At 54.3% G+C, this 120703-nt stretch overlaps 39 protein-coding genes and 1 non-coding gene across 40 annotated transcripts; 20 read left to right on the forward strand and 20 right to left on the reverse strand.

Moving 5' to 3' along the window:
- Window positions 1-2642: 2642 nt before the first annotated feature.
- Window positions 2643-7338, forward strand: B0T26DRAFT_747614 (ATP-binding cassette transporter protein YOR1-like protein; the record flags this gene model as incomplete). Its single annotated transcript, XM_060444863.1, has 4 exons — window positions 2643-3056; window positions 3126-3752; window positions 3806-4890; window positions 4947-7338. The coding sequence occupies 4 exons, from the start codon at window positions 2643-2645 to the stop codon at window positions 7336-7338; spliced, it is 4518 nt and encodes a 1505-aa protein (XP_060300124.1).
- Window positions 7339-9943: 2605 nt separating this feature from the next.
- Window positions 9944-10606, reverse strand: B0T26DRAFT_625371 (uncharacterized protein; the record flags this gene model as incomplete). The annotated part of the gene is made up of 1 exon (XM_060436164.1): window positions 9944-10606. A coding segment is annotated over one exon (663 nt), but the record flags the coding sequence as incomplete, so codon positions are not given.
- A 1910-nt stretch (window positions 10607-12516) lies between these two features.
- Window positions 12517-13985, forward strand: B0T26DRAFT_738019 (Fcf1-domain-containing protein; the record flags this gene model as incomplete). Its single annotated transcript, XM_060443535.1, has 11 exons — window positions 12517-12556; window positions 12645-12723; window positions 12850-12901; window positions 12971-12988; window positions 13059-13112; window positions 13179-13234; window positions 13295-13338; window positions 13419-13480; window positions 13547-13592; window positions 13803-13844; window positions 13915-13985. The coding sequence occupies 11 exons, from the start codon at window positions 12517-12519 to the stop codon at window positions 13983-13985; spliced, it is 564 nt and encodes a 187-aa protein (XP_060300126.1).
- Window positions 13986-20106: 6121 nt separating this feature from the next.
- B0T26DRAFT_624056 (fungal-specific transcription factor domain-containing protein) lies at window positions 20107-22626 on the forward strand (the record flags this gene model as incomplete). The annotated part of the gene is made up of 4 exons (XM_060436131.1): window positions 20107-20161; window positions 20430-20755; window positions 21077-21322; window positions 21418-22626. Coding segments are annotated over 4 exons (1836 nt in total), but the record flags the coding sequence as incomplete, so codon positions are not given.
- Window positions 22627-26065: 3439 nt separating this feature from the next.
- Window positions 26066-27658, forward strand: B0T26DRAFT_126845 (uncharacterized protein). The gene is made up of 3 exons (XM_060433346.1): window positions 26066-26516; window positions 27028-27201; window positions 27253-27658. Exons 1-3 carry the CDS (start codon window positions 26216-26218, stop codon window positions 27519-27521), a joined length of 744 nt encoding a protein of 247 aa, XP_060300128.1. The 5' UTR covers window positions 26066-26215; the 3' UTR covers window positions 27522-27658.
- Window positions 27659-27813: 155 nt separating this feature from the next.
- Window positions 27814-29193, forward strand: B0T26DRAFT_639134 (NmrA-like family-domain-containing protein; the record flags this gene model as incomplete). Its single annotated transcript, XM_060437107.1, has 1 exon — window positions 27814-29193. The coding sequence occupies one exon, from the start codon at window positions 27814-27816 to the stop codon at window positions 29191-29193; it is 1380 nt and encodes a 459-aa protein (XP_060300129.1).
- A 1000-nt stretch (window positions 29194-30193) lies between these two features.
- Window positions 30194-30998, reverse strand: B0T26DRAFT_638809 (C-8 sterol isomerase; the record flags this gene model as incomplete). The annotated part of the gene is made up of 3 exons (XM_060437079.1): window positions 30194-30531; window positions 30608-30634; window positions 30710-30998. 3 exons carry the CDS (start codon window positions 30996-30998, stop codon window positions 30194-30196), a joined length of 654 nt encoding a protein of 217 aa, XP_060300130.1.
- A 542-nt stretch (window positions 30999-31540) lies between these two features.
- Window positions 31541-32257, forward strand: B0T26DRAFT_747620 (uncharacterized protein; the record flags this gene model as incomplete). Its single annotated transcript, XM_060444864.1, has 2 exons — window positions 31541-32011; window positions 32087-32257. The coding sequence occupies 2 exons, from the start codon at window positions 31541-31543 to the stop codon at window positions 32255-32257; spliced, it is 642 nt and encodes a 213-aa protein (XP_060300131.1).
- A 1792-nt stretch (window positions 32258-34049) lies between these two features.
- On the reverse strand, window positions 34050-34322 carry B0T26DRAFT_628897 (heterokaryon incompatibility; the record flags this gene model as incomplete). Its single annotated transcript, XM_060436235.1, has 1 exon — window positions 34050-34322. A coding segment is annotated over one exon (273 nt), but the record flags the coding sequence as incomplete, so codon positions are not given.
- A 1529-nt stretch (window positions 34323-35851) lies between these two features.
- On the forward strand, window positions 35852-37760 carry B0T26DRAFT_846732 (uncharacterized protein). Its single transcript, XM_060447595.1, has 5 exons — window positions 35852-36469; window positions 36532-36613; window positions 36683-36773; window positions 36840-37069; window positions 37148-37760. The coding sequence occupies exons 1-5, from the start codon at window positions 36125-36127 to the stop codon at window positions 37264-37266; spliced, it is 867 nt and encodes a 288-aa protein (XP_060300133.1). The 5' UTR covers window positions 35852-36124; the 3' UTR covers window positions 37267-37760.
- On the reverse strand, window positions 37702-38191 carry B0T26DRAFT_693823 (uncharacterized protein). The gene is made up of 2 exons (XM_060441212.1): window positions 38141-38191; window positions 37702-38078 (listed from the first exon to the last, which is right to left on the reverse strand). The coding sequence occupies exon 2, from the start codon at window positions 38063-38065 to the stop codon at window positions 37832-37834; it is 234 nt and encodes a 77-aa protein (XP_060300134.1). The 5' UTR covers window positions 38066-38078; window positions 38141-38191; the 3' UTR covers window positions 37702-37831.
- A 1902-nt stretch (window positions 38192-40093) lies between these two features.
- B0T26DRAFT_629356 (Frag1/DRAM/Sfk1) lies at window positions 40094-40912 on the reverse strand (the record flags this gene model as incomplete). Its single annotated transcript, XM_060436252.1, has 3 exons — window positions 40094-40308; window positions 40385-40832; window positions 40892-40912. Coding segments are annotated over 3 exons (684 nt in total), but the record flags the coding sequence as incomplete, so codon positions are not given.
- A 1103-nt stretch (window positions 40913-42015) lies between these two features.
- B0T26DRAFT_636306 (kinase-like domain-containing protein) lies at window positions 42016-43098 on the forward strand (the record flags this gene model as incomplete). Its single annotated transcript, XM_060436817.1, has 1 exon — window positions 42016-43098. The coding sequence occupies one exon, from the start codon at window positions 42016-42018 to the stop codon at window positions 43096-43098; it is 1083 nt and encodes a 360-aa protein (XP_060300136.1).
- An 897-nt stretch (window positions 43099-43995) lies between these two features.
- Window positions 43996-47009, reverse strand: B0T26DRAFT_638952 (exocyst complex component Sec10-domain-containing protein; the record flags this gene model as incomplete). The annotated part of the gene is made up of 2 exons (XM_060437091.1): window positions 43996-46811; window positions 46904-47009. 2 exons carry the CDS (start codon window positions 47007-47009, stop codon window positions 43996-43998), a joined length of 2922 nt encoding a protein of 973 aa, XP_060300137.1.
- A 290-nt stretch (window positions 47010-47299) lies between these two features.
- On the reverse strand, window positions 47300-52576 carry B0T26DRAFT_693830 (helicase-like protein). The gene is made up of 4 exons (XM_060441213.1): window positions 50716-52576; window positions 49748-50658; window positions 48820-49669; window positions 47300-48768 (listed from the first exon to the last, which is right to left on the reverse strand). Exons 1-4 carry the CDS (start codon window positions 52280-52282, stop codon window positions 47714-47716), a joined length of 4383 nt encoding a protein of 1460 aa, XP_060300138.1. The 5' UTR covers window positions 52283-52576; the 3' UTR covers window positions 47300-47713.
- A 181-nt stretch (window positions 52577-52757) lies between these two features.
- B0T26DRAFT_693832 (IGR protein motif-domain-containing protein) lies at window positions 52758-54100 on the forward strand. The gene is made up of 2 exons (XM_060441214.1): window positions 52758-52871; window positions 52973-54100. Exons 1-2 carry the CDS (start codon window positions 52868-52870, stop codon window positions 53692-53694), a joined length of 726 nt encoding a protein of 241 aa, XP_060300139.1. The 5' UTR covers window positions 52758-52867; the 3' UTR covers window positions 53695-54100.
- Window positions 54101-58190: 4090 nt separating this feature from the next.
- B0T26DRAFT_671968 (uncharacterized protein) lies at window positions 58191-59907 on the reverse strand (the record flags this gene model as incomplete). Its single annotated transcript, XM_060439397.1, has 9 exons — window positions 58191-58291; window positions 58367-58417; window positions 58560-58583; window positions 58739-58760; window positions 59196-59206; window positions 59295-59451; window positions 59490-59598; window positions 59699-59712; window positions 59875-59907. 9 exons carry the CDS (start codon window positions 59905-59907, stop codon window positions 58191-58193), a joined length of 522 nt encoding a protein of 173 aa, XP_060300140.1.
- Window positions 59908-60690: 783 nt separating this feature from the next.
- B0T26DRAFT_671969 (uncharacterized protein) lies at window positions 60691-61290 on the forward strand (the record flags this gene model as incomplete). Its single annotated transcript, XM_060439398.1, has 2 exons — window positions 60691-60847; window positions 60914-61290. The coding sequence occupies 2 exons, from the start codon at window positions 60691-60693 to the stop codon at window positions 61288-61290; spliced, it is 534 nt and encodes a 177-aa protein (XP_060300141.1).
- Window positions 61291-66485: 5195 nt separating this feature from the next.
- B0T26DRAFT_636486 (glycoside hydrolase) lies at window positions 66486-69030 on the forward strand (the record flags this gene model as incomplete). Its single annotated transcript, XM_060436831.1, has 3 exons — window positions 66486-66672; window positions 66732-68710; window positions 68773-69030. 3 exons carry the CDS (start codon window positions 66486-66488, stop codon window positions 69028-69030), a joined length of 2424 nt encoding a protein of 807 aa, XP_060300142.1.
- A 1593-nt stretch (window positions 69031-70623) lies between these two features.
- B0T26DRAFT_671971 (uncharacterized protein) lies at window positions 70624-71903 on the reverse strand (the record flags this gene model as incomplete). Its single annotated transcript, XM_060439399.1, has 5 exons — window positions 70624-70878; window positions 71074-71153; window positions 71195-71321; window positions 71415-71615; window positions 71673-71903. 5 exons carry the CDS (start codon window positions 71901-71903, stop codon window positions 70624-70626), a joined length of 894 nt encoding a protein of 297 aa, XP_060300143.1.
- Window positions 71904-73096: 1193 nt separating this feature from the next.
- On the forward strand, window positions 73097-74578 carry B0T26DRAFT_747632 (uncharacterized protein; the record flags this gene model as incomplete). Its single annotated transcript, XM_060444865.1, has 4 exons — window positions 73097-73252; window positions 73310-73637; window positions 73705-73878; window positions 73938-74578. 4 exons carry the CDS (start codon window positions 73097-73099, stop codon window positions 74576-74578), a joined length of 1299 nt encoding a protein of 432 aa, XP_060300144.1.
- A 727-nt stretch (window positions 74579-75305) lies between these two features.
- B0T26DRAFT_624190 (uncharacterized protein) lies at window positions 75306-75797 on the forward strand (the record flags this gene model as incomplete). The annotated part of the gene is made up of 1 exon (XM_060436135.1): window positions 75306-75797. A coding segment is annotated over one exon (492 nt), but the record flags the coding sequence as incomplete, so codon positions are not given.
- A 910-nt stretch (window positions 75798-76707) lies between these two features.
- On the reverse strand, window positions 76708-79518 carry B0T26DRAFT_636135 (ankyrin repeat-containing domain protein; the record flags this gene model as incomplete). The annotated part of the gene is made up of 2 exons (XM_060436796.1): window positions 76708-78985; window positions 79151-79518. The coding sequence occupies 2 exons, from the start codon at window positions 79516-79518 to the stop codon at window positions 76708-76710; spliced, it is 2646 nt and encodes an 881-aa protein (XP_060300146.1).
- A 1928-nt stretch (window positions 79519-81446) lies between these two features.
- B0T26DRAFT_127226 (peptidase S8/S53 domain-containing protein) lies at window positions 81447-84094 on the forward strand. The gene is made up of 5 exons (XM_060433347.1): window positions 81447-81894; window positions 81968-82356; window positions 82444-82816; window positions 82885-83248; window positions 83314-84094. Exons 1-5 carry the CDS (start codon window positions 81668-81670, stop codon window positions 83899-83901), a joined length of 1941 nt encoding a protein of 646 aa, XP_060300147.1. The 5' UTR covers window positions 81447-81667; the 3' UTR covers window positions 83902-84094.
- Window positions 84095-84287: 193 nt separating this feature from the next.
- On the reverse strand, window positions 84288-85139 carry B0T26DRAFT_639936 (Ribokinase-like protein; the record flags this gene model as incomplete). Its single annotated transcript, XM_060437178.1, has 2 exons — window positions 84288-84509; window positions 84630-85139. The coding sequence occupies 2 exons, from the start codon at window positions 85137-85139 to the stop codon at window positions 84288-84290; spliced, it is 732 nt and encodes a 243-aa protein (XP_060300148.1).
- A 476-nt stretch (window positions 85140-85615) lies between these two features.
- On the forward strand, window positions 85616-87567 carry B0T26DRAFT_639815 (major facilitator superfamily domain-containing protein; the record flags this gene model as incomplete). Its single annotated transcript, XM_060437169.1, has 6 exons — window positions 85616-86060; window positions 86151-86235; window positions 86311-86831; window positions 86928-87112; window positions 87180-87242; window positions 87313-87567. 6 exons carry the CDS (start codon window positions 85616-85618, stop codon window positions 87565-87567), a joined length of 1554 nt encoding a protein of 517 aa, XP_060300149.1.
- A 272-nt stretch (window positions 87568-87839) lies between these two features.
- B0T26DRAFT_738035 (uncharacterized protein) lies at window positions 87840-88398 on the reverse strand (the record flags this gene model as incomplete). Its single annotated transcript, XM_060443536.1, has 3 exons — window positions 87840-88163; window positions 88203-88260; window positions 88376-88398. 3 exons carry the CDS (start codon window positions 88396-88398, stop codon window positions 87840-87842), a joined length of 405 nt encoding a protein of 134 aa, XP_060300150.1.
- Window positions 88399-89547: 1149 nt separating this feature from the next.
- B0T26DRAFT_693957 (DNA polymerase alpha/epsilon subunit B-domain-containing protein) lies at window positions 89548-91694 on the reverse strand. The gene is made up of 3 exons (XM_060441215.1): window positions 91250-91694; window positions 90222-91182; window positions 89548-90149 (listed from the first exon to the last, which is right to left on the reverse strand). Exons 1-3 carry the CDS (start codon window positions 91289-91291, stop codon window positions 89929-89931), a joined length of 1224 nt encoding a protein of 407 aa, XP_060300151.1. The 5' UTR covers window positions 91292-91694; the 3' UTR covers window positions 89548-89928.
- Window positions 91695-92176: 482 nt separating this feature from the next.
- Window positions 92177-93643, forward strand: B0T26DRAFT_671979 (WD40-repeat-containing domain protein; the record flags this gene model as incomplete). The annotated part of the gene is made up of 1 exon (XM_060439400.1): window positions 92177-93643. The coding sequence occupies one exon, from the start codon at window positions 92177-92179 to the stop codon at window positions 93641-93643; it is 1467 nt and encodes a 488-aa protein (XP_060300152.1).
- A 350-nt stretch (window positions 93644-93993) lies between these two features.
- On the reverse strand, window positions 93994-95821 carry B0T26DRAFT_636897 (uncharacterized protein; the record flags this gene model as incomplete). Its single annotated transcript, XM_060436876.1, has 2 exons — window positions 93994-94781; window positions 94855-95821. 2 exons carry the CDS (start codon window positions 95819-95821, stop codon window positions 93994-93996), a joined length of 1755 nt encoding a protein of 584 aa, XP_060300153.1.
- A 577-nt stretch (window positions 95822-96398) lies between these two features.
- On the forward strand, window positions 96399-97686 carry B0T26DRAFT_127914 (putative U6 SNRNA-associated SM-LIKE protein LSM5). Its single transcript, XM_060433348.1, has 7 exons — window positions 96399-96565; window positions 96656-96712; window positions 96810-96848; window positions 96967-96994; window positions 97083-97146; window positions 97210-97323; window positions 97419-97686. Exons 1-6 carry the CDS (start codon window positions 96544-96546, stop codon window positions 97252-97254), a joined length of 255 nt encoding a protein of 84 aa, XP_060300154.1. The 5' UTR covers window positions 96399-96543; the 3' UTR covers window positions 97255-97323; window positions 97419-97686.
- A 104-nt stretch (window positions 97687-97790) lies between these two features.
- On the reverse strand, window positions 97791-98442 carry B0T26DRAFT_747642 (DNA-directed RNA polymerase; the record flags this gene model as incomplete). Its single annotated transcript, XM_060444866.1, has 4 exons — window positions 97791-98002; window positions 98085-98195; window positions 98284-98342; window positions 98405-98442. 4 exons carry the CDS (start codon window positions 98440-98442, stop codon window positions 97791-97793), a joined length of 420 nt encoding a protein of 139 aa, XP_060300155.1.
- A 1472-nt stretch (window positions 98443-99914) lies between these two features.
- B0T26DRAFT_747643 (transmembrane amino acid transporter protein-domain-containing protein) lies at window positions 99915-102319 on the reverse strand (the record flags this gene model as incomplete). Its single annotated transcript, XM_060444867.1, has 2 exons — window positions 99915-100100; window positions 100166-102319. 2 exons carry the CDS (start codon window positions 102317-102319, stop codon window positions 99915-99917), a joined length of 2340 nt encoding a protein of 779 aa, XP_060300156.1.
- Window positions 102320-104063: 1744 nt separating this feature from the next.
- On the forward strand, window positions 104064-108056 carry B0T26DRAFT_637978 (amino acid permease-domain-containing protein; the record flags this gene model as incomplete). Its single annotated transcript, XM_060436979.1, has 4 exons — window positions 104064-104280; window positions 104347-105332; window positions 105402-106410; window positions 106477-108056. 4 exons carry the CDS (start codon window positions 104064-104066, stop codon window positions 108054-108056), a joined length of 3792 nt encoding a protein of 1263 aa, XP_060300157.1.
- Window positions 108057-110841: 2785 nt separating this feature from the next.
- Window positions 110842-112008, reverse strand: B0T26DRAFT_639388 (CobW domain-containing protein; the record flags this gene model as incomplete). The annotated part of the gene is made up of 1 exon (XM_060437132.1): window positions 110842-112008. The coding sequence occupies one exon, from the start codon at window positions 112006-112008 to the stop codon at window positions 110842-110844; it is 1167 nt and encodes a 388-aa protein (XP_060300158.1).
- A 380-nt stretch (window positions 112009-112388) lies between these two features.
- Window positions 112389-113663, forward strand: B0T26DRAFT_128355 (uncharacterized protein). The gene is made up of 2 exons (XM_060433349.1): window positions 112389-112979; window positions 113093-113663. The coding sequence occupies exons 1-2, from the start codon at window positions 112754-112756 to the stop codon at window positions 113281-113283; spliced, it is 417 nt and encodes a 138-aa protein (XP_060300159.1). The 5' UTR covers window positions 112389-112753; the 3' UTR covers window positions 113284-113663.
- B0T26DRAFT_t78 lies at window positions 113630-113720 on the reverse strand. Its single transcript has one exon. It is a non-coding gene; the product is annotated as a tRNA-Gln (tRNA).
- Window positions 113721-114079: 359 nt separating this feature from the next.
- B0T26DRAFT_747648 (uncharacterized protein) lies at window positions 114080-115203 on the reverse strand (the record flags this gene model as incomplete). Its single annotated transcript, XM_060444868.1, has 2 exons — window positions 114080-115115; window positions 115199-115203. The coding sequence occupies 2 exons, from the start codon at window positions 115201-115203 to the stop codon at window positions 114080-114082; spliced, it is 1041 nt and encodes a 346-aa protein (XP_060300160.1).
- Window positions 115204-116606: 1403 nt separating this feature from the next.
- On the forward strand, window positions 116607-117596 carry B0T26DRAFT_128506 (uncharacterized protein). The gene is made up of 2 exons (XM_060433350.1): window positions 116607-117109; window positions 117197-117596. The coding sequence occupies exons 1-2, from the start codon at window positions 116756-116758 to the stop codon at window positions 117329-117331; spliced, it is 489 nt and encodes a 162-aa protein (XP_060300161.1). The 5' UTR covers window positions 116607-116755; the 3' UTR covers window positions 117332-117596.
- Window positions 117597-118266: 670 nt separating this feature from the next.
- On the reverse strand, window positions 118267-119312 carry B0T26DRAFT_747650 (uncharacterized protein; the record flags this gene model as incomplete). Its single annotated transcript, XM_060444869.1, has 4 exons — window positions 118267-118291; window positions 118532-118751; window positions 118829-119032; window positions 119102-119312. 4 exons carry the CDS (start codon window positions 119310-119312, stop codon window positions 118267-118269), a joined length of 660 nt encoding a protein of 219 aa, XP_060300162.1.
- Window positions 119313-120703: the final 1391 nt, after the last annotated feature.

The raw sequence follows: 120703 nt of genomic DNA on the forward strand, positions 1-120703 counted from the left end.
TATTTTGCGTGGTTATTACCTAAGGTAGGTACCTAGGTAGGCGGCTACCCCGTTTACTTAGGTGGTTAATAAGTCATCCATGCTAAGGCTCGCATCCGGATAGGTGCGGGCCCGGGTTATAGTTCTGTCTCACTACTATAAGCGTGGGTGAGACTGGCAATAGATGCGTGGCAAAGCCTTGGCTGTCTTGTTTCGTTTTAGACGGTTACGAAGAGGCGGGAAGAGCTCTTTTCAGGAACCCGGTGTTTTTAATTGTTTTCTAGATCAACAAAGTACAGAACATTCAGATGTCAAGCCAGCATGTTCGGGCCCAAGCAAGCAGATTGAATATCCTCTGCGTACGGAATCTTCCGTACACGTGGGTTTGGTGCTTCAACAAGTGGGGTTGAATGTGAAGAGCAAGTAGTCTTGGCACCCGGGTCTTGTCTTTCGCCAAGCCCTTTGCGGCTCTCGGGCGGCGACATTTAGTAGTTACCAGGACATGACACCGTTTGAGTGATCGGTAAGCAAGGCCGGGGATTAGAAAACAGCCGCCGAAATCTCCGTCTAGATACACGAAATGCCCTGGTGCCTTCTGGTAGCGGGTATTTTCTAGGCCGCGGTTATACGCGTAACGAACATCAACTAGGCAATAATACATAAACGTGAAGACGAGTTCCTGACAAACAAAAAAGTTCAGTAAACAAAAACTTCAAAACAAGCGAAGGTCATTGGTAGACAGTCGGCAAGACTAGTTCCGGACTTCCGGTGGACGGAGGCAGACATAAAAAGGAACCTTCCCCATTGAGCTTCCTCCCGGTCGTGCCAGTGATTAGTAGCAAGGCCAGAGCCGGGGAATTGGGCGGCTGTCCGTGCCAGTAACCGGATGGCAGCTCGACAACCTTTCTGTTGTGAGCGTTATTTCTGTTGTGGGTGAAGGGTTGGTATTTGGGGGTAAGCCGGCCGGTACCGGCGCCGTCCCGGTGCTAAAGTCTTACGGGGAATTGAATGGTTGGCCATCTTCTGGTGTGCCCTTCGGGCTCGTTCGGTGCTTATGAGTGGCTACCTCTTCGGGGCCGATTCCGTAGCACAGAGGTTGGTAGGGAATAATAAGCAGCGCAGAATTAAATAGCTCGGCTCGTAGCTAAGGTTGCAAAAAGCCAAAAGCCGACGTGACTGACAAGCTGCAGAGTGGTGCCGATACCGTAGTCGCGCATTGTCGATGACGCGACGTCCGCGTGCCGCTTATCCGGCTATGGGAAGGTTCGGCCAGTGGCTAGCCCTTCCCCAGACCATCCCGTGTCCGGTGAGGTCCTAAAAGCATTGTCGTACAAGGCAGAATGCGTTATCTAGGACTAACGATTGGAATCCGGGAACGTGGGGCTGGGAGATCTCTTGGTTGGAGCTGATACTTTATACAGCACTTTATAGATGCCGTGATTGGTAATGACTTAACAACATGTAATGGATGGTTGGCCATAGGTTCTGATGGAATTATACCCGGACCGGGAACGCACCACTTTAACCGACCACAACTGGGTCTGAGCAGCAACCAGGAAATCGTTAAGGGGCGAAAGATAAGAATAAATTATTGAGTGCAGGGGATTTCGCGCTGCAAAAATCCTTCTGTCGTTGTGGGTTAATCCGTGTACGTACATACAAACCGACGACATGTGGCTGCAGAAACAGATCTATAGATCCGTTAAAGAGGTTGAAATTAGCAAGCGGTCTTCCAGGCAGAGGAGGTCAACTAGTGTAAAATGGAGGACGGGTATGTACGACAGGGGTTGCTGGTGGCCAAAGCGGGGTCGCCCTTCAGTGCGGAAGGTCGGTGGTTAACTCCTGCCGTCTACCGACACGACAGACCCCGGTCTTGCTTGCCACCCCTGTTAGTTCAAAGTAATTGGCGTCTCTTCGAATGCACCTTCCCCAAAACCAGTCTGAGAGCAAGCAGGCCAGACGATAGAATCAAGCCTGAGCATCTGTGGACCCCGAGCGGAAGATTTCCTACAGTCAGTAGAACCAAAGGTAGCAGGAGTCAATGACACCTCCCATACATAAGTTTCCCGTGCCCACACAAGCTGTCTTTTCTTGGCGGGTAACTCTGATTCTCGACTTGTCTGGTAATAATAAACTCAGTCGTCTCTGAATCACTACATAGTAAAGTAGGGGGTTTCGTCCTAGCTACCTGCTTACTACTAGTAGCTCCGCTCAGAGCAATTACAAACCCGCAGCACTGCGGCTTTAGCAGCAGGTCCTGACAGGAGCTACTTCACTTTTGTCCAAACAGCAAACCCACCAACAATTCGTCATGATTGCCAGCAGACTGGCCCGTTGACCATTGCCCCACGGCCTCGCCTAGTCTCTACATTTGCGGTTTAAGCGCAACATCAACAGCTTCCAGGTCCCTCCACTGGCTTGCCACACTGCGTTAGCTTTTGCTCTGCTAGCGCTGGTTGCGTGCTTGTTCCTGGCTGTATAATTAATCAACGGCGGTGCCACTGTTTGCCGTTTGGGTCCCCCACCTCTCTCCCTCCACACTCACACTGGACCCGACCCTCTGTTTCGGTTCTGCTGCAGTGTCTTGGCTCAGGGTTGCGTCTCCACCCCGCCGACCAAGCAAGATCTCGCTGTCTTAGCGGGGCTGCTTGTCTCGCTTCAACATGGCAGGCACCCCGCCCGAGTCTAAGAAGGAGACCGCTGTGCCTAATCCAGCGGCTGCTGCTGCCACTGCCCAGCCGTCCTCTGATGAATCTCTCGGGGGTGGAAAGGAGGCAGCACATGTCGGACTTGAGGGTGATGACAAAATCGAACGACATCCCGAGGATGGCAAGGCCGACGATGAAGCCGATGACAAAAGGGCAGGCCTCAGCCGCTTAAAGAGCTATGCCACGGCAACCAGCGTGACCAGCACAACAAGCAACCCCCAGGCCAAGCAGAAGCCATGGTATCAGCAGCCGAACCCCTTGCGCTGGGGCAAGATCCCGCAGGTGCCCAAGGAGAGACAGGTGTGTCCCGAGCACACAGCTGGCTTCTTCAGCTCGTTGTTCTTTTTCTGGATGGGCCCATTGATGCAGGTATGTGAGAGGAAGATAGAGAGATGCTCTGTGCTTTTAAGACAGGGAGGTCAGCTAACACACAGACAGACGGGCTACAAGCGGCCGCTCGAGCTCAATGACCTCTACAGCATCAATCCAGACCGGGCAGTTGATCCGCTGACGGAAAAGATGCGCGAATCGTTTAAGCGGCGCGTTGTAAATGGCGAAAAAAATCCCCTGCTCTGGGCCATCCATGAGACTTTCTTCAAGCAGTTTTGGATAGGCGGGCTTTGCAACCTCTCCTCGTCCATATTGATGGTCATGTCGCCCTACACCCTTCGCTATCTCATCCAGTTCTCCACCGACGCCTACATCGCCAGTGGTCGGGGACTCCCTCCCCCGCACATTGGAGAGGGCCTAGGCCTGGTCTTTGGCGTAACAGCCATGCAGATGCTCCAGAGCTTGGGAACGAATCAGTTTATCTACCGCGGCATGCTCGTCGGTGGCATGGCGAGAGCGTCTCTGATCAGCTTGATCTACGAGAAGTCCATGGTCATTTCTGGGCGTGCCAAAGCTGGAGGGGAGGATCTCATCTCTGACTCACCCTCGACCATACCAGGCGAGAAAGACACCAAAGAAAAGAAGGACAGCAAAGAGAAGAAGGGTAAACGAGACGCTGCTAAACCCGCACCAGGCGTAGCTGGCGACGGCATCGGGTGGGGCAACGGGAGAGTGGTGAGTTGAGATATAATAGGCAGTGATTGTCTGGCTCACTAACACCACTTCAGGTCAACATAATGAGCGTCGACACTTACCGGATAGACCAGGCCGCGGGGCTGTTCCATATCATCTGGACTGCCCCTATTGCTTGCATCATTACGCTTGTCATGCTTCTCATCAACTTGACATACAGCGCGTTGGCGGGCTTCGCCCTTCTCGCTATAGGAATCCCCGTCCTCACCAACCTTATCAAGGGCCTCTTCATTCGCAGAAAGGCGATCAACAAGATCACGGATCAGAGAGTAAGCCTGACGCAGGAAATTCTGCAATCAGTACGCTTCGTCAAGTTCTTTGGCTGGGAAAGCTCCTTTCTCAACAGACTGGACGAGTTTCGAAACCGTGAGATCTTGGGTATCCAGATATTGCTGGCTATTCGCAACGCAATAATGGCTGTCAGCTTGTCGCTTCCCATTCTCGCATCCATGCTCTCCTTTATTACCTTCTCCCTGACTCATCACGATCTTGCTCCGGCCGAAGTCTTCTCTTCGCTTGCCCTGTTCAACGGGCTCAGAATGCCTCTGAATCTGCTTCCTATGGTCATCGGCCAGGTGACAGATGCATGGTCGTCTCTCATGCGGATCCAGGAGTTCTTGTTGACCGAGGAGCGCTCGGACGAAGCCACGTTTAAGCCCGATACTCCAAGTGCGGTTGAGATGCATAATGCTTCGTTTACCTGGGAGAGGACCCCGACGCAAGAGGCAGAGGCTACTGTAGGTGGTGCTTCCAAGGCAAAGCAATCCAAGTCTTCCACTGGCGCCTCGAAGAATGCAAAGCAGTCGTCCTCGCCCGCCGATAGTGGAGCGGAAGACGCGAGCACGCTTGTCGAAGAACGCGAACCCTTCAAGCTTCACGACATCAATTTCGAAATCGGCAGAAACGAGCTTGTTGCTGTCATTGGCACCGTTGGCAGCGGCAAAACCTCGTTGCTTTCTGCTCTGGCTGGCGATATGCGACGGACGAATGGCGAAGTCGTCCTAGGCGCCTCAAGAGCCTTTTGCCCGCAGTATGCCTGGATCCAGAACGCAACATTAAGGGATAATATCCTGTTCGGAAAAGAGATGGATACAGAATGGTATTCCGAGGTTATTCGGGCGTAAGTAACTGCCTCCCGCTTACCCGCCGCCACCTAGCCGCTAACACGTCTCACAGTTGCGCATTACAGCCGGATCTAGATATGTTGCCGAACCACGACCTGACAGAGATCGGTGAAAGAGGTATCACGATCTCGGGTGGGCAGAAGCAACGGCTGAATATCGCCCGCGCCATCTACTTTGATGCCGACATCGTCTTGATGGATGACCCCCTTAGTGCCGTAGACGCCCACGTCGGCCGTCATATCTTTGACAACGGCATTCTTGGCTTACTTAAGGACAAATGCCGGATCCTGGCCACTCACCAGCTTTGGGTCCTAAGCCGCTGTGACCGAATTATCTGGATGGAAGCTGGCAAAATCCAAGCCATCGACACCTTCGATAATCTTATGAAAAACTCGGAAGGGTTCCAGCAGCTCATGGATTCCACTGCAGTCGAAGAGAAGAAGGACAAAGCCGAGATTGCCACCGTCCCGGGCGACAACGGCCAAACCAAGAAACATAAGAAAAGCAAGGGCTTGATGCAGTTAGAGGAGCGCGCTGTTTCAAATGTGCCTTGGTCAGTCTACGTGTCCTATGTCAAGGCGTCTGGCAGCATCCTCAATGCCCCGCTGGTTTTTTTCCTCTTGGTCATCTCGCAGGGCGCCAATATTGTGACTAGCTTGTGGCTTTCGTATTGGACGTCAGATAAGTTCGGATTTTCAATGGGCACGTATATTGGCGTATACGCGGCCCTCGGGGTTACACAGGCACTACTGATGTTTGCGTTCATGGTTTGTCTCTCTATTGTCGGCACCACCGCCAGCAAGTCCATGCTCCGACGCGCCATCACGCGGGTACTGCGTGCGCCCATGTCGTTCTTCGACACGACGCCCCTTGGCCGTATTACCAACCGCTTCAGTCGCGACGTCGACGTCATGGACAACACTTTGACAGACGCGTTGCGAATGTATTTCTTCAGCATCGGCGGTATTATTTCCGTTTTTGCACTGATTATCTCCTTCTTTCACTACTTTGCCATCGCGCTCGTCCCGCTGTTCGTCCTGTTCCTCTTTGCAACGAGCTACTACCGTCACTCGGCGCGAGAGGTCAAGCGCTTCGAGTCCGTCCTCCGATCAAACGTCTTCGCCAAGTTTGGAGAGGGCTTGTCTGGAGTTGCTTGCATCCGGGCCTACGGACTGGAGAACCGATTCATCGCTGATCTACGCCGTGCCATTGACCAAATGGACTCTACTTACTACCTTACCTACTCAAACCAGAGGTGGCTGTCGGTGCGGCTCGACATGATCGGAAACGCCCTTGTCTTCACGACTGGCATTTTGGTTGTGACATCTCGGTTCTCCGTCTCCCCCTCAATAGGCGGTCTGGTCTTGTCATACATCCTGTCCATCGTCCAGATGATCCAATTCACCATACGTCAGCTGGCCGAGGTAGAGAACGGTATGAATGCTGTCGAGCGCATCCAGTACTACGGCAACGAGCTCGATGAAGAAGCCCCGCTCAAGACTATTGAAGTTCGCCAAAGCTGGCCAGAAAAGGGCGAGATTATCTTTGACGACGTCCAGATGCGGTACCGTCCCGGGCTTCCACTGGTATTACAGGGGCTCAGTATACATATTCGTGGCGGCGAGCGCATCGGCATTGTTGGGCGCACTGGAGCAGGTAAAAGCTCCATCATGTCGTCACTATTCCGGCTCGTTGAGCTCTCGGGCGGCCACATCACTATTGATGGGCTCGATATTTCTACCATCGGTCTGCAAGATCTGCGATCTCGCCTCGCCATTATACCCCAGGACCCCACCCTTTTCCGCGGGACCATACGCAGCAATCTAGATCCTTTTGGCGAACATACAGATCTGGAGCTGTGGGGTGCACTTCGGCAGGCCGACCTTGTCCCGGCAGATGGCGGCCCCAAGCCATCGCCTGCGGGAGATCCAAGTTCGTCGGACGGCGATGTGGTTGCAACCCGGGACCCCAGCCGCATCCACCTTGACACGATTGTCGAGGAAGAAGGCCTCAACTTCTCCCTCGGTCAGCGCCAGCTGATGGCGTTGGCGCGTGCGCTAGTACGTGGTTCGCAAATCATTGTGTGTGACGAGGCTACATCAAGCATTGATATGGAGACGGATGACAAGATCCAGGCCACCATTGCCCATGGCTTCCGGGGAAAGACGCTCCTCTGCATTGCGCATCGTCTCCGCACCATCATTGGCTACGACCGCATCTGCGTCATGGACCAAGGCCGAATCGCAGAGATGGCCACGCCGCTCGACCTATGGAAGATTCCCGGGGGGATATTCCGGGGCATGTGCGACCGCAGCGGTATCCGCGTGGAGGACATCAGAGGCGCAAAAGAGAAGATGGGTGCTCGAGATGCGAAACAAGATGCCGAGGACGTCAGCGAAGGCCAGGACGAAGAAGGACAGCCATCTGAGAAGAAAGTGGAGTAAGACTATGTAAATATTTGAGTGCTTGTTTATCACACATGTTGGGAGGCAATATCTGTAGTTGTTGAGTTCAGCATATAGAGAGCCTTGGCTACCAAGATGCATACATCAGAAAGAAGCGTGGAGGTTTCGCATCTAGTCCAAGCGAGTAAAGGTGCATATATGCGCATGACCATATCGAGGGAAGGCGTAGTATATGGCAACTTTCGGAATATACAAATCTAGACAGTGCAGAAACTAAAACGTCAGAACCAGACACGATGTGCAGCTTCTCCGGACTCCCTAGTCTTCCATGCCTCTAGGACAGGGAGAGGGCAGGGTCACACAGGCGTCTGGGGAAGCACAGCATTGGGCTAGGGCTGCATCTGCTGAGCCCGGGCTCTGCTTTGAGGAACAACAACTGCACATCGCATCTACCGAGTATACTCATCTCTACCATGCGTGCATGCCTCGTGACCGTTGCGTGTCTCCATGCCATGCCGTGTAACCTGGCCTGGCCTGGGGCTCGCGCTCCCGACAGGCAGGTCGTCGGGTGCTCCGTGTCGGAATTGAATGGTCCCCGGCGATGCCGAGATGGAAGGAAGAGATGATAGAATTGCAGCAGCCGAGTAGAAGTGGTTTTTTTGGTCTCGCTGTGTCATGTGGCGTTGCGGCTGTCTATCTATGTCTGTTTATGATATGCTCGGGTTTTCCGTGGTGAGATAGACCGGGCCATATCCGTCTGTGTCTTTTGACGCCTGCCAGAATCCGGAGGTAACGCACGTGGGAAAGGAGGCTGCGCTTGGTTAGCTAAGTTTATCATTATTATTGGTTTCGGGCGTAAAGTTAAGGTAGGTAGGTAAGTAGATAGGAAATCATGTTCAAAACGAAAGGGGCTGAGCTGAGCAAAGAGCCTCAAACCCTATATATCTTCTGCTGGTTGCTACACCGCATAGGGTCTAGCTCGTATGTTCACCTAGACAGCTGATCTGGGTATGTGCTCGTACAAGTAAGTGGTCGACTTGTTGGTAAGTAGGTAGGGATAGTTGGTTGTAGTGTAACGTCAAGCCTGCAATTTGTCTCGGGAAGCCGCAGCAAGAGGCGAGGCCTGCTGAGGAGGCCAGGATACACACACATATCCATGTGTAGCAGAAGTTATGTAGAGGAACAGTGAGGAGTTAATCAATTTTGATATTGCCGGCATGACATGTCATATAGGGGTATTTCACATGGCCGTTACACAAGCCGAAGGAATAGCAAGTAAATAAAGAGGCAGGCTTTAGGAGTTACACGATAGCGCGACTTTCCTAAGGAATCACGAAAGGGAAACGTCTGGCTGGTCCGGATAGGATCTTGCTGTTTATCTCGTGATGACTACTGCCATGTTGTAACTTACGAAGGAAAAGGGACACAGGAAGAAAAAGGAAAAAGAAACATGTCATGTTTCTTGTTCAATATTCCGCACACAACACCCGCAAGAGATCAGTCAACCAGGGTCACCCGAGAAGCAACCCACGTCGCCCATCATGCCATTTCCCAAATCCACACACACTTGACACACGGCCAGCTAGCTCATGGTACACAATTTGCCCGAACTTGGAAAATTGAAAAACAAAAAACGCATAATCAACTCGAATCGATATATCCGAGATGTTGTCACCATCTTCCCAGTATTCGCTCACCGGCGCCATGCTCTCAACACAACACCAAAAACACAAATAGCAAAACTACTTACCCGTTTACCCCCTGCGGAAGCGCGCCGCCGTTATATGCAGCTAATAACTATCCGTCAGCTACCTAGACAGCTAGCTAACCAGCAAGAAACCTAACTCGAGAGGGTAAGAAGAAAGTTTAAAGTTCTAATGTCCATTATAGAAGAGAGAGAGAGAGAGAGAGAGAGAGAGAGGGAGAGTGCTGACTTAATGAGGAATGAGGAAAAAAGGGGGCGCGCGGGGGCTCGTCTATTCGGGCCTACAGCGACACTTCCCACTCAATGTTCCAAACAAGAAACATAAACCAAACACCCCAAAAAGAAACCGATTCCTTTAATTTTTAGCGAACGGGTTCCTAAAAAGAAAAAAAGCCTCCTCTCCAAAAACAAACCCCCAATACGGTAACAAGCCAGCAAGCAACGAAGGTAAAAATACAGATTTACCAAGTTGAGACAGACAACAAGTTCATACCATACCAACGATACCGCCACACCTCCTGTAACCCACACTTTCTGTGTGGAACATCAAAGAAAAAAGTGACCAAGCAAGTTCCCCTTCCGCGACCCTTTATAAAAAAGGGGACGCTCCTTTTAATGCTGGCGGATAGGAGGCTAATGCAGGGGGGAGAATATCCTATTCCTTCCTATGGCCGGGAGCCGGGACCTAATGCATGGAGACACCACCGTAAAAAGTGAGATTATATATTTGTAACAAAAGAAAAAGAAAAAGATGCAGCCGTTTTTAATGAAACCTCGGCTTTCTCTCCATTTCTACATGAACACACAGCCAACGGCGCCAGGATACAGCCAGCCTTTTAGAACAGTAATCGAAAGGTGGGCACGTGCGGGACTGGCCGTCTAGTAGCGGCCGCGCCCTGGAGGAGAAGGGCTCTGGCTATAGCGGTGTCCGCCGCCGCCGGGAGGGAACTGCCCCGGTTGGTCGTCTAGCAGGTCGTCCAGGAAAGCGCTCGGGGCCCGCCCGCTAGGCGGCCTGTTGAGGTTGACGGAGCTGGAGCTGAAATTCCGCGAGCCGCCCACCATCCTCGGCCCCATGTCCGGGGAGTCTGGGGGCGAAGAGCCGGGGGCTGAAACGTGACCGCCCCGCGACGCCGGTCTAAGGTTGGACATGCTGATAGAATTGCCGTGGCCGTGACCGGGTGCGCCGGTGGCGGCAGCGGACGACGCGTAGAAGCCCGGCGGCAGGAACCGCGAGTCCCGGTTGCCCTGGCTGGCAACACCTGCTGCAGAAGAACTGCCCTGGGCTGTCGGGGAGAAGAAGAGGTTCGTCTGACTGGGTGTGGCCGAGGGAGTTGGCCCGCGGTGGGATTTCCGCGTCGCCGGGCCGCCGGGTATAGAGGGCGAAGAATCGCGGTCGAGGAACTTGTAGAACGGCGCGGGAGGCGGGGGGAACGTGGCCGCCTTATCGTTTTGGCGGTGCTGTTCTAGATTGGCCCGCTCGACGGACCTGTGGAGGAGGCACACAACGATGCCGCGCCACGCAAGAATTGCGAGGCCGAACACGCCAAGGATGGCGCCGACCGCGATGAAGACCGTCCCGTCGGGCAGGGTAGAGCGGTTCATGAACGGCGCATTGTTGGTGGGGGGCACGGTAGGCGCCGGGTAATCCGGAATCGCTGTGTTGGCCGTCTTGGAAAGTGTGGGGAGCGTCAATCGGGGCTGCGTTACCGTCGGGGCCGGCGTCGTGGTGGAGGAGGTGCTGCCGCCGAGGTTGGGGAGCGTCAAAGACGACGACGACGACGACGACCTGGACTGACTCGTAGAGTCCGAGGTTCTGGCTGAGGTGGTGGGCGAGGAACGGCCCGAGGGTGTTGTTGGGGTCGTTTGCGCCCCGTTTTGATTTGTTGTGTTATTGTCATCGTCGCTCGTGTTCTGCGCGAAGCCGCCTTCCGCCAGCAGAGATGCTGCAAGCACGGCGGAGAGAAGCAGCGAGCGCTTCAGCGAACATCGCGACGACCCCATCGTGTCTGGGGGTCTTCTAGTTGTTCTCAAGGCGACGAGACGTGTCGGCAAGGCGAGGTGTTGGCCCTCCTATTTCCCCCTTCGAAAACAACGGGCTGCTGCGTTGGTCTGTTAACCAGATGCAGCCACCATCGAGAGGGCTAGCGTTCGTTGGCTGTTGTGTGTCGTGGGCGGCTGACGTGCAGAGGTCTTGGAAGTGGGGGGGACTGTCGTGACTGGACTGAAGACAAGAAACCTGAGAGCAGAGTCGTCAAGAGGTGGAAACAGGACAAACGAGCGGATGCGGGCGCTGTCCCGGAAACACAAGAGACAACAAATGCAAGAAAAAAATATGACAAGAAACAAGAAACAGAAAATGTCGATTGCTGGTGGTGGTGCCGCCGCTTTACTTGGTGGCAGCAGGGAAAAAGGGATGCTCAGGTCCCTCATTCCCGAATCCCTCGTATTGGGCCCATACTCGCCTATTTCGGGTTCCCAGTTAGGGTGGAGGCGACGCGCCTCACCCCCGAATGCGCCGACTGACGCCAACAACTCTGCCGCTGTCTCAGCCCAGCATAGCCAGCGATCCGCAAGTGACCCGCCGAGACCGTACGGAAAGCATGCCGGCACCGTCAACCGACTTTACATTTTCAGGCGTTTTTGGCCATGGCCCCTGCAGCTCCCCGGATTTGGATTGATTCACTAGCGTTTTGGCGGTCATGTTTCTGTTGCGGCCATAGCACGGCAAACACGGCATTACTCCTTCCATTGTGGTCAATTCGAGGTCGGAGAGAGGAAAGCAGCCTGCCCACCCTACTTCACCTCCTAGATGGCGTCTTTGCGCTCACTAAGGCAGGTACTAATGAATGTAGGCGAGTTGACCGCCACTATCTAATTTCCTGGGTCGTCCTCGCCTTTCGTCTGATTATTTTGAGTTATTTTGCCGTCTGCATCCAGGGTCTTGCAGCAGCAAGCAGCGAGGAAACGAAGTGAATGAATGACGTGATTGCCACTCGTTCCACTGCACCAGTCATGCAAAACGAACGGCTAGTGCGAGGCCTAACGCAGTTGCACTGTGAGGCAAAGTCACTCTCCCAGTCTGGAACGTAAAATTTTAGGCTGTTGAAATCTGAGGGGACCCTGCTGTACTCCGTACTCCGTACTCCGTTCCACAGCGGACCCCTTCAACTAGCTCGCTAGCTGCCGCCTGGAGGCAGCTGCAAGCTCCCGTTAGGTTTCACGTGCAGTGGTGCAGCCAGCGGTCGGTCAAGCCAGCGCTCTCCGCCGCCACCGTGTGGCTCGTGTTCGTTGCGAAGGGAAAAAAAATCGGCACAGTGAGCCTCAGCGCAAACAAGCGTGAACTTCACCCGATTCACTGAGCTGAGACGACGACCAAACCTCATAAAAATTCAACACAGACAACCCCTTCGACCCGCCAGCTTCAGATTTCAGATCCCGGGTTCGATCACGCAGTCGCAGCAGCCGAACAACCCGTTTTCCAGCCGACGAGGTGCCTCGGCCGCATCGCCAGCATGGGTGTCGCTAGGAAGACGAGGAAGTTCGCGACGGCACGTGACTCTACCGCCTCATTGAGAATCCCAAGAAGGAAACTAATGTTCAGATTCACGTCGATAGGTCAAGAGAATCATCGGCAAGAAAGACGACCGACGCAAGGATGAGGTGACGAAGAAGAAGGAGGAAATTGAGCACAAAAAAAAGGAGCTCGCCGTGCGGGAAGTGTACGTGATGACCTCGTCACCCTCCTCCCTCTTCCGGCGCTTTCTCGCTACGTTGCGGTGCATTTCTTGGCATTGACCGTTTCTATGAACTGCCAGTTGTCCAGATGTTAACAATTGTGTCTACAGGCCGCAAATGCCGTCGTCTATGTTCTTCGAGCACAACACAGCTCTGGTTCCGGTGAGTTTTTTTGTGTAACCAGCTCTACCCTGCCAAAGGCCACTAAGGGCTAATTCTGTGTCTATCTAGCCTTACCAAGTCCTGGTCGTACGTTGTCTTTTGTGACTGGCTATCGGATACTCTACCAGGCTCTACCTTGGTACTAACTGCCGCCCAGGATACCAACTTTCTGGCGAGGACAGTCGGAGGCAAGCTGCCGCTTCTCGAGACTGTACGTTACCCCCGGTTCTGCACCACAGCCCAAGGCTACCTGCTGACTCACTGGCGACGTGCGTAGGCTATGGATTGCCTCTACGCCTCAGTCAACATTTGCATCAGTTCATGTGTTATCAGGTTTGTGTTACCATGCTCCTCCATCAAGGTAACACCGAAGACGCTAATAGCCGCGTAAAGTGAGGTGGAAAAGCTAGGAAGCCGTTACCGTGTAGCTTTAATGAGTAAGAACCTCTTTTCCCACATCGTGGGCTTGGTCCTTTTCTTGCTCTTTTACAGTCAGGAGAGGCTAATAGAGATGCAGTTGCACGCGATGAGCGGTGGACACGCCTGACGTGTGACCACACGGGTACTTATGCCGACGACGTTCGTGAAACCCCAAAGTCTTTTCGACTCGGAGCAACAGCTAACGATACCCCCTCGGCTAACTAGTGTATCGTCGACCGCATACAAAAACATCGCATCTATATTGTCGCTAGTACGTTATCCGTTGCACAAACATTTGACAGTATTTGCCGCCCGTTACGCCCGCGCTATCTCGTATAGTTGCATAGTCGTTTGCTCGCATTCGGCTAGCTCGGGCCATCTCGGAAGAGGGCCCCCGGCTGTTCACGGGCTGGCAGGAGGGGGCGCGGGCCGCTTGAGCTGACAGACTTTGCCCGCGGCGTGCTGACTCATGTCTTTGCAGCAAACGATCGCGACCTCAAGAGGCGGATACGCAAAGTTCCAGGTTTGTCATTCTCTCTGATTTATAGGTGTAGCGGAAACGGGGCGCTAATTTCATGCTCCCCAACAAATAGGTGTGCCTATCATGTCTGTCGCCAAAGGCAAGTACGTGATCGAGAGGCTGCCCGGCGCTCCCACCACTTGAAGAGCGTGACGCGCCATTTGCCTTGGTTTCGCCCCGTCCGACCCGCATGTATTGGCGGTGCCGACGGCTGAGTGATTTGCGTTGAGCACCGCCAACACGCAAGACAGTTATCGGCTTTGTGGGCGGGCCCGGCGGCGAGAGACGGGGCTAAATGGTTGAATCCGTTGATATTGTGCCGTTGGAGGCATGTAGGCGCGCTTGGGGAAAGAGGAGCCGACCCTTTCAGCCCTAGCGTTGGGGGGGAGGCAGGCCGGAGCCTGGAGGGCTGATCAGTGCTCAGAGAAGAGTTGAGTCGGACTTTGTTGCATATTGGCAACTCTAGTGACTGGCGCCTGCTTGCCCAATAGCGTTGAGTCTTTTTTGGCTGCCAGTGTAACTTTTTATGTGACACTGCCAGTGTTGCAGCTAGGCCGGAGTTTTTTTTGGCACAGAAAGGGGCTTGTTTTCCACAGGGCCATATTTTGCGGTACACACTAGTGTACGAACTAGAGCCAACAGGCACCGATAAGCCCATAAGGCCGTAGGGCAAACGAAGGATGCCCGGTTAGGAAGGACGCTCGGAACATGCATGCTATTGCCACCGTTTGGGGGACAGAGGCAGGCAGACCAGCCGATCGATTTTTGTGTGACCCGATTTCGATATTGGACAGCCGGGGACAAAATTGCCTATAGACTCGGACCCAGAGACAAGGTCCGAGTGATAGCGTGCCACAGCGGGGAGGGTACCATGAGACTGCAAGGGCAAGGGCACGGCATATCCCATCACCATCAGCCGGACCCTGCCCTTGTGATCCATCCCATTCCGCGTGCGGTCGACGTGGAGGTATTCCGCAGTGCTGGACCGTGTTAAGCCGCCCCTTGCTGCTGCCGCTGCTGCAACATGCAACCTGCACCTCTCCATGCAAGTTGTCTGAAACCTCTGTTAGACTTGAGCCCGCTTGGATCTTGGCCCAGCCAGCCGGTCCGGGTGCCATGCCAAGTTGCTGCCCATGATATGCTACCCGCTAGATACCCCCTGCCGCGCCCCCCTCCCCCTCCGCCCTACAACACGGCCCTGGTCTGTAGTATGCCATGTATGGCATGTAAGTTTATTCCGAAGAAACAAAAATCCTACAAGGCTACAAGCAAAGTGGCTTGACATGAACATGTCCTGTGCCGTGCAAGAGCGGCGGCGGCCGCCTTGCCATTCATTCTGTTATTTGACAAATAATTGTTGGTTCCCCTGGATGTTGCTTCCCACGTGGATACCAGCCAGACTACGTGTAAATCCACGAGCAGGGTGTGCCTTATTGTTGTCTAGGTAAGTTGATTCGATGTTGATATGGGCGGGCTGTCTATCATGTGTGTATGTACCAATGTACGACCAAGGCTCAACCAAGGGGAGAAATAATACTCCTCCACGAGACGGTTTAGAGTTGTGAAGAAAGGGTGAGCAGGAGCCCTATAAGCCGTCTTCTGGTCACCAACTACGTACGTATCTCTACATGTAAAATCATTTTGGGGTCTAGAGAGGACCGATATGCTTGTGTTGACCGGCAACTAGCACGACCATATTCTGGGGTAAGTGGCGCTTTTGAGCTTAGGCCGGCAACTGAGGAGGATGAAGAGGAAGAGGATCCAACTAACATGTCTTCTTGTTGTCTTGCCCGAACCTCCGTCCGTGACGACGGGCAACTCCGCATCATGGAGATTTTCAAAGGGGACAGACAGGGCAGGATGAGCAAGTTGCAACATATACGTAGGTACTTACCTTCCTACCGTGGATGTAGTGGCACATCCCGCGGGATAACATGACCCATGATCTTGTTGCGTTTGGTTAGGCCCCCCCTTTTTTACAAGTATTAGACACTCCTTATCGCAATATCGTTGCCTCGTTGGCCTTGTTTCAGTGGGGAACTGGCAGCCGGGATCTTTGACGATCTGAACTCGATCTCCGATAATTGCATCCGACTTGTGTCTTGGGTGGGCGACCGGTGGGCCGCCCCATCTCTTCATCTCATGTTGTTAGGGCAGTGGCGGCGAGAGTGTAAGGGTGCGTATTCGTCTCAAGTCGCGCTGAAGAAGGGACGGTGGGATACCTTGCAGGAGTGAAATCCAACACCAAACCCAAAACCCACCGATATATAAGGTATTACGTGCCACATGTGTGTACGCCACGCGTGTGTGTGTGTGTGTGTGAAGACCCGGAGGAGAGATGAAGCAAGCTCAGCGGCCCAGCGCACACTATAGGCGTGGCTTACACACTGCCAGCGGTCCCATTAAACCCCATTCAAAGAAACGGTTGTAATTTCGCGGCAGGCAAGCCAACTCAAATCCACACCTGGGGTACCACATGCCTGGCCGTCATCCGGTCTGGGGCGTTTGTTGGCGTTGAAGGGCGGGGATGGAACCTTCCATTGAGATATAGGACTCGGGAGGGACCTGACGTGCCTGGGATGATGCGATTGGAGAAGGCGCTTACGGAATATTCGATTGACCTGTGGCCCTTGCTCAGGACAGTGGACCCTGGTGCTACCCTAGCATTGCTACTAGTGCCCACAACCTAGAAGCTGGCGCCCCACACCCTACTACTTAGGCCCATCGACCTACGAATTAGACGACAGCCAAAGACTCCAAGGGGCAGCTTTCTCGACGGCAGCGGCTTTAGAGGTGCGAAGCGGACGCCAAAGCCCCTCGTCGTGCTTCGTGAGACATGCTATGTTTGAAAATCGGTGACCTCTTGCTCCCTGAATCTCGAATCGCACCTGCCTGCTTTGCTCTAAGCGCAGACAGGGTTCCCAAGCCAACAGAGACACCCTACATCCTCCGTCGAGAACTCAATTATTCAAAAGGTAAAATTAGCACAACTCGAATCTCATCATCTCATCAGGATCACGCCGTCGTCGTCTATCCGCTACATGCAACGGGTCCGTCACCCGGCAAGAGTGCAGGATAATCTCTGCCGGGGGAACATGTTCCAACGGTGACTACTACTGTCTATTAGCTTGAAATCAATGCTCCCACTGGCCACAGCACTTTAGGAGGTAGTCGAAACGTGGCAAAGGAATGGCAAGAAAAAGACCTTCACATATTTTTCAACACTAGAACCGATATCTGAGGCATATATGTATGTATAGAGAAGATGCACACACATCGTGTGACTGCTTGCCCTGTCTGCTGCCGGGTTGAAGATGAGATGATGTCTGTCCGTCCGTCTGCCATGCCCCCTTCCATCCCCACCCCCTCCTCTCCCCGTCACATCGAACAAGAAGCAAGTAAAGAGAAATAACCCCCCCAGCATCCAGGGCTCTCGGAAACTTAATCTTAAAAAGAAGCGCTGCATATTCTTGGCACAAGCACATCCAAGCGCCTCTCCCTCGTTGGGCCGTCCGTCCGTAGGGCCCCAGCAGCGGGTCCGAGATCTCCCCAGGTCCCACTCACTCCACTCAGACCATCCCGGGAGATAGATGTGGAGGGGGGAGGGGGGGGGGCCGCCGGGCCTCCACGGGTCCCGATGCTGGGTACTGCACTCTCAGTAGGTCGATGGGAGTCGATGGAAAGTAAGTTGGCTTGCTGTGGTTCCTTGCTCTAGGTAGCCTCCTAGCCAGACGCCGCCGTAGATCTGTGAACCAAAACAAAGCCAGTCAATAACAATAATAACCCATCCTGGGGCTAATACCGTAGGCCAAGCCTGTGTCTGCCAGCCGTCTGTCTCTGACTTGGCCTTGCTACCGACGTCGTAGGACTCGACTAACATGACGTTTCCTCCTCTCGTCAGTCTCGTCTCTGTCCACCTTTGTCATATCTGTCACGACAATCCCGGCGTAAGGAGTATTTTGTCCCAAGAACGGCCTTGTCGGCCTTGGCTGCATTTATGCATACATGTAGTAGGGAAAGTTACCCTCTCCGGGGATCGGGTTGTTTGTTCTCGAACGCTTGTCCGCTTTCTCTCTCAGGGCTGGGCCAACCGGGGCGGCAGCCGTGGAGCAAGGGGAGGCTTGCGAGTTTGGTGACAAATTTCGGATCCAACCGACATGCAGAAAAGGGCTCGCTGCCACCCATTGCAGATGTGAATTCTAGAAATAGGTACAGTAAGAACCGGCTCCCTTCCATACATGAGGCAAATTGCCTTCCCCATGCACGGTGACGGGGAGAAAAGCGATAAGTCCGTCCCCCCAGTGAGCGAGTTTCTAACTGAGCCTCGTCACTACCTGCCTAGGTAAGGCAGGTGAAGATGGGTGATGCTAGATGACGGGCGGCAATATGTAGATCGCTCGACCGTTGCATATGTAATGCCGTCTATGTGTCGGAGGACATTCGCATGTACGAACTAGAGCGCCATTAGAGAGCCCCTCTCAGTTGGCCACTTTCTTTCTCTCTCTGCCGGTCTAGTGTAAGTCTAGTCGGTAGCAAGTGAGGTTGGTTGAAAGTTACGGCCTCATGTTGTGGGGGCTGCAGGAACGATGAACTTACCAATCTATGTAGTAAGTGATCGTCGTCATCCTCCATCATGTTACGAGGTTCCTCGGACAATGTCGCTGCTGTCTGCTCGGTCCCGTCCAGAGTGAAGCTAGACGGAGAGTTATACCGTAGCCGAGCTAGCTGTGCCCCCGGAGGTAGCTCCAGCCTCCAGGTCGGCTAACTTCAGCAACCTACTGCCAACTCACCAAGCAGAGAGAATGAAGCCGCAGGCGGGGTGCCGCGCAGTGCAGTTCGCAGGCGGGGAACTAGCTGGGATCTGTGGCTGCTAGTGAGCAATTGGGCCTCGATCTAGGTCTTCCTGTCTTTCATTTCTTTTGTCTGCTTTATCTCCATGGAAATAACATTGACTCAGAAATGTCAATATTTTTACCATCAAATCGCAGCCACTCCACTCAGAAAAGACGTTGCGCGGCAAATCCTGAAGGATGGGAGCGAATGCGGTATGACCTCTTAGCTCAGGTTGTTGCCAGGCCGTAGAAAATTCATGGGGACATGCGTGGGAGAGTGGGCCCGTAGGGTATGACAGACAGCCTTGACAGCCATGGCAGAAAAGAGGTTAACGTAACAAGGAAAAAAATGCCCCGAAAGAAAAAGAGCAAAAAAAGATCTGCATTTCTCTTCGAGCGTCGCCCTGAAACCAAGCGCAACCGACAAACATTTTGCCTGCCCCGCGTCTGAACAGTCGATCGAGGACGTGCTTGTCCCCTCCCCACGCACCAATGATAGTTGAGGTTGTATTACACGGCCGTCCGTCATAACCCCAGAATATGAGAACTGCCGAGACTTCAAGACATGCAAGTCGCAACAAGATACAACGACACCTGGGCGGCGGCGGCGGCGGCGGCGGCGGCGGCCTGGCTTGATGACTGGCACGGGGCCGCATGTAAGTCGAGTGGCTCAAGCTGCCCGATAGGTGGTGTCGGTCGGTCCCTGGACGGCGATGTGTTCCGGTATATAAATATGTACAACACACGCATCGTCTCCTTCCATAGACGCTGGATGCGCGTAAAAGGCCCTCCCCTTGAACATGATGGTATTTGATATCCTCGTCGATCTTGAATCGGATTTCTTAGCCTGTTGTCGCTACATAATCCGATAGTTCTGCACTCTCTTGTCCACAAATCCCGACCAAGCACAAGGCCTTGTTGAAACAAAGCAACCTTAGCTACTGTCATGTTCCCGACTTCGGCCTCCGTCGTCTTTTAGTTCTTACCCTCCGAAGACAAACCAACGGCTGTACAGAACGAGAGCGGGAGCGAGAGCGAGAGCGAGAACAAACAGGCCCGCCTCAGTGCCTGAGCTACCCTACACGACACGACACTACCGTTAGTTGTGGCTTACCTATTGGTCGTTGGAGGGCTGCTTGCCAAGACAGACACCTACACGAACAAACTCCACAACGGCAAGCCCGCGGGGCAGCCACTGCTACTGCGACTACCGCATTGGCACGGAAGCCGCGCACCTCAGTGTCACTGCCAGTTGCAAGCCGTCTTCCGGCGCCCCTCAACTTCCTCCCCGGGCGTGTTATTCATCTCATCGATACGGATAGCGCATGGAACACTACTTCCCAACTTCCAAAATTCACAACCGCACCATGTCAAACCCATCGCCGCCTCCGCAGCTCGAGCAACAGCACCAGCTCCAGCAGCCTCAACCTACAAAGCGCACAAGGGTGCTGCTCTCGTGTGCACCCTGTCGCACAAGTAAGCTGAAATGTGAGTAAAGTGCCCAAACACCCCCTTTTCCTTTTCTCGTTGTCTATTCATTCGCCCCCACATCCCATCTCACCCTCATCCGAATTCCCCGCGTTCGTTTATATAAACGAATCGGGTGAGAGCTGGGCTACCTATCGTGGGGGTGGAAAAAGATGGAAAGAAAGAATAAGAACAAACAAACATCAAGAAAACTTGAATGGCAAAATAGGGATAGGCGGGAATCATAAACAGAAATCAACTTACTCTTGTGTCTTGTCCTGTGTTCTAGGTGACCGTCAACAACCGTGCGGGCAATGTGTCAAAAAGGTTCGTGCCGATGGCTGCACATATGCGCCGCGGCCGGAAAAGTCGAAGCCGGCTCGGAGTATGGCCGCCCGGCTCAAGCGACTCGAGGGAATGGTGCGCGGCATGATGAATGTCGACGGAGTGCCCATCCCCGAGAAGCCCTGGCCGCCGACGGGGACGGGGCCTGACGGACAGTCGCCCTCGAGACCCCGCGATTCTACCTGCCCCAACCAAGCCCAGGCCCAGATCGTCCTGGGTCGCAGTACCACGTATGTTGGCGCAACGCACTTTATGGCCATGCTGGATGATGTGAGCTTTTTCAGCCTTTTTTTGGCCGCTATCCCTTCTTCCCCTTTACTGTGTTGTGTGTGTGGTGTTTGTATACCCCTGCTTCTAACCATCCCCATCGTTTACTCGAGTCGTACCCTACCCCTATCCCTTTCGGCCCAGAGAGTAATAGAGAAAAACAAATGGCACACGGGAAACCCCAAATCCTCTTCTCTTTGGTCAGATTCGCATGTGCCGGTGAGGCAGTTTCATCACTTTACACCTTCTTACCACTCACCTCTTTGGTTGCGGGATTCAGTTGAACAACACGCGCATGTGCTGACAGGACCGCTCGCAACGCAGATCGAAGATCTCAAGAGCTACTTCGATGAGGAGGAGGAGGAGAGTCTTGGGGGAAAGCGGTATCAGGATGTACCCGAACCTTCGTCATCGGACACGCTCCTCATATCTAGCGGCCTGCCCACGTCCAGGCAAGAGCTGCTAGACGTGCTCCCACCTCGCCAGGTCGTGGACCGCCTGGTGCAGCGCTATTTCAGCGCGCACAGTCCCTCGATGAGTGTAACACACAGGCCGCAGTTTGCAAAACAGGTTAGCACTCTAAAGAAGCCTTCTTGGACCTTCTCACCACGGAAAATGTGTTTGTGACTATAGTCATCGTTAGGGCCAAAACTGATCTTCAACAGTATGCCGAGTTTTGGGCAAACCCCGACGGCGCATCCCTCGACTGGCTGGCGTTTCTGTACTTGATATTGGCGCTGGGCGTCTTCTTCTCGACTTTCATGGCCCCGCACGAGCTCGAGGCCGACGGGGACCTGCCCGCCATGGGGAGGTTCAAGCGGTACCGCGCGGCGGCAGGCTGGGCGCTAGTGACGGGCAAGTACACGTCACCAGCCACGACGACCCTGGCACCATTCCTGCTGTATGTCGAGGCTGAATTCTTGACCAACCGGGCGTCGCAGATGAACTGCTACCTGCTCACGGCTGTGTGCATTCGAATGATGCTGCGCATGGGCCTGCACCGTGACCCGAGCAAGCTGGCCCACATACCTCCCTTTGACGGAGAGATGCGCCGGCGCCTGTGGCATCTGGCTACACAGTTCGAGCTCATGGTGTCGTTCCACCTGGGCTTGCCCAGCATGATCCCCAGCATAGAGAGCGACACCGCGCTGCCGCGGAACCTCGTCGACGAGGACATCTCTGTAGACTGCACCGAGTTGCCGCCTTCGCGCCCCGACTCCGAGTACACACTCCAGTCGTACCCCCGGTCCAAAAGCGCCCTCTGCCAGGTCTTTGGCCTCATCGCCCGCCAGGTCAACGCCCTCACACCCCCTCCCTACGTCGAGATCATGAAGTACGACAGCCTGCTCGAGGTCAAGTGGAGTCAGGTTCCCATCTTCATGAAGCTTAGGCCACTCGAGGACTCGATCGCCGACTCTCTGGCTGTCGTAAACCAGCGCTTCGGACTCGCCTCCCTATACCAGAAATCGCGTGTCGTGTTGCACCGCCGCTACATCATAGAGGCTGTCCCCAGGCCCGAGCATGCCTACTCGCGGCGCGTCTGTCTCGAAGCTGCGATGGCGCTGCTCGACCATCAAAATGCCATCCACGTGGCTGCGTTGCCGGGCGGAATTTTGCGCATGAACGGCTGGTTTGTCATGTCGTTGGCCATCCACGACTTTTTACTGGCCGCCATGGTCATCTACCTCGTGCTGCAGAACGAGACGTACGACATGGTTGCCGGCGAATGGACCGAGAAAACCGCCCCGCTTCCGGGCCGCGATCACCTGTATAACCTGCTCGCGCAGTCCCACAGGATATGGATAGCTGTGTTCCAGGACGCGCCCGTTTTCAAGAAAGCAGCCGACATCCTCAAGACAATGTTGCGGAAGCTCAACGGCACAACAACTCCCCGCAGGTCGAGCTCGAATGGCCCGCAGACAGTCGTATCGTGGCGCCAGACTTCAACAGGACTAGAAGCCGTGTCTGTAGGCGGCCTCTCGATTGATGGTGGGTCTCCAATCTTTCCTATTTCGTGACTCCTTGCCATCGTTACCCAAAGTGAAACAAACTAACCTGTGTTCCCTTTGGAATCCGTAGAAAACGAGCCCTGGTATTCAGGTTCTTCGTCGCCCGTCATCGCTGAGCAGCAGCAGGAACTATTGCGCGTCGGCTTGCTTCCACAAAATTCGACCGCCCCAGTGAACGGTCTTGACGCCGGGACGTGGCTAGGGACAAGCCTGCATGGTATGGACTGGGTAAGTGATAAATCCCGAAACGAAGCAAAACACCTACCCGTGATAGATATGGCCATATCCGAGAAACTGACAGGTTTTGCTACTCTAGACCACATTTGATAGCGCAATACAAGGCGAGAACCAAGCAATCAACGAGACAGCGGCAGGCGGGTGGAACCCGCAACCTGGAGCAGACCCTTTGATACATAACTTCCAATACCTTGGTATGCAACCACCGGGGCAGGGGCAATGGAACTAATAGAACGAGAGAAATATATAAAGGGACTTGAATGGTTTTTTCATTTTTGAAAAAAGAAAAACAAAAAAAAAAAGAACAAGGTCATAATACCTAGGGAAATGTTTGAGTTGGGAACAAGACGAGAGCGAGAGGCCATTCGGAGGATAATGGCTCACTAAAATGGCTGTTCGTTATTAGACAAACCTGGAAATTTTGTTCGGACTGTAGTGACTTCTAGAGCGCCCGGATGCCGATATCCTCAAATGTTTATTTCGTTCCCCACTTGTTGATGTTTTTAAAGGAGAGGCGACGAGTTTCCAGTTTGCTTGTTTGTTTGTCGTACAGAACCCGTCCGGGGGGGGGGATTCGAGTAGGGTAGGTAAGAATCGGAATTGAGTGAAGGAGCGTGAAAGAGAGAGAATCCGATTAGGAATAGGAGTGGGAAAAGGAGAAAAGAAGGACGGATGAAGAAGAGGGATTTGATAAGGGAAGTGAAAAAAGAGAGGAAGAAGAGAATGGAAAAGAGAAAAAGACTCTCGAAGTTGACGTTCCTCTTTAGGCGGATCACTGCCGCCGCCTCATCTCCGCTGACACCAGCGGCAGTGTTACTCGGTAGTTCGCGGCAAAGGATGGTTGTTCGATAAAAAAGAAGAAAATATAAATTACACGCATTCCCGGTATTATTGGTGATCAGATATCAGCGTAAATTTACAAGGTAGTGTCGGCGTGAGCGAGCGACAGGTCCATCACTTCTCTTCTCCTCTTTCTGTCTTTTGATACTTGCGGAATATTGTTTATGGACTAAGCTGTACAGAGTAATTAAAATAAAGTCACTTGGATTAGTAGTTAGGGAGGTACCCGAGTTCCCTCAAAAATGGGATGTGCGGGTTAAGCCCCCTGTTGCGGCTTGTTGCCAGCTTGCTTGCACATCCCATTTTTGAGGGTAGTTAGTACCTCGGGTGGGTGGATATAGAGGGTTGTGTGATTGCTACCGCCGGAAATGCCGAGTCTCGGGTGTTGTATGGCCTGGAGAAAGACAGTCGACGCCGAGCTGCGAATGTTTACACACCGTGGCCGTAGGCGCCTTCACCGATCTTTGCCCCTTTCCTCGTAATTTTCCTCCTTGCTGGCAAGAGGAAACATCCAAGCGGCGTAAGTATGTACCTTAGATGGTGGGGAAGGGCGAGACTTGAAGCAAAAAGCTAACGTACAGTACACTTGAACACTGTACATACTGCTGGCTCCCCTACTGGTAGTTCTAAGCAGCAGCTGCTGATGGTGTAAGTGAACAACAGGGTGCAGGGGGATCTCGGGCTACCTAGTTGGTCAGCCGGAGCACGCAAGCAGCTACTGCGTAGAAAGCTCCGCCGTCCTGTCCGCCTGACAGCAACATCGTGAGCCAGAAATACAACCCTGCCCTCTCTTCCTTCCGCCAAGAGGAAGACACTGGTGAAACTCTCGTGATTGCAGTTACCGGTGTCGTCTCTTATTTATTGCCCGCGGAGATGCTGCTCTCGCCAGCAGGCTCCGTGGCCCCTTGCGCAACCCCAATAATGGCGATGACGGAATGGATATTGGGCTGCCTGCCCAGAACCGGTATTAGTGGCCTAGTTTGTACGTAATTGAAAAGGAGGTGACTCGCGGACCTAGCTAGCTCGGAAAGAAAAGACCGCTGAGCTGAGTCTTGAGAAAGAATTGACAATAATGACGACTGTTTCGTCAGCACAAAGGAAGGAAGGATACAGGTGCGGAGTCAATCTGGTAGATTCGGCCCTGAGACTGAAAGAGTGAAAGTGTTCATTCATAACATATGACAACATTAAATCGAATCGGTGATTGGCTGTGCTTGGCGCGGGTGTCAAGGGCTGGACCTCTCCCAAGTTGCCGGTATCCAGCAGCCAAGCGAGAAATTCCAGCCAGAGAATAAACTCCACTCCGCACCGGGAGATGCTACCGAACGGCCGGCCTGTGAGACCAGCCGTTCGGTCAGTATCAGTACCGTCGATGTGAATACGGAGTATAGTGACCGACGACATGAGATCCCAAGGTTGGCCGGTGTGGATGCACAAGGTCAGCTCGATCGTCGCAGCCACCGGCTTTTTCTCTCCTTTTTTTTTCTTTCCCTTTTCCCCTCGGCTTCAAGGCCTGAAGCGGCGGTCACCGGGCTTCACAAAACAAATCCATTGCTAACGAAATGGATTTTGCGGTCTGGATTGGGAAAGTATCAGGTAACGGGAACCTCTAGCTGCATGAAGAACCTAGACTGGAGACTCCTCTAAAATGGAGGGCCTCGAGCTTCTTTTTCTTTGTTCGATCAGGAATGGAGACAGTGGGGCTTGTTGAACTGAGGGGAATAAAATGGAGAGAGAACCGGGCTTAGGATCTAAACTAAGACGAAAAAAGTTTTTGCCCCAGGGAGCAGGTCACTCCCCTGAGCAACTGCCTTATAAGGAATAAGGGGGCGGGGTATGGCACCAGAAGCCCCATAGGCCCATGAATACAGTAGGCATGCACCTCTATACCTGGTGTTGGGACGAAGTGTATGCCACATATATTCAAATATGTACAGAAAAGTATCTTGAGATTTCTAAAAAGCAAACCCGCATTCTGCTCAACGAACATCCAGCCCGCCTTCAAAGCTGTCCACGTGGCTGTCTCGATTGTGTAACCTTGTCCCATGGCACGCGTAACCTATCTATCTGCTCTTAATCTCACAGCTCTATTACACCATGTGCTGCACTATGGATGGGAAAGTACAGTGCTAACACCCGCCAAGTGGTCTGCCGTTCCTGCCCAGTTCGCGCTGCCTAATAGCTTTTACTCATCCTGCAACAAACTACTGGCACACACTCGTCTCGTCTCTCGCGGAACGTTATCTGCCCTGCAAAGTATGACGGAATGCAGCAAACCTATCTCTCGCCGGTCTGCGGCTCGCCTCCACTGCTTCTTTGCGCCATGCCATGCCATGCTATGCCATCCGCCCTCCGCTCTGCCCTGCCACTCGAGTGAATGCGCAGGGCCCAGGCCCGGGCAGCTACCTTCATCCCCACTTGCCCCCTCCTGGCTGTTTTCCCCCGGATTCTCTGGCCAAAAAACCGCTATTCCTGCGGGCCGCCTGTTTATCTTACATGCACGGCTTCAAAGAGGCTACAGGAGCGAAGTCGGTGGGTGTGCGAGATGCCGCTTACCTGCTTCTGCTTGGCCGATTCTTTCTTTCCCAACTCAAACTACACGTGTATAACCAATCCTCGATTTTGCCCCTCCCCATTGGCCGGTGGAGTCGCGCAGTCCCGTGGCCATCCTAAGGCAGGCATGTACCTCAGGTTCTTGTCCGTTTCGGCTAGAGTTTTCCTCATCGTCGGATCTTTCTTCAACGCCAGTTCGGCCCTCTGCGCTGGGCTCCTTGTGGAACCAGTGGATGCGCTAATAAAGCTCATCATTCTTCCCCGTAAACTCAACATCGTCCTTCGCTGGAGAAGAGGGTGCTAAGTAAGGCGGAGGTCTCAGGCTCAAGTCTGGTTGGCTATAGCCACTCTTTATCCCCGTTTTCTTTGTCACAGCCCAGCCAGTTTTCCGTCTTATTGTCTCTCCACCTCTTAAGGTAGGGCAGGCTAAGCTTCCCGGCGATGGGTACTGTACTTGGCGGGCTCTAACCGACAGCTTTGCGGCAGCTCTGGCTCTTGGCTACCTATATATTCTAATTGCTGTTGCTGGACGATGGGAACTTCCTATCGCCAATTCGCACAAGCTCGCATCCTGGGTTCCCGTCTGGTGTTTTGGCGCCCAACCACTAATTAGGTAACTGATTTGGCGTGCTGCAGTATTAAGCCAACAACAACCTGGAAGAAAGGCAAAGACGAATCCCACCTGGTGTTTTATCTGGCACTTGTCTACGGTACCTCAGGTATGTACTGTACATGCCTTACCAAAGGCAGATGCTCGGGTGTCACCCTCCGATCCATCCATATCGTTTATCAGTTCCCCTGTCCCGACATGTACTGCAGACTGCCCCGCAGCCTCGATGAACCCCACTAACAGATAACCAGACCAGCACAAGAATACGCCATCCGCCATCCGCCGCCCGCGATCCGCATCGATAGCTGCTGCCCTTGGCCTTGGCTTGGTGAAACAGCCCCAGCTGCCTATCCGTCAGGGTTCACGATCAAATTGGGCAGCAGATCTGACCGAGTCTTGGAGACGTGTACCTACCTACTACTTTACCAACCTTGCCAGCCCGTGTAATCCGATCGGCCCTGGCCACAGACGAGCCCTGCTCTTTCTCACCGCCGTCGCCTTGCGCTGTGTTCCCGTTTAATATCTCGCCGTCCCTGTGCCATTTGCTGGTTGCATGTCCCAGTTCCTTCCTGCAGAGGCTACGCTGCCACTCCAAAATCAGTCCACTTTAGGTTCCCAGGCTTGCAGGCCCAAGGCCTCAGCACCTCCTCGAGCTCTAGCAAGATTCAGGGGGAAGGAAACAAATTTTGCACAGAACAGAGCCTTATCTGGTCCTGGTCGACGGAAAGCCGCATGCCCAGAACGAAAGAGAAAGAAGGAGAAAGACGACCAAAAGGGAATCTGAATCTAGGTCGATGGTGCCGAGCCCTTCGATGCCGGCCGAGCTCTTCTCGGAGATGACCATCAGGCCGGTTCCAAGGGAGATCAAAACGAGCAACACTAGCAGCAGCCGCGAAGAGACCAGACATAAGCATTCGAGGTCCTCCTATTCGGATGCCTCACCCCTCATGTCGAGGAACAACTCGCTGACATTCCGCCCTGCAAAAAGGCCGATGACGACCCCGGATAAGACCATCGCCGTCATCAATGCGAGCGGTCGCCAAGCCGCCTCGCTTATCCGAGTCGCCACAGCTGTGGGCTACCATGTTCGGGCCCAACTCAGGAATCTAGAGGGCGTTGTTGCGACCGAGGTGGCAACGAACCCAAACGTAACTGTTCTCCGCGGCGAGCTCTACACCAAGGAGCGTCCGGCCGAGAGAGGGCAGGTGGATGTGACTAAGAATGGCCCCATCTCCGGCATCGGTGTCAACCACGGCCTGATATCCGAGCTATTTCGTGGCGCCCAGCTCGCCTTCATCAACACAACATTTTACGGCGACGAGCAGAAGATTGGCGAAGCCCTCGCCGAAGCTGCCAAGAGGGCCGGCATTCAGCACTATATCTACTCGTCGATGCCCGACCACCACGCCTACAATGAGGACTGGCCCTCTCTACCTCTCTGGACGTCCAAGCACAAGGTCGAGGACTTCGTCCGGAAGCTGAAACTACCTGCCACCTTTGTCTACACGGGAATCTACAACAACAACTTCACCTCGCTACCCTATCCTTTATTCTGCACCGAGCTTCAGCCCGATGGCTCCTGGATCTGGCAGGCCCCCTTCCACCCCGACGCTAAGCTCCCCTGGCTCGACGCGGAGCATGACGTCGGCCCGGCCATACTACAGATCTTCAAGGACGGCGTCAAGAAATGGGGCGGTGGCCGGCGCATTGCCCTCGCTTACGAGATGCTCAGCCCGAGGGAAGCCTGCCGCGTCTTCACGAAAGGCGTGGGCCGCCCCCTGCGCTACGTCCGCGGCCCCATCGAGGTCAAGGTCAAGATTCCCGAGGGCTACCGGTGCCAGCTCGAGGCGCTTGAAGAGCTCTACCGTCTCGGCAAGGATGACCCCGCGAAGCAGCCCCCGTACTTTGGAGATGCAGCGCTCGAAGCGAGCTGCCCAGGCGTGGCTTTGGAGCTGTGGGAAGGCCCCCGTGGGCTTGAGGAGTACGCTAATGAGGTGTTCCCCCTCGAGGAACAGGCGAATGGGTTAACATGGATGCTCGACGAAGATGACGGCGGTGGCGGCGGAAGCCAAGATCATTCCCAGGCCGCCCTGAGCCCGGCAAGCGAACACCCCGACTCCGAGAGCGAAGACGATGACGACGGCTTAGTTATGCGTGGTTTGAAGCGGGATGACGAGGAATGGCTTGCATAATGTTTCATGAACAGTTTCGGCACTCAAAAACAAACAAAAAGAGGGAATAATTAAAACTGGAGGGGCTGGTCGGGAACTTTCTCTTTTGTCATCGTCTCATTTCCGACGCGTGCACGAGTATCCGTGTACATACACGAACATGGTGCATATACCTACCTGCTACCAACCCAGGCCAGTAGGTATGGAGGTTTATCCTGGACGGGCGGACGGACGGATAGCGCGGCGAAGGAGCGAGAAAAAAGTTTTTATTGTTGCTTGTTATCAAGCTACGGAGGGCTATCAATGGATCGGGTCGGCGGGCGGTTTTCTGATGAATTTTCTGCTTATTTCTCATCTCATGCAACGGCTACGGCTCTCTTACTTCACGCTGTACTTTACGCTTTGTTGTTCATTGCTTCGCAACGATTCACAATCCGGTCAGGGTTCTCTCATCAGACATCGGTCGTAGCTGTGTTGGTTAATGTGACGACTCCGAATACCCAAAGGTAGAATAGATACTGGGTGCAGTAGTATTTGAATGTTAATGGACTTGTGCTAGGCCGCGTGCAACAGTAAGTATTGACGTTGGTACATTATGTAAAATTGTGCCGATTATACGGATATGGCGGCCGAGACCCATCCGGGAGCTTCGGTGTTCGGGTGGGTGGGTGTGGGGCCGGGCTAGCCGGCCCGCTAGTGATGAGCAGACTGCGAATCGGTCGGGTTGAGGCAGCGAGCAGGATCTGGGGTGGGCTGTCGTCTATGGCCAACGCCGGGTATTGGCGTTCTGAACTGCGGTCTCTTCTTGTTTGCTTGTTGGATTGTTTGGCATAAAAAAATTTGAGATTGCTGCCAAGATTTCCAATGGACGAGTATGTAATTACATTACGCGGCCACGCCCGCCCTTCCTTCCCCGATCCTATAACGCGAAATAAAAGAAAATTAGATATCGCAAGGAGCCCAAAAAAAAGACCTTCAATACGCGAGGGAGTGTATGTGTCTCTGTGTGTCTGTCTCTCACTCAAAACTTCCCCTTGAGCAGGTTGCTGATCATCTCGCGGCCCGTGACGACTGAGGTTCGCCACAGCGTGGGGAAATCGAGCGTGCTCGAGAGGCTGTCGGCGAACCCGAAGAAGAGCATGGGCGGGATCCAGCCGCGCGCGTACTCGAGCGCGAAGCAGCCCTCGGGCATCTTGTACTGCTTCACGGTGCCGCGCCGCAGGTGGTGGATGCTCCCCGGCGGGTACACCTCAGCCTCGTACGAGCCCGGCACGTACGCCGTCTGCGTCCCCGTCAAGATGTGGAAGTAGTCGTCCGCCGTGTGCCGCCCCGTGTGACCCTCGGTGCCGACGGCCGTGCCTGTAGATTTGTTGGTTAGTTTGAGTTTGGTGTATATTGTGTTAAATTGGGCTGTTGAGACGGGGTGGGGCCTTACCAAAGATGATTAGGTACTCGGTAATGCCTATGGTCCCAAGTTTCACTTATCAGCAAAGCACGATACTAGTAACAGCGAATCGCGCTCATGTTGGGCACGCACTGGCATGGATGATGTACATGGCGCCCATGGCGCCGCCGGCATTGCTGAACACCCACTCCTCGTCGAGGTTGACGTAGGTCTGGAGGTCGGCAGTGCCATGGAGCTCGTCGACAATGTGCTTGACGACGGCCCGGGTGTCGTTGCCGTACAGCTCGATTCCGCGCTTAGAGACGGTCGACAGATGGTCGAGGTCGAAGATGTAGAACGACTCGAGGTTCTTCTCAAGCAGATACACGACGGGCGACAGGATGCCGACGATGAGGGCGAACAGCTTGAGAAGGCCGCCCATTCCGGACGACTGCTTCGGCGCCATTGCGAGGAATTGGCGCGATAAAAATCGATATAAAAGAATGAAGAAACAGAAAACGCCAGAAAATGCTGGAGAGAGACAGCTATATGAATGAGAGGACGCCCTAGCGGTACCTAGAGCAAATTGGGGGTGAGGTGATGCTGTTCCTCGTCAGATTCACGCGTACTCGTATTCTTTACGGCGGATTTCTCTCGACCCAAAGACCCCAAGACCCCTAGCCTCGGGTCCGTACTCGTACTTGGGGCCTCCACACTACTAATATACGTTAGCGAGGGCGGTGGGTGGCGTCTGCAGGCTCCCCGCGATCAGATTGACAGGGGTATGAGCCCCCCCACCAAAGCTTGGCAGAAGCAACGGAATCGTTCTTTCCTAAACCTACGCTTGGAACCGAACCACAGTTAGCCGTTCGTCGCATTTATCTGCGCCTCTTCAACGCCCTCACAACCGCACCGCACCACGTCTCCAAGAAGTAGACGCCAATCAGACAGCTTCCGCTAATCACCCCAAAACAATCCAGGGAGATGGCGACTAGCTCAGGCACAACGTCAATCGCCACTCCGGGCCAGCTGTTGGGCCCGGCATCCAAGTTCCAGCCCGGCCCAGGCACGCACATCCACAACTCGAACCTGTACTCGTCGCTGCTCGGCGTCGTGCACGCCAGCCAGCCGGCCAAGCCGCCGGGGCCGTCGAAGCGGCTGACCAAGATCACGGTACCGACGCAGACGCCGGCGGAGCTGCCCACGCTCTCCGTGTCGCGGACCGGCGTGTCGGAGAAGCGCGAGGTGCTGCCCGAGGTCGGCAACACGGTGCTGTGCCGCGTGACGCGCATCACGCCGCGCCAGGCCGTCGTCGCCATCCTCATCTGCGGCGACACGGTGCTCGAGGCCGAGTGGCAGGGCCTCATCCGCGTCCAGGACGTCCGCGCCACCGAGAAGGACAAGGTCAAGATCTACGAGAGCTTCCGCCCGGGAGACATTGTCCGCGCCGAAGTGGTGAGTCGGGTCCTGTCTGTCTAACTATTGTGTCAAATGAATGCCGTGGCTGATTGCTCACACGCCCGCGGCTAGATCTCGCTCGGCGACCAGGCTAACTTCTACCTCTCGACGGCACGCAACGAGCTGGGCGTTATCCTGGCAACGAGCGAGGCCGGCAACAATATGTACCCAGTCAACTGGAAGGAGTACATGGACCCCGAGACGGGGCTGAGCGAGCTCAGAAAGGTCGCAAAGCCCTATTGACCAAGGTAGGCTTTACGGCCGGTTTCTAGGAGACTGAAATCCTCAGGTTTATACCCGAGTTCACCGGCGACTTTTGGAAGCACGCACGCCGTATCCTCTACCAAGATGGTTGCAGTTGGGTCTGACCCGGCCAGACGAGAATTATGGGCCATACAGCCCAAGTTTTTGCACTTCAACATGCCATCGCATCTTTAGTAGAATCTGGTTAGGTGTATACAGTCAAGACTACAGGCCAGACCCGTGCCCCGATGTCCGGGCCAGTTGGCCGAGTCGGATGCTGGCCTATTGTTTCGGGGGGGGATGAACAGACGCCGCCTGCGAAATTCCGAATCCACTGAGAGCCATTGTATCGTCTAGGTAACAGTTTTGAGGGAAAGGCAACGTGCTACTGCTGCAACGCAGCAACGCAGCGGCTCACTTACTAGCCGGAGCCTCCACTATACGTACTATATTTCGTGTATAATTATCGTTGTGTGTTGATGCCGCTGGGGAAGAATTAGGAGTTAGTAGGGAAGGCGAACATACCATCTAGCCTGATACCTATCCCGCTTTATAAATAAGGTAAAAAACCGGGATGCTCCCGACTCCCTGTTGAGGTGCCTAGCTGGCAGCCTTTCAAACGATACTGATCTTCCCCACAGGAGAGTCATCCCCCTCAATAAACCACCCCGCACCCGCCTCTAGTAGGCCAACGCCGAAGATTCCCGAATGAGCCTCCTTCACTTTGTCCTCATCCAGCATCTGCGCTTCCCCGAAACGAAAAAGGCAATGTTCGTCGTGGTTCCGTTCGGGGTCCACCATAGCCAAGAGCAGGACCTAGTGGAGCAAGATCTCCTTGTTCTTAGCCCTTGTCCAAGTCACGACGGGAAAGGCCCAGAGGAGGTAGTGGCAAGCGGTTTGTCGAGCGAGACCCACCCGCACACCAGCCCCTTTGGTCCTCGACGGGGTCGGCCGATGATCTAGATGTTTGGTTCGGCCATGATGTCGTGCCCTAGCGATATGCGGTAGACCACCAGAAGGGCATGCAAATGCTTGAGATTTGCGGAGCACCCCCGGTTCGTGGTAACGGAGTACCCCCCGACGCGCCGTGACCGTCTCCCGGCGTAGCCCAACTTCGGGGCTGGGATGGAGTAGGTACGTGACCTTGCCCAACCGGGGCGCCCACGTCCAACTCGGCAACGGCGTTGGAGTCGAGCCTGTCCGGTCCAACAACCTCTTCCAGCCGCTGCGATACCACAGAAGCTGGTGGATCCAGTCTCGGTGCCAGAGGTCTATGCCCGCAACCAAAGTGAGGAGCTCGGGGCCAATCCACGTGCCGAACTTGTACTCGTGGTCAGGCCTTCGCTGCTGGACGGCATCGACAAGGCCGTGAATGGCCACCAGCCAGTCCTTTTGATACGTCACCTGGCGTTGCGAGTACTCGGCCACCACGGCCAGCCAATTATCTACGCCGGTTGACTAGTCCTTGACCATGAAACGGGGCGGGACCCGCGTCTCCGAGACGCCCGATGTGCGACAATGCCAGATGACCTCTCCGTCGGTAAACCACAGGATGCGTCGCGAGAGCACCATTTCTCGGAAGCACCACGCCCGTTGACGCAGCGATCCGTCGGCGGGGGAACACCGGATTATCTACTCGAACCCGCCCGCTGTCAGAATTACATCGCTGTCGCCGCCACCGGCGGGCTTGTTGGGGGGGGGGGGGCAAGGCTGTCAGGCGGACTTGAATCAAGTGGTCTGACTGGGGGTGAGGGAGAAAGAGCTCGTAGCTCGAGTTGCGGGCGTGGGATGCCGCGATGGTGACGTGGGCTTTACCGTAGACGGCCGCCATCCGAATCGATTCCCTCGCCCAGTCGTCGGCGTCGTCTTGGATGATGCAGAGGGAGTCGATCCACAGGTTCTGGACGCCAAGTTCGCTCGCAACGATGACGGCGTCTCGAAAAGTGGGCGGCAGATGCTGGAAGTCGATGCCGCTCTGGCGGCTGGCGAGGTTGTCCGCCGTCGTGGTGAAAGGCTGCTGTCCGGGGCTGCCCCAGCAATGGCTCAGAGCCGCGTACTTGCCCCGCCGCCCCCGTGTCTCTTTTAAGTAGAGTAAGGGGGGGCCGCAGTCGCTTGCTCGTCGTCTATTCGCACCACTCTGGTAGGCAAAACGTGATCCGAGTCCGGGTCAAGCCGCTCGCCCGAAACGAGCACGTTGCACGTCTCGCCATAGTCAGCCTCGCAGCCAGCGAGACAAGATCGCAGATGGCTGAACACGTCGCGGCAGTTGGACTGGTCGAACGGCAGGCGCCCGGTGACGACAAGACGGTCGCACTCTGCCGAGGCTGCGGTCACCTCGTCAGCTTCTTCGCGTTTCGTTTCTGTCGTTGCGCCGCGAGGTGATATATTGCCATCATGCCCACGGGGCGGGGCTACTAGCAAGATGGGGTCGGAGCCTTCGTGCCAATGCCTAATACCCGGCAAATTGCCCCAGCCGACGGATACGCGCGCCTGCTTGAACGCCCAGGGGAGCCAGAGCTCCAGCGCCACGATGCCCGGTCGCTTCGCTCCACCGCCTTACCCCTCCTGCCGGCCATTCGCCGACTCGAGCACGGCTTTGAGCCGAAGCGAGCTAGGCAAGAGGGAATCCTCGCCCAACTCGTATCCCCTGCTTGTCCGTGTTGCCTAGGTTCGCCCGGCCACGAAGGCGAACAGGGCACAGACGATGCACGTCTCGCTTGGCGAAGGGAGCGTCTGCGCGTTTTCGAGGTGGACGTAGTAGTTATCACAGTCGCCGCCATCTGACAGCCGTGCTATTTCGTCGAAGTGTTCCGGGAGACAACGGCACGCGTCGTGGAGCTGACGGGCCGCCGCCGCCCACTTCGGTTAGGCGGATGAGGGACCATGTTGCCTGGCGCTGGTCGGCGCCCATGTCCTGCTCGGTTGGGAAGGCGAACGTTCCGGGTGGGACGCTGAATCTCCGGGCATATTCCAGGCGGGCCGCCATGATGTTCGCATCCCCCATGATGTAGATGTGACTCTGCTGTTTTGCCCTCTTTTTCGTAAGGTGGGCGAGGTACACAGCCAGACAATTCACTACGCAGCCTTCCCATTGCCAAGACACCGTGTATAATCGGGCAGTCTCCCCTCTTTTAGTTTGTTTCTGAATCTCACATTCCTAAATATAGCGTATCTACTGACTTCAGTTACTGGATACCGATAGATAGCCCCAATATAGAACAAAGTTAGATTATAGAGAAGAGGGCTGCGATACGAAGAACTCGGTTGCGTTTCCAAGTATAGCCTCTTTTTCTTCTAAGGCCGGCCCATACACATAGAACACAGCAGCTTTCAGTTTACATGAGGCAACCGCTCAACCAGCAGTCAGTCGCCTCGTCAATCGATAGATACAATTTTACTCAATAATACCATTTCCGTTTTCAAAGTGTCAACCTTCGCCAATAAGGGAAACCCGACTCTGACATGGGGGAATGTCGCGATATTCTCTGGCTAACAGACGTCGCAACAGCTGATTGGTCAATTACCTACCTACCTTAGGTTTCTTCAGCCTAGTATGAACATGTACATATGTACATGTAAGGCACTTGCTTCCGCGCCGCTAATGCTCAGCTGTCGCTAAATCTCAGCTCGCAGCAGACTGGAAGCTAATGCAGAGAACCAATAGTCACGGTTCCATTCAATACATGTCCTGCCACTGCCCTTGCCTGCCATCGACCCCCGTTGAGTCTTCCTCCGCTCTCGCTTTTGTGTTTGCGAACCTGCCTCTCTTCTCAGACCGCTGCTGCTCCCATTGAGTCGAGACAAAATGTCGGCATTGACTTGGTCCTCCAAACTGCACGCAGAACTGCGCCCTAGTCTCAGAACAACATGGCCGCCACTGGTGCTGTCGTCGAGTCGTGGATGTACTTCCTGAAGAAGGATCCCAAGTACGACGTTGAGCGCATCTATGAACTCAGACGACAGAAGCCGACGGCCGAAGTGCCGCGGACAAACATGCTGCTCGAGAAGGTCGAGGGCGTCCAGATCCACGATGTCCGCGGCCAGGAGTGCTCCTTCGGCACTACCGGCTTCTTCCTCCTCGACATGGACACTAAACTCGCCGCGAAGGACTTCAACGAGCGAAACAAGGTCGTGGGCACGTTTCTGCCCCAGCTCGCTGATGCTATCAAGGCCAAGCTCAATGCCAGTCGGGTGCAGATCTTCGACTACAGTGTATGCCATCTGTTTGTTTGTTCCTCCTCTTCGCTGCGGGATTCTCATAGGTTTTGCTGCAGCTGCGCAAACGAGACCAGGCCTTTCCCGTCAGCAGTGGCGGCCCCTACAACTACAGGCAACCATCGTGCCTTGCCCATATTGGTATGTTTTGCTGCGACGAGTACCTACCTAGGTAGTTGCCGAACAGACCCTGACCAGCAGAGAGTCCAGACGCAACGCCGGGCGACATAGCGCGGCTCAGGCACGTTCTGAACAAGGCCGATGCTGAAAAGGTTTCCAACGTCCGCTGCCAGTTTGTCAAGTATGTTCCCTCCTCCTACACACATTCTGAAATGTAACCATACTAATAACACATTCACAAACAAAGTGCCTGGAAACCACTGAGGGGACCGGCGCGCGACTGGCCGCTGGCCCTGTGCGATCTCCGGTCTGTGGACCCCGAGACGGACCTGAAGATATGCGACCTCGTTGCGCCCGAGGGCGTGTCCGAGACGGCCTCGGTCCACCACGCGCCAACGCAGCGCTGGTGCTACGTCCGAGACCAGATGCCGACAGAGACGTGGGTGTTCATGCAGGCCGACTCGAACGGCACGACAGGTATGGCATTTTTCGAATCCCTAGACGTCAATCGTATGTGTTGATAAGAAACTGATTGATGTTTTATATAATATAAAGGCGTCCCGCACGCTTCGTTTCCGCATCCTGACGCGAGCGAGGCCGACCATTTGCGAGAGAGCATTGAAGTGAGAATGCTGGTCTTTTACGAGGAGAGAAACGAGCCAAGATCGGGTTAATGGTAGGGTTGTGGTTTTCTCGTCAAACGGCTGACATACTTTATCTCGCGTACCGCCTTTGTTTGAAGAGACTCGATAAGAACTTGTCCAGGTAGTTATTTCGCCTGTTTGTTTTTCACGTCTCAGGACTCAGGCTCTCAATACTCACTTCGTCTGCGGCTGTGTAAATTCTTTACGACGGCGGTCAAGTAGCTGCACGAATCAAGAGAGTAAGACAGACAAACATCACTAAGCAAATTCGAAAACCAGAGCAAGTGTTGAGAACCTCAAGGTCAGAAAAGAATGCAGAGCTCAATTTAGTGAAGCGGTACTTTGTCCTACCTCGACGTCTATCTGTCCTCGGGCGAGCAGAAGAAGTATCTAACCCGCGGCCCAGCTACCTACACAAGCTAACATGCCTACCACCAAGCCAGAACATGTCATCCGTTCACGCATCCCCCCCAAAGCCCCCCCTTACCACCGCCTCACAACCAGTTCACTCGCCTCGAACCCCCCCCCCCCCAAACTTCTCAACACTCACTCAGAAAACTACTACCATCCGTTCCTCAAAAGACTGGCTGGCTGGCTATTTTGACCCCTCCTTAGTCTCCTCAACGGCGGCAGCGTCCGCAGGAGTGGGAGGAGCCTCGTCCTTTTTACCGCTGCCGCTGCCAGTATCGTACAGAGTGGTCTCGGTCTGGTCCCAGGGCTTGCCGGCGATGATGACTTCTCCCTCCTTGAAGTTGTCGGGAGACGTGCATCGCATGATAGGGTCCTGGGGAGGGGGAGCAGGAGCGGGCGGGTCTGTGGGGTCGGGCATGATGTATGGATGTCTGGATGGGAATGATGTTTAAGATACAGGCATGGTTGGGGGAGGGGGGGTGCTTCTCTTTACCTTTGATCGAGTCTTGTGTGTTCTAAAGACAGTAGACGAAGTGAAGTGAAGTGCTTGGCCTGAGATGAGACGAGATGATGAGGAGATGAAGAAAAGATGAGAGAGCCTCTGGGGCTTCTTCACGCAGATTATATATGCCAGCTCAAGCTCTGGCCCGGACCATGAAAATTTATATTTCTTGCTCCGATTCCGCTGTTCTCCTTGCTTTCGATTGTAAGTGAGGTCTGATTCCTTGTCGTTTTGGGATATCCCGAAAACCGCTAGTATGCTGCACAACAACACATGCAGACTAGGCGCCTCGACAAGCACAAGCTGAAACCCGGTCCAGGCTCTCTCTCTATTTTTCATTCGGTTGAGTTGCGGAGACTGCATGGTTGCATCACAGCAACTAACCCATGTCCTCCTATCCAACCCGGCCACTTGCACTGTTTACGTGTCAATAGTTAGGTTGGGTTTGCAGGATAAGACTTTGCCTGAACAGGAGAGCAACCAAAACGCTCTCTGTGCTGAGTGCTCGAGAGCCCGCTTACTTTTGCTCTTGACCCAAATTGTTTTCTGTTTAAAAAGTGATTCTCTAATACGTACAATCCAATCCCTGAATGTTTATTAGTGGGGGAGTTTCCCAATACTTGAAAGACCTTATTAACTCAAGGCTCGCCCTAAAGGTTTTTCGTTGAGGGAGGTAGTCGTTATTAAGGTCCCTGTTATAGAGAGAATCTTGAAGGCCTTTCGCTATCCCAGAAATACCTAAGGTATCAAAGGCTTTCCTAGCCGGCGTGCTTGCTCTGGTCTTTACTCTCCCGTCTGTAAGTATCTAGGTACCACCCTGACAAACATTCGGTGATTGGACTGTAAATATTATCTATTTGCATCTGATTTAAGTCGCCTCTTAAGGTGAATCAGAGACACTTGGTTAATTACCATCACCAGAGAAACAAACTGAGAACGGCACGTCTGAGGAAAAGATGAGAAACTTTACAATAATTACCAAAAAAAAAAAGCCCCCCGAAGAGTGCCAAGGCAGCAAGTAACCCTTCCTGTAATTACATATAGCACAGATGTCGGCCTCCACTTCCATTTACGGAGACTTATGTTTGGATCTGTCCCGATGCGCTGCCATATTCCATGCTCCTACTTCCGTGACAATCGAGCACACAATTTCTGTACACGAACCTGAGAAAAATATAATAAAAGTTAAAAGCTAACACTAATAGGTGGTACATGAAGTTTGTTTGCTACCCTACCTTCCTTACCTAACCAGACGCCTTGCCAAAAAGACAACCCAATCCCCTACCCAAATAAACCCGCGCCAGACCCAAACCCAGACCCAAAACAAAACCATGTAATGTAATGTAGTGCCGATTGTAGTTGCCGCCTATGCCAATGCGTAATGCGTGTCCGAAGCAAGAAAAAGGGTGGCAGCGGACGTGATTGTGGTTAGTGGTATGTACCTACTCACGCCCATCCAATTACCAGACTGCCTCGTCTCAAAACAAAAAAGGCACAAAGGGGTGCCTAGAACTCTCTTTCAGGTCTATATCCACCGCAACATGACTTCTGTGTCATTCGCTCATTCGTTCATTCGTCCAAGTGCAGCCGGTAGGCAAAACTACCCGCTGTGTCGGCAGCTACATCGGGAGGAAGAGGGGGCGAAGGCGGCGCCGGCCTCGCGTTCCGCAGCGAGGCATCTATCCTATAATTACCCTAAAAGTTATTCGGGACGCCTCGCGTAGGGGTGGTGGCCGTGGTAGCCGCGGTAGCCGCGGCGCCGTGGTGGTGGTGGTGGTGATGGGTCGGTGTTGAGTTCGTCGACGTGGTCAGGTTGCGGTCGCTGGCCGAGAAGCCCTCCTCCATGTCCACGTCCTGCTGCCGCTGATGCGGGCTTTGCTGCGGGCGGTTGGTATCGTACCGGGACTTGGCGGCGGCCGAGGTGCGGTAGCCGCCGTGCGTTGCGCCGTTCTTTGTGTGGACGGCCGGATACAGGTCGACGTAGAACGAGAAGACGTAGAAGGAGAAGATGAAGGCGATAATCCACTCGAACACGGCGCCGGGGTTGTAGTTGCCGGTAAAGGTGCAGGCAACAAAGGCGATGGCCAGCAGGATCTCGATCACAACGAAGGAGAGCTTGATCCAGAACGAGATGCGGAGGACGCGGTGCTCGCGGTAGCCTTTGGTGTCAAGTTAGCACGACACGCATGATACGGCCCCGGAAAGAAAGCGAAAGAGGGTTGGCTGTAAACGTACGAATACCCAAGCGTTGGTATTCCCAGCAGATGAAGATGGCAGACAACACGTAGCCGGCGATGAAAAGGAGCAGAAAGACATCGTGGAGGCGCGGGTATCTCAGCGTGTCGAAGATGGACAGCAGGATCAGGCCGGCAGTGCCGATGATGGCGAAGACGATGGTCAGACCTGAGAGCACCTTCTCGCCAGTGGTCGTGTTGGGCACCAGTCTGCCCTTGTGCCGCAGCCAGCGGTCTGCGCCAAACGAGATGTCGAGAAACAAGGTCGTGAGGACGCAGCCGGTAATGAAAAGCGGCTTGAGGCGTGACGCGCCGACGTCGCTGATGTAGGCGATGCTCTGCGAGTCGGCCTCGGACGCGTAGTGGATTTTGTGGTCGTCAACAACCCAGAACAGCAGCAGCCCCAGCAGGGTGCCAAGCCATATGACGCCCGCGAGGATGGGGAAAACCTAGGGTTTGTTTGTTTAGTATTGGTATTTGTATCTCGGAACAAAACAGAGAGACAAACCCAATATGAGATGCGCATCATTTTCTCGATTCTTGTTGTCCTCTCGATGTGAACCTGCCCTTTTCTCAATTGACCTTTGGTTTTCTTTTTCTTTTTCCTTTTTCCCCCTTCCCCTTTGTTGACGTGCGCGCCACGTGAAACAGCACACCAATCTGAGGGAGGGAACAAAACAAGAGCAGGCGGCCTTGGCACGAGAGGATGCAAGTCCAAACTCTATAAGTGAACCTGCAGCCGGTTGGGACGAACGGGAGGGCGAAGAGGGTAGGGACCTGGAGGTGGGAGGGACCACAGATGTTGGGACGGAAATGGTGCGCTAGTGGTGGTACTGTACTTGTGGTGTTTGGCGGTGCCAGCAATCTCGGGCGGCTCTACTAGTGTGGTGGTGTCACCGTGATTCAAAAGACGCTAGCTAGCACAACTTGAAGGCAATCGAAAGTGCGGAAGACGTCGAGGAACGACGGCAGAGAAAAGAAGCGAGCGAGGAGACAGACACAACCATCTATCTGGTGCTGCGTGGCACCAACAGGTCCTAATAAGGCGGAAAGAGAAAGCTGCCGGCCGTTAGGGGCTCGGAAAGCCGAGCCCCCCGACAGGACGTGATAGATACCGTGTGCCCTTACTGATGATGTTTGTTCAGGACTCCGATCCAATTGCAAGACCAAGCTTTTGCGTGTCCAGTGACGTCAGACTTGTGGCGCGCGGTGCCGCTGGGTGTGTACGCTGTGGGGCATCTGGGCCAGTGGGGTGTCCGTGGCGGCGTGGACTCTCGGGCTTAGTGCAAATTGTAAACGGAAATCCCTGCATTTCTTAGCGGGGCTTTGTTGCCATTGAAGACCCCTGGCGCTGATCCGCAGTGAGCTTGGCTCGGTGCCAAATCAAATCGATCAACCAATTCATCCCCTCAGGGCATTTCTTTTCTCCATTCTTGCAAAGAGGCACCCCCCACTGGTGGCAGCACACCCACCAACCCGCGCTAGTGTTTCCGACTTTCTGCAGGGCTGAGAACAGCGAACCTCGCGCCGTCGCCCTCGTCGTTTCCGTCAGACAGTAGTCATCGACACGCCATGGCCGGAACCGCAAATGGTGGCGGGGGAGGAGGAGGCATACCTCGCGATGGACTGCCCATGACAATGGACCTGGTGGAGCAGATGAACGAGCAGGAGAAGCGCAAGTACGTCAAGGGCAAGAAGCTCGGCGAGGGCACATACGCCAACGTCTACCTGGGCCACGCGCGGCACGACGCCGGCGTGCTGGTCGCCATCAAGAAGATCAAGGTCCAGAAGGAGTACAAGGACGGCCTGGCGCCCGACGCCGTGCGTGAGCTCAAGCACCTGCAGGAGCTGCTCGGCCACCCCAACATCATCAGCCTGCTGTCTGTCTTCAGCAGCAAGGACCAGAACCTCAACCTCGTGCTCGAGTACCTGCCCCTGGGCGACCTCGAGATGCTGATCCGCGACGTCGACCGCGTGCGCTACGGTACCGCCGACATGAAGGCCTGGATGGGCATGCTGACGCGCGCCGTGTGGTTCTGCCATGACAACTTCGTGCTGCACCGCGACATCAAGCCCAACAACTTGCTCATCGCCGCCAACGGCGAGGTCAAGCTGGCCGATTTCGGTCTGGCCCGCAGCTTCGCCGACCCCGGCACCCGCATGACGGCCAACGTCATCACGCGCTGGTACCGGCCGCCCGAGCTGCTGTTCGGCGCGCGCCACTACTCGGGCGCCGTCGACATTTGGTCCGTCGGCCTCGTCTTCGCCGAGCTCGTGCTGCGCGCCCCCTTCCTGCCCGGCAACACCGAGGTCGACCAGATCAACCTCATCTGTCGCCAGATCGGCACCCCCACCGAGGACAACTGGCCCGGCGTGACCCAGCTTAAGGAGTATACCGTCCCCAGCGAGGTCGTGCCCGTCTGGGGCAAGGACGCCTACATGTCGCGCTTCGGCGGCGCCGGCTCCGACGGCGTCGACCTGCTCGTCCGCACTCTCGCCCTCGATCCCAAGAACCGCATCACGGCCCGCGAGATGCTCGAGCACAGGTGGTGGCGCACAGACCCGCGCCCCACCCGCAACGAGGACCTACCGCGCAAGTCGGCCGGCGGAGAGGAGAAGGCTGCCGTCGACCTCAGCCGCCGGAACGGCGTCGTTGACGACGGCGCCCGCGGCACAAAGGTCGCGCGGAAGCTGGATTTTGGCGCTGCGAGATAGACCCTTTTTTCTTCTTCTGCCTCTTCGTCAAGCGGTAGGCGGAGTTCATGTTTTTTTTCTTAACAACAATGTATGTCAGGTAGGTACAAGCCGACGAACGGTATTTACATCCGAAGGCAGTGTGTTTCTCTTTCTTATCTCTGCATTGAACTGGCGTTGGGGACTGGATGGGAGGCCGGCGGGATATCCACGGAAAATATGCACTTTACTCGGAGGGAGGGGTTTAAAATAAAAAATAATACCCAGCATAAGCCACAGGTCGTACACGCAGCTCGTATATAACCCAATCCATGAATGTGTATGAACGCGAGTACTTGAGTACTTGAAGAATGGGGGGGGAGGGTTGTAGGCAAAAGTACCCGCCTTGAAATTTTCAACGTTGAGGGCTCTGATGGCTAAGGTGCCTGATAGACAACAATCGTTATTTGCGACTCATTTCCCCCCCTTCACTCCTTTCCGTTAACGCCCATCCGCCATCACAAGATCATGAGAATTCCCCCCATATCAGATTGCACCAGAACCGCCTCGCATCCCCTCGCATCACTTTACATAGAGGTGCGTGTATATCCGTATATAGCCCAACCCTCATTTGTTTATTTATGTATTTATTTATCTATGAATTTGGGGAATATGGGATGAGAAGAAAAGGTTACAAAGAAACGGGAAAGAAAACCAGATGATTTCCATATTTCCGTCCGTCCCTAATTGTCAAAAGGAAAATATAAAAAAGAACACACCTTGGTCATAAGTCGCTCACCATTATCAGCTACATCAACTAAATTTAAGGGTTGCATCACCTTTTGTCTCCCATCTCGTATCTCCTGTGTGTGTAGATAACTAGTCAAGGAGAACCCAGCCCAGCCAGCCAGCCAGCCCTTCTCATCTTACTTTTAAGGCTCACATAACCACACAATCGCGGCCGTACATGGCGCGCTCGACGTCCTTACGGACCTGGTACCAGTCGGAGCGGCGCTCGGCGTACTCGTAGACCTCCTCGGCGCGGAAGATGCCGCCGAAGCGGTCGCCGTCGGCGATGATGGTGGCCATCTCCTTTGCGTGGCGGGCGTCGATGAGGTAGATCTGGGAGAGCTCGCGGAGGGCGCGGAAGTAGGCGAGCAGGTCGTTGTTCTTGAGCGTGCGGATGTACTCAAAGTGCAGGTTCATGTCGGCGATGAGCTTGATGGCGCCCTCGGTGCTGATGCGCTGGCGCTTGAGGTGCTTGCACACGGCGCCGAACAGCCGCAGCCCCACCTCGCCGTTGAACACGTCCAGCATCGACTTATCGGTGCTGCCGACGAGCATGTTAGTGTGCGACGCCACTAGGTCGCGCACGCGCTGCGCCGTCGCCGTAGGCCCAATGTCGAAGTCTGCGGCCCCTCCCCCAAATGACGACTGCAGACGTGGCGTCGCCGCCTTGCCTTCTTTTTCCGTAGCTGTCGCGCCGCCGCCTGCCGATGACGGCTCCGAGGAAGCGCCCGGGTTATAGTCCGTCGGCAGCTGGGTCGTGGCGCAAATATACTCAACCTCGTCCATGAGCACATCGATGCCCTTGTTAAGGCCAGCGGCAACGCTCTCGTCGAGCATTTGCTCAAACTTCTTCTTGGCCAGGCCGGCCGGGTCCAGAAAGTCATTGCGGTCTGCGATCTTGGGCCCGGCTAGCTGCTGCTCGTAGAAAACATCAATCATCTGCGAGATCAGGTCGCCGACGTTGACAAGCTCTATAAAGGTTACGAGGGGGGCTACGCCGCCCTTGTCGTGCTGGCTGACCTCGCGCGGGTTGTACTGCGAGAGGTGGGTCACGGCCTTGTCGAAGCCGGGTTTGACGTGGCGGCCGCCCAAGATGCGTAGCAGCGTTACGAAGATGGCCTCGCACTGCTCGCGTGCCTCGCCGCCCGCCTGCCCGCCAAGCTGGATAAAGACGGCGACGCGCCCGAGACTCGCCTTGGCGCTGTGCACGAGGCTCAGCGCCACCTCGATGCTGAAAAGCGACTTGATGCCCTCCAGCCTCGATGTCATTAGTGCTGCCTTTGCTGCCAGCTCGTCTGTCGGTGCCTTGCCGCCGGGTAGGGGACTGCTACTCTGGTCGACAGTTCCGGTCGATGCTAAAGACGAGGGGCTGGGAGAATGTGGGCGCGACGGTTGGGGACTTACAGCCACCCCATTCGTGACTATCGTTGGCTTAGAGCTTGCAAACGGGGATCCCATCGGCAGCCCCGGGAGGCTGAGGCTGGTCGGCAGAACCGAGATAGGCATCATGACGACCTTTTTGAACGACGTCAAGAAGTCTTTCTTGTCCGCCTGACGGTTGTTGAAGCTCGCCATGTAAAACGACTCGACGCTGGTATCCTGTGCCGAGAGTTTCTTCTCCCACTCACCCACTTTGTGCTCGGTCTCCTTGGTAAAATAGTCTAGCTCGTCCTGCAGGTACAGATCGAGATGCGGCTCAAACAGCTTTAGTGCAAACTCCTTAGCCGCCTGTTTCTGTGGCGCGTTCGTATCTTTCGGAGGTGTTAGGGCCCTGAAGAACTGCAGGGTCTGCTCGAAGAGACCCGACACAGCCTTCAGGTAAGAGGGGATGCTCCGCTCGTGCGTCTCGTCGAACAGGGGTGTCGTGTACTCAGCAACAATGTCCTCCCTGACCTTCTCTACAAAGGCCGAAAAGACGGGGCCTGGGCTGGGGAATATGCGCTCGATGATGGCCGCCTGCGCGTTGACCTTGACGGCCAAGACATCGAAGAAGCGCCGCGATGGCTCAAGGCTGATGGCGTCGGCCGGTGCGAGATTAACGCAGTCCATGGGGTTCGCCAACACGTCGCGGTCTGTGAATATTGGATGCTTGTGGATGAAGAGCTCCACGCCGGCGTTGCCGCCATTTAATATGTCGAGGACGTGGGCATATTTGCGCATGCGGCCACCCACATCCCAAAACTCGTAGCCCTGCTCAAACTCGCGCAGAACAGCGCTCTCGAAGATGGTTACCATGGTGCCTAGCTTCTCCTCGCGCTGCGTGCAGCCCTGGGACCAGTCGCTCTTGGCAAAGAGGCGCAAGTTCGCCAGCATGCGCGCCTGGCTCTCGGGGTCGCGGAAGACCTGGAATACAATGGGATCTGTGTGCGTTCGCGCCTTTGCCAGGTCAAAGTAGAAGGGACCAAGAGCGCCGTAGATCTTGCCATATTCCTCCCGGGCGTGTCCCCTCACGCTCTTGACGTTCTTGATGACCTGTAGCAGGGCCTCGAGGTCTTTCGACGGGTCATTCTGTGACGACACTGGGGCCTGCACTGGAAGCTTTGGTGGCGTGGCAGCCTGTCCGCCGCTGACCTGGAGGGTTTCAAACCCGTCCCGAACCTGGGACATTTGCCTCTGCCGCCGCTGCTGTAGCTGCTTCTGCCGCTCCTCTTCGACAGACGCATCGAACAGGGTAGTACTCACCGGCGGCGGCAACGCCCCTACTACAGCTGTAGGGCCAGTCGCTGTCGCCCCGGGAGCGAGAGTGGTAGCCGTCGCGGCAGCAGCATGTGCGGCCAGCTCGTGTCGCCGTTTCATGGCGTCGTCGAAGCGCCTGCGAGCTTCGGCCTCGTCCCAACAGCCCATGTTCCGCAGGCGGGCAACCCACCGGGTGTCGTCGTACACCATCTCGCGCATGCGGCGAGAGGCGCGAGCGAAGCGCATGAGGTCGGGGACGGGGAGGTAGTCGAGGATGGCGACGAGGATTTCTGGTGGCAGTGACGACGTGTGTTTAGCATGCTGCATCCTGTTCATGCATTGATTCTATTTCTGACGGTAGACAAAACAAACATCAACATACCGGCGGGCAGCACCGGCTTGGACTCAATCATGTCGGTGGCCTGCAGCGTCTGGAGAATGCTGGGTTGAGGCGCCTGTCGCGCCGTCGGCGCCCTTAGGTTTGACATGATGGCTGGGCTCGCGGCTGGGCTTGCAACGATGCGAGCTGCCTGGTCATGGTAGGATATATTATATAACACCACGTCTCGGGACGACTGACTGCAAGGGCCGCAGTTGACGCCGAGGAAGGTGAAAGGTTGAAGCGGTCTGAGAGCCCAAGCTTCCCACTTACTGGAGGTGGAGCGGAGGAGCTGAGTGAGGCGGGAGCTTGCTTACGGGCACTTTACGGGCACTATCCATGTATGGTATTTCCCCGCCGTAGTTGGGGAAGATTACACAGAATCCCGTATAAGTTTAAGCTGCCTGCACCGCGGGATGCATACGGATAAGCTACCTAATTAAGCTACCACCTTACCTACAATGCATTTCTGTAGTGAGGCGCTTACAGGGCACCTATGGCGTGGGAATCCTAGATCCTGAGTAAAATTCCAATCAACCCCCGTTGCGGCTAAAGCTAATCTAGTGTTCGTAATCCACGGCCTGCGCTCTACGTACAAAGAGCAACATCTACATCTTCCGAGCGCTAATATCGTAGAATGTCACTCACTCACCTACCAGTAGTCGTAATGTTCGTAAAGTCTCATTCAGAGATATGTCGAGGCCGTCGTAGCATCGCTGTTAGACAGACACCTACCTCGTCTGTTTTTGGCAGCACTTAAAATGCCACCATTCATCTCCTCCATTGCGTCCATTGGTCCCGTCCCGCTCATCCCTAGTCCCCAAGCCTCGCCTCTGCTGCTTCTGCCGCTAGGAACCTACGTGCCGCAGGGTTGTTGAGCAGACGCTCCTCGTCTGCCTTCCTGGACCGAACGTGACCAAAAAGACAGGTCCAGAGATCTTGCTTGTCTACCGCTTCCCCAGAGATGCCATCCGTCCCCATCAGCCTCGACAGCTGCGCCTGCTGCAACTCCAGCGTATTGGCAGCTTCGAGGTTCGCATCCACGAGTTCAGGCGTAGATTCCTTGGACTTGCCTTTCAGGTTGCGCCCCATGTGCTCCATCCTTCGCTGCACCGACAGGTTGTAGATGGACTCTTCCACCGTTCCGTCAACGATGTACAGCCACACTGTCGTCTTGTGTTGCTGTCCGATCCGATCCACCCGTGCGATGGCTTGTAATTCCAGGGCAGTGTTCAGCAATGGCTCGCACAAGAAAACGTGGCTGGCGTTAACGAGGTTTAGTCCGCTGGCATGAGCTCTGGCGTGCAAAAGAAACACCTCTATGCCCGGATCTTCTTTGAAACTCGTAATGCCATGCTCCGTCTCAAACGATGTGAAGCCAATCCGGTATCTACGGAACGCAGTTGCCAGAACTTCGAGGAACTCCTTGTACTGCGAAAATATGATGGATTTGGCTCCGGGATCCGATTCTCTTAGCCAGAGAAGATGCCGAATCATCGTGTCAACCTTCGTAGTGAAATTAGGGCCGCCGAGCTCTACGTTCTTGATATCTGCTAATATTTCAGGATTGAATTCCGTGTAGATCGTTGATACTATGTTTGTCGGCGTCGTCCGCGGTCCATTGGGGACATCCTTTTCTGAATGAAGCCTGAGCTGCTGTGGCTTCAGAGTAATATCGTGTAAGTTGTCCGGATTAAGGCTCATCTTGCAGACCGGACAGTTGCGGTGAGCACGGAACCAGGGGCTAATGCACTCCTTGCAAAACTTGTGACCGCAAACTGTCAAAACACCTATCGAGAAAGGCGACTGGCAAATGACACACATGCCCTGCTCCTCCGAACCCGGGTCGTCGTTTTTCAAGTGGAATACTGTTTGCGTCTTAATAACGGTCCAACAAGACAGTCACGACAGATACTTACAATAGCGGTGTTGAGATTTAGCCCTTGCAAGCTTTTTCCGCAGTTCCGCTTCTTGTTCCAATATTCCTTCCAAAGCCGCATCATTCACCGGGCCCTCGAATGCCGCGACCATGTCCGAGAGCGCTTGCAATTGCCGGTAAAAGTCAAGACGGGCATTTAGTGTGTCCGTAAAGCGTTCAACTTCTTGCTCCATGCTAGTTGCCGCCTTAGCTTGGTCAGTCTGTTGACGTTGGGTCTGCACGAGCAGACTCGAGACAACAGCAAGCTCATTTTCAGCCCTCGCGCTACCAGTCGACGCTTCATTCCTCAACTTGACCGACAAGGCCCGCAGCTCCGAAACCAAGCCTCTGAGGGAAGTGAGAGAGTCTCCTTCCACAAAAGGAGGCTGTATGACATCTCGTATTTTGAAGAGCTCTAGAAGCTTCTCGGGAGACGGTCCAAGTTCCGCTTTGGCGTTTAAAATAGCCACTGATGTCTCGTGCTCAACCAAAAAGTTCTTCTGCCCAGTGATTGCAGCCTGCCTGTCAGCAATCGCGGCTCGGAGGACCTGAAGAAACGCGAGGATGTCGTCTTGTAGCTTTGTCGAGTCCTCGTACTCTTCTCCTGTCGTCTCTTCGTTTTCTTCATCCACCAATGACCTCATGAGAAGCTGGATGACGTGTTCTCTCCAGTCATCAAGCTGGTTAGCTTGTTCGTTCAACGCCATACCAAGGCTCTCGAGAGCATCAACGATTCTGCGGCTTTCAATGCCCTTTTGGCGAAGAAGCTTGGACTCGGGGATAACAACGAAGTTTTGTTCGTTTGCAGCGCGTTTCAGCTTCCCCATCAGCTTCTTCGCCTTCCCGTGACTCTAGAGACCTGTGTTAGCTTCCTGGACTCGAGACGAACGATAGCGGAGATCCATTAAGACATGGAGGATTAGACTTACTTCCTGTAAAATTTCTTTCCTGATCGCCTTTGCAATATCGTAGTGCTCTGTCTCCAGTTTCTCCAATCCCTTGAACTCTTCCGAGTCAGGCACAGTTTCCTCGCTGGACTTGATGGTGTAAAATGCATTCGCGCAAAAGAAAACCGCCCTATGCTGAATTTCAAGCGCGGATCGAAGTCGTCGGCGTGCCTCTCCAATTCGAGGGGACACCTCTCGGTCCTCGTTTTCGCCATTACCAGAAACCTTGAGCTCTACCCCTGCGTTCTCTTGGCGGGATTCCTTGACCTCTCGGTCCAACTGTTCACGGTATTCAGAAACCATGCTCGTGGCTTTGGAAAGCACCTCCTTCCAGACCGACAAGGCATCCTTGAACCGTTTCTTGCCGGCCAAGATGTGTCCGCGAGTCAACTCTAATGAAAGGAGACTGCGCTCGTCAATTCTTATCGTTGCGTCGTTCTGCTCTATCATGGCATCAAGAACTTCTGCTACCGTCCTCATGGGCCCAGTCTTGCGTCCCAATGCTCGCCGGTTCCGGTTGCCAACCTCGGGATGCAAGGCCGTCTGGCGAAGTCGGTCGAGTGCTATCCGCATCTCGTGCAGCACCGCAGGGTCCTCAATGTCCCAGCCGTCTTGAACCGGGTTGCCCTGGGTATCAAGACCACATGGTGCAACGAGCTCTTGAAACAGACTCTGGTAATGTTGCTCCTCGACAGCGGTAAATGGCATTGTTATTACATAACGCCGCTGAGCCGGGATGTCAATCTCGTTTCGGACAAGACTCTTCGTATGACGCATTGATATCAAACCAAAGAGTGCTCTGAACGACTCCTTATCTACGGTCGTGATAAGATTCCAAATCGTGGTTTCCGCATACGGTTGAAGCCGAAGGAAAGTGAGTAGGCCACGAAGATCTGCAAATATGTCATTAGTCCACGTCCTGGCCGGTGAGTTGGCAGATTGTTTGTTACCCTGAACGCTATTCTTGATAGGAGTGCCAGTGATTCCCCACGCGTTCGTGCGGGGGATGCGTCTGGCTAGCTTTGCGGCATTGTTTGCCCAATTTTCCACCATTTGTGCTTCGTCTATGCAGACTCGCCACCACGAAAGTTGCACGAGGGGAGACATGACTCGCTCATACTGCTTCGCCCTCCGCATTGAACGGTCTGGCTCATCAAAGCTTGACCATATCTCCGTTCTGAGCACCTCGTAAGTTGTGACTACCACGTCCTGTTGGGCCAGACACTCTGCTGATATTTCAACTTCGTCTTTGGTCTTTGCTGCCTTCTTCAGACCAGGATAGTATATAACATTCAGGCTTGGCGCATGCCGTTTGAGCTCTGAAAGCCATTGATCTAGAAGTGTAGTCGGGGTTACGATCAGTGTGGCTGATGTCGCAAGGAGCTCTCTGCTCAAATACGAATCAAATATCATTTCAGGGCCTCCTGGGCGTCGGTGTAGAAGTACGAGAGCGATCGTCTCAATAGTTTTCCCTAGGCCCATCTCTTCCGCAAGGATTCCGCCGCGTAGGTTCTGATGGGAGAGAAAGGCTGAAGTGTCACGTGTGACCGCCCTGAATAGGCGACTCAGAAAAAACTCATCGCCGTTTGCATCTTTGGCCTTAGAAAACGTGAATGGAAGCTCCGCCGAGCCCGATGAAATATACGGTAGAAATCTTCCATTGCACCATTGTACACCTTCCCGCTGCAGAAGCCACTGGACGGCTCTTCTTTGGAATGGATAGAGACTCGCCTGTAGGTTTGGGACGCTCATTGATGACAGTTCGGCATCTAAGGCTTCTTTGTCAGGGACGCATGCCGCCTCGTAGAAATCCTGGGGCGACCATGACTGCGCTGCAGGCTCCTCCACTTGATGTTCCGGAAGCCAGGTGTCGAGTACCTTTAGTATTGCTAGCTCGGACTTGGACTTTAACTTGGGCCGTGAAACACCCCAGGGGTCGGCGGTTTGATTCCACCATACCTCAATGGTTAGCTCGAGCTCAACCGAGGTGCCGTTTTGTCGAACAGAAAAATCGACACTGGCCCGAATACTGCCCTCTGTCACAGCATGGCCATGTTTCGCGGCAAGATGGAGCGCGTTGAGTTGTCCCTTTGAGAAATGGTTTTTCTTTAATAGGTACAATACCTGAAGGGTAGAGTTACGAGACTTCGCGCGGGAGGAAAGTCGTAGGATCTTATCTGAGTCTGTTTCGTCCACGGGACCAGGGCTCTCGATTTGCAACGCGATGATGCTCTCGACCTTCTGCCTCGTGAAAAAGCTACTGTCCCGGGACTCAGCAACTTGACGTGCGGGCAGCATCACATGCTCGCGAGCGACGCAGATTGGATCGTTGGTTCCTGTCGTCCTGATGCGCTTGGCAGGTGGTTCAGAGGTTTCCTGGTCGGGAATAGAATGGATAAATTTCACAAGTGTCGTCGTGTTCAAGTCCGGCTCAGATGCTAGCTTGTCCGCAATCTCGCGGATCCTTATCGAAAGCCGATCGGCCACCGGTTCCACGGTCGTCTTTGACTGAGGCATGGTGTTGACGACCGCCAAACCTCGGCGGGCGGACGTGCCGCGCCTAAAGCTAAATAATATATAAGGTATGTCCTATGTCCTCCAGCTATACTTGAGAGCTGGGGATAAGGACGAGCTAGAGGTGGTTTTGCGAAAAGCGAAAAGAAGAATGGAGAGGTGGTGATTGCTGAATATCTGCGGAATGTGGAGGGAGGGGTGAGGTGGTTTGGGGAAGAGTGCAGAGTAGGAGAGGAAGGAGGAAAGAGCCAGAGGGTCAGGGTCCCGGGCTTATACAAGCCGATAGCTCCTCGAATAGGAAAGCGCGGCAGTGGCAGCCTGTTGGGGAACGGGACCCACAATTGGCCGAGCTGACCGCCCGTTGATTGGCTTGATTTTGAGACCGCCTGTCCCTGAACGCTGGGAAACTGACCTCAGGCGCTCGGGCCAAACTGTGGTCCTGGTTGCGGATTTTCGGTCGCCATTCGGCACGAAAACTTTCGAGACTCCATGCTGCAACGCGTTTAACTCACAACTAAGAAGGTACCTACCGTCATCCGGATATGTCATGACTACAACTGTTGACTAACTTCCAGGGAGACCTCCGCTATGGGTGAGTCTTGTGCACATCTTTTGCATCAACTGCGAGAGATTGCGACGTCATCGCCTCTCTGCGGCCATCGATTCGCAGCAGTCGCTGACCCGTCTCGATAGCACGAATCTTTAAACCCTTCGGGATACCGACTGCTCTGAAACAATTTTTACGACCCTACTCGGCTGCCGCCGCCCCGGCTGTGATCACCACCCCGAGGCTTGGAAAACAAGCAGGGACGGGCGGGAAGACGCAAGACATAAAGCTTCCTTTAATCCCGCGCCCCATACCTCTCGTTCCCGATGTCGAGACATTCCTCACTGTAATAGGCCGGGGTCTAAAGCAGCACGCCTCCAAGTTCCCGACATGGGAGGCTCTATTCACCTTGACGACTGATCAGCTGCGGGAGCTCGGCGTCGAACCACCCCGGTCGCGCAAATACCTGATCAGATGGAGGCAACGGTTTCGGGAGGGGAAATTCGGTGTCGGTGGTGATCTCAAATACGTCTCGAATGGTGCTGCGGAATTGAGAGTCCTGGAACTGGCTCCCACCCCGTTGCTGCGCAAGAGATATGTTGTCAACATACCCCCTGGAAAGAAGATCGAGGAGGTTTTGCGCGGACAAATGATGAGGCCGCTTGGCTACAAGGTTCGAGGCACCCGGACTATTGTTGGCCCTTACGCTCTACCGAAAAAGGACGGTTCCCGTATCACCGTGACGGAGGGGATGTGGGAGGACAGGAGAGGGCATAAGGTGGACGGAGGCGAGAGAAGAAAGGCAGAAGTGCGCTTCAAGAGGGGTGTGGCTGAGCGCAAAGCTCGGAGGGAGAGGCTTGGTCGCTGAGTGCCTCGACCAAGCCGTGTTCTATAACCGAAAGCTACAGTAGATGTGGCCATCTGTAGAATATGTACATCAATGGAGACGAGTGAACCACTAGGGTTCTCAGGAATGGCGAACAATTGCATCAACACCATACCATGTACCTACCTAGTCACTTCGCGCATTGGTTGTTTGCGAGTACAAGGAATCTATTCACGAGCCTGGTGGCATTCGATGTGACATCCAATGTCGATGCCTACAACGAACGTCTTTTAAAACGAGACTCAGGGTTTGTGCGGCTGCAGCTTAAGCAAGGGAGGCAATGTTAAGACTCGACAAATAAATAAATTAGAAAATTGATAAGTGAGAGCCTATTTCGTCTTTCGAGCAACATACATCTTGAGAAATCACCTTCTCGTACATATGTCACTCATGAGTGAATAGTTACCAGAGGAAGAAAACCAGACGAATCTCGTCACGTCTCGATTCAATTTGTGGCGTCGGGCAACCGTTAATGGACCACTAAAAAGGAAAGCAGGCTGCAACTAGCCCCAAAATTCGACCAACTGCATTGTCAGCGTTGACTAATGAGTAGGTAATCTTGCTATGAGGCCGCCAACCCGGAATTTACAAACATTTAAGTTCGACTCAACGGCTAGAGACAACGGCTGGCCCCTTTCCATCCAAAACCCCAAGCAAAGGTTAAGGGCTGAGCGACGCTAGGAACGTTCTTTTCCGAACAGGCAACAGAATTGTGGCCAGTCCTATTGGAGCAGGTGCCGCTTTCAGCGAGCTCCTTCCAACATCGCCGCCATGGCGTTTCCAGCTGCTCACTTTGCCAGGAAGGGAGGGCCTTGAGCACAAGAGGGACAGCGTCTACTTCCAATACTTATACCGCAGTCCGCACCATCCATCATCTCGCTCACCACCGACCTGCAACTCGCTGCCCAGGGAATTTGAAGCCGATTGCCTCTCAGCAAGTCGCCGTCCCGATTTGGATTCGACAGATGGCGTTGCTTCCAGACTTGCCGGAAGTACGGAACACGGAATGACAAGCACCACTCATTTGAACCGATGGCTCGGGAAGGGCGCCGTCTCTTTCCTCGACGCAATCATCTTGGGTCGGAGTCTGGCTAATTTGCCTCTACTCTCTCCTTTTTGTCCCCCACTTCGCCATTATCGAGAGGGGACCGACCAGCGGTGAGAAGCATTGAAGGGCTGGAGGAATGACTCAATTGACAGATTTGGCAACAGCCAATGTCACCTACTAGCCTTCTGACGAATATACCGGCGGCACTCAATCCCAATCGGTTCCCAGGGCATGGCGGTTCGAACGGCTTGTGCACATCACAGGCATCATTCTCTACGCTTCAGACCGGTGGCTGCCAGTGGTAGCCCGGTATCCGACAGTTGCAGGTTGATCTCGCTAGCTGGAATGCGGTTCTCTGACGGCAAGGCCGGCACCGTTTCTTGGCGCGTGTCTTATTGTCTCTAAACCCACCTTTTTGACGACGAGAGGACGGGGCGATTAGCATGCACGCCATCAACGTGACGGCAGACCCCGGGCTCCCCTTCTCTTATCGATCTCTATTGCTGTCAGGTCTTATGTCCTGCGCGGCAACAGCAGCCTTGGGCGCCGAACTCTGCTCAGCGATGGACTTGACTCAGCGGCTCTCAATCGGATACGCCGTGACTCAGGCCATCACAAGGCAGATCCCTACCTGCATGGTGATTTCGGGGTTAGTCACCCTTCAGAAGTTCAGCCGATATCCTTGGTTCAGGAACTTCCTACTAACAGAACAGAAGCACAATATCTTTTTTCGACTAGGACCCAGAGATTTACGGGATTGAAGTTCCTGGCCCTTCCATTTCTCTGCCGGGATCCAAGTCCGAGTTCGCATTTGTCTGAGTTATTTTACCCCCCAGCCGATTTCCATCGTCTCCGTCACACGCAGGGACAGAGGAGCAAGATTCTTGCCCACATGCCGTCTTTTTGAGGCTGTGAATGCGCGCACTAGACGCAACTGGCAACACACCGACACGGGCAAACTTGTCCTTTGTAGTCTGCAGAGGATACGAGACATGTCGAGGGTGGCTTGATTAATTGCAGCATTGGAGTGGCAGCCCGGTCGAAGCCATTCCAGTTTAACCTCCCTGTTCCCGCATCAAGCTTACCAGCGCTTCTCGTCCCCTCGTGCAGGGCCACAGAATGGCTGCCAGGGCACCAAACACAGCCCTGGATTCCTTTACCGACGCGGTCAAACGGCGAGGGTCGTCTCACTTAGAGCTTTGATGCTACTAAACATACTGCGGCTGAACGGTTATCAGTACGCAGGCCTGCTCTAGTGAGGGGAAGGCCGGCGTCTAAGCCTCATTCTGTGGGCTCAACCCGGATCACCAAGGGCGGGGGACGTCGAATCGGACAACTTAACGTTGTCCCGATGATCTACCGCCGCAACCGTGAATGGTTACATTCATCTTTTGCGCCGCGCTCTTGGCAAGGCACAGGTCGGCGACCATTTAATCGAGTTTCCATTGGGGCTGTCTCTGATATACACAACACCACCTCAGGGATTTGGGTAGTAGTGCACACAGAACTGCATCCGCAGAAGCAAGTCTGTCTGGAGAGGTTGTATCGCCATGCAAGAGCGGTGCATGCATTGCAGGGCTCGTCCAAAGGTACCTGCTAGCTCGGAGCATGCCCCGGCCAGCACCATGCTGGTTTCTTCCCATGACCGTTTTCCATTGCGAGATCGAAATGCCGATCTTTCTTCCTGTTGGTATGGGTTGCTCACCTTTTCGCCACATTTGCACGGGAAAAGACATGAGACGGCCGTCACGACTGGTCCAGTGTCAAGCCACTCAACTTGTGCGAACTAGCCGACCGACTAATTATAAGCTAAAATAAAGCATCGAATCTGATTGACACTTTGACAATATCGCGCGCCGTATACATGCCGTATCAGCTGTATATCTAGGAATCTAGGCTGCTCTGTTCAAAACGCTTTCCACGTTTGCTGTTGCAATACCGAATCTTATAAGCTTACCAGGTAACTACGTTACCGAGGTAGTGCTTTGACTCACGTTGAGTAACCCTACCAGAACATCTTCTACAATTTAGAGCAGTAGTATCGATCTAGACGCAGAGTGCAGTGTCACCAGATAACGTTTATCAATAGCGAGTGCCTGCACCCGAGCATGCAGCAGCACATCTGTAGGTGGTATTCATCCGCGGTGGTGGGCGCCAGCCCACGAGCCTTCATTTCTCATCTACCAATCCGCGCCTTGTGCCATGCTTGTTTGTGGCGGAGATTTCCAGACATCAAGGATCCCCTGTCGTCACCACCTGCAGCAGCATCGATAATTCAACATTGCCTCTCGGCCTCGTGGTACAGCCTTTGACTTGAAATAACGGTAAAGCCAGATATGCCGTGCACACCAATGTTCGGGCCAATTCCCGAGCGAACACAAGGAGAAGAGCTAAGAAGCATGGAGAAGTTTATTCTGAAACTATGGCAATGTCAAAGCAGTGTTGTTGCACAAGACCTAATTCGGGAACGGCCACTATCTGATAATGGCACCTGATTGGCAAAGGAGCCATGAGCTGAAAAAAGCCAACGCTCTGCTTGCCGAAGCCCAAGCGAAGGATGGCTTTTCGGGTGGCCTTAGTCGGTCCTACCATTTCGGGCCAATGCTATAAAAATTGGGTTGGACGACGAGGCGCGGGGAGGTAAGGACCCAATGCCATCCGCGAAGAAGGTTCGTTCCTACCTTAGCGGAAGTTGGGGTGTTGTGCTCCATTTTCCGTGGATCCGGCTTCTGCTCTGCAAGCCAGTCGATATTTCATCAGAGTTTCTTTCACACCCCTCCGGAACATCTGAAAGGTACGGTGTCTCAAGCAAACATGAGCGGGGTCGAACGTGGCGGTGCCTTTAAAGTTATCCCGTCAACCGTGGAAACATGGCAGCACCGTTACAATCAAGACGCTTATCAAGCCACTCCTATAGGGTCATCCTTCGTGTTGACTCCTGTTCCTGTTTCTTGGCCAGGCCTAGCCATTATTACTACGCCTCGGGAGATATTGATTGTGAGTCTATTGCCCGAGATGAGTTTGTCTAGCGTCTAGTCTAGTCTGGTTCGGTTTGCACGGTAGTTCCCCAGGTCCGCGTTGCAACATGTGCCGAAGCTCGTCACCAAAGTTCCAAGCCACACCTCGGTTTCATGAAGCTGTGCAACGCAACGACGTGTGTCCAACCCCACAACGTCCAGAGAGAGATACTTGGGACAGATACATACAGTAGGTACGCCCAGAATACACTTGACATACCTACATCATTCTATGGGGGTGTGTGAACACGACACAGTACACTCTGTCTAACACCGGAGTGAAAGCGCCATCTTTGATTCAGGAGCCGCGACTTGCCGCTGACACCCTACAGCCCTAGGACCCGCGCATCTCGGCGAGCAATGTATTCGTACTATTCTACGTACACATGGTGTATAGCCAGGCATGGGTCCTGCTACCAGCCGGGCTCTCTTGTCTCCACCCGAACCCCACCATTGGGGCGCTTCTTGTTGCTAAAGAGGGCATCGACGTTCCCTACAACCTGGAACCTTATTCCTGCCCGCACTAACACCTAAAAGAACGACCTACACTACATCACCTGCTCTTATCCCGATCGACTGCCTTGCTTACCTTGCCAGCAGGGGTACCTTTGACATTTGAACATGAAAAAGATATGACTGTCTGAGTTGAATCAAAGTTCCCTGCATTCTTTTACCCAAGTCGCTCTAGCCATTTTTGGTAGTGATTCAGCTCATTAATTCCCCGTCTTCGCCTGCAAACGGCCATTGGCCAGAATGCGCCTGCCTCCCATTCGGCCACTCACATGTCTCCATAGCAAGAAAGCCGACTAGGAGCAAAAAGGAAGGAGCGTTTACAACAGGACAAAGAAGGCTCTTTGCAGCGAATCGAAGTTGTGTGATGTGCGCCAGGTCTCGCAGCTTGGGCATGTTAAGGCTTTTTTGGAGGCTTGGTCCATTGATCAAGGCCTGCACCGTCACTTACACTGACGGAAGTCGCGACGGACCTGGCGGGAGAACTTCAGTCGAGGTCAATGGGGTCTGTATTCTCGTCCGCCCCCGTGGCTCCTTCCGTGCTACTTGCTCTGGGCCGTCGGTCAACAGCCAGCCAGCCGCGCGCAAGTGGGAAGGCATGGAATATAGGTCGGATATTTCTTGCCCTATTTCCAAGGCCAACATATCTATCTTGAGAGCGCCTGCGCGCTTAACTTGGCGGTGACTTCTGTCTCTGAATGTTCGGTGGTTGACGTGAGAAGTCGGGTAAGTACTACACGGTGGCCGTCCCTCGAGTGAGGTGCAATCCAACAAGAGGCCCAGGATAGCTCGAGACTGGGCCCGGGTGGGTATTTTTAACCGTCAATTCAATGCGCGCTCTGCAAATGTCTGAGATGGCTACGGGCCTGATCCACACGGTTCGGACCGTATTCCTCGGGTTTTCTTACATCCATGGAAGCTAGGATGACAGTACGCCAGCCAGTCAGGCGTGTCCTCCCTTCCCCTTGCTCCATATGGACGTACTACTTTCAAGTACTCTGCCCTACCTGGCAGTTCTTGGGCAGGTCTGAGGCGACTGAACCTCCTCCCGTTACCTAATCTCTTAGCCGATCCAGCTTGCTTCGGTTTCCAGTAGCGACTAATAGACAGCGGTGCAGAGTCACATCTGGACTGAGGCTTGGGTTTCCCTGAGTGTATCCATAACTGATGTACATACAGTATGTATTTACTAAGGCACTCACAAGTCCGGCGATCTGTCTCGCCCATCCGCGCCCCACCCCCGTCGGTGCGCACGCGAGCGAGTTGCAGGCCTTCCACGAGGTGCCCCACGAACTACTACTGACACCCTGCCTGTGCAGGAGACACGGGCTCAGTCACTTTCACTCTCGCTCCCGTCAACCGCTCACAGTGGCTTGCTTTTTTACTTCTATTACTTGCCTCGTGTACATACCCTACACACTGGTTCTATGCTCCTTGAGCAACCACCCCCCCTCCTCTCCACTCTAGCCCAGTGGCCAGTGAGTGGCCTGTCATGCCAGCCGTGATGACAGCTAGCTGCCATGCTCTCCATCATATCCTTGCTCCCCTTTCCGTCACCGCTGTGCCGCCAAGGCCATCTCCACCTACAACACTAAGCCCTGCCCTTCGGACGACCGTCATGGGAGTTGACCTCAGACCCGACAACCCCAGCGTGACAACCTATCTCAGACCCAGACGCCCCACTATATCAGGTACTCTGTCCTTGTCACCGGCATCAACCTCCACAGCTCTCGGGAATCCCGTATTATACGGCGTTCGGTGGCTAGTGCACGTCATTCTTCACCTAGCTCTCCCCGAGTCACGCTGTCTACAATATTCTGGCGGCGCAAGGAAGCTGCCTCCTATCTTTGACGGCTCTAGCGCCAAGTGTCGGCCTATTTCCACGTCGGGCAATATCTCGCTGAGCCGGTGAGGCGGACTGTCTCCATATTATTCTACGCCATCTCATCGATTTCCCCTTATATATAGAGCGGATGCTTCTCCTTAGGAGTTGGAGCTTTCGTGTTGAGACAAGCCATCGAGTTCAAAGCATCCTCTCAGCCATATACCAAGAAACAACAACCGAGTCAAGCCAGTTCGAGAACACTCTTGGCAAGTGAGCGAGCCTTTCTCCTCTCCCTCCCTGTTTTCCATTCTTCTTTTCGATTTTCTACTCTGTCCGTCTGTCTATCTGCTTTGGAGATGTCCTCACACCAAGCTCTTGAAGACCACAGTTCGACAGGAGATCTTACATACGACCCAGAAGACTATTGGGGAGAACCACAAGAAGGCTATCAAGACTCAGAAACACCGCAACAAACTGAGCCTCTCTCTATTTCGGCTCACTCGTCAAAAGGCCGCAGCAAGCGGAAGGGAAGCAAGGTGCCCCAGTCAGGCTCAGACACAGAAAAGGAGTCTCCAAACATGTCCTCTCGGTCCTCGAAGACGTCATCCTCCTCCTCGGGCTCCAAGAAGGACAAGTCCAAGTCCAAGCCCAAGACCAAATCGGACGACTGGGCTGACATTACGGAGCCCGAGGAGAGGCGGCGCATCCAGAACCGCATTGCCCAGCGCAAGTTCAGTATGTGATCCATTTTTGAGCGCGGATCTCGTGATGAGTGACAGTGACTAAGACAATATTATCAAGGGGAGAAGGTGCGCGACCAGAAAGACCGGTCCCAGCGCGACGCACAGAACGAAAGGTACGCCGGAAGCAGCTACCATACCCCGGGACCCGAGGACTTTGCACTGGACGAGGGCGACCAGTCGGGCCTTCCATGGGGCGGCTTTAACATGGGGTACATTGTCACCAAGGGTCATGCGGCCAGCCAGGACAGCAGCCGCCAGGACTCAGACCCCCGACCCAAGGACAACCCCTACCTGAGCCCCTACGGGCCCGGCTACAACCAAGTGTCTAGCTTTGACGGCAGAGACACGAGCAGCGGGGACGGATACTCGCAGTACTACTACGACTACGAGTTTGACCAGACCGGCGGAGCTGGCGACGGCTCTCATCAAATGTGAGACAGCAGGAAGATCCCGAGTCTTGCTAACAGGCGGGCAGGCGAGAGAGATAGGGCAAGATCTTCTCCAGCGCAGCCTTGGTCTGCTGAAGACGGCCGAGACAGTACGCGGTGAATGTTTTTCTTTTGTCGCCTCTGCAAACCTGTTGGACCAAGTCTAGCAATGTTTGAGACGGTGGGTCGTATGCGAGACGGGGCGGAATAGCACCGAGGGAAGGGGTTTGGAACATGATAGAGATTTGCAATGTTTGGCTACTAAGAGGGGAGTTTTTGCTTACTTCTTTTCCTATTCCGGTTTTCTTTTTGTCTTTCTTCTCATTCCTCTCCTTACTTTGTTTTCCATCTGGGGTTGTTCTTTTTCTGATATCTCTTCTGAAACTCCACTTTATTCCTTTTTATGTCGTCGTCTTGCCATTTTTGGACATATACCCCCTTTCCCTTTTTGTCTTACACCCAAATTTCTGGGTGTAGTGTGCGGACTGCCTCATGTTCGACTATAGCTTTACAGACCGCTCTTTCTCTACCTTACATTGGCTTCCTTATGCATTAAACGAATAGAATTAGCTTCAAGCACACTTTTCAAATTCCTAACTTTGCTTGGCCATGGTGAACCCGGCGTGGTGCTGGCCCCATGGGGAACCTATAGCTAGCCAGCCGATGAGGGATTGGATGCTGCCTAACTACCTTGCCTACCTCACGAGAGTGCATTTGCTAGATTTCTGTCTCGAAACCCCTCCAATAGCTGCATCCGCACCTGATCTCCTCTGCTCTGCTCTGCTCTGTATCTCGTATACACAGTTGCAGATGCCAATGCTAGGCAAGAGAGGTGTTACTGTACAAGGCTTCCGGCTGCTGCTGTTGGCTAGCTTGCGCCCTTGAAAGGACTACAGACATGGAAAGCTCTCTTTGTATCTACCTATACACGCATGGAATTAAGCTATTATCTATATGTATGTACATGTAAGCACTGGGCAGTGGGCAGTTTGAGCCAAGAGTTTGCAAAAGTACTGCCGTGCATGGCTTGCCCCGCGGGCACGGACGGCCAGGCACGTCTGGTACTGTACGTCAGCAGGGCAAGCTATCCATGCTATGTAATACGTACATATGTTCGGTAAGAAGGTAGCCAGGCAGCTGCTGCGTCGTCCCGATGATACCTACCTTACCTTACCTAGATGGTGTCGTCGTCGCGTCATGTACGAAGGCCTTCGTATGTGATGGGGCACGATGCCAATGATGCGCGTTGCGTCACGTCGTGGGCTCTTTTCTATCTCAACGAAATACCTACATAGCTACCAGTGTATAGAGTACGTACTGGACATACTGAACTGTACATACCGACGCCCCTGCCTACCACCCCGCCGTCCCGAGGAGGCGTTCCCTGGCGCCCTCGGTACTGATTTACTGGTTGAGCCCTTCACACCTTACCGAGGCGGACCGACTCGTGCGTCGGTGCGTGTGTGGTGGTGTGTAAGGGAGCAATAAGGAGGTGGGTGATGTTTTTCAATCGAGTCTAGCCTACTAGTGCTGTGGCCTAGGCTTAGTATGTATATGTAATTCAACAGGCAGGCAGGCGCAGGCTACGACGGAAGCTACCTAAGGACGCGGACATCGGAATCTCATACACTCCGGCGAGAAGTGACTTCGTTTCCACTCTTGCCGACCGCCCATTCACTCCTATCCCATCAATGAATGACTAACGCTATTCTATTCAATGCGGCGTCAAACTCAAACTGGCTCTCTGGGTTTTTACGGACGACGACGGCGACGACGACACCTTCAATGGATTGACTATCTGCCCAACTCCGAGCGCACCCCGTCTTTAGTTTTCACTAGGTATATTTTTTTTCAACGAACGGCGGGAGACGCGGCCCCGCCATGGGAAGGTGTCGTGTCGTGTCCACTGGCCTGTAAGCTCGCCGCACCCGCACCTTCTAATTCGGTGCCATGTCGCGAGAAAACGTGACTCCTCGAACCACTGGAACCCCGAAACCGATACCCACCCCAGCTTTCCCAGTGTGCCGGCACCTACCTCACAGCTGGAAATGGAACTGAATGGGGGATGCTGCTGCTGTGTAAGCAAGCCGACTCCAGACGGGGGAACAAAGTCCAATTCCCATCCGTGCTCCTCCATCCGCACAAAACATCATACCTTATCTTATCTTCGGGCATGCAAATCAAAGAGACCGGAAACACAGCCACCGCCTATATCGATTTTCCAGCGCCACGCCGTCGGTCGAATGTCAGGAGCTCCGATCATGCGTCCCATAGCTCCCGGAGATTCTGTCCAATGTTGTGTCAGCGAACGAAGCTCACTAGCTGAGTAATTATGGTTCATTCGGTCTTGCAACGTCGAATGTATCCCGTACATAAGCTAACTTCTACACTAACCTGGAAGGCCTTGCACACCGAAGTTGAACTGGAACAGCTACTTTTGGGTACTTGAAGCACGTCTTACAGATCCGTGCCACTGCTCGCCGCGCCGAACCCCTCTCTTGTTCCGCACTGCACCACGTAGCGTAGCAACCAGTATGGATGTGCCCCATGGGGGCTGCGAACCTCAGCCCCGGGTCAACAGATTCGACCCCCCTAACAGCTCCGTCCACCAGCCGGCAGAAGGAACCAAAAATGCACTAACAGTGGAGAAGCACGGCCGCAAGCTAGCTGCCCTAGGTCAGGTCCTGCCTGCCAACTTACCCCTGTCCCGTCTTTCCTTCTTTCCTTGACCGACGAAGAGAAGGGAAAGGCCAGTTGCACTCGGACTCATCCACCTCAACCCACCAGCCACACAGCCTCGCCGCATTCGCCCTCTCATATCCCAGACCCCAAAGGGATCAGACGTGATGAAAGTTGCTTCTCTTGCTGCTGCTCCCCTGCTTCCATGCACCCGATGTGCCCCCCACATACCTACGTCCCGGTGTAGTGCCCCGCTTGATATTGATCTCGCCGCTCTCTCCCACCATGGCCGTGCCTTATCTGTCCTCACTACTGGATAGACACACCTTCGATCCGCGGAGTTGCGAGGATCGACTTGCCTTGGTGTGCATTTATTACTTGACGTCTCCTCCCCTCTTTCCCTTCTACTCCTTTCTCTGCGAGCTTCGATGCACTGCCTCCTTAATCTCGTATCTGCTGGACCCTTCCCTTGCAAGTCCCTACACCGGACTGCGGAATGACGGCTTCATATTTGTTCCTGAATGTCCTCCAGAGCCGAAACCCTCACCCCCCCTGTGTGGAGGCAAGTCTTACTTGATAGGGAAATATCTATCGTCTTGTTCCCAAAGAGCAAGGCTGTCGAGGACGCGAGCCAGCCACCCCGCAATGTGTTGAGCCGACCAGAGCACAAGCAACCCTCTGGCATCTTTTATATGGCAATTTCTAACCTGGCTCCCGCATGACTGGCTGAGGTATACCTTGGCATTATTCCCATGCCATGAGGTTCCCAGGACGCATATATCAAGTTGATAAGGCTGAAGGAGGCAGGTCGTTATCATGCTTCTCTTATCCAGTACACTTCAATATGACTCTTTCCCCAGTGCCTCTCTGCTCGTTCTCTATTAACACATATAGTCCCATGGCCGAAGTCGGTCTGAAAGAGGATAATTCCTGGGCTTGTTCACCGCTCATATATTCAATATACTCACTACCTTACCACGCTTCAGTTGGCCCGGTGATTCCGTGGTTTGTGAACGGCCTCCCCTTCACCCCTTTCTCCCTTGCTAAGAATGCACCAGCTCCACTCAGAGAGTCTGAAGTGTTACCGTTGCGATGGAGTCCAAACTATAAAATTTGGGCCAGCTGCGCCCGGCTCAAAGAGGTAAGAATGCCTCCTGTTATTCATTCCTGGCCTCTCGACCAGTCCCGGGTGGGGTGACTAGGCATATGTCAACGCCCCAATGTCTACGGAGAAATGATAAGAGCTGGGCAGATCTAGAAGACGAGATGTCGCGAAGAAGAAGAAGAAGAAGAAAGGAAGCAGTGCGAACGAACCGAAGGACACGGTTGAGTGAGTGTGGCCGACAAAGTCTGGTCTAGGTCTGTCTCGTTCTCGCTTCTCGTTTCTTACTCTCACACTCTGCTACTCCCGTTCTTTTCCCGTGCTCACCGCTTTATGCGTCATAGAGGAACCTTAGAACATGACAATGTATATGGTATATATATATATAAGGTAGATATAGCTACCTGTCGGGGTGTGTCACAGCGTCCTACACGTGGCAAATCCCAGCCCCCCGGGTCCATGCAGGCAGGCAGGCACGCAGGCAGGCGGTTGGTTGTCAACCCCCCCCCCCAGAAATCTGTGTGTGCGTTTCCCTTGCAGTGCTTGCCCACTCGGGTCTCGAGAAGAGTTCCAGTTCAGTCCAGTTTTAAGTTCGCAACTCTCTCTGATGCGATTGGACTTTCGGGGGGGTTGCCGTTTATGGCCATCCATGTCGCAACGCCGCGCGCCGCCAAGGCTTACTTCCAATAGCTTATTCTGAACAGAACGGCACTCGAACGAACGAGAACACGCTGCTACCTAGGATTCCAGTGCTAGAGAGAAAAGGGTGTCGATATAGCCTACCTAGGTAATTTAAGAAATCCTAAGGATTTTCGTCTTATTATTTTCACTTGGGCGTCCCTATTTTTGGTCTTGATCCTGACAGATCCGAGGGTACGTAATCTAACCCGGGTTGGGTGGGAAGCACATCACACCTGTTGACAGATGACAGATTCCATCCAGCGTTGTGAAATCCGTCAAAACCATTGTGCAGACTTGATTAATAAGTTATATGTTGTAAATAGGGCTGATTAGTAACTGTATTCACTTGACGTTTCTGATGGCGGCCCTTCAAGTCACGGAGAATTACGGATGAGGTGGGGGTCTAGTGCCGAAGCTCCACGTGGGATTCTGCGAGTCTGGGCTCTGAACCCGTGCCCCATGTTTCGCTTGTACCCCTGGCCTAGTGGCCGCCACAGCTAATTTAGGTTGTAGCTAGAGCCCTGTCAGCTCAACGTGTCCAGTAACGACGCCGCTTACAGCGTACCGTACGCCGTACTAGCATCACCACCGTAGCGACGACAATGAAGTTGGCGTACCCGAACTACGCCTAGACCTGCCCCCCCTTCAACCGCCTTCCAATTGACGCAGCCATGGCGCAAGGGCGACCGCTGAGCTTGCTGCTCGCCCTTCTCGGGCTCCAAGCCCTCTTAGGGCTCCGCATGGCGGCCGCGGCGACGGGCGACGAGTCCATCCTCAACAGCGAAGTCGGCCGCCAGAACAACGAGAGCCTGCTATGGGGCCCCTACCGCCCCAACCTCTACTTTGGTGTGCGCCCCAGGATACCAAAGAGCCTGATGACGGGCTTGATGTGGGGCAAGGTCGAGACATACACGGACCTGCAGAACTGTCCGTTGCCTTCCCCCTCCCCTTTCCATTGGACACAAGATGCTGACTTGGGGCTGCAGATGTGCGGTACACGTGCGAGCAGAACGAGGGCATGAAGGGATACGGCTGGGACGAGTACGACACCAGGGATGGCGGTATCCAGTCCATCCATGACAAGGAGAACGGCCTCGACCTCACCATCTCCTTCGTCAAGGTCCCCGGCGGCACACACGGCGGCGGCTGGGCCGCGCGCATCAAGGGCGAGCTGAACGAAGATACCCCTAGGGACCAGAAGACCATGGTTGTTCTGTACGTCACCCAGGAGGGCGGCGGCGAGCTCGAGGCCCTCGCAGGCGACAGCGACAAGGGCTACGAGGACGACGACGTCACCCTCAGGGGCGCCTCCGACGCCCTCGGCGGCTACAAGCTCGTCGTCACAAAGGGCCAGGGCATCCAGCCCAAGAGCGACCACCCGCTGTCCGAGCCCAGAGGCTCCGGTCAGACCGTCGTGCAGTCGCTGACCTACCCCGACGACGTCCTTTGGCAGGGTAAGCCCATTCTCTTCAAGCAGCTTAAGGAGGGCGTCGACTGGCTGGTGGAGAACGGCTTCGACACCGAAAACGCCCCTCCCGCCTGGCAGGTGTACCAGCTCGCCAACCGTCCGGGCGCCGGAAACGTTCAGATCGTCGAGAAGGTCTACGAGGGCAACTTCGAGTTCGACGTGCTCTTCTCCAGCACGTCGGCCGACGCAGAAGTCACAAGCGCCGACCTGACGCGCGAGATCAAGGACACGACCGAGTCCTTCGCCGAGCGCTTCTCGAGCGTCTTCTCCTTCAAGGCCCCCTTCACCGCCGCCAAGTACGACAAGTTTGGCCGCAGCATGTTCTCCAACCTGATTGGCGGCATTGGCTACTTCTACGGCGAGTCTCTTGTCGACCGCTCGTACGCGCCAGAGTACGACGAGGAGAATGAGGGCTTCTGGGAAGAGACGGCCGCTGCCCGCGCCCGCCGCCAGGAAGCCCCCGAAGGCCCGTACGAGCTCTTCACAAGTATTCCGTCCCGGCCCTTCTTCCCGCGCGGCTTCCTGTGGGACGAGGGCTTCCACCTGCTGCCCATCGCCGACTGGGACATCGACTTGACCCTCGAGATTGTCAAGAGCTGGTTCAACCTGATGGATGAGGACGGCTGGATTGGCCGCGAGCAGATCCTCGGCGCAGAGGCCAGGAGCAAGGTCCCGCAGGAGTTCCAGACACAGTACCCCCACTACGCGAACCCGCCAACGCTGTTCCTCGTCGTCGATGCCTTCATCGAGAAGCTGCAGCGAGCGGCCAACGGGACCTTGCCCGCGACGAGGGAACGTCTCTCGCAGAGCCCCTCACCCTCCCTCTCGACCGCCTCGCTCGACAACCCCGAGGTCGGACTCGAGTCTCTCCGCCGGCTCTACCCGCTCCTCCGCCGGCAGTTTGACTGGTTCAGGAAGACCCAGGCCGGCGACATCAAGTCGTACGACCGCCCCGCGTACTCTACAAAGGAGGCGTACCGGTGGCGCGGGCGGACCGTGACGCACTGCCTGACCAGTGGCCTCGACGACTACCCGCGCCCGCAGCCGCCGCACCCGGGCGAGCTGCACGTCGATCTCCTGTCGTGGGTGGGCATGATGGCCAAGTCGCTGGTCAACATCGCTAAGGTCGTCGACCTGCCCGAGGAGGCTCACGAGGTCGCAAAGGTGCTCGACGCCGTCGAGCACAACCTTGACGACCTGCACTGGTCCGCCACGGACGGCTGCTACTGCGATGCCACCGTCGACGACTTTGAAGAGAACAAGCTAGTCTGCCACAAAGGCTACATCTCGCTCTTCCCCTTCCTGACCGGCCTGCTCCGCCCCGACAGCCCCCGGCTCGAGGGGATCCTCCGCCTGCTCGGCGACGAGGACGAGCTCTTCAGCTCCCACGGCCTCCGCAGCCTCAGCAAGAAGGACGAGTTCTACGGCACCGCTGAGAACTACTGGCGCAGCCCCGTGTGGATCAACATCAACTACATGGCGATAGTCCAGCTTCACGTTAGTGATTCCCCATTAAATGACAAACAAGCCCGATAAAACTGACAGAAAGGAAAAATTAGAACCTCGCCACGCAAGACGGCCCCCACCGCGAAACCGCAAGGGACCTCTACACGCGCCTGCGCAGAAACGTCGTCGACACCGTCTACGCCAGCTGGGCCGACACGGGCTTCGCCTGGGAGCAGTACAACCCCGAGACGGGCCAGGGCCAGCGCACCCAGCACTTTACGGGCTGGACCAGCCTGGTCGTCAAGGTCATGGCCATGGACGATCTTGAGGTTGGCGGCGGCGCTGCGAAGCATGCGCGCGATGAGCTATAGCCAGCCAGTCGGCCAGTTGGCCATTAGATGGTTAGTAGGTGTGGTTGTGCATCTGGTTTTTAAACTATCTAAGGGAGTGGAGTGAGGAAAAATAATATGTTTATTATATGATATTATATATATATATAGAGAGAGAGAGAGAAAGAGATTTGAAGTTGGATGGTTTTTTGCAGCATTCTTTTTTGGCCCACGCATGAAACAAAACAAGCAAAGTAATCGCGAACACGGTGCTGCACGCTCCGGGAAAGGCGCCCTCCCCCACCTCTCCTCATTTGGTTTAGCGCGGGCCTTACATTGACCCTGCACTCTATATCCTTCCCCCAAAGATAAGAATCTCTCCCCCCGGCGTCTCTTTCTTGTATTCTTTACCTTTTATCCTTCTTCTCATATTCTTCGTAATTAGAGTGTGATCTTTTGCCAGAACTCTGGGCCCAGGAACTTCCTGAGAATTTAATTCTGAAGAGTGATCGTTTCGCCTCAGAACAATTCTGGCCAGAATCGTGCTTTCGAAGGCGAGTAAACACGTGCCCCTGAGGGGTCTCCGAGCGTTGAATGCAAGACCAAAATACCACTAACTGCCCTAACCGCCTGCCCTGCTTGTTGACAATACGATGCCCTACAACGCCCTCGAAAGGGCGTCACGAAGGAGGCTACAACGCATGAGACGCATACGGCTATGTGTATTGCTTGTCCTCGCCCTGGCCATACTCCGGAAACCCTACACGGCGGTTAATCTCGACGTACTGAAGGGTCAGTTTGTCACGCATGACCTGCTTCACGGCCACGCAGGCCGGTCGTTTTGTCTTATTCGTATTTGAGCACCTACCTTCTTCGCTTTGGTTACCTGGTTGAGGCATAATACAACCCTGCAAGCCTCGCGGCACGCAGGTCTTGAAGAAAAGGTCCTCATTTTCATGGTGGTAGTATCGCAAGGTATTACCCGCCGCTTGACCGTTTACCTAGTTGGCCATAGCTTAAGCACTATTCACAGGCTAGTTTTACTCTCTCAACAAAGTGACTTCGAAGGGACCTTACTTACCTAGGAAAAGGGTCTTCCACGAAGTACTTTCAGCTACCTTTATCCTTGCGAGCCGAAAGATCAGACTGCCCGAGCTAGTAACACCACGAAAAATCAAGACCAACCCGATCTATTACCCATACTTTTCCAACTGCCTAGGCGCAATAGACGGTACACATCTCGATGTGAGGGTTCCGTACGATGAATAACAGCCTTAGAGGAATAGAAAGGGCGCACTGTCAACCAACGTGCTAGTCACATGCGACTTTGAGGACCGTATTGTGTATATTTTGCCCGGGTGGGAGGGCTCTACGAATAACGGTCGTGTGTTCACGAGTGCCCTCTCCCGTGGCCTTATTATTCCGAATGGCTGGTACTACCTCGCCGATGCAGGTTACAACAGTAGTCAAAGACTCTTTGTGCCCTATCGTGGTGTTCGGTACCACCTTCAGGAAAGTGCCCGGGCAGGCCTGCCCCCTGCGAATTATAAAGAGCTTTGGAACCTGCGTCACAGTCAGTTAAGGGTGACAGTAGAGAGGGTAATCGGGCGGCTGAAGCGAACCTTTCGAGTCCATTCACAGAAGCCTGTCTTCCCAATTGACGTACAGGTCAAGATCATATATGCCACGGTTGCACTGCTTAACTGGCTGCTTGGCTATGGGGACTTCGATGACGAAGACTGGGTCGACTGGGAGCCGGAAAGCGATGAACAGGATGAAGCCGGCGAGAACGTATTTGATAGGGGCGAACTGGCCGGCGGTGCCGACGGCGCGATGAGCATACTTCGTGAGAGGATTGCTCGGGAGATGTGGGTAGATTACTGTGCGTATCTTGTTCGGCGCGGTGAAGCCTAGTAAAATAGATAGCCGGCCGAAAGGTTCGAGGTTCGAAGGTAGGAAAGTTATAAGCAACCGGGTCAAATTTTGGACCTCTTTTTGGCTACCTACATCAGGTAGGTAAAAGTGCCCTTTTTTATATCAGGTAATTAGGGTCTATTTAAAGCGTTCAAAATCGTTCAAATCTACCGAGTCTCCAAAAGCGCCCTCGATATCCTTAGGAATATGGCCTAGATTGACGAAGTATGCCTCCCGGGCTTCCTTCTTTACTAAACAAAAGCGCTTCGCCTTCATTTCCGAATCCTCCCACCGTTGTTGAGCTTTTTTTCGGCCACCTCAGGAGAAAGCAGGCCATACCAGTCTTCGTTGAAGATTTCCATTGATTTTTCGAGCCACTCGGCGGCAACTGGCTCTTGCGCGAATGCTGGCGTGAGAGCCTGTATACTTTCGAGTAGTACGTCGCCCTGGCTCTTTCTTTTCTTCCTTTTCGGGTCTGACGACAATGAGGACCGCTTCTGGCCGCTACGTACGTGTGTAGGTACAGGGAGTTCCTCCTTATCGTCGTCAGAGTTCAACAACGTAGGGTCAATAGGGTTTTGACTCTCTGTCAACAGTTGGCCAAGCGTTAGAGCTGCATTTCCATTGGCCCCGCGATCGTCTTGGAAGACTTGCTCCATTAGTTCGAGATACGGGAGAGTCTTATACCGGAACTGGAAGAGGTCTTTGTTTTCCTATTGACCGGGGATTATTAGTTATTTTCCTTCCTACCTAGGAAGAGAAAGACAGACCTTGATGAGGGTATCCCAGACAGCGTCTGGCGCAGTATGCAGACAGGTTACCGGGTCCCACCCGAAGCCCGAGTTTTCCACCAAAATCATCCACAACCGCCACTTCTTCTTGAAGTAATCGACCTCACTATAGACCTGCTCAGCCGAAAGGCGAAGCCCCGGGGCAGCCGCTTGAAGCTCAATAGCAACTTGGTTATACGCCGTCTTCTTGTAGCCGCCTTGTGCCTTCATCCCGCCATCACCATCCTACTTGCAGAGGGAACCGGAGATCCTCCAGGACAGGGCATACCTACCGGTATTTGAGCTCCCTAGGAAGACCTAAAATACCAACCACTTCTTCACGATTTTCCTATCCCTTACATCACAATCTAGCGGCATCGATAAAACGCCGGCGTGATACCCCGCGCGAGATGGAGGGGGAGAGGCACAGATTAACAGCATTCCGGCGATAGCTTCATTCTTTCTGGCTTGGGGAAAAAGATCAACATTTAGAAAGCCCGTCCAGAAAGAAACGGCCGAATCCCTGCATCAGGGCGGAATTAGCCGTTCTGAGGGGTCTGTGCTGTTTCCCAGAAAACAAATTCTAGAGCAAGTATTCTAGGCCTAAAATCTGGGAAAAAGATCACATTCTTACACCAGCATGCAATAACGCGGCGGCCGCACTTAGGTCAAACAGTCAACTTGCAAGTTGACTGACTACCATGTCAACGGCTCAAGTGTCAACGCACCTACACATCAGATAGGGCTGGCCGTATTTGTATGAGAGCCACTGTTGCCCCAGCGCGGGGAAGCGGTCAACCGGGCCGCTTCTCGTGTGGGACTCTGTTCTCATCGGAAAATATAGATCAACGCGATCCATCGCAATGCGACGCAACGCATCTCGACGTCAGATACATAGCAGCAAGGTAGGAAGGGTTAGGGGTTTCCTAACAACCGGGGGTTTTCGTGAAGATGATAATCTAGGAATGGTCTTTACGGACGTACTGACGTTCTGCGCCTCCAGTCTTTTCCAACACAAGGCAAAGTCAGTGAACCGGGCGACTCCAATCTGACCAATCTTCGGCCAACACAACGCTAACTCGTGGCTGTGTTTCTTCGAGCCGCGCTGTGTTACCGTGCAGGGACCTGTGAGCTGGCGCTTTTCAAGGGGCCACATGGTGGTAATAAGCACCGCTTGTGATTTTTAGGTGGTGGTCATTTGCACTGAAAATTCACGAGTCACACTTACCACCACGTGGGCATGGGGACTCCGTATGTTGTGTCATGTCATTCAATTGATACCTTGCCAACTTCAGGTTCTGCCAGCCCAAGCCTCCCACTCCTACCTCAGCACGGAACCTACAGGGCACTAATTGCTCCTTACCGTCACGACTAACAAGGGTTTCCAGTGTAGGGCTGTCCACGTCCATTTGAATTGCTTCAACATGGATCTCAAAGTCAAGTACCTTTTCTCTCTACGCGCCATCCGAGATCGTGCCAATGTCGTTGGAGAGATCGCCAAAGCTGGGAACTTAACTCATTTCGAGCTCCGGGAAGACAAATTAGATGCTGTCGTCGATTTTGTGGCTTCTATCATCAAGGTTCGGGAATTAAGGAATCCTCATGGCACCTGTCTAGACTAAATGTTCTCCTGACAGCGGGATTTCGGTCCTGACAAGTTCCATACTATTCCTCCGCATGGGCGCTGGCAGCATTTCGAAGTCGGGGACATACCGCGCATCACAAATCTATTGGACCAGTGGAAGAAAGAAGGCTGCGATGACACCGAGGTGACTCGTCGCCTTATCGACCTGTTCTTCGTTTCCGTTCTTCTGGATGCTGGTGCAGGTGATCATTGGCGATACACTGAGCCTGAAACCGGCCACATCTACGAACGAAGCGAGGGCATCGCGGTTGCCAGCCTTCACATGTTCCGCACCTTTGCCTTCACTGCCTCCGAAGTTGAAGCCATCCCAATCGTAAATGGTAATAACCAACGCCTTCAATCTTAACCTTATTGCCCAGATATGCGACTAACATACGTGATGCGCAGGAAGGGGATTGGAACGACTAGAGACGGCTATACTCACAGAGGGTTTCCAAGTGTCTGATGGAAATCCCATGCTGGGTATCGATTCTCGTGCGACTCTCCTCAGAAGCCTCGGGCAATCACTGCTTGCTCATCCCGATGTTTTCGGAGCGGAAGGTCGCCCTGGAAATCTCGTTGGTATTTACCTCCTGGCTCTCAGTTGCGCTATTGTTCCAAGATACTAACAAGATCTTTAGACTATCTAGTATCCAAGACAGCAGGCGGATCCGCTAACCTCGACGTCCTCGTGCTCTGGGACGTTCTCCAGACACTTCTCATTCCCACTTGGCCCAAGAATCGCACAACGATTGCTGGAACGCCAATTGGTGATGCGTGGCCGTTGAGCATCCTGCAGCAAGGAGTAAATATCCGGAGCCCTAACGCTACTGCGGAAGGCATCCAGCCCTTTCACAAACTTACGCAATGGCTCACCTACTCCCTAATGGTCCCCTTCCAGCGGGTGTTGGGTATGCAATGGAGCAACGCAGACTCCCTAACGGCCTTGGCCGAATATCGCAATGGCGGCTTATTTGTCGACCTAGGCGTCTTATCTCTAAAACAGGAGACGCTTAGCCGAGGCTTGGAGGCATCGGGCGGGGACTTGCCGCTTTTTGACGCAAGTGATGATGCCATAGTGGAGTGGAGGGCCATGACACTGGTGCTCATCGATAAACTCTACAGCATGATCCAGTCCCGGATCGGCGATGGTGTTCGCCTGACCATGGCACAGCTGCTCGAGGCCGGTACATGGAAATCCGGACGTGAGATCGCAGCACAGCGACGCCGACAGACCAAGTCAAGCCCTATTCTTATCAAGAGCGATGGAACTGTCTTCTAGGGCTACAGTGCCATGCAGAGTGTGGCCCGGCAGTGAAGAAGACCGACGACGAGGCATGTGAGCTTGACTAAGGAGCGAAAATATGCACGATATGTGCTAAACGTACAGCTGTTCATGGTTGTCGCTGAAGGGGGGGGGGGCAAGCGCTGGCAGGAGATGATGGCTGGACTCTCTTAGTGATATCTTCTACTACACATTAATTCAATGAATTGGTAGATGGTCCTGCCTTCTGAATTCAGACTCACTCCAGCATATCGCCATGGTGGAACGAGGCTTGGCAGCGAACAAGTCTCTTCTTTCATGCCTCTGCTCGGACTGCTCCCTCTTGATGCTACGTGCGACCCGGGACTATGACTGAAAGTTTCCTCACGGCAAGGCGACCAGTAGGAGCGAGCGATCAAACAGGCGCCTTCAAAGTTCCAAAGAAAGTACGCATATCATGCATGTGTGTGTGCGAGTCTTCCCGTTTCAGAGGCCCAGGCTACAACCACCGACTCTCTAACTAGGCAGCGGCATGTCGGCAAATACCAATAACTCCCACAAATGCAGCAAGTGTGAGGCTATGCGCGCATTAGTAGGGGAGTGAATCGGCAAAGACACCCGGCGTGTGGCCTTCTCTCCGTCCCATCGCCCTATTCTCATATCCTTTCCGTGCCGCCACTATCCGAGTGACGGTCCCGAGCCTCCACGGGAAAGCCGTCTACAGTCACCGCGCAGGCAGCCCAAGATGAACTTTGGATCGAAAGCTGGCGCGGCCCTGAAGAATACGCAGCAGCCGACATACCACCTCGCGCCTAGCTTCACAACTCGCCCGTTTCCCGACGGGCCCCTCGATTTAGGCACTGTTGTCGAGGACCTGCAGTCATTCCATCCCATCAACCAGAGCACTTCGCGCATCGCCATCCCAGATGGCCAGCGATATGTAGACGTCAAGGAAGACGTCACGGCCAGCGCTAAGTCGTCATTCAGCGGCGAGGCCAGCTTTTTCATCAGGGTCCTCGACGGCAGCATCGGCGGCGATGCAAGCCTCAAGAGCCAGCGGAGCGAGGAAAACGTGTACACAGTCGCGCGGCTGGAGACGGCCTACTTTTACCCCTCACCGAGCTATATCAAGCAGTGCCTGCGGCTCACCGAGGTGAATGACTACCTGGACATGGCGAACCACAAGGCACCCGTATATCTCATTACGGGACTAAAGATTGCCTGGGGCGCTACGGTCTCGATAGAGTGCGGCCGGGAGCTTACGAGCATGGTGGGGGCGGATGCTCAAGTTATATCATAAGCGGGCGTTCCTCGTCGGTCAGCCGTCCCTAGCAACCAAAAAGGTGGCCAGGAATGCGGTATTGGTGGATGACGAGTCGGTTTCTGAGGGCGACGACGACGAAACGTTCACAATCGCAGATATATGTGGGAGTGGCGTTGATCGTTTCGTCCCCATGCATACAGGGGCGAAGATGAGATATGGCTAGTTCCTCGCGATCTGGTGTAGTGAACACGTGGAAAATGATGCCATATACTTCACAATAATAGCCACTAGTCCGGTCGCAATCTACTATCTACGGTCACAAGACCGAATAGTTAGAATTTTTACGTATTTTACGTGTAGCTCCTGATTATGAAGAGGAGAAGAGGCCTCCTAAGTTGACAAAAAAATCTATCGCGAAAAAGAATAAGACACCTACTAGATGCCCCTCGCCCCTGTCTCAGAGGCACCTACCTCTGTCCACCAATATATATATAGACGAAATTCTGCGGTTATAAGGAGGAACACCTTATCCTCAACTTAACCCCGGTAGCTGAAATGCAAAATGGCCCGAGTTTCTAGAAAACAGGAGTTTCAATCTTACTCCAGGCCTAATTTTGGGCGTATTTTGGTATATAGTTCGCGGGTGTCGAAGGTTTATATTGCTGTCTTGGTGTTCCTGTTTTTTGCCTGTATTTGACTCGAAATCATAAACTTCCCCAAAGTCTACATGAGAGGTCATGGTTGAAACACCTTTACAAAGAAAGCTGGTTGTTGATTGCGGAACATGTCATATATCGGACAACAACTCCGCGCCGGACCCCCCGCGCGAACGCGTGGATATGTAAAGCCAAATTTTAGTTGGTGAGCTCCAAGGTGTACTTTATTAAGCTCGTGTGTCTCGGGCGCCCAGCGAGCATAACAAGTGCGTAACATCACCATAGCCTCCATCAGTCGCCCATGACAGCGCTGTCCATCCTTGCAGGTCCTTCGCGTCAAGAAGGGCTCCCAGCTCCAGAAGCAGCCTGACAGTTCCCTCGTGTCCGTTCTCGGCAGCAAACATGAGCGGAGTCTGCAAAGAATCCCGATCGGTAGCCTCAATGTCTCCTCCATAGGAGAGCAGCCTCCGCACAATAGCCTCGTGCCCGTTTTCAGCCGCCCAAGACAGTGGTGTCCGCCCATGTTCCCGGTCAGTAGTATTGACCTTGACGCCATGCTCAAGAAGAAGTCTTACAGTGGCTTCGTGTCCTCTTACGGCCGCCCATGAAAGTGGTGTGTGGCCGTACTTGGGGTCGGAAGACTCGATATCTGCGCCGTTCTGCATGAGCAGTAGCACCGTAGCCTCCTGGCCCCGAGAGGCCGCCCATGAGAGAGGCGTGCGGCGAGAGTTATCAGCTGCGTCGACTTCCGCGCCTCTTTCGAGAAGTAGCCGTACGACAGCTTCATGGCCCTTTGAAGCTGCCCAGGACAAGGGCGTTCGACCGTATATCTGATCCGCTGCGTCGGCGCGTGCGCCCGCATCAAGAAGCAATCGAACAGTTGCCTCATGTCCATTTGAGGCTGCCCACAGCAATGGTGCATGGCCGTCTTCATCCGCTACCTCCAAGCCTGCGCCCTTCTTCAGGAGCCGCTGAATAGCTTCAATGTCCCCAATTTCAGCTGCGAACGAGAGCGCCGTCCGACCAGTTTCATCTTTTTCGTCAATGTCGAACTGGTCCAAAGTTGGTTCTTGTATGGACAAGTGCGTGGTACTAGCATTCTTTGCTTTGATGAGATGCACCAAGATTGGATCTGATTGAGAATCTTGTAAAGGGAAAGGGTCATTCTCACTCCTCCATGATTTCCAGCCTCCGAACCACTCTTGCTCTAATGGCTTTGGCAGGTCCTCTGGCTGCTTATAGTCGAGGTATTCCTTATCCCAGACTGAGTTCTGACCAGAGGGCGCGACAAGAGCCATGGCGTCTTGATCCAAGTTGGACCATGTCTCTGGGGGAAGAGAAATACCGTCAAGATATTCTTGCCCGCTAGGTGGTTGAGGAACAGAGTTCTCACGCATCGGTCTCTTAAATGAGTCGCTCATCAAGAACACCGACCTCCCAAATGCTCCAGGGGTCTCTGGGACGGTGGTGTTAAAGGATGGCACAGCCATCAGGGACAGTGACTTCAAGTGGTTTGCGACGTGATCAACCGCGAAAGCGTACATTTCTGACGGATCTCCTTGTCCCTTTTCTACGAGGGGTCGTATTTTCTCGGGGATTTGTTCACAGAGGGGGCAGACGAACTTGTCGCGGAGAGCGGCCTGTTGTTTCCTGGGAGAGAGTGCGTCAAGCTGTGCCTGACTGGGCGTCTTCAGCTTTCTATTCGGATGAGAATCGAGGTTTTGCATGTGCTCTCTCCATTGCAACTCGGTTTCGAAGGTCTCCGGGGCATCGTGGTCAATGTCGCAATACCAGACGATGGTATGAACATTACGAAGCCAGTCTTTCGAATGAGCAGATTCCATATGAGTCTTCCATTGGTTGCGGTGCGTAAAAAAGAGCTGGGACTCTGCACATTCGGAGAACGGACAGCCGTAGGGCTTGAGATGTTCGTCAATGTGATGTTTCCAGTGGTCGTCTCTCGTCTCCAGCTCTTTGCATTCCAAGGGCCTGAAACAAAAGGGGCATTGGATCCGTGTCTCACCTCCACTCACTTCTGGTATTGGTGGGTACTCGAATTTATCCTCTTGACTCGTTGATATAGTGCTTATTACTGTCGTGAGAGCTCTTTTCTTGGGACGGTGAAGAATCTGAAGCGCCGGCGAGTGAGGATCCGGCCGAGAAGCCTTCGTGACCCCGCTAGCTAGGACGCTTGGGTGACGAGCTGCCCTATTGTCGACTTTCTGCTTCATCTCTGGCTGAGGATTCGGATGTTTGCTATCATGCTGCTTGGCAGAAGGCATCTTACCAGGCTCGCGCCTGGCGGCGAGTCTCTTTGCGTGGCGTTCAGTTTGTAGCAGTATCCGACGTCGGATCGCTATGGAGTCGCCCAATTGTTGACAGAGCCCCCTGCGAGCGGCCGGGAACCTGTAGCGGACCCAAGATGCGATGTCCCTGCGAAAGACAATGTCTTCGTCGGTGACAAAAGTAGTCACCGAATGACCGAGTTGTTTAGCGGATGCTTTCCTGATTGCTACAGCTATAAAATGCAACCGATCCAAGGCAGTCTTGACGGCTTGTGAGGCGTCTCCCCATGTCTTAGAACACATATGCAGCTTCGTTGGACTTGGTGGGACAATGGACGGGTTGCCAGGCTTCCGGTCAACTGACGAGGTGGATATGGTAAGCAACTTTCCGGTGCGTATATCAGATTGACGATGACAAAACTCACTACGATGTAAATTCCGCAGGATCATTTCCAACAACTCGACTACCATGGCGGATATGTCTTCCAGCCCCTGTAACCTGGCGTCCAGTGAGGAGCTCATCAGCGACAGCGCTCCGGTATAGTCGATCCAGAACAAGAAACTATTGCGAAGACCGAGGAAATCATAAGTGGATAGTTTTCGGTTGCTACCAATGGTGGTACCATCAGGTGAAACCAAAGGTTGTGTGAGCAGCGAGTCATCATTGTCGGCCACGACTTGATCAAAGGATTGGAGACAGGCGTGGGTGATGTCGAATATAGCTGTCGAGATATCCTCTTGTGCCCCGTCCATGATGCCGTGGCGTTTCCGCCAATGCGTGTCGAGTCACAATGAGCAGGTTGAGCCAGACCCAAGGGAAGGCAAACGTGGATTTAAGGCCGGCTGGGCTCATTTATCTTTTGAGTCACCACGCACCTGCCAGAGTCTAAGTTAGGGGCGCAATATGCTTCTGCCCTACAAAGTCGGTATTTCCAACGCCTAGTATGGAGTTTTTCTTTATACTCCACAATAGTCGTCGAAAGGTCGATTCCTTCGACGGGCACCTTGGTTAGATGGAGGACAAAGGCACGAGAACGGCCAGCGCCTGAGCTCTAGGTCATCATTTAAATGTATCAGCATCCCAAAGACGTTGCATTCTTGTCGGAATGAGATGGGAATACCTTGAGACTTCGACCGACTTGAATCCTGACCTTGTGCTTACTAATGCTGAACCCCGCACGCGAGCAAGACGATTGAGATCCAGTTCTGGTGATGCTTTTGAAGACGTTTTGCTCACTTGCCATATAAACTGAATGAACTGAGGGAATCAAGAAAGCAACAATCGCCAGAAGAGTTGAAGATTTTTGGTCATTCTGCATCTCTCCGATTTGGCAAAATGTTTGAATGTGAAGAGCACTTCGACGCCACCCGTCGGAGAGGCCGGTTGTCGAAGAGGCCGGTTGTCGGAGAGGCCGGTTGTCGGAAAGATTCCTAGCTTGCAGTTGGTGCCACGTGCTTCCCTCGGTATCTCAACACGGATTCCGTTCTCACCAGAGAGTATTTCTGCTGTGCCATTATGCCTAGAGATTGTCTGAGTGATGTGTTTACGATTTAGTATAAGTTGCGAGAGGTCGACCTGAACGGCTCCATGAACCTGAATATGGCTAGACTCCAATGACCATGTTTCTAACTACCCGTAGGTACATACACACCCAGATACCCTGGGCTGGTACAGTACATACAGTACGTGAATTCGGTAACCGGCGCCCTGCATATCGCTAGTGGCACGCCCCATCCAACCATGCGCGGCGTGGCTCAATGTTGTGTGAAGAGTGAAGAGCAAAGCAGCGGCCTTGATACCTAGGCAGTGTTTAGCATACACGAGTAGGTAGGCGGGGTGGCTGAAATGTTGCCTGCGGCCTGATGAGGGTAATTGCTTTGGCCATCCCCCTAAGCATGTCGCGGCAGATGAAACGAAATGATATCAGTTGGTGCTGCGCCGCCAGCCTCAGCTTTCCAACGCTTGCCATTTCCTCATTGAAGCTTTGCCGCTCTTTCATTGTGCCAGAATCCCCAACCCCCAGTACCACGCACTGCAATGATACACTATGCCGGATCTAATTGCGGCCCGCGCGAGGTGGGGTTTCCTTCGGATTCTCCACCCGCTCTTCCTCTGCACAAAGAGCCTTCCGAGGGTCGAGGATGCTGACCAAGACGATGATGGCACTGGTGCCTTCGATGATTCCGCTGTTTACAGGGTTGACCATTTGAAAAATGAGATCACCACGCTCCGAAATGATCTGAAACTGAATGTCATCAAGCAGCAGCTGGTTGACACTGATCAGTTGACAGAGGATGATGCGATTGTCGACGGACTCGGGGTTGATTTGCACTCATTGTTGGTGCAACTCGAGGACTTGATTGATCCGACGGCTCTTGGCCTCGAGGAATCACAGGTAAGTCTTCCCTTCTGTCCCCGTGGCGCTGGCTACTCAGTGTTTTGTTTCCGCATCCCGTGAGCCGCGTCGTGCCGGCACTGGCATTCTTGTTGTTGTCTTTTCCGACCGGGCACCGTGTCATTTTAAAACCACACTATGATGAATGTGGCAAAGGGACACTAGCATAACGCAAAGCTTGATTTGACTTCTAGTCCTCCCTCGAGTCGGAATCTCTCGACTGCTTCCCACGGTTGGTCGCATTGCGGACCATCCTTAAAGGCCAGCATGAGGATGTTACTTCACCAAACGATGAGAATGCGTCGGCCTATACGGATGAGACGCGTACAGATGCACCTACAGAACTGAGCTGGAGTAGGAGATATTCGCCTACACTGGTAGCACATGCTGCCAGCTTCATCAGGTTCCCCGGGAATGCCGCGGGAATAGAATCATGCCGGAGAACCATTAGTCGCTTCGGAACGGCCCTGGACAGGACGTTGGATAGCTCGTCTGTCTCGTGGACGATGGAAACCCAAACATTGGATTACACCTCTCAAGACTTGGAAGCCATCCAACACGCCCAGGATTTCGCCTCAACATGCACCTCCCTGTTCTCCCAAATGGTGGACGGCGCTAAGTGTGGGAAACCTCACCAAGCAAAGCTTCATCTCTCCGGTTTCAAGCAAGACCAGCTGCAGATGCACATCCGCACATGCAGAGAAACTGGCTGGATCTCTACCGTCTTCACACGGTGAGTATCTTCATGTCTCCTGCAGTGCCAGTTCTCCTGCAGTGCCAGTCTCGGCCTCTAATGTGTGGCATAGCTCCCTCGGACTACCCTCGCCCGATCCCTTTTACTTGGACCACATTTGCTCGACGGCTTCGTCACCCGCTACAAGGCCTGAGGTGTTGCACGTCTCGTTCAATTCGGAGGGTATGTGGGCGTCTAATGACGTTACTGGACTTGGCCCACGCAGTCTTCTTGGCCCTAGGGAACTACCACTTGATCATTACTTTGCTGAAAGCGATGGCCTTACACTCAAATATCGGAAGCTTGCGGGCGTCTTGTTGGCCGCTTCCATGTTCCAGCTCAGTGATAGTCCATGGATCCAGCACCACTTGGGAACGGAATGCATCTTCGTGCCCTCGCCAGACAACAAACGACTTCAGCAGTGGTGTCCTCAGATTCTCTGCACCCTTGTTCGCAACAGCTGTACAGGCCCACAGAGTGACAGCATTGCCGCTTTTGGGGTTCTGGTACTGGAACTAGAGGCTAACCGCAAGGCTTCTTGGACCACAGATGACGAGGACTGGATTACCGGAGAAAAGTCGAACCACGTGCGCCTTGCTCGGGTACTGAAGTCTTGGGAAGACTTGGTCAGCGATGACTATAGGAGGGTTGCTAAAGCATGTCTTGAATTCGACAGTCTTATTGAGGGCCTTGATCATCCGGACATTGTTCCAGAGAGAAAGGGACTCGCTATCATCTACAAATGCATTCTCGAACCACTATTTCGCCATGTTACGAAGAGTTTCGGAAACCTGGCCCCAATCTTCAAAGGGATGTTTGGCCCTGGTCGCAGTCTCACAGCACCCATGAACATTTCACCATCTATTACCGCAAAACGCGTCCTCTTCGACGACGACGACTCTTTGCCAGAGCATGGCGATCAGTATGTTTACTGTCTCGTGCATCCCAACTCAACGATCCTTTCTAACAACGTGCGATTTGTGTGCTTAGGATAACTTCCCGTTTGTTCCTCAGCGGCCTCAACCATTTCTTTCAAAGGATCGGAACCTTACATGAGGATATGAACAGCTTAACACAGTACCCCTCATATGAGAGGATCCGGATCATCATTTTAGATTCTGGGGTAGACGAGACAGACTCGCTCATTCGCCCTGCTATCAAGTTCGGACGCATCAACACCCAGAAGAGCAGGAGCTTCGTCGGCTGCCCAGACGAGTGGCGGCAGGATAGTTGTGGACATGGGACACATGTTGCTCAGCTCCTTCTGAAGACTGCACCAGCCGCAGAAATCTACGTTGGAAAGATCTGCACCGGGAAGGTCATTAACGATGAATTTATGCCTGGGATTGCAAAGGTCAGCCTGACTTCCACCCCTGATTTTCGAATTGTAACACTAGGCGCTAATGTGTCGATACGCAGGCGATAGATTGGGCCGTCAAGGAATGCGACGCACACATCATCTCCATGTCTTTCGGCTTTGAAGATGAAAACGATCTGATCGATGCGGCCGTAGACAGAGCCATTAATGCTGGCAAACTTATCATCGCCGCGGCCTCAAATAACGGCGGCCTCTCTGGACGTGCTAGGCCAGCCCGTTATGAGGGGGTAATCTGCGTCCACGCCACAGATGGGAAGGGAAACAAAGGCGGCATGAACCCTTCTCCTCTGCCCAACAAGGACAACTTTGCCACACTAGGCGTCGCAGTTCCATGTAAGTGGAAAGGCAAGGACGTGTGGAAGTCTGGCACCTCCTTTGCTGTGCCCATTGCGGCAGGTTTCGCTGCAGATATCATGGAGTTCGCGAAGTACAGATGCACCAATCTCAAGCCTAGGAAGCTCAAGATTCTGCAACGAAAACAGGGCATGCAGGTCATTTTCCAGAAGATGGCAGAGCTGAGGGATGGCTATGACTTTATTCACCCCGTGCGCCTATGGAAGGGCTGGCAGAATCTAAAAACAGAGCAGCAGGCTGTGAAAGTTATTGAGCACGTCATGGAGGAGCTCTAACAGAGTGCAAAGCTAGAATCTAATTGATGGATTTATCTACATACATTTTCAACGGCTCCCGGCTTCTCCCTTATTCGCTTTTTCACAGCTCGGCCCGGTCACTTGCTCACTCTAGAAATCCCACTAGCAAAACCAGCAGTTGAGGCTGCCCGCAATTTTGAGGGAACCTTGTAAGGAGCATCAAACCTATCGATCTCATCCGACCATGGGATGCCATCCTGCGCTCCGACGCTCCTGATGGTCATTGCCGCAGCTTTGTTTGCGCGAATGACAGCGCTTTTGATGTCCCAAGTCCCTTTGGCCTTTTGGCGCAGGTAGTCTGAGGAATAAGCCCCGGTGAAGGTGTCCCTGTTCAGATCAGCACTCGTACGGAGGCACCGAGGTGGCTACAGGGGTCCAGCTAACCCTGCTCCGGTGGTGTCCTTAACAACAACCTCATACGCAGGGCAGTGAGCACTATCGTCTGCATTTGCGTAGAACGCACCCTTTGCGCCTAGTGTGATGACCACATTCTTCACGCCACGGCCCAGAAACTCCTGCGCGATGGCCGACCAGCTGTCTTCGTTGACCTCGTCCCTATCCCGGCCCGACATGATGGCTGCTTCTGACTCGTTGACGAGCAGATGCGTGAGGTGCCTGAATAAGCGCTTGCCGATGGGGGTGGCAGGCGCCGCGTTGAGGCAAAAGTCAATGCCTGCCTTGCTAGCAGTCTCGATCATAATCTCGACCACATCCTTGCTGATCTCCATCTGGGCTACAACTAAGTCTGGCCGCGCCCCGCCGCCAAGATTCTCGGCGTTGCTGAAGTGCTCCTTCTTCCAGGTGGCCGTTGCGCCCAGCGTGAACAGGCACCTATTCTCGCGTGTCGAGTGCTCAACCATGACGAAGCAGACGCTGGAGCGCGTGTCGGGTACCGTCACGATGCCCGATGTGTCGACTCCGTTCTTGTTGAGCTCGACGATGAACTTGCCCCCGTACTGGTCGTCACCGACTGCGCCAATCATCTTGACCTCGATACCGTCGTCGGCCAAGGACAGATATTCAATTGCTCGTTCGTCTTGCACCGGCCGCTTGTGGCATGTCCTGTAAGTTGCGATTGCAGAATTGGCCCCTTTGCCTCCCAGGGCCTCGATATACTCGTTCGCCAGAACACTTTCCCCGCGGTCGGGAATGCGACTCGAAATCATAATCAGGTCGGCATCTAGGCCTCCGATGACAGCGATGGTTTGCGGTGCCATTCTGAAATCTATAAGTGCCAGCGATCGATTTGGTAGAAGAGATCTCTCGTATGAAGAAGGTTTGTGGAGCATGGGCTATGGCAGGCACAAGAAAGAGACCAGGCTGAGGCTTAATATAAGTAGGAGGAAGCTGCAGAATGTCAAGCGCTCATTTTAGGTGTCGTAGGGTGCCGACATTAGTACCACCTTCACAATCCCCTCTACCTAGAGGTGTGGCATCTCGCACCCCCAAGCGTATAAAGCGCCTATGAGAGCCAGATTTAGGTGCTTGCAGCCAACGTCCTCACAGAGCCAATCAGATACACTCCATGATCCCCCCAGCGAAACATGCTGTTGTCTACATAGAGGTACCCAGGCCCTACCAAGCAGCAAGGCGGTCAATACCTTGGGCCCACCTCGTCAGACATGGAGGTGTCACAGCGCTCTTTTCCCAGGCTTGAGCTGAACAGTTGCCGTGTACAGGTATCGATCGAACCATGCCATTGTTGGCGTCTCCAGTATCGCGAGGCCAGAATGAGCGTGCTCCGGTCGCAGCCGCAGAAGAGGCTGCCACTGTCTCCGTAGCAGCACCGCCAGCATATTCGGCTTTTCCTAGGAACCAGGTCATACTCATTCTTTGCCTTGCCTCCTTTGCCGCGAGCTTCTCACCTCTTTCGTCCTTCATCTTCTTTCCGGCCATTGACGACCTAGCACAGGCCCTCGATATTTCAGTTGGAAGGGTCAACCTGACCATCACTTCGTACATGATCGTGGCCGGCCTCGCGCCGGCCATCCTTGGAGACCTGGCGGATAATATCGGACGTCGAATGGTGTACCTCTTCATGATGGCAGTGTACTGCATCGCCAACATCGGCCTTGCGCTCCAGAAAAACTGGACAGCGCTTTTCCTGCTGAGGATGCTGCAGAGCACCGGGAGTGCCGGTACGTAGCTCGCCCCTTCTGACGCACATACCTGGAGGCTTGTTCGGGTGACCCTCTCAGAGGAATAGGCTGAATGCTGACAGAGGCCAGCCACCATCGCGTTAGGGTACGGTGTCGTGTCGGACGTTGCTCCGCCGTCCAAACGCGGCGCATTCGTCTCTGGCCTCGTCGTTGCGTAAACCACATCCCCACCTTTTGCAATCGATGATACAAGAGACCAGACCCGAGGCTTACCTTACTCGGTGGACAGTCCCAACGCCGCGACGGCCATCGGGCCCATCCTGGGCGGCGCCCTCACTAGCTACGCGGGGTGGCGCTGGATCTTTGGGTTTCTCGCCATCTGGTCAAGCATCTGCCTGCTCCTCATAGCCTTGTTGCTCCCGGAAACAGCGCGATCGGTTGTTGGCAACGGATCCGAAAAGGTCTCGGGCCTTCGGCGGCCACTACTAACCTGCTTCAGAAGCCCGGAACAAGTGCTATATTCCCCAGAGAAAGACGATGGCTCAGGCACCGAGCCGGTTTCGCTGCCCGAAGACGGCAGGGGAAGTCGCCGCTTCAAGTTCCCCAACCCGCTGGCTAGCTTGAAACTGCTTTGGGCCAAGGACAGCGCTCTGATCACACTGATTTTTGGCATCTTTTATATGAACCTCAGCTCTCTCCAGGCGTCCACATCGACGCTCTTTGTTAAGATTCACAGCATCTCCGGGGTTGGGCTGGGCCTAGTGTACCTGCCCTCGGGCATTGGGTCTTGTATTGGGGCGTATTGTGCAGGTACGACGACCGGCCAGCCACGCGTATCTCCCCCCAGACTCTTCCCTGTTATATACACACACAACCTGCCCCTTGCTGATCTCGTTAGCTCAAAAGGCAGCTTAATGGACCATGACTATCGCGTGGTTGCGCAGAAAAACAACTTTGAGATCAACAAACAAGCAGGTGATGACTTGGCCCATTTCCCTATCGAGAAGGCGAGGTTTCGAAGCATCTGGTATGTCATTAGCGCTGCAGGTCTCTCCATGGTAGGATATGGGTGGTCCTTGCAGTTCAAAGTGGTTGGTTGTTTCCCGTACCAGTTTTGAGATAGGTGGGCTTCAAAGCGACTGACCACGTCGTATACAGCACATGGCCGTTCCTCTTACGCTCCATTTCGTTATCGGTCTGTCTACATCAGTCGTGTTCAATGTATGCAAAGACCCAGATCATTCCGCGCAGCCTTTCCCCTGGACCGGGCTGACGGCTCGGTCGGAAACAGATGAGTGGGACACTTCTAGTAGATATTCACCCAAAATCACCTTCGACAGCCCAGGCCGCAAACAGCATCGTCCGTGCCTTTCTTGCCGGCGGTGGCACCGCTTGTGTCCAGCCTTTTATCGATGCCATGGGTGTTGGCTTGACATTTACGCTCTTTGGCAGTCTGGGCATGGCTTGTATGGGCATCGCATGGCTGGAGTGCACGTTTGGCCAGCGTTGGAGGGACAAGATGAAAGCGAGCGGTGTTGAGCGTTGAGAGATGGTACAGTAATACGGTCCTTGGCCACGGAGGTAAATTGAACTAATTTTGGACCTCATCGAAGCAGGGTAGACTGACGCTTGACCCCTAAGTTCGTCACAATGTAAATATACCCCTGGTATCGGTTTGGCAACCCCCCTCTCCCATGTGTCGTTCCAAATATCAGTGAAGTTTTGCACTGTGGTTCTGTTCAAGTAACTTCCAGGTGTAAGCGCATCGCTAGTAGCATTTAATGAAGTCCAAAACTCATGTAGTCTACAAATACGCATCTACGCAGCCACCGTCCCCTCAGGCAGTGGTCCGACAGGGAACTCACTCGCGACGACATTACACTGCCGGAACAGCCTGACCTCATCCTCAACAAACGCGCCCACGAGAAAATGCAGCGTCCCGCGGCTGTAAAACAGCGCAAAGTCGCCCTCATCCCAGTCGTGCGCATACACCCTGTTGAGGGTGGTTCTGCCCCGCTGCAAGCTATGCACGATGCTCCGCACCCGCTCCAGGTCCTCGACCACCGCTCCGTCACCAAGATGCAACTGCCGTACCGCCGACGGGTAGATCAGTAGCGCTAGCTGCCATCTCTCCGGGTTCCGCTAGCATATAGGCAGGATTTAGGTCTTGGCCGCGTCAACCTCGGGTAGCTGCGCGAGTGCCAGCTCCTTGCCCTCAGACACGAGCCCGAGCCCGTCGCTACGAGATCACGCACTAGCCATCCAGACGTATAGGTGGGGGGCGTACTCGACACGCGTGGTGCGAACGAAGGTTTGGCCGGCGGGCGTGAGGCGGTGGTGCCGAGGGGCAGAACGAGCTCGTCGCCAGTGCCGTCATCGTAGCGCACGGTTTAGGGTCGATCGCCGGGGATGCGCACGGCGAGGAGGGTGGTCACAACGGGCGGGCAAAGTCGTGCAGTGCGGACGATGGTGAAGTCGGCGTCTATGAGGGGCGTGTTAGCGATTGTGTTTTTGGGATGCGATGTTTTGGTTATGACCTGCTAGGGAGGTTACCGATTGAAACAAGGTGGTCTTGTTTACAGTAGTGCTACTTTTTTCTCTCTCATCTATGCCCTGTCATTTCATGGTCATACCTATGAGGTCTCCAATGTCCACGCCAAAGACGGTAGCTCCAAAATCGACTTGAGAGCCGTCCGAGAAGGCAATGGGGCCACAACAGCGGCGATGAAGACCGTGATTCTGCCTCCATCCCTCCATCAGATACCGTACGAATGATTCGACAAGGCCTCGACCGTCTCAGTTCAATATCTTCACGAGGAATTTCTAGTCTAGGCCGCCTGCTAGCGATGCACGGGAGGCTATCCATCGTTGCTCGCCGTTGACGATGTTTATCTTTGTATTGTTGGAGTGGTTTAGTCGCAATGGGCAGTGGTTGTTCCTCTCCTAATAACGGTGGAGCTCCTCAGCCGCAAGGGGCTGGCTGTTCTGGGGCTCTTTCCCGTTCTACAAGTTGTGATTGGATCCGGCCGGATAGCATCCGGGCAGATAATTAGGGTTGTATAATAATTGCTCCAATGCTCCAAAAGCGGCCGAGAATGGCGTAGGTGGGTGTTTTCGAGAGAACACTCGTACAATTTGGACGACGCGGAGCTCAATAACAATGGCACAGGAAAAGGTTTTGTCAAGCTTGAGCCATGACCGACGGCCAGCTGGCTTGTTGGTTACCAAGTACTCCATCCAATGGGGCGGGGCGGCGTATGCCCAGATCCCGGATGCCTACTGAAGAACTCCGCCGGGCGCCTGTTTGGTTGTAGGTATTATCGGGTATTATCGAGCAAATGTAGTATAACTGTGATTAATTGTGTTCTGTCTCTTGGAGCTATTTCCAACCGACTTAAGCCACCTGGGGGGGAGCTAGGCTCCCTTCTGGGCCATGCATCGGTTGGATGCACGCTAAGCGTCAAGGCTGATATGACACAGGTACCCACACGGTACTTGTAAGAGACTTGTGCGCTTGGTGTTAAAGTCGCCGAAAATGGCACCATGCGCCAGCCAAATTCGGCCGCCAGAACACCGCTTTCTCGGTTTTAGATGTATTCTTTTTTTCTGCGCGCATGGATGTAGATATATATATGTTCATATTTAAGCAGCATCTCCATCAGCCTGCCTGCCCGTCGGTATTCGTCAATGTTCCAGCTTCACCACGCTGGGGAAAAAAAGGGGGGGCACTATATAATAGTATGTGCAGCTACCTACCGAGATGGACCGATTTGCCAGAGCTAACAGAATAAATAATAGTAATCTCATTCATTTTTACTCGTACGCTTCCCCTTCAAAAAGGGCTTGTCTCAGCCTGTCTGGCCGAGTCATTTTTTCATCATAAAATAGTTTATAGGGTTGAGGCTGGTTAAGAAGCAGAGATCTTGAGAATGGACACGTCCAACGTCTCCGTGTCCACCAGCACAATCTCGCGCGTGGCCGAGAAGGACGGGACCAGGATCAGGCGCACTACCTGCCCGTCGGGGCCTTCGATGATCCTGGTGCCGAACTCGGGTTGCGAGCCGACGAAATACAGGTGCGGGCACTGCTTCATGACGAAGGGTTCGTCTTCTTGGAACGGATATGACCCTGGCAGCAGGTTGGGTTAGAAATGGGTTTCTTTCAAGGAGAGACGCGGGAGCATGTGGGGGAGGGACTTACACAGGGTGTCAGGGGCTGTCGGCGCGGAGCAGCGCCACCTGCACATGGCCTCCATCATGCCCAGCCTGTCGTCGCTATCGACGTACTTGAACACGTCATCGAGGTTCTGCCCGCCCGTGCCCAGCACCCTCCACCCCTCGACCTCGGCCTCCCACGGATTCGTCACCGAGTCCAGCCACCCGGACTCGGCGGTGCCGGGTATGGCCGTGTATGTCCTCGACTTTGGAAGCATGGCCGCGTGGATGGGCTGCTGCGGGTAGCTCGCGTTGGCGGGGTCGAGCACGCCCGGCAGGAGGGTGACGGGCATTGTCGGGAGCAGCTCGGACAGGAACTCGTCGAAGAGCTGCGACGGTATGGGGTTGTACGAGCGGCTGTCGTAGCCGTACTTCTTGTGCGCCTTCTTCTCGGCGCTCTCCTCGGCTGTGGCCTTGTGCTCGGGCGCAATCGAGTTGCCGGCAACCACGAGCCGGCTGATGTGCGCTAGCTCCTTCTGCGCCGCGGGATCGAGCGCCTCGCCGAGCAGGTACTCGAGCAGTAGGTTCAGCTCCATGGCATATGATGTATCCTCTCCCGAGAACTCGAGGCCGGAAACCAAGGCGATCTTCTTGGACCCCAGGCCGGACGACGACGAGGGGCCGTCTGACATCTCCACGTCCTCGTCCTTGTTGAATTTTGCGTTTGCCTTCTTCTGCTGCGTGGAGACACTCGAGTTCTTTGGCTTTGTGAGCTCCCACCGCTCGGGCTGCGGAGCAAGGTCGGCGAACTTGAGGTCAATAACGTCAAACTCGCCGTTGGCGTTCTCGGTGCCCATGACGGCGATGATACAGCCCGTCACCATGAAGAAGGGCTTGAGCACGTCGCCAATGAGCCGGATGCGCCCCGAGTCGTCTTCGAGCATGACAGCGTCGCGGCCGTCATCCGAGAAGTACTGCTGCATCGAGGTAGGGGCAGATATCCAGCGCTGGAGAAAGGGGGCGGTCAGTCGGTACAGGTATCGCATTGTAAACAATGGCGGGATAAGCACCCACATCTTTGGCCACATCCTCGAGAATGTTAGGCTTCAGAGGCATGTCTATGTAGACGGTGCCCGTGACCCAGCACAGCTCGCCCTGCCGGACATCCAGGACGCGGTCAACCTTCTTGGCCGTCTCACCGCCAATGACGGTGCCCTCCCATGCCGTGGTGGCGATCTCCTCGATGGCGGGCTTGATCTTGGTCAGGCGCAGGAAGTAGATGTCGGCAAACTGCTGCTGGTATGGCCGGTCCTTTTCGAGAGCGAAGGTGTGGAGCGACTTGTAGTTTGACTCGCTGCGGTCGAGCACACCGCCGGCGACTTGGCCTCTACGAACGCATCGTCGTCAGCACAGGAAATAGTAATTTTCTAGGGAGTGCATTCCGTCCAATGCCTAATCAAGGTCTAGACGACTTAGACAAGGAGATGGATACTTACGAGGGCTTCTGCAGCAGACTTGAGTCTGCAATGTCTTCAAGCGTCACCATCGCGACGTCGGGTGGGGGCTATACAATTGCAGACAACTGTTTGACCGCGTCCATGGAGTGTAAATGGGTACTTTGGTATATTGACGTGTCTTGGCTGTAGAATTCTGGAATATGACGCGACGTGCCTTTTCGCGACAGCTGCAATTACCTTAATGACTTGGGCGTGGTACTTGGGGACTTGCCCCGCTACAAGGCCGATAAGATAACTATCGTGGGGTGGTGTGTAGGGGAGAGGTTCAGAAAAAAACGTCGGGCCAAATCCCTGTCGCTTGAAAGTTCCTATTCCGTAGCAGCACCAGCAAAAAAACACCAGCAAAAAAATACCAGCAAGTTCTCCTGCAAATTCGAATTATACGCGAGAAACGACCCAAACCACACTCTACCTGGCGCTTGATATCCAATTGGCACTTTTACTACACCGACACGAGACGGGCACTGCACACGGTGGCGCCGCAATGGAGCAACACACAGCGGTCGCCGAGCATGGCGCACAGGTCAAGGTGACCTTCACAACCACCGAGGAGGACATCCAGCTCCCCGAGGGCAAGCGACAGCTCCTCGTCCCCGCCGACATCCGCCGCTACGGCCTGTCGCGCATTCTCAACTCCGAGTCCATGCTCGACACGGCGTCGATCCCCTTCGATTTCCTCGTCAACGGCAGCTTTCTGCACACGAGCCTCGAGGACTACCTCAAGGCTAACGGCCTGTCCATCGAGTCCAGCATCACCCTGCAATATGTCCGCAGTCTGACCCCCCCCATTTACGAGGCTAGCTTTGAGCACGATGACTGGGTTAGCGCAGTCGACGTGCTGTCGGCCACCTCGGCCGCCGGCCGCTGGTCGGGCGACTCTTTCCAGCGCGGCCAGGACCGCATCCTCTCCGCCTCGTACGATGGTCTTCTCAGGATATGGAGCACCTCGGGCCACGTCATTGCGACGTCGCCCTCGGGCAGCCACGGCGGCCACACGGCCAGCATCAAGGCCGCCAAGTTCCTGTCGAGCACCCAGATCGCCTCGGCGGGCATGGACCGGACGGTGCGCGTGTGGAAGTACTCGGAGCACAGCAGCGCCGCCGGCGACCACGTGTCGGGCGACCTGAAGCCGACGCTCGAGCTGTACGGACACGCCGGGTCCATCGACTCGCTCGAGGTGGACGGGCAGTCGAAGCGCATGCTCACGGCGTCGGCCGACGGCGCAGTCGGCTTCTGGAGCACGTCCAAGACGACGGCGCCCGAGCCCAACGCAACGCTGCTGCCCGGCGCCCACACGTCTAAGCGGCGCAAGGTTTCGTCGTCGGTGACGACTGCGCTGCGCGGCCCGCTGGCCATGATGAACATCCACAGCGCGCCGGCGTCGGCGGCCGTCTTTGACCCGCGCGACCGCACCGTGGCGTACTCGGTGTCGCAGGACCACACGATGCGCACTATCGACCTGACGACAAGCGTCGTGGTCAGCACGCTGACGACGTCGCACCCGCTGCTCTCGCTGTGCGCGCTGGCGCGCTCGTCGTCGGCGCCGCTGCTCGCCGCCGGCACCTCGGCGCGCCACGTGACGCTGGTCGACCCGCGCTCGAGCGCCACCACGACGTCCGTCATGACGCTGCGCGGCCACACCAACAAGGTGGTCGGCCTCGCGCCGTCGCCCGACAACGAGTACTCGCTCGTGTCGGCGTCGCACGACGCCACCTGCCGCTTGTGGGACCTGCGCAGCGTGCGCCCGGCCACCAAGGACGAGGGGCTTGGCAGCGTCAGCGAGCCCGTCTACGTCATCGACCGCGAGAGCCGCCAGGGCAGCAAGAAGAAGGCGACGGCCGCCGGTGACGGCTGCAAGGTCTTTGGGGTCGCCTGGGACAAGCTCGGCATCTTCAGTGCTGGCGAGGACAAGAAGATCCAGATAAATAGGGGGAAGGACGTGGCGGTGTAGAGTTGAGAGAAATGAAAAATAAAAAACAAATGCACTAAAAATAAAAATAAAAAGGGAAATCATGGGAAAAGAGAAAATGAAATTGGCGCTTGTTGAGTGAGCATATAATACCCCCCCGTTGGCATAGGTAGACAGACAGGTAGACAAAATGGATGATTGTCACGCTCTCTGCGCTGTTATTATTCTTCGGTTCTTCATTTGATCTTGCTTGAAACAAAAAAATGTCATTACCCGCGCAAGGTGTCCATCTATGTGTGCGCATTTATTTCCATGTAATCATTTTCATGACCCGACAGGTAGGTATTCAAAACAGGAAGAAAAAAATCGGGTTTTTTGTCTATTCTGTCGCCTTATTCCTCAACCCTCTCAGCCGAATTCGCATCATGATTTCTGACCCCACCCGCCTGCGCGCACGCCTGGACGAGGGCCCGCAGCCGCCAGCTTCCGAGGCTCTCCTTGGGCAGGCGGTCGAGCACCTCGTTCCGCAGCCGCGCCTTATCGTACGGCAGCTTCTCCAGGCGGATGGCGTCGGTGATGTACGACGTGACGGTGCTGAACTGCAGCGGCGGGTCGCGCAGCACGGCCGCCGTCTGCTCGGGCGTTAGGTCTGCGTTCTTGCGCCATACGTAATAGGCGCGTAGGCTGGACGGCGCGGCGCGGGCCTTGGGGTTGGCGAGGCGGTATTGCGAGGCCCAGAGCTCGGCCTCGGCGAGTCTCGCGTCCTTGGGGCGGGTGTTATCGCCTGGGGTGGTGGTGGTGGTTTTAGTAGTGAGAGCCGCACTGGACTTCTTGGAGGCTACAGCAGGTGTGCTAGGGGTAGAGGCGAAATCTTTTGCAGAGACCACAGCTGTTGATGGTTCATCAACGCCGGCACTGGCATCGTTTTCGACCTCGATGTTGATGCTGTCGCCGAAAGAAGTCAGGTACTTGTCAGACAGCACGGGGCCGTCCAGGGCGGCGGCGCCGTCTTCGGCCTCCGGCTCCAGCACTTCGTCTGCCGTCGGCAGATCAACCCCCGAGGCAATCCGAATGGGTAGGTTGAGCTCGGCGTGGTAAGGCATCGGGGGCACAGGATCTAGGTTCTTCCGGTGACGGTCCATGATTGCATAAAGTTGCACAGCAGCATAGGCATCGGACGCTGAGTCTATATCGAAAAATGTGATTAGCTAAAATCCGCACAAGACGTACGAAAAGAAAAGCAATGGACATACAGATTATCTGTTCCATGCGCAGCGGCGACGACCAGTCGCTGGCGCGAACGTCGTGCCCCTTAAACAAGGGCAGGCGGAGGTATTCTTGGACCTGGCTTGCCAGGCCTACCAGTTTCTTGTTCAGGGAGCTGTATTCGCCGCTGGCAGAACACTTGATTAGTCTGTAGAGGTGGCTCAGCTCGAAGATGCCCCGAGCACCAATGTCTAGGAATCGTCGCAGCCGAGTGCAGTCGCCCTTGATCCAGACACCAACCTTGGTCACCTCGGGGTCCTCCATGATCTTCTTGAATGACGGTGCGACCAGGTCGTCGTTCTTGGGATACAGGGCGAGATGGAAGAGGGCGATGCGGCTCGGGGACGCGATCTGGGCAAGGCACACGTTCCTCCGAGCGCCTTGGAACTTGGTGGCGTCGGTCGCCCATTCCAGATCAAACCCGAGGATCTTCTCGTGCATGAAATACTGTTGTAAGACGCGCTCGGTCGTGTGCTTGCTCGTGCAGTAGTGGACCTTAACCTTGGGGCCGGGTTCGGTGCTCCCGGCCTCGGCAGGCCCGCGGTACAAGCTGTAAGACCAGAACGACTCGGGCGTCCCCTCGGCCGCCTGCTTTGCTCCCCGGAATATCTCGTCCGGGATCTTAAAGTCAAGTGGCGTAAACGGCGGCTGGACGTCGGCAGCATCCACCAGCCCGGATACCGAGGATTCGGCCTTTTCGGTCTTCTCCTTAGTTAAAGGCTCAGTGGGGCGATCCTTGTCGGCGGCAACTCGGCTATCGTCCACATGTGCCTCGGGTGCGTTCCTGGCTGATGAAGCTGGTAATTCGGCCTTGTGCTGAACAAAGGCCGGCGAGGTGTGATAGCTCGCCGGCGGCAGCCGCGGGCAGACAACACTGCTGGTGCCGCTTGCAAACACGATGCCCCTGCTCTGGTGCCACAGCTTGTGCGGTCGCGATATTTTGGAGCCTTCCATCCCGAAGCCTTTTCTGAAGCGTCTTAGACGAGAAGGGAACGAAAAAGGGTCAGCTTTCGATGCATGGGAGTGAGAGGTTGGAAAACCTGAGTTGAGAGGAAACTCACAATCTACATGCGAATGACGACCTCGGTGACGATGCTGAGACAAAGCAGCGACGACGGCATTGGGTCCGTTTGGCTATGGCTATTGGTGTGATTTTGCCACTCACACGATACCACGACCACGGCCTACGAGAGATTGGCAACGATGCGGTAAGGGACCGACTCGCGCCATGGCCGACGCTCCAAAGCGTCATACCAATGGCGGAATAGCGGGCCAGTGAGGAGGCATGCCCACCTAGTTTGAAAACTATGTGATATGGGAAATACCTTAAGGGTTGGGCTGGTATTATTATTTAGGCAGACGCGTCGGGGGTGTGAATGGAGGCTGGTCAACCGGGGGGGCTGGCAGCCTTTCCCGTCGTTTTCGATCCAAACCCACTATCCGCCACCACACTCACAGGCGCTGCAAGCCCCAGCCCACGTATCCATCCAGGCTTTACGTGCTACGCGATGTCACGGGACCTAGAGTAACCCATACAGCCACGCCTGCTGCTGCACAGACCATTCCGCTTCTGGAAAGCAGCATCCCCGTCAATAATAACCACGCCAAAACCTCAACCAACAGACTATCCTTTAAAAAAGAAAAGCCATCACTGAACGACGAAAATAAATAATAAGATGTCCCAGCTTCTCCCCCTCGGTAAAAGATGACCATGAGCCCCGTTTTTAAATCCTCCGTGACAAACAAACATCGCAGACTTGCTGACATGACATGAACGCACTCTGCCAGAGCTCATTGACAAGTGCGTCGGATCGCGCATCTGGGTGATCATGAAGGGCGACAAAGGTGAGCCATCACCCCCCGGGAAACCGCCAAACCACTGCATGAGTACACACACATTCTGGCTCGTTGCTCACCGCGCCGCCCGGCCGGCCCTCTGCAGAATTCGCCGGCACACTCGTCGGCTTTGACGACTACGTCAGTACGTTTGTTTCTCAGATACTGTTTTCTCTCTCTCTCTCTCTCTCTCTCTCTCTCTCTCTTTCTCTCTCTCTCTCCGCTATCACTCATTCCCTCGATGCTAACAAACACCCCGGCAGACATGGTTCTGGAGGATGTCACCGAGTTGTGTGTCAACTTCTTCCCTCCCCCCAACAAATCTTTTTTGCCACGGGCCCTCCTGTTGCTGATGAATTATTGTTTGTTTTGCCTTCAGTGACTACTCGGGTGACCACACCAAGCTGAAGAAGATTCTCCTAAACGGAAACAACATCTGCATGGTGAGTGACAGAAGCACATTTTGGAATTGTCATTTCGTTCCTTGTTTATTGACCCTCTCACAGCTGATACCCGGCGGAGACGGGCCACTGGGCGCAGCTTCGCCATGAGCAAGCCTCAAAATGAGCTACGGTCCGGGTATGGGCCGTGGTGTTTGGGAGGCAAAGGGAGACCAGCCGGTGCGCCACGCTTTTGTTATCTCCCAGCAGAGCGACTCAAGAGGGAAAGACACCATGCAAGTCTTGAGCACTAACAAAAACAAGGAAATAAACAGTAGCCCAAAAGTCATCATGTCACGATGATACCAAGGAGCTGTTTTACTGTTTTCATGTTTGGGCTGGATAAACTAGAGAATTAGCAAATTCGCTGAACAGCAGACCCGTGAATACGAGGCACTCCATACGTCGAGTGAACCACCTCTACCAATGCCAACCGTAAACCAAGCCGAGAAGTGTATTTGCCAGCTGATCCAGACGCCTGCCATTCATGCATCTGTAGACGTACTAAACATCTCCAGAATTCTGTGCTGAAAAATGACAGAAGCAAACACAGTTTTCCTCAACGCCGCCATTCCCAAATCGTCCAACCCACCTAAAAACGCCGAGAAAGCACTCCTGAAACTTCCCTAGACGGAAGAGGGAAACCCTCAAAAGTCACCTTGCCCATTGTTATTGTTGGCGTTGGTTTGGCTTCCAGCGTCGGTCAACTGGCGGAGGGCCAACTCCTTCTGGAACTCCTGCTTGAGCTGGTGAAACAAGAACACCAAATCTTCGCAGGCTTGGATCAAGGCATCGCGTGGCGTGATAGTTCCGTCTGTTTGGACTCGGATTAAGACCTCCGGTACGTTAGGGTGGCCGACTGAAAACCAGCCGTTAGCCTCAGACAACGAGAGAAGCTGCCCTGGCGGTAAACTTCTGATGTCTAGTGGGCGGCTGCTTACTCTTGTATCCGGCCATCAGGACGTTGTCGTGCCCCTTGAGCCGCTCGGCAAGGAGATTGCCGAGAGTATGGTCTTCCTTCAGGAGAAGAAAGTCCGACGTGTTTGACATGCCTAGGTGACGGCGAATGTGAGTCAGAAGCCACAAGCACCCCCATCGCAGCTTCACACCGAGACCCCTTCGACCAAAACCGAAACTTACCAGTAAAGACAGTCTCAGTGATTTTCTTCTCGCCATCGCCGAGAAGAAATAGCTCGAATCTAGAAGACGAGAAAAATTTCAGCACATGCCTCGCGCACGCAACGGGATGTGGCTCCCAAACTCTTGCAGGTTAAAGTGCTTGACATTGGTCGACGCCATGGCCGCTGGGCCGAGGGGCGGGGCAAGGCCGCAGACAACAAGAAACAAGTAGAGCAGGGTTGGGGCTTCTGCCGAATAGAGAGAAATAGATAAAGCTTGGCCTCCCGAGTCTAGATATTCCTCCACCGTGGGTTGGGCGGAGAGAGGTGGTTTTGCGAATTTGCGGTACGGTGATGAATTTCCCAAAAACCGCCCCCTCTCCCACAAGAAATTTATGAACTCTAGTAGCGGGGGAATGAAAGGGGAGGGGAGGAAACCGCGGTCTGCAGTCGCGACTTCCCAACATAGACGTCCATCTTTCGCCATGGGTTGCCGAAGAAGACGACGACGCAAAGACTCAAGGAGGGGTAAAAAGGAACGACAACAAGAAGATATCCCCATCGAGAAGGAAACACTTGTTCGGCGTGCGCCGGGCCCTGAAATCGCGTGACAAAATGAAAAAAGAAAATAAATCAAGAAATGAACTGCGGAAAGGATGGCGCGAGGGGGAAGCAGAAAAAAGAGTTGCAACCTTACCTATCCGGTGCGTTCATTGTGCGTATGGCCGATAGAGGCGAGCTGTAAGAGTAGTAGTAGCACTAGTGATTGTATCCAATGATCGGTATCGATGATGCCAAAAAAAGCAAAAAAAAAAAGCTGGTGTGTATGTGATGGAGCAAAGAGTTGTCGCGATGAGCAAAAAAGCGACGGCGATGGTGAGTTGCCTGTCTCGTCTTCGAGAACAAAAAGGTATGGGGGGCGAGGAAGGACAGTGGGGCCGTGCGCAGCCTTAAAAGCTTGAAGCCCCTTCCCCTCCCCCACACTGTGGCCATTCACGCTTTCATCAAGAGCTCAAATGGACAGTTGCTTTGTTCCTTCCAAGGGGATTAACAATAAACTTGGGGTGGTATGAAGAACTCGAATTGGTCACCGCGAAAAGCAAGCTGACTTCAGAGGGGATGTCTCGTCCGGAATACGGATAATATTTCCGACTAGCTTCGCAGAAAATGTGCGCCTCATACACTCACTCATCAGCTATCCGTAGATTCCCACATAACCGAAAAGTAGACCGTGGTAAAGCAATGTAAACATGAACATAATCGCTAACAGAAGATCCATCGGATTGACAATTGCCCCTGAAAACCATCCATCTACTAGGTACGCTCTCCAAAATCCATACAGTGGCCTTTCCATCGCGGCGGCGACGAGCCTCGGCCGTCTTCGCAAGCAAAGTCAAAACGCTCTCAACAATCAATCTCTTCTAAGTCTCGCTGTCTAAGACACACATCTTCGCAGAGGCCTCTAGCAAACCTACACAAAATGATATCAATCGCCCTGTTGAAGATGCCCCCAATATGCTATCCCACTACTAACTAACACTAATTCCAAGCACCCATGCTGCAATTATGTAACTTCTGACGCTAATTATGACTTTCAAAGGGTAATGCAGGAAGGGAGAATGGTGTCAAGCTGAGTCTTTCATCCCTCCGGGATTACTCGTCGGTCAACTTCCCCTTTTTGTCGCAATAGCTCGGCAGCCCTCCGCCAGACTCGTTAGCCCAGCTCATGATGGTCAAGCTGGTCGTATACGCCATGGCAATGAAGCCGAATATACAGAGGAAAACGTCGGACCATCTCCGCACGGCGCTCTTTGCCACGCCCTTGTAGTGTAGCATCGGCTGGCACACCCGTGTTAGCATTCTATGGGACATATCACGGAGGGGAAATAAAGGGGCAGGCTCACAGGATAGATGTACACCAAAGGGATGCAGGCAAAGTTGCCGACGAGCGCAACAAACTTGTCCAGGTTGTCGGCACCGCCCCAGGCAATAAGGGCGCAAACCGCCACGAGAAAGAAGCGGTATACGTTCTTCTGCCACTTGATATACGGATTATACTTGCCGCTCTTTGTGAAAAGCGCGTTTTCTGTAATCCTGATGGCAGGGAATATCTGGAGCGGCGTCGAGAGGAGGATGGCAAGCGAATATAGAAATTGCACGCCATTGACAAACTTGTCATCCTGGGGCAAGTTTAGCAGCACAACCGTCTCCGTCTTTGAGCCGTATGCAGCGTAAGAAACTGCGCCCATGACGATGAAAAGAGTGGTGATGATGATCATGACAACAAACATGACCTTGGGGAACTTCTGTGGCTGCTTCATAGACTCCTGGATGGGAATAATGAGGCCAATGCCCTCAAAGGTGAAAATGGCGGTTCCGATAAAGAGAGTCCAGTTCTTCTCGTTGAACATGATGATGTCTGCCCAGCCCTGGGTCTTGAGCGTAAATATGTCATACTGAAAGAGATATGCCAATCCAATGACGATGAAGGCGTCGGCTATGAGCGCCGTGAATCCAAGCTTTTCGATGTCGCGAAGCAGCGAGAGGGGTAAGAGTATCACCATCTGTAAGATGATCAACCAGCTAATGGGGACCATCGTCTTACAGTCCGACACAGCGAGTATAAAGGCCTGCAAGTTCTCCGACGTGAACACCATGTAGGCTGCAACAAAACCTATCTGGCTTAGCACAATGGACGTCAGAATGAGGGTCCTCATCCATTTTCCGTATAGGATGCCGCCAATATCGCCAAACGAGCCCTCAACCTTCAATCGGGTGGTGACAAGGAGAACGAAGCAGTAGTAGCTCAAAGCTGCTACAAACAGCAGAACCAGGTTGCTGAACAGCATGCCGCCATTGAGATACGCGCGAGGGAGGAACAGAACGCCAGTGCCAACAAAAGATTTCAGGAGCAGCAGCGCTGCGCTCATGGGGCTGTTCTGGCCACTTCCTCCGCGTCCCTTCCTCCTCCTCTTCCGGCGGGAAGGAGTAAGGAGGGCGCTGTCTTCCATTGGTTCTCGGTCGTCTTCGGAGCCTTCGCCACTGGAATAGCCGTCTTCGTCACTGCCCGACATGAAATACTCGCCGGGCTTCAAGGCCTCATCGTCTTCCTCCAGCTCTTCACCTGCGAAGTGACCGTAGAGAGACAGAAACTCGAGAAAGCTGCTCGTCAGCAGCCGAGGGTGGGATGCGCTGTGGCTCGTACCCTCGCCGTGCTCCACGTCGTCATACGAGGGCGAAGTATCTCGGGCAGCCCTCCTCAAGTAGTTGCGCCTGAAGCCCCCTGGGACCTTGATGGTGCTGATGTCAAGAACTTCGTTCTCGGGCTCGGGCCTCGCGGCGCTGAAGCTTTTGCTGCGCTGGACCTTGTTCCGCTGTTCTATCTCCTCGGTCCACTTGTATATCGGGCGCGTGATGTCGCCGCCTAGCAGCTTTAAGCTCGAGAACTCCTCGTCATCAGATGGCGACTGCGATCCGTGGGCTTTTTGTTTGCCCTTGGACCCAATGCTTGGTTTTCTCCAGCCCGCATCTTCGGGCGCAGCGTCTCCTGGCTGGACCAGATGTCTTTTAACAATTTCCGGATCCTCGTAAGCTCCAACGCCACTCTGAGACACGTGCCGTGACCTTGTATCGAAGGAGCCATAATTGGTGGGCGTGGCCGAGGCAAGGAAGAGAGCGTTAGCCGCGGCCGGGGAAAGCGGCCGGACAGGTGGGGTGCCAAACCGGGGAGGCGACGTTCCAATCGAATGTGACAAAGCTGCGGCGAGGGCAGAGATTCCGGGGCCTGCGGCGTAGGAGCCAGGACCGGGGAGCGGAGTCAAAGGGGCCGAGTCGACGTCTCCGCCGTCGGCCTGGTTCGCTGCCCGGAGGCTGGGAGGAGTACCGAGGGCATGGTATGGAATCGGGGATACGAGGCGTGCGAGGGACTCGGCGCGAGGCACTGAATTAGAATACGAGTAGGCACGAAGCGAGCCGGGTCGCGATTGCGATGGCGGCTGTGATGGTGTTGGCACCGCTTCCGCGGGTGGAGCAGGTGAATCTCTCCCAGAGCTCGACATTGTCGACACAGTGGTTTGTTTGCGTTACGATGAAATGCAAGCTATCTCATGTCTTGTTTGAAAGATTGGCTAGCGAATATCGGCGGTGCCCGAGGGGGGGCGGGGGAGATGGAACTATAACCGGTGTCGCGCCACTCTCTAGAGGGCCGAGACAGGAGCCGCAACCAACCGCCTGGAACCAAAGATAGACTTCAAGGCCAGAATAAACTAGCCACAGCAAAGAGAATAAAAGAGCGACGTTGGGATGTTTGCGTAAACTCGTTAAAGCGGTTGATAGAGAGAGACGGCGCTTTTGCAATTGCAGGCACTTGCGGGGCGTGTGACGGCGACGACACGAGTCGAGTCGAGGTGGCTAATAAAAAACGGACCCGGTCTCCGAATGTCCAGCTGACGATAGGGGATTTGGAGTTTCCCAGGGCTCAAGTGTAGATTAGCAGCCAATCAAATTCGGCATAGCCGACCAGTCAAAAACGGCAGCCCCGACAGCGACACAGGAATTCCAGGTTCCAGCGTCCCACGGGCCCCAAGAACCCACCCAATGGGCAATGAGCGATTCACTTACAGCCCCGCCACGGCCAACAACCCCCACCCTTGCACTTTCAACAGTGAAATCCAATTCCGTTCACGGATACACGTAGAGAGGAAGCCTGGGGCTCTGTCGATGTGGACAACCTGGAAGTCACGAGATCCATTTGTTGAATGAGTCTTTTCAAGGATATTCACCTGCTGTACGAGGCTGGGGTATTAGTTCTCGTCATTTGATCTCGATAGGGCTCATGGGTCAATCAACTTGGTACCTATCTTTGTCCAGCCGTCGTCTGCCTTGCGGCGGGTTAAGGCAAGTGCAGGGCAGTCAGGTGCGGGACGCCCCGAAGTGCAAACCTAAGGTGAGCTCAAGCTCCCGGCTGCGTTATACCGGGGCCTCAAACACCATTCCAAGTTGTAAGGTAAGATATTGTAATTTGTACTTAATGGCATATTTTAATTCCAACCCTATCTCCTCTCTTCGAAGCAGTGAGGGAGGCCAAGTGTTATTCTATGCATACGAAATCAGACAATTACTGTATGTATGTGGGTGCGAACTGCGCTAATCGGCAGCTGGCGGCCCCTTTATAGTTGCATTGTTGTTTGATGACAGGGGCAGACCAGGCCGTTGATGGGGTGTCCACCTCAGTCACTTCAAGCTGTGGTGAGGCAACAAGGGTGTGGAAGAATGTTGTATCGCTCCTGCCGCTCTGTCGACGGATGACGTCGAACTCTACCCTATGCAATCAAAAACTAGCGATCAACAAATTTGCCTTTTGGTCTTTTATTCCAGCGCTCGATATTTGGGCCGCGTTTGTGGTTTAGTTTCTCTTTCGACCCGGAGCAAGATAAATCGGCACGCCATCCCAAGTATCACATCGCGTTAACATCCGCCCATCTGAAGAACAGCAATTTCATCCATCACCTGTTGCATCTCGCTGCACTCTTGGCATTTAAACTGGAGTGCAGCGCGGATCTGCACGGTTTTAACCCAATGCCAACTGGTAATAAGGGATGTGCAAAGGGAGCTATTAAGCAGGTTGGAAGCTCTGATTGGACATGAATGGGCAATCGATCTCTATTGCAGCACAGTACGGAGTACAGGAAGCGTCAGCTGGAGTCGTCCTGTGCTCAACTTTAACGACGCCAACCCGGCCACCTATTTCCTACCTAGACGCCCTCTCACGAATCGTCTGGGCCGACACTTGAAAAAAAAAAAATGCCCCGTGCCAGCACTAATTCTGGTAACGGTGTTGGCGTCGTCCAGAATGGAGGCTCAGCGACGGCCGCCATCGAGCCGGAGCTCACAGGCAAGAGGCACAAGCTGGGAGTTGTGTCGGGCGTCTACATCCCCGTCTGCCTCAATATCCTTAGCATTCTGATGTTCCTGCGCTTTGGTCTCATTCTCGGCGAGATTGGATTGATTGGCATGCTTGGTGAGATCCTGCTTGTCTTGTCCTCCTGGTCGTTATCACCGTTACTTACACGCCCCAACCACGCAGGGCTCATGTTTACGGCCTACATTGTTGACTTTGTGACAACCCTGTCCCTCTCAGCCATTGCTTCCAATGGAGAAGTCAAGGGCGGTGGCGCCTACTACCTCATCTCGAGATCATTGGGTCCCGAATTTGGAGGCTCCATAGGCATTCTCTTCTATCTAGCCCAGGTGCTAAATACCGCCCTCAACGTTGTCGGCCTCATCGACTGTATAAAGCTCAATGTCGGCTCCTCGATGCCTCAAGGATATTGGTGGGACTACTTCTTCGGAACCACTGCTTTGTTCGCCTGCACCTGCCTATGTCTTGCCGGAAGCTCCATATTCGCCAAGGCAAGCAACGCTCTCCTAGTTGTATTAACCATCTCCATTGTGAGCATACCGCTGTCTGCACTGGCCTTGCCTGCTTTCAGTGATCCCGTCCGGGGAATCGAGTTCACCGGAGTTAGTCTAGCAACTCTGAGATCCAACCTGCTGCCACATGTGTCCGGCAGAGAGTTTTCCGGCCTAGACACTTTCCGGAGCCTTTTTGGCATCCTGTTTCCAGCTACTTCCGGAATATTCGCTGGCGCATCTATGTCTGGAGATCTACGGGACCCAAGCAAAGACATTCCGGTTGGTACGCTCTGGGCAATGCTGTCGACACTTGTTGCATACTTGCTAGTCATCATGTCCCTGGCATCGAGTACAGCACACAGCTCGTTTCTTCGGAACCCAAACATCATCCAGGACACGAATATATGGCCCCCGATCATATTCGCCGGCGAAATCGCGACTACTTTCTTCTCGGCCCTGATGGGCGTCATAGGCTCAGCAAAGCTCATGCAGGCCCTGTCTCGGGACAGGCTTTTCCCAGGCCTGTCAATATTTGGCAAGGGCACCAAGAGAAACGACGAACCCATACTTGCGATATTCCTAACCTATATCGTTGCGCAGCTGGCAATGTTTGCCAACTTGAACCAGATTGCCACCCTCATTTCTATGGGGTACCAGGTAAGGCGCCTAAAGAAACCAAGGAGGCCCTGAGAAAACAAAAAAAAAACAAGTCGCTAACAAAGGTAGATGACATTTTTCGTCATGAATCTGGCATGTTTTCTATTAAAGATTGGCTCGGCGCCTAATTTCCGTCCAGGATTCAAGTTCTTCAGCTGGCAGACTGCTTTTGCAGGCAGTATGCTCTCGGCCTTGGCAATGTTCTTCATTGATGAAACGTACGCCACCACCGCCGTCTGCCTGCTTGTGTTCCTATTCCTCCTAATACACTACTTGAGTCCTCCAAAACACTGGGGCGACGTATCCCAGAACTTGATATACCACCAAGTGCGGAAGTATCTGTTGAGGCTGAAGCCAGAGCATATCAAGTTCTGGAGACCGCAGATCATCCTCCTCATAAACAATCCCCGGAGACAGACCCGTCTCATCCAGTTTTGTAACTCGATGAAGAAAGGGGCTCTTTACATTCTCGGCCACGTCATCGTCACGGACGACTTCTCTACAGGAGCTGCCGAAGCGAAATTGCAGCAAGCTGCGTGGACCAAATACATATCAGAGTACTCGAGAATCAAGGCATTTGTGCAGCTTACCATGTCGCCCTCCATAACCTGGGGGGTGAGGAATTTGATTCTCTCAGCCGGCCTAGGCGGGATGAGACCCAATATCGCCGTCATGGGTTTCTACAACATGGACGACTTGCGCAGTTCTGATCCCACCATGAAAGTTCCGGATCCGCCGTTCCCTTCTGTAGTAGCCAAACACAAGGTCTTGGAGGCGGAGCCAAAGAGCCCCAAGAGGCGAAGAGGTGACACCTCTGCCCGTCTACTCGAGGGATACTTGCCTACAGATGTTATAAGGACGGAGACGATGATGACCGTTACAGAGTACCTCACTATTCTCGAGGACATGGCTTTGAGGTATCGGTTAAATGTCGCCATCGGCAAGGGATTCGAGTGTCTAGAGACGCCTAGAAAAGATGGTGGCAATTTTAAAAAGTATATCGATCTCTGGCCGATCCAGATGTCAGCAGAACTTTCCGCGGACGGAAAAAGCGTCCTCACGACGAATTTTGATACCTGTAAATGACCACAAACCTCCTTCATTTCAAAACGCAGGTTGTCTGACAAATACTAACGGCAAATAGATACCTTGATTCTCCAGCTTGGATATATTCTTCACACGGTCCCGGCGTGGAAGAAAGTCTACCGGACACGAGTTTTGGTGTTTGTTGAATACGAGAGCGAGATCGAAGAAGAAAAGGGGAGGGTCCTGGCGTTGCTGGAGAAACTTCGAATTGATGCAGAAGTGCTCGTCTTTTGGCTAGCGTCTGGGGCCCTACAGACATATGAATCCATCATACACGGCAAGCCCGGCGACTCCGAGACTGAGGGCATTGTGAGCGATTGTCTAAAAGACCAAGGCTGGTGGCAAGATCTGCAATATTTCAGAGGGTCAAGTTCAATGACTGCCTCTCAGGAGCTCTCATCGATATCAAAAGTCATTAACTCAGCCTCTGGACGGTCTGGCCCTTTTATCCGACATTCCGCTTCGGTGGGCGCCGCAGACAGGAGACGTCCTAGTTGGGCGCAGTTCTTTGAGCTTCCTAAGAAGCCGACAGTTTTGCAGGTGGCAAAGATGGGGCTGAGCGTCGGAATCCATACACAAAGTATCCCGGTAGACGTTTTGGACAGTTCCGGCACGGAGCTGGGCGGCGACAGCGAGAGCGATGGAAGCTCTTCGGAGAGTGGCATGGATGTCGATTTCAACGAGTCAGACAGCGTCGCGAGCGAGGCAGATGCGGAAGACATAGAGCCGACAAGACGTCCGCTCTTGGAAACCGCCCGTCGACGGAAGAGCTATGGCGATTTTCTTGGTCGCCCAAAGAGCCCTTGGAAAGACCAAAGGTCCCAGGTGTCACATCCGCGGATTCAGCAATCGTACGGAGCTACCGCATCGAGCCAGCAGGATAGTAGTGATGAGCAGAGAGCAGGTTCGACCAGGAGCAGCATAAGAGCCGCCAAACCCACTACCCTTAGCACCGATAGGGGGGATATCGACGTGGATAGGCCATCAAGGTCACGACATGGCTCAGCGGCTATGAAGCCTTCCAGCCCACTAGTACCCGAACCAGTAACCCATGGCGAATATGTGTCGAAGTCTAGGCTCATGGTTTCTGAGGGCGAAACCCAGAAAGGCCGTCCAGGATATTCTCGTCAGTCATCTGTTGGACGCTTCTCGAGCAACCTGGTCCCGGAAACTAGAATTACAAACGACGAAGGCGGGAGCGGTAGAACAGTTTCCTTCGTGGAATCAGGTCCAGGAAGCAAGACGCCTATCAGATCTCGGAGGAATTCGATGTCACGGACTCTGAGCACCGGTGCTAGCAGCGATGCTCTTGTCGACATCCCCGAGGTTTTGTCTTCCTACCGGCTACGCCAGAGCGAAGACGACACCCAGGGTTCAGGCTATTCCTCTCAGGGGCTGGCGCTATCCTTCAACAACCTTCCCAGCCGAGCCCAGCATCTGATACTGAACGAGCTGATGCGGAACAACAGCAGTGACACGGCTGTTCTCTTCACGACGTTGCCGCCACCAGAGGAAAACACATGTCAGAGCGAAGAAGCAAGCCTGACCTATCTCTCGGACATAGAGGTTCTTTGCAATGAGCTGCCCCCGACATTATTAGTGCTGAGCAATAACATGACGGTCACCGTGAGTCTTTAGGACCTTTGTAGGTGTTTTTGTACTAGTTTGTTGAGCTATATGGGGGTATATTTCATGGTTAAACAGCAGAAGATTGTATTTCATCATAGCTTTATAATACCATTAGCTATTAGAAATAGCGTCTGAGACCTATCGATTGAAGCAATGTGATGGAAAGATACCGAACAATAATCATCGAGGGATGATCTATCGGACCGATCGAGTCTTTGTCAAAAGGTCGGCCAAAGGGCCGAAATGTATGTAGAAACAACCTCTTTGAAAAGTCAAGATTCGACACAAAGAACCCGCGGGTGTTCTCCCCAAAGTTGCCTGACCCCGTCTTTATGTTATCGAAAGCCCTCGCCCGTTTCGCCCCCTTGCCCCTCGAATGATCCTGTAGCTTGAATAAAAACGCCATGCGAGGGAGATAGATGGATTGAACCACCACACCTTTTTGGGTCGTTGAATATAACCCCAGTTAAACAAAACTCTCGAATCAAAAATGCCAACCGAGTCAAAGAGATCCAGCAGCAGCCGCTCGTCCCGGGTTTCCCAGAAACTCCGCGACCTCAGCCGGCTGAAACTCTGGGCAGCAGCGGCGGCAGCAGCAACAGACGACAAAGAACAACAGCTCAAGACCCCGCCGCCGTCGGCCGGATTGTTCCAGCCCGTCCACACGCCGGACCGGCCACTGCGGTTGGTGACACCCGTCGAGGCCCCGACCGAAGAGGAGTGTCTAGCCGAGATACAGGCATGGCAGCGGGCTGCCAGCAAGAGGGGAGGGCGGCGGAGGCCGGTGGCTGCTGACGACGAGCAGCAGCTGAACATGGTAGGTGACAATGCCCTGCGGAAGCGGCGTGAACTGCGGGATGAGAGGAGGGGCAGGGACAGACGCCAGGGAGATTCTCGAGGAACGCGCGCTAACGGGGGAGCCAAGAACACTCTTGTGATAGGGGCTACTAGAGACAGAGACAGCGGAACTGCTCGCGACGAGAATGAATACGGCGCCAGTGACAGCAAGAGAAACAGCAGCCGGCTTTCGGCCGTCGGCAGCGGCGGCAGCAGCAGCAGCAGCAGGAGCCCGCGCCCGATACGGGGTCAGCGGCAGCAGTTCCACCAGCTACAGCACTACATGCCGAACCCCTTATTCCAACAGCAACAACAACAGCACCAGCGCCAGCCTTCCTCCTCGTCTTCTTCTCCCTCCGGGGACAGAGACGAGACGAGCAACGTGTCCGGCGCGGCGGCACGGCTGAGACGCGTCACGCGCAGGATCGCCGACGAGAAGCCGTTATCGTCGTCGTCGCCGTCGCCGCTCGGAAGATCGCCGAGCCCGCTGTCTCTTGGCGACGCTAACGGCGAACGGGAGGCCCACCAGGGGCGCCATAGCCGCGTCAGTAACGGCAGCGGCAGCCAGAGTCCTCCTAGCTGCATAACCACGAGGACCAGAGAGGCGCTCCCGCCCAGCAGCCTGGGCACGGTTTCCCAAGAAACGACGTCGCTGTTCGAAGACGATTCTAGCGACGACGACGACGACGACGATGACGCAGCCCATGTGGTGGACAAGCAGCAGCTGTACAGGATGGAGGTGCTGCGGCGCGGGTTCTGCCCGCTCTGCCAGCAGCCCGGCCAGGAGCCCGACGCTCTATGCTGCTGGCACTGCGGCGGCGACTTTGGGCCCTGCCGCGTGTACCCGGCGCCGAAACCGACAGCGGACGGCGGCACAGCAGCGAAAGCAGTAGCAACGCAAGACGGCGGGCGGAACGTGACCAACCGCCCATGGCTACCCCTGACGAGGGAGCGCAGCCAGCGCAGCGACTTCGCGTGGCCGCCACAGTCGCTCCCGCGGTTTCTCAGCGAGCGCGCGTACATAAGCCCCGCCCCGGGGCAGGCAATCAGCACCGACCGACCTCTGGGGCCACAGCGGCTCGGGATAGGAGAGGACACTAGGGCGCGAGACGGCGCGACCCGACGCACCCATCCCATGGACGAGGAGCCGGCTGCTGCACGGCCCTGGGGCCAGCGGCTGAGCTGGGCGGATCTGGAGAAGGTGACTGCGTTGTCCCCGCCATTCTCCAGATACAAAGAACGCAGACGGGAGAGCAGCGAGAAGGGACATGCAGCCGCGAGCAGCGGCAGCGGTAGCAGCAGCAGCAGCAGCACGATCCGGCACAGCAAGGCCGACAAGACGCAGCAGCAGGCGCTGAGAATGTCGTTCCTAGAACAGCACGCCGCAGAGCCACCACCGGCAACGCCGCCAGAGACGCAGTCCCCCGAGGATGGTGGTGATGCGGGCGAGAGCGAGAAGCGGCGCGGCAAGCGGCCTGACCGGTCGACGATTGACGTTTCCAAGTTCCACCTGTGGCAGACGCCGGAGCAGCGGGCCGATATCGAACGGCTGATCCGCAAGAACGGCGACGATGCGGACCTGTTCATGGACATCTATGACAACTACTGACTGTGTTGAAAGCGAAGTGGCCGAACTGTTGGTGGTGGCCGACAGGGATAGCGACGGCGGGTAATGGGTGTGGCAGCTAGTTAAAGCCCCCCTTTTTTTTCTCTCGGTAGGCGAGAAGGACGACAGAAAAGAAGAAATTGATAGGAGAGAATTAGAATGAAAATGAGAATGAGATCCAATTTCTTCCACAAAACAGGAAAAGAAAAAGATCAGTGCGCTCTCGCAATGTAAATGAAGGAGTGATATCAACAAAGAAAAATTAAACAGAATAGAAAAAAAAACGAACTCTAAATATGCATGGTATCTATCTATATGCCACACCACTTTTACAATCAAACAGTCATCATCTCAAGTCTTGATCCTGTTGACAACCAGCGTGCCTCTATCGCTGCCGTCGAGCACCAGCAGCCCGCCGGCCTCGAGCTTCTTCTTCCACTTGGCGCTCTCGTACCTGGCGAGGATCATGGTCATGCGCAGGACGGCGCCGCCGGTCGAGGCGTGCTCGGCAGCAGCACCTCCGGCGATGCGCGTCGCCGTCCAGCGGCCAAAGGCCCAGTTCAGGATATACCTGTTCTTGCTCTCGGGTGTGCTGTTGTCGTCGTCGTGCGGGGGTGTCGGCACCAGTGGGACGTCCTCTTCCGAGTTGCGCAGGGTCTCGCCGCCTGCCGCCGTGGTGAGCACGGCCTTGATGCGGTAAACCTCGTCCTTGGGGGCCGTCTTGAGGAGCGTGACGAGCTTCGCCACGTCGACGGCGCCCGCGCCCTGCAGCTCGATGGATAGGACCTCGACTTCGGACTGGTGGTCGCGGGCGTGGTTGTGCTCGTGGTTGTCGCAGGCGGCGTGGTCGTGGTCGTCACGGTGCTCCTCGGCCAAGCCCTGGGCCAGGCCGCCGTCGATGCCAAAGACGACGTCCATGGGGACCCAGCCCTTGTCGCTCTTGACCCAGGCGGTGTCGAGGTCGAGGTCGCCGAGGCGGTCGAGGCAGTCGTCGAAGCGGCGGCCGCCGGCAGCCTCCCACTTGTTGAAGACAACAAGGTCGGTGTAGCGGGCCTGGATGCGGGCCGTGTAGCTGGTGTCGTCGTAGCCCTTCCAGTTCTCGACGTCGAGCACGCTGACGACGCCGTCGAGAGCGTAGGCGCCGCCCGTCTCGCGGGCGATGCGGTTGACCTCGAGGGCCAGCGTGGCCGGGAAGGCGGACCCGCTCGTCTCGATGACGATGCGGTCGGGCGGCGGCGTCGTGGCGCGCAGCTCATCCAGCGCCTTGCCCAGCGCGCCGACCAGGTTGCAGCAGATGCAGCCGTTAAGCAGCTCCTGCACGCCAGCGATGGCGCCCGACGCGGCCAGCTGCGAGTCGACGGCCACTTCGCCGAACTCGTTCTTGAGCAGCGCCAGCCGGTAGTCGGGGTTCGCCGCCCGCAGCTGCGGAATCAGGCTGAGGATCAGCGTCGTCTTGCCCGATCCCAGGAATCCCGTGACAATGGTGATGGGCAGGGGTGCCGCTGGTGGTGTTGCCATGTTGTCTGATTTTCTTTTTTTTCTTCTCTTTCTCTTTCTTTGCTGTTCTCTATCTCTCTGCGTCTCCTTTTCACCACTGCTCTCTCCTTTTTTTTTTCTACCTCTCTTGTTTTGCTTTTGGTTTCTGTTCACTCGCAAATAAAAAGAACCCAATAAACAGATGTTTTTTTCTTTCTTCTTTGCTCAATACATGTTTCTGGCTGAGAGGTTTTTGTTTCCCGCCACTTACCTTGAGGTGATTGCTGTTTGTGAATTAAATTGGCTTCCACTCAGTGGCTGAACAGCTCGTTCGCAGCGACTCGATAAGCTGAGGGGTAGCTCGAATTAAGGTTATCAGCCCCCTGTCCAGCGTCCTCTCCCCCTCCAAGCCCCTGGCGTCGGGGACGACATCATCGTTTGAGGTCAAGCCCGGCTGTCTTGGGTTTCCTATAGAAGAATAGAAAACACGGCCTTACTAAGAGATCTCATCCCAGAATGCCGGAAGGGGGTTTATTAGAAGAGCAACAAGAAAGAGAGCTGGGCTGAAAAGGCGCTGGCGAGAATCACTGACTGCTGGGTGACGTCATGTTTGCTTGAAGATATAAGGCACCATTGCCCGAACGATTGATCAGTTACATGAGCCTAGCTATTAAGCCCTGTTACCTCACATATCTTAGTAAATACCTCACTTACTCGCCTCCCTACTTATTTTAACCTGCGCACATCGCCGTTTGAAACGCAACTAAAACGTCACCAACCTTCCATCATGGCTTCACAATCTTCCGCACCGCTCAGCGGCAGCAACCCCGCTCCCAACAACGAAAGCGACAAGAGCAACACCACAACTGATGCCGACGCCAATGGCAGCAACACCGACCCCAACTTCCCCTACAAGTCCAGGCTCGACGACTACGCCAGGAGCCTGAAGCACCCCATCAAGCGCGCAGGCGCCAACCCCAGCGGCACCACTGGCGGCACAATTGTCGAGAAGGGTATGTACGAAAAAGGACACCCCCAGCCGACACTCCCGCCTCTCTCTCCCTAGACTGTCGCGGACCCCTACCTAATGTTCCTCTCAGAGACTAACTAGCGCGCACGCCCGCAGTGTCCGATTACATACCTGCCGTGGGCAAGGTGCTCGGCGCAGGCGGGTCCAAGGGGGCGCCGGAGCCTGCTGCTGCTTCTGAGTCCGAGATAGGCGGCCCTCCGAACCGGCCCGACCACGACCCTCAGATTGCCGAGTTCGTCCGCGACCAGCATCGCAGCAAGGGGGTCATGCCTGAAGCGGAGACGTGATGTCCGGGCCGGAGAGCAATCGCTAGTCGTGGAACGGCGCGGTGATAGCAGACAGCTCTGTCGACCCGCACGCAGGAAGAGCGGTGCAATTGGTAATGGCTTCGTGCGGTTGGCGTTTCCCAGTCTTGTTTCTACTCAATTGCAACACCATTGCTTGGTCCTAGTCTTGTTTAGGTGGTGCTTTTTATTACTGCGAATTCCACTAGTACATTCTCAAGATTTGCCCCTACTCCGTCTATTTACTAAAAACGAAAGCGGACAACGGCGAAAAAAGAAAAGGCCGTGAAAAATAAGAGCGAACCAAAAAGGAAAGACGAGATGACCAAGAAGAAAAAGCAAGAGAATTAGGTCATACCCGGGGTCGAACCGGGGTTACTGGAAGGCAGAGAGTTGTTTAGACTCAAAATCCAGAGTGATAACCACTACACTATACGACCTTGCTTGTTGTGTTTTTGGTTGAACCTTGCACAAGGTTCAACCGCATAAGAAGGAAAGGGGCGGGCAACGTTTCTTTTTTTTTTCCCTTTCCCACAAGACCCAAGGCTGTGTGTTCTCTGCTTCTGCCACTGCTGGATACCCGCCCTCTCAGCGAAAGGAAAGGAATTACATTACAAAAAACGATTCCACAGTCTCCTCATCTTGGTATGAATGATTTGTGAGGAAAATCCACGCCGACGAGACAAAAGTTGAGAAAAGAGGGACAATTTCGTTGAAGATAGAAAATATAAGATATTCGAACATGAACTCCAGGCAACAGAAAGAAACACGCACGCACGCACGCACAGCAAGGAAAATTCTAAGCCAGCACAAGGTTGGCCGCTATGGCGCCGAAACCCATAAACATCATGAAGCCCATCTTCAGCTTCAGAGCTCGCGAGGCGCCCGCCGTGACGACGGGCTGCTTGGCCGTGCCCGTCGCCGACGGCGTGCCCGCGTGCGACCCCGGCCCAGTCTTCTGGCCGCCTCCCGAGGTGGGGCTCTTGTTGTTGTCGTTACCGGCGAAGTCGGAATGGGGCCAGCCCTTGTGGTCGTTCTTGGGGTCGTTTGGGTAGTAGTTGGAGCCGCCGGAGCCGGAGCTGAGGTCGTGCACTGCAGCAGTGTTAGGCAGGGACTGGGCGGCGCCGTTGGCTTGGGGCTTGGTGGCAACGTTGAGCTGATGAGAAGTAGCGCCATCCTGCCCCGGAGCGGGGGAGGAGCTACCGTCGGGTTGAGAGGCACCGCCATCGCTTGATGAGAAAGCACCTTCGTGTTCAGAGACAGTAGCAGCATTCTGCCCAGATGAAACACCGCCAGACTGGGGAGCGCCCGAACCGCCATTAGGGTCAGCCATTGCGTTGTATTCTCCATGATCCTCGTAGCCGAAACGGTCGCCGAACCCAAGGCCCTGAGAATCCCCACTGGGACTGTTGCCTCCGTCCTCGCCATGTCCGCCGTTATCATAGTCATCACCGGCGGAGCCCAGATGAGCGTCCGAGTAGCCCGGGGCGTCCATGTAGCGGACACCAGGCACGGTGGCCGTGACACCGTTGCCCTCGATGCGGACCCTGGCGGTGCCCAGGGCGTTGGGCGCGGTGATGGTCTGCGTCTTCTGGTCGCAGACATCGCAGCGGACCGTGGTGACGACGAAGTTGGGCGGCGGCGTCGGCTGGGTCCACCTGGCCGGGTCGCCGGTCCCTACCTCGTGGACCGTGTACGTGGCCATCCACTCGCGCGTCTTGCACGCCGCATGGTACGTAACGCAGTACGACTTGGTCCATGGCTCCCACGTCACCCTCGCGGGAATGCACGACAGGAACGACGACGTCGTGTATCGAGCGTCATCAAAATCTCCGCTGTAAATATGAGACTCTTGTCAGTCAAATTGATTCTTGATTCCCGGATGTATATCTTGTCAATACGGGGTATAAGTACTAACCCCATCTTGTCTGTTTAAGGGGTGGGATGCCGAAAACAGAGGTTATATGCCCGCCGTCTGGATTAATGATAAATGGTATGATAGAGGCAAATGATGGGAGACACTCGCGGAAAAGAAAACGACAACAACAAATGAGTGTGTTGATAATTATTGCTCTTGACTTCAAACGAATGACTGGCCTCGGCGGCAGGGAAATGAGCGGAGAAACGAAGGAAGAGGGCCAAACTAGGAACCGAGGGCATCGACAGACCTTGGCTTAGTCTTTTATCAACAAACCTACGGCGACATCAGCCATTAGACTGCGCCGGCGCGTCCCTTCGCGGTCGATTCTTCACGTCGAGATTAGAGACATGGCCAATTATGGCCAGTTCGCGTGGCGGCGTGGAATGACTGAATATTCCGTGCATTCCAGGCCGTTTCTCGCGGTTGGGGGTATGGGGGATTGCGGTACCATGTTAAGATTCCACGGCGACGCCACCGGTCCGACAAATTACCTGGCGGCTGGGATGCGCCGCTGGTCAAATGCAGCATCTGAGGACGGGATTTTGCAATGCAAGAGCGAGAGGCACAAGATGGATGGACAAGATATACTAAAAGGCGAATGACAAACAGCGATCGGTGACAGGTGGCGCGATGGTAGTAATGTGAAAAGGAGCAATTAAAGCCGTCACATTCACACACACATTAGCGCGCACCGATCGAACGGAAAGTCAAAATCGCGGGCAAGTCCACATACAGCCAGCCATCACACCTGCGCCATTATCAGCAAGACACACCAACGCCACTATGTACTGATTCTCTAGAGCGGAAGAAGAAAAGAGCCCTCGAACCGACAGCCAAAACCCCAATTGAGTCTCTGGGCCAACCTCCCAAGAGAGAGACGGCGAGAGAAAGCAATCAGAGCCAAGGCAAAAAAAATAAAAATGTCTCCAATCATTCAGCATCTCAGACCCATTTGGTGCAGGGAGAAAGACTTCCTATCATGGAGTTTTGAGATTTAATCTCCGAAGGGCGACCCCGATTGGGGTCAGGCAACGCGACACCGTAGAGGTTCTAGTGAAGGTCGTGGCATCTTCGTGAGCTTTTTGATACAGAAGAAAAAAGGGAAAAGAAAGTAAAAAAAAAAATCGAGACCGACTGTTATATACACCCAACGGCAGCCGGCCCTGGCCCCACCAAGCCCCACCTTTCTGGCTTTTCCAGTGGACCTTGGAGCAAATCAGAGTTTCGTTGGGTTGTGCGACCCTCGAGACTGGCATGTCCTCCTTTGATGCATATCAAGCGGCAGCGCACCGCTGCGCTGACGGGACACAGCAGTGCCAAACCGGCGCGACCTCATCGTTGTCGCTAGACTTTAATAGGTGCCGCCATACCATAATAAGGATATTAATCTTTGCGACCTATAAACACACCTAGCGGCGTAGCTGCAGCGTCCAGAAGCGCCCGCCGCCGCCATCGACGAAAAAAAAAGGCAATCGCAACGTCGTGCCATTCTCCAAAGACAGTCTACACAACATAATCTCCCTTTCTGCACGAGAGAAAGAAGACGAAGAAGCCATGCCGGCAGACGAATACGCGGCCGTAGCGCGGGGGCCGCTGAAGCTCAAGGGCGTGGTGGGGAGCAAAGTGGAGAAATCGAAGAAGAAGAAGGACAAGAGCAAGCAGAAGACGACGGCCGAGCAGCTGGAGCGGGCGCTGTCGGCGGACGGGGGAGGAGAAGAGGGCCGGGAGTTGGAGCAGAAGCGGCGCAACAAGACATCTCTAGACGGCGACGGCGACGGCGACGACACAGCAGCAGCGCAATTACAACAGCAACCCCCACCACAACAAAACCAAGACGCCGAAGACGACTCGGAAGACGACTCCAAGACCGAGACGGAGCGGCGCTTCCTCGAGACGAAGCGGAAGAGGGTACGTTGACCCTTGCCCCATGCCCCGTGCCTTATGCCTCGGAAGACCCCTTGAATACGACATGCTAACAAGACACGGCCTAAACAGTTAAAGGAGCTGGCCGAGTCCGGGCGGGTGCGGCCCGAGCTGCTGAAGACGCACAAGCAGCGGGTCGAGGAACTTAATTCGGCCTTGTCGCGACTCAGCGAGCATCACGACATGCCCAAGATTGGGCCTGGTTAGTCAAGTGTCGACGCGATTGGCCGAGAAAGGGAAAAAAAAAAAACCCCCCTAAGAAAAGAAACAACCCCCCGAGGACGAGGAATTGGCGGCTTTGCGAGGCACGGGGACGTCTCATAAGTATCCCTTGGCTGGGAGACGCGTGGGCACGCTGCCGACATCTCACCTAAGGCTACTCCAGGCCATGCACTGTACACCTTCAATTGCAAGCAACGCTTGGTCAAAATTATGTAAAGCTAGTTGTTAGCTACCTAGTTTTGCTCTACCGTACCGCATCTAGTATTGCCTGGTGTCGTTACAGCATATTCCTCCTTCGACCGCTGCACACTCATCGTGTACTGTTGCAGGCCATGTTCCATGCCCCCCAACTCGTGCCCCCAATAATAGCCTGTGCCAACCGCTCTTGAAATCTCTATGTTCATAGATACCCGCGTGAGGAATGCGGATATCGTGTCGTAACCCCCTCAGATGTATGCGCGATGAATAAGACACATAAGCCGCTCCAAATGACCCCATAATGCAAAGGAATGTGTGGGTATGTCCGTCCCCGCGCAATGCAGAACAGAAAAAAAAAATAGGCCGGACCAAAATAGTCTCCGGCCGGAAACTCGTGGGCTCGTAACTTCTTACTCTAAACTTTTCGAGAACAAAGTTCTTCTCTCTTTGGCTCGAGGATTTTGCTTTGGCGAGCTTATATTAGCCCAACCAGCCCAATCACTGCCCCTATCAAAGCGAAGAGAGCCATTCCGCGGTCTTCTTGCCGCGGGGCTGCATTCTGAAGGCTTGGATTAGGCCTTCCGTCGCCTGGGGAAGAAGTCACTGCCGGATCGGCGTCCACGTAGCTCGTCGAAGTAACAGTCACGACTCTTCCACTCGACGTAGACGTGTAGGTTTTAACCACCATCTTAGAGGAATGCGAGGTTGACGAAGACGAGTGCTTAGACGATGTCGACAACGTGGTTCCTGTTCCGCATATTAGCATCCCAGTCAAGGTAAAACAAAAAAAAGGCAGGCAGAAGCATGTGCAAAAATAGACGACAAAAAAGAAGAAAACAGAGCACAAGGACAAAGCCAACATACCTCCGTCGGCCGAGGAGGAAGAAGATGTCCACCATGAAGTAGGAGATGGGAAAATGGGGGTCCCAGACAGAAAAGACGACGGGATCGGGAAGAGTGTGCTTTCACTTGGATCCAAAGACATACCGGTAGATGAGCTGGATTTTGATGTTGACGAAGTCACCGAAGGGGAAAATGAGGAAGTGCTCGAGGTGCTTGACGTGCTTGAGCTTCCCGAAGGTGTTGTAGACGACGTGGGGTTCTGTGTGCTGCTCGGAGTTGTTGTCCCTTGGGACGAGCTTGGAGAGGGCCCATCGGTGGTTGTGCTTCGACTTGTGGTCGGCTCCGAAGTTGACTGTGAAGTTGGCTGGGAAGTCGGCACCGAGGTTGGCTCAGAGGTCGGCGGGGATGTGGGCTCAGATGAGGTTGAGTTTGCATCCGCACGCTTCGCAAGTTGCAACAGCGAAGCTGCCAGCGCGGCATCGGCTCGGTGAACAGCCTCGATGGCTTCTTGTTCCGATAGCCAAACCCCAGGCCGGAAACGCTGGGGGAAGTATTTTTGCAGAAGCTCATGAAGAGCTTCGGGCGAGGCCGACTCCAACAAGGCTGAGAGCGAAAAATGCTCGACTTCGGTAGCAGCGATCTGGTCTGTGGCACCTTTGTCTTCACAACGTGTTGGGCCACGCCATGTCCGCGAAGGACTAGCCGAGCATATACCTAGCAGAAGTAGGAGACAGAGCCCAATGGCTAGCAGCATCCGTCGACGGGACGCCATCTTGGAGTCAGAGTCTGTGTGTTGTTGAGCGGGAGGCGTCGACGGCACTTTGTGGTCTAGGCCCGGGTCCAGTATTGTAGCCTTCTCCAGGTCGCCCAGATGGAGAAAGGCTGGAGTTGAAGGTGCGTCGGCACTTATTTGGTGGTCAGCCATGGCGCCGGTTTGTCCTGCCGAGATGACTGCAAAGTCTTGACGATATCGGGGGATGGCTGCGAGGGCTGATTCGAACTTCTGCCGCCAAGGTGGGCCTCCAATGCCTTGGGTGCAGGCTTCAACGCCTGCATAAAGCCAACGAGACCCAGTCTAGTGCTCTAGTGTGATGTATGTACTATGCGTTGCGAAGTAATTCGACAAGTAAGGTAGTCTGCGGCCGATTGATGTTTGATGGGGACTCGGCCTTGGTTTTGAAACAAGACGAAGTGACGAACAGATGCAGACGCAGGCCCACCACGAGAGGACAGGACAGAGCAAGCAGGTGCGATATGACTAATAGTACGAAGATGCAACACCAGGTTCTTCGGTTGCGTGACGAACTTCGATTCCGGAAGTTGTGAGGATACCAGAAGTAAGACAATAAAGGATGGCCAGGACGGACAGCAAAGCAACGTAAGGTCGGGTTGCCCTTACCTCTGCTTCTTCTCTCCCCACTACCACTACCTGTTTGGGCTATGATGGATACTAGTGGACCTCTCAACTGCAACCCAGACCTGACCCCTCGTTTCCCCCCAGAAACAGTATTCGCTGGGCGTTCTCGGCGTCTGCAGTCTTTCAGCTTCTGAGAGTGGCGTATTGGGGACGCGGCATGAGTGTGGGAGCTACCTAGCTAGGTAAGGTAGCTTGCGGGCGCTTGAATCTGGATTTCCCAGCTATGGATATCTTGGGTACTTTAACGTTCACCCCAACTAGTGAGCTATAAAAGCCTCTTCCAATACGGATAGATAGGTCGTACCTTGGGTACCTAGTGGGGGGCAGGTGTGGTGGCACTTGCCAAGTTGCAGCTGCCATCCTTTCCGGAGCAAGCTCTCTTCAGCCCTTCATGGTGATGACGCTGCAAAGCGAGCAGGGGTGCCAGGAAGCGGCTCGTTTACCAAGGCCCACTACAGGGAAACCAACAAGGTTGGGAAAGCTTTGCGATTTCTTTTTCTTCCCTCGGGCCCGGGCACACGGCAGCTTGTAAGGCAACACGACCCCACACTTTCCACCCTTTTTTGGGATTGGAGAAAACTTCCCGGTTTGCTGGACGCAAGTTGAGCCGGAGATCGCAACATTGGACTTGAAATCGGGTTCCCTTCTTCAATAGTAAACAGCTGGCGATAATCTTCAAGTGCGAGTTTTGTTTAGTCAGCAATATTTCCTTGCTCGCAAACCTTTAAGAGACTGCGGGCAAGAAGTGTGGATATAGTGCCAACCAGCGGGGCCACCGACAGCGGGTTTAAGCGGAGTCGCAGACCACCAGCCATTCGTTTTTGTCGACAAGTGGTGGTTGGAAACGGGCAGCGGGGTTCCCGATACGACAACGGATGGGCTGACAGAGAGCAAAGAAG

The sequence above is a fragment of the Lasiosphaeria miniovina genome (assembly GCF_030549165.1).
Source record: "Lasiosphaeria miniovina strain SMH2392-1A chromosome Unknown B0T26scaffold_2, whole genome shotgun sequence".
Classification (NCBI taxonomy): Eukaryota; Fungi; Ascomycota; class Sordariomycetes; order Sordariales; family Lasiosphaeriaceae; genus Lasiosphaeria; species Lasiosphaeria miniovina.

Bases quoted from the DNA above. Each gene is read 5' to 3' on its own strand.
- B0T26DRAFT_126845 (XM_060433346.1), top strand. From the start codon at position 26,216: ATGCGCAGGGCCCAGGCCCGGGCAGCTACCTTCATCCCCACTTGCCCC. The intron at 26,517-27,027 runs GCATGTACCTCA...GGCGTGCTGCAG, and splicing joins CCGTGGCCATCCTAAGGCAG to TATTAAGCCAACAACAACCT. The intron at 27,202-27,252 runs GTACTGCAGACT...ACAGATAACCAG, and splicing joins CAGTTCCCCTGTCCCGACAT to ACCAGCACAAGAATACGCCA.
- B0T26DRAFT_846732 (XM_060447595.1), top strand. From the start codon at position 36,125: ATGGCCGCCACTGGTGCTGTCGTCGAGTCGTGGATGTACTTCCTGAAG. The intron at 36,470-36,531 runs GTATGCCATCTG...GTTTTGCTGCAG, and splicing joins TGCAGATCTTCGACTACAGT to CTGCGCAAACGAGACCAGGC. The intron at 36,774-36,839 runs GTATGTTCCCTC...TCACAAACAAAG, and splicing joins GTCCGCTGCCAGTTTGTCAA to TGCCTGGAAACCACTGAGGG.
- B0T26DRAFT_128355 (XM_060433349.1), top strand. From the start codon at position 112,754: ATGGCTTCACAATCTTCCGCACCGCTCAGCGGCAGCAACCCCGCTCCC. The intron at 112,980-113,092 runs GTATGTACGAAA...GCACGCCCGCAG, and splicing joins CGGCACAATTGTCGAGAAGG to TGTCCGATTACATACCTGCC.
- B0T26DRAFT_693957 (XM_060441215.1), bottom strand. From the start codon at position 91,291: ATGCCTCTGAAGCCTAACATTCTCGAGGATGTGGCCAAAGAT. The intron at 91,183-91,249 runs GTGGGTGCTTAT...CCCTTTCTCCAG, and splicing joins TCGAGGATGTGGCCAAAGAT to CGCTGGATATCTGCCCCTAC. The intron at 90,150-90,221 runs GTAAGTCCCTCC...ACCTGCTGCCAG, and splicing joins GACAGCCCCTGACACCCTGT to GGTCATATCCGTTCCAAGAA.
- B0T26DRAFT_693823 (XM_060441212.1), bottom strand. From the start codon at position 38,065: ATGCCCGACCCCACAGACCCGCCCGCTCCTGCTCCCCCTCCCCAGGAC.
- B0T26DRAFT_693830 (XM_060441213.1), bottom strand. From the start codon at position 52,282: ATGCCTCAGTCAAAGACGACCGTGGAACCGGTGGCCGATCGGCTTTCG. The intron at 49,670-49,747 runs GTAAGTCTAATC...ACAGGTCTCTAG, and splicing joins GGAAAGAAATTTTACAGGAA to AGTCACGGGAAGGCGAAGAA. The intron at 48,769-48,819 runs GTAAGTATCTGT...AGACGCAAACAG, and splicing joins TAAATCTCAACACCGCTATT to TATTCCACTTGAAAAACGAC.
- B0T26DRAFT_127226 (XM_060433347.1), top strand. From the start codon at position 81,668: ATGGAAACCCAAACATTGGATTACACCTCTCAAGACTTGGAAGCCATC. The intron at 82,357-82,443 runs GTACAGGCCCAC...CTTGGACCACAG, and splicing joins CACCCTTGTTCGCAACAGCT to ATGACGAGGACTGGATTACC. The intron at 82,817-82,884 runs GTATGTTTACTG...TTGTGTGCTTAG, and splicing joins TTGCCAGAGCATGGCGATCA to GATAACTTCCCGTTTGTTCC.
- B0T26DRAFT_128506 (XM_060433350.1), top strand. From the start codon at position 116,756: ATGCCGGCAGACGAATACGCGGCCGTAGCGCGGGGGCCGCTGAAGCTC. The intron at 117,110-117,196 runs GTACGTTGACCC...CGGCCTAAACAG, and splicing joins TCGAGACGAAGCGGAAGAGG to TTAAAGGAGCTGGCCGAGTC.
- B0T26DRAFT_127914 (XM_060433348.1), top strand. From the start codon at position 96,544: ATGTCCCAGCTTCTCCCCCTCG. The intron at 96,849-96,966 runs GTACGTTTGTTT...ACACCCCGGCAG, and splicing joins CGGCTTTGACGACTACGTCA to ACATGGTTCTGGAGGATGTC. The intron at 97,147-97,209 runs GTGAGTGACAGA...ACCCTCTCACAG, and splicing joins ACGGAAACAACATCTGCATG to CTGATACCCGGCGGAGACGG.